Raw genomic sequence first — 144,179 nt, forward strand, 5'->3', positions numbered from 1 at the left:
CTGCGTCGACTCGATCACATGATCCGCTCTGTGTGACGTGTCTTCCACTAACGTTAAACCAGACTTCATACGCCCCAATGGAAAGCATATGAATCGTTCCCTATCCCCTTTATAGTGCACTATATGATATTCACCATGTAGAATATAGTAAATATGTGAATAAGTGACTGATTTCAGCTTCAGTGTGTGTTTATAATGTAGGGGGCGGAGCTCCAGATTCTAGAGAGCATTTGATTGGGCAGAAAATCTAATGAGAAGCTGAAGTGCAGAGTGATGTCATCAATATCACTGATCCATAGTGGCAGAAAGTGAGACTAAATTCAGAATAAATCTTCTAAATATGATTTTTGAACAAACTAGTGTATAGACAACAGTAAGACGAACATATTCATACTAAAAGCCAAAAAACTAACTGTTATGTAGCCTATTTAGTAGAAACTGGGTTATCCTGCAGTTGTCGTCTTAGTTTAGGTGGCGATGTGCGATTATGTAAACCTCGAACATTGGCTAAGTAAAGTGCTTTTACTCTTATTTATTGCTCTCTAGCTCCAGAGAATATAATGATATCCTGATAAACACAACAATGAGGACTTCAAGTATCACATGCAAACGTTATTCATATTTCACACAATCTACAACAGCCAATACTCACGTTATTAAGAGAGCTTATATAATACAGCCTTCCGTCAGGCCCGTTTGTACAAAGATTATTAGAGCCAGATGCATTTTACAGAAATGCAAGAATAGTGTGAAGTTACTGGCTATTGCAATGCTTGTGAAACTGTAAATGAAGCCGACATCAGTACACACAGTGTTTTACACAATGTTTAATCAGTTCATTGAGAAGTTGCACAGCAAAAGTCTTAATATATCTAATTTATACTGTGTGTTAAGCTTTTATTGCTTCCATGGCATCAATAGCTGGCAGACACTGTCAGCGACTACTAATGATTTAATGCATTGCAGACACAAAGCTTGAATGATAGGTCTAGAAAAGGCATTGTTGGCCACTCAATAAGCTGAAATATGTACAGGAATCACTTTATTTCTAGCCATATACAGATGTTAAAGCTAACAAACTACAGAATAATGATAATCTAATTCATTTATCCATTATTGTATTAAAAAAAAGAGCCTCTGCGCCCTCTAGTGGTGGAGACTGCTTAACACAACCGCAAAACCTCAGCTATGATATAAATGTAGCGGTCCTTCAAACAATACAATTATTCAACATGATTTGTTAGTGAAAAACACAATGTACTGCACACTTCTATGCTCGTCTGCATTTAAACTCCTACATGCGTTTAGTAAAAGAAGAAGAATCAACAGTTTCATCCATAAAAATAAAAATAAAAGAAAAAAGAACGAAAGTACACTTGTTAATGCCTGATGATGAAGTACAAGTATTTACACTTCGACAATGAAAATATTACTAATTTACAATTTAGTGTTTGCTACATATACATAATCTCTCACACACTCAGACCGGAGTGAAATATGTACACATTCGGGTACAATTGCATCATGGATCTGTTTAAGCTATTAAAATAATTTGCGAATAATAAAAAATCTTCTATTTACAAATTCAACAAACCTTTGGCTGACCTCGGCAATCAACACATGCTAGTTTAAATAGAAGTTGTAGAATTTTTCTGGACTGCGGTCACATACTTGGTCTTTCGCTCTCATGCAAAGGAGCTTTTTATATATATATAAATAGGATATATATATATGATTTGCGTTGGTTTCGAGCGGGCTTTATTTCCCCCTGTTGACCGGCTCTCCGATCAGCTCGGGACACTTCTCCTCCCCCTTGGCGATTCGGTCGCACTTGTGAAGCAGGTCGTAGTTGATTTTGTCTGTAATGACACTGTCCTGCTTGTACTGAGGATGTTTGGCCACAAATTCCCTCATCCACTTCGCCATAGTCATCAGCTCACCTGAGAAAAACACAAGTCAAAGTGTATGAATACTTTCATTTCAGTCTGATCATTTCCACGGAGGTGAATCAATCAAAATTAACTTTAGCTGGAAAATAACATTATTCAAGAACCGCTATAAAACCAAAACAATCTCTGTTACCTTAAATTATATTAAGTTTATCTCTGTAAAGCTGCTTTGAAACAATCCATTGTTAAAGGCGCTATATAAATGAAGATGACTTGACTTAAAGGAAATATGAGCAAAATCATCCAAATAATCAATCTGAATATTCGAAGCCTCAATAGCTTCTCAATTTTAAAAAATAAGTTAAAGTACTGGCTACTATCACAACAGATCTGCAACCACTAATGACTGTTTTGTACATTATCTGTTTTATATTCCGGTTTTAAATTTTATATTATGCACATGTATGTATTGTGATGTTTTATGTGGTGTTTATGTAATGTATGTTATTTTATTTGTTTACCTGCCCAGGGACAGCAGATGTAAACTAGCTATTAGCTAATTCTGGTGCAATTACTTTTAATTGTGCATTGTCCCGGTAAAAATAAACAATAAAATGAAATGAAAATGAAATGAAAAAAAATAAAAAAATCACTAGTTTATCTGAAATGTCATTCTTAAAGTGTAACGGCTTCGTATGCAATGTCAGTAGTAGTGTTGTCAAACAAATAATGACTCCACTCTTGACTAAATAACTTTAATTGTAAAGGCCCTTTCACACCGGACGCGTAACGAAAAAGCGAATAATTCGCGTCAAAACCATTCACATCGGCCGCGACGTTCAATATTCAATATTCCAATATTACTTCAATATTCAATATTACTATAATATAATACTTCAATATTCCAAAACTTTCGCGCCGACAGCTGAGAAAACACAGACACTTCATCATCATCATCATCATCATCATCCAGCTTTTCGTTTTCTTTATAACAGGGTTCCTACAGGTTTCTTCAAGTTAAATTCAAGTCTTTTTAAGACCATTTATATTAAAAATGAATACTTATTTCACATCCCTACCAGCAAAGATAAACAAATTCCTTCAACTTGTGTTCATTTATTTTTCAAATGTGGAATGGGTAAAAGATGATAAGCCAAGCAGGTGAGAAAAATAAAAACATTTCAGTAGGCCACAAGAAAGTTTGCCGAACAATGTTAAGTTGTTTTTTAACATTAGCTAGCTACTTATTCCATGCTGGGAATATGGGGAACTGAGAGACCCCTGAACAATAAACATCGAAAATCATAATAATCGTGGTTGACAAATGAAACTTTTGAGGAAAAATACAATACGGAGAAGTTACACATACAGCAGTGTTAATCTCGACAGCAAATTCTGATTTAGTTTTAGTCTCAGTCTTTTGACTAAAAATATGACAAACTAATTTTAGTCATATTTTAGTCATCTGAATTGTTTTAGTTTTAGTCTAGTTTTAGTGGACGAAATACAATAAGATTTTAGATTTTTTTTTTTTTTTTGATTTTCTAAATCTACTGTAAACTAAATCTACAGTAGATTTAGTCGACTAAAATATAATGGGTTTAGGTAAATTGTAATGCGTTAATTTAGAATTTCTCTAAAATTTCCAAACCCATATACTCCCGGAGAAAACATATATTAACCTACAGAAATACTAAGAAATACACTGACAAACAGCACAATTTTTAAGACCCAGACATCAAAATTTAAGACTTTTTAAGGTATTATTTCCAAATTCATAAATTCAATGCTTTTAAGGCTTTAAGACCCTGCGGGAACCCTGTATAAAGACAGAAAAGAAGGTTTTGTGTGCACCCAATCTTAAAGAACAGAGAGTCTGAAGGGGAGTATGCTAATCTTGTAAAGTAGCTAAAACTTTGCCACAAAGAACCGGCCAAAGTAAGGATTACGCATTAAACATTTGAATTGTTTATTAATAAACTAGTGTTTTCTGTCAGTTTTCGGTATGAGACGCGCTCCAGTTCACGCGCCGGCGCCTCCGTGTCCTCATTATATTGTCTACTATATTTGCTTCTTATTCCTATTAATCCAGGCAATTTGTTGATGAAACATTGATTAAAATTAAGATACAATTTATACAAAACGAAATTCACTTTAAAGAAAGGCTTTCTACAAAACAAAACTTAATAAGTGGCCAAAATTATGTCTGACCCATTCCAAATGTTTTCGATATATTGGGCATCTTATGATCCTTACTCATCTCATGCGGTTCCCTTTTCATATAGATCATCAACATAGATGAAATTAAAAAAAATAGCATTATATTATTTAAACGTATATATGAAACGTATGTTTATAGGCCTATTTAAGCGTCACCCCGCTCTGCTTTATTTACGCACATGCTCTGGTGTGTGGCCTATACATGCATGCAAAAATAATATGAAACACACAACCATGAATGTTGAAAATATTCCAAAATCAATTATTTCCCTCCTAGTCAAAAATATTATAAATCATCATCACGCACTTCATCAACTCGCCGGAGACACCAACTATCCCAGCTATTTTATCCCATGCCTCGTTCTTTTGCTGGTAAGAAACACGTCATGTCATAAATGATGGGTATGCGTGCGCTGAGATGCGGAATAGCCAATATAAAAATGCTGTCATTATAAAAGCTTTCTAGTTTCAATGTGTTGCTTGTTTTTAGTTTACATTTCATGTTGTGACACTTCTCTTCTCTCGCACATAATGCTGCCACGTCAGAGCGGCCAAAGCGTCAACAAGCTTCGCCTTTGTTTCAGTGTATGTGATTGGCTGAAGCCTTTTCTGTCGCCGCAAAAGTAAAAAAAATCGACATCGAAGCATCGAAAAAAATAAAAGTGTTTTTTCCGCCGCAGCACATTCGCGTTCGGTGTGGAAGCACTCGTTACACAAACAGCTGATCAAAAAATAAAACTATCGCGCGAATTATTCGTGCGTCAAAATCGCGTCCAGTGTGAAAGGACCTTAAGTATTAATATCTATTTAACTTTTACAATGAAAACTGTCCAGTGTTATTTCACATTTGATTACTTTCATTTCTGTAGTTTAGTTTAGCCGTGTTTATTTCAGGTCACGGTTGTATTTATTTGTGCTATCGTTTACAATTTGTTTATTTGTTTTTATTTTATTTATCTGGATTTTTCTATTTACTTGTTTGTATTTACATTTTTTTGAAATGTAGTGCAATGATTTAAATAAAGCCTCCCTTGGTCTGTGTGTAAGCTTTTATAACTAAAGTGCCCAAATTATAAAACAAGTATGAGATAATATAAATATTAAATTATCAGAATGGAGGTACAGTGTTTATGGCCGTTTTCCCTGTGGTATCGAATATCGATATTTTTCAAGATATCATATTCAAGTCGGAAATTTCCGTATTGTGACAATGCTAGTCTGTAGTAAATGAACAATGTTCACTCGTTCTCTGTTCTCTGGGCCGAGAAACTCATGTTCATTCGTCAGCTAGAGTCCGCTGGATGATGCAACACTTTTGACAGCTTCACGACTTCATGAGAACGAGTTTCTTTCATTATTTCCCCCCTCGTTTGGTCTAAAACATTGTGTTCGTGATCATCCAGTTTTGAAATATTGACCAGAAACGTCTCTGGTTACTTACGTAACCTATGTTCTCTGAATAGGGAACGAGACGCTGCGGAAAGCGCAGTGGGATATCCTCTGGATGTGCCGATTGTCTGAAGCCCTATAGAATCACGCCAATCCATTGGCTGATGGCGCTCGCGCAAAGCTGGCTCCGCCCCGACGCTCTTACGTCGTAGCATGATGTACGCGCGCGCGCCATCTTCTCCTCAGATTTCTCTGCCGAAAAGAAAAACTGTCGGCAGCGCGAGGAGCTTGGCAGCGAACGCAGCGTCTCGTTCCCTATTCAGAGAACATAGGTTACGTAAGTAACCAGAGACGTTCTCTTTCATAGGTTCACTCAACGCTGCGGAAAGCGCAGTGGGAACGAAATACCAAACTCGCCAAGCTAAGCGCTGCCATAACCGGTACCAGACCAAATAAGAACAACCATGATAGGTTCAAGCAGATAGAACCTGGGAACCTGGAGTCATGTCAAGATCCAAATTATAGAACCTCACAAAGGTGTGCGGAGAGGACCAACCTGCCGCCACACAAATGTCTTCCAAGAGGGCCCCTCTAAAGAGAGCTTGAGAGGAAGCCACACTTCTGGTGGAATGCGCTCTGATGCTAAGAGGTGAAGGCAAACCACGCACCTCATAAGCCAGCGAAATAGCGTCCGTTACCCAGTGGGAAATCCTCTGCTTTGATGCTGCAAGCCCGCGGCGGCCAGCACCAAAACATACCAAGAGCTGGTTTGATTTCCTCCAACCGCTTGAGCGATCTACATACAACTTCAAAGAACGGACCGGGCAGAGCAAGTTAAGTTTCCTTTCTTCCTCAGAGGCAAAAGGAGGAGGGTGGAAAGCATTAAGGTTAACAACCTGAGAGCGGAACGCCGTAGAAAGAACCTTGGGTACATACCCCGACCTCGGCCTCAAGGTAACCCTAACCAGGCCAGGAGCGAAGTCCAAGCATGACTCACTAATAGAGAGAGCCTGCAAATCCCCTATCCGCTTCAGTGAAGATAAAGCTAACAAAAGAGCAACCTTAAGAGTCAGAATCCGCTCAGGAGCTGACTCCAAGGGCTCGAAGGGAGCCTCTGTCAAACCCTCCAGGACGACTGACAGGTCCCACGAGGGAACACTAGGGGGGCGAGCCGGTTTCAGGCGCCTAACCCCACGCATGAAGGCCGAAACTAACCTCAGTTTCCCCAAGGGAATCTCATCCGATTCTCTATGAGCAGCAATAGCTGCGACATACACTCTGAGAGTGGTAGCGGCCGCTCCGGAAGCAAACTTTTCCTGCAGGAATTCCAGCACTGAGCCTACTGGGCAGCTAACTGGGTTCCTATCATGTGCTAAGCACCACGCCTCGAACACCCTCCACTTGGAGGAATATAGCCTCCTCGTTTTTTTTTTTTTTTTTTTTCGAAGGGGCTCTAGCATTCGCAATAGTCTCCTGAACGTCGGTTGGGAGATCAAAGCTTAAAGCTAACGGCCTCTGATAGGCCAAACGTACAGCTTCCAAATGTCGGGGCGAGGATGCCATATCCTGCCCTGAAGCTGGGAAAGCAGGTCCTCCCTGACCGGTATCTCCCAGGGGGAGGATTCCAACAGAGGGATCAGCTCCGAAAACCATGGCTGGGACGGCCAGAATGGGGCTACCAGAAGGAGGCGGACTCCGCTCTCCCTCACTCTGGACAGAACCGCCTGGATCAGCTTGATGGGCGGGAAGGCATAGAGTTTCTGCATCGGCCAAGGGTGGGCGAACGCATCTATCCCCAATGGAGCTGGAGGGCTCAGAGAGAACCAAAGCGGGCATTGGGACGACTCCTGAGATGCAAAGAGGTCCACTTCCGCTTTTCCGAACACCTCCCAGATCAGGGCCACCGACTGGCGGTTCAACATCCATTCCCCAGACCTGAGCTTCTGCCTCGACAGAAAATCTGCTGCGAGGTTCAGAATCCCTGGGACATGAACTGCTCTCAGAGAGAGGAACTTGTCCTGGGACCACAGGAGAAGGTGACGCGCATGCCTGTCTAGGGTACGCGATCGTGAACCCCCCTGTCTGTTTACATGGGACACTACTGCCATATTGTCCGTTCTGACAATGACATGGTGTCCTTCGAGGAAAGGGAGAAAGTGGCAAAGAGCCAGGAAGACAGCCCTCAGCTCCAAGCTGTTTATGTGCCACGAGAGGGTCTCGCCAGTCCAAACCCCACACGCTGGCCTGCCCTCGAAAACCGCTCCCCAGCCGGTCAGAGAGGCATCCGTCGTAACCATCTGGCGACGGAATACCGCACCCATACCGACTCCTTTCTGAAGGAAGAGGGGGTCCCGCCAGATTGACAGGGCGCGAAAGCAACTGCGCGACACCTTCAATAGGCGAAAGGCTGGCCCCGTGGGCCGAGCCCCTGAGAGCTTCATCCACCACAGAAAAGGTCTCATGTGGAGCAGCCCCAGAGGTAGCACAGGGGAGGCCGCGGCCATAAGGCCCAGAAGTCTGCGGCAGGTGCTCACGGAAACATGCTGGCCTAGTGCGAAACGGGACAGACATGTCACCAGACTGGAAATCCGTGCAGGAGCCAAACGGGCCTGCATAAGAACGGAGTCCATGCATACCCCCAAGAAAACCGTGTTCTGAGCTGGAGTAAGAACGCTCTTCTCCGTATTCAGCCTCAAACCGAGAGACTGAATATGACGGAGGACAATGTCCCTGTGGTGAGTCACCAACTCTCTGGAGTGGGCTAAAAGGAGCCAATCGTCCAGGTAGTTGAGTATATGGATGCCCTGGAGCCGCAGCGGGGCCAGAGCAGCATCCATACACTTTGTGAACGTCCTTGGCGCTAGAGCGAGGCCAAAGGGGAGGACCCTGTACTGGTACGCTTTCCCTCCAAAGGCGAACCTGAGGAACTTCCTGTGTCGCCGTACGACCTGGATGTGGAAATAAGCATCCTTGAGGTCTACCGTCACGAACCAGTCCCCCCGCCGGATATGAGATATGATGGCCTTCAGCGTCAACATTTTGAATTTTCCTTTGTAAAGAGAGAAATTCAACCGGCGAAGATCTAGTATCGGCCGCAGGCCGCCCCCCTTCTTCGGGACCAGGAAGTAACGGCTGTAGAAGCCCTGTTCGACTTCCCCCGAAGGAATCTCTTCTATCGCCCCCTTCAGCAGAAGGGATGAAATCTCCTGCTGTAGTACAGAAGCCTGAGCGGCGCTGTCGACTACAGTAGGAAAGACCCCGTTGAAGCAGGGGGGGTTGCGACAAAACTGAAGCGTGTAGCCGAGCCGAACTGTGCGAAGGATCCAAGGCGATACCCCTGGTAAACGCTCCCATTCTTGAACGAAATGTGATAGAGGCAGAGGAGTGTTGCAGTGCAAGGGACATACCTGAGGTAGGGTGTCGCGCTGGTTTCCATGGGGAGGCGCGGTTGACCGTGGAGGAGAGCGCTTGGCGTCCTGACACGTATTGGGGGGTACCACCACCTGGATAGAAGTAACTGGGTCCGCCTGCTCCAGAGGAAAAAGAACTGTGCCTCTGAGGAAGCGATTGGCGGGTGTAACGTGCACCGGGAGCGAGGGGAGAAAGCAAGATGCGTCTCCTTCCTCCTGCGCCGGACTGGGTGAAGAGAGTGAAACAGGACCTGCACTTCGAAACACGCTGGGTGGCGAAGGTGACAGGGTTGGATGAGGAGAGCCGGCTGGAGGAGGGCAGAAACGCTTGCGCGGTCTGTCCCAACCTCGTAGATCTGATGAGGCTCTCCTCTTCCTGCCCTGCGGGTCAGGAACGGCTCGAGGAGGCTGGAGCGGCCGATTTGTTGGACCGCTTCAGCTGAAGGCGCTTGTGAGGGCGCTGGCGAGGAAATGGACGACCTCGGGCTCCCCAGACAGTAGTTGGTGGGTGGCGAGCCGGGTCACTCCTGCTAGTAGGGAACTCAGCCCTATGAGCAGAGCGTTCTCGGGTTTGAGAAGGGGGAGGGTTGGAGTCACTGGGCCCTCTGACCCTCCTGGGCATAAACTGCCTGAACGCGGCCGACTGAGACTTAGCGGCGCGGAACTTGTCAACCACCGTGTTGACCGCCTCCCCGAAAAGACCTGAGTGGGAGATAGGGGCATCCAGGAGGAAACTCTTATCCTTGTCTCGGATCTCCGTGAGATTCAACCAGAGGTGGCGCTCTGCAGCAACCGAGCCCGCCATAGAGCGACCTACAGCCCGAGCAGTGTGCTTGGTGGCTCTTAGGGCCAGATCTGTGGCTTTGCGAAGCTCTTTGACAGCTTCGGGCGTCAGTCCCTCTCCTTCATCCATGTCCTTCAAGACGTCCGCTTGGTAGGCTTGAAGGATGGCCATGGTATGCAGGGCCATGCCTGCCTGACCAGCCGCCATGTAAGACTTCCCAATAAGGGAGGAAGTAGTCCTACAAGCCTTGGAAGGAAGAAGGGGACGCGCCTTCCAAGACGGTGCAGACGACGGGGCGAGGTGGTTAGCCAGCGTGTCCTCGACCGCTGGAATAGCGGAATAACCCTGCTCCACAAAACCAACAAGGTTGGTGAAGTCAGCGGCTGCCGCATTAGTTAGGCGTGCGGAGAATGGCTGCTTCCAGGATCTGGAGATCTCGTGATGCAGATCGCTGAAAAAGGGCAGCTTTCTTCGTTCTGGCCTAGAATTAGGGCCACGTAGGAACCTCTCGTCGAGTTTGGACGATTGAGACTCGCGGGGCTCATCAGGCCAGTCAATAGAGAGCTTCTCTGTAGCGCGCGACAGCACCTCAATAAGCTCAGTGTAGGCCGGAGTAGGCCGCGCGTCCTGGCCGCTAGGCGGGATAACGTCATCAGCCAGAGCAGGCCCGAAATCCTCGGAGTCGGAGGCTGCAGTGTAAATAACGTCATCCAGACCGAAAGAAACCGATTCGCGGGCTCCCGGGCTGGGACATAAATAATCATGCGCGAATTCAACCGCGCCGCGTGCGTGCTCGGGAGAGGGAGGGAGAGAAAGGGCGAGGCCCGTCTGCTCATACTCAATATCCTCGAGCTCAACATCCGAACCCCAGGCCGCGGATCCACGAGAGGCCTCAGCAGTCTCGGGAGCGCGACGGGGGGAAACGAATGTCTCCTTCTCAAAAACCGCGAGTCTAGAGCGGAGGGTTTTGAGAAGGAGATTGTCACAAAATTTACATTTCGACAATCCTAATACAGCCTCACGCGCATGCGAAAAACCCATACATTTAACACACTTACTGTGAGGGTCGTCGTTCGAGATGAAACGAACGCATGGCGGAGAGCAGCGTCGATAATCCATGACACTTCACTGTAAGGAGAACAGAGTTCCACTTATACCAGTCGCTGAAGTGTCGAGACGAAAGCTGAAGTTGAATTGAAGAATTCGGGCTCAGAAAAACCGCACGAAGGGCGAGATGTGACCGCTTCGTGAAGGCAGAGAAATCTGAGGAGAAGATGGCGCGCGCGCGTACATCATGCTACGACGTAAGAGCGTCGGGGCGGAGCCAGCTTTGCGCGAGCGCCATCAGCCAATGGATTGGCGTGATTCTATAGGGCTTCAGACAATCGGCACATCCAGAGGATATCCCACTGCGCTTTCCGCAGCGTTGAGTGAACCTATGAAAGAGAACAGGTTTTCCCCCAGATTGTCCATGGCGTAGTTCTTTCTGTATTTATGATTATTACCAACCGTTAGTGATCCGCTAAACATTTACAGGTGAGACTCGACAAATCAGAATATTGTACAAAAGTTAATTTCAGTAATTAAAAGGTGAAACTAATATATTATATAGACTCATTACATGCAAAGTGAGATATTTCAAGCCTTTATTTGTTATAATTGTGATGATTATGGCTTACAGCTTATGAAAATCCCAAATTCAAAATTAGAATATTGTGAAAAGGTTTTCATAAGCTGTAAACCATAATCATCACAATTATAACAAATAAAGGCTTGAAATATCTCACTTTGCATGTAATGAGTCTATATAATATATTAGTTTCACCTTTTAAGTTGAATTACTGAAATAAATGAACTTTTGGACGATATTCTGATTTGTCGAGTTTCACCTGCACTCTTTGAATTCTTTCTTTCAAATGACTATAGTGACTAAAAACGACTAAAAGTTTGCTAAGAGTATTTCCTACTAAAGCAAGGCGATATTTGACGGTTTTGATTTGAAAAAGGGAAGACAACAGCCTTTTCCCAAAGTTTTCCGCTTTTCTACTCGTTTTATTGAAAGCCCATTTTGCCAGCAGTTCAGTCGCCCTTTAAAAGTTATAAACTACACATGATTGCACAGAAAAAACTAAAACAGTGATTGACAGGGTTCCTACAGGTTTCTTCAAGTTAAATTCAAGTCTTTTTAAGACCATTTATATAAAAAATTAATACCTATTTCACGTCCCTACCAGCATAGAAAAACAAAAAAGTAGCTAGCTACTTATTCCATGCTGGGAATATGGGGAACTGAGAGACCCCTGAACAATAGACATCGAAAATCATAATAATCGTGGTTGACAAATGAAACTTTTGAGGAAAAATACAATACGGAGGTTACATACAGCAGTGTTAATCTCAACAGCAAATTTTGATTTAGTCTCAGTCTTTTGACTAAAATGCCATTTAGTTTTAGTCATATTTTAGTCATCTGAATTGTTTTAGTTTTAGTCTAGTTTTAGTCGACTAAATCTACAGTAGATTTAGTCGACTAAAATATAATGGGTTTAGGTAAATGCGTTAATTTAGAATTTCTCTAAAATCTCCAAACCCATTTACTCCCGGAGAAAACATCTATTAACCTATTAATATGAATGATTTTTTAGTCTGAACATGCAATACAGATACAGATTTAACTACTGTGACTTAAAAAATATCTTAAAATTAAATAAAACCACTTTTCCTAAAGTAGAACAGTCTTCTTTTCAATGAATGATATATGCATTCTTTAGAACTACTTGCATACATCATTATTTATTCTTTCAAGTATGAATTAAATATAATTAATCCTTATTAAAGCTATTAACAAACAGTGAATGCTTTTCTCTTGTTGCTTGATCAATATTAAGACTCAGACCGCATTTGGTTTATTACCCACTGTCACTTTAAGACATCGGATCATTTCCAATGACATGCGGATCCAGTTGCACTGATGCACATCCGACACACTCACAACTGTTTAAGACATAACCGACATAGTTTACATGAATACTCTCCAAAACGGACATTTCGACATAATGTTGTGTGTATCTGTCCACTCAGACACGAAAGAGAGCTCAATTCAGTCCTCGCGCGCTGTCTAGGCGTCTATGTGCACGGTTGCACGCTTTGGGTCGGGTGTGTGTGCACAGAAAACTCTTTTTTGCATCGACACTCTTATTCAAATCTATATGTCTGCTCTACTCATTCTCCCACGTTTACATTTTTAACGTTTTATGAGACCGCGGGGTAGATCAGCACGTTACAGTACAAATGTGTGCATCTAGCACACACGCAGGACATCAGTTCTGACTGGATCGCTTCCCAGATCAACACTATCTAACATTTTCATCTAGTTTTTATTCGTTGACGAAAATGTCAATAGACTTTCGTCATAGTTTGCCATTCAAAACTAGGTTTTATTTAGTTATCGTCTCGTTTTCGTCTGTGAAAAAATGTCGTTGAAGAAACATTTTCAACGAAATTAACACTGACATACAGCACAATTTTTAAGACCCAGACATCAAAATTCAAGACTTTTTAAAGTCTTTTTAAGGTATTATTTCCAAATGAATAAATTCAATGCTTTTAAGGCTTTTTAAGACCCCGCGGGAACCCTGGATTGAAAAAGAAGAAAAAATAAATAAATCAGCATAAGTTAAAAAAAATCTAAATGGATGGCACACACAACTGACACTATCTATAACACAAACCTGTAATGCTTGCAGAAAGCAGTGTGAAATACTGTAATTAACTCGGAGATGTGCATACCAGAGGCGCGCTTCTTAATGAGTTTCAGATAGTTGAGGATTGTGCATCGCGTGTCGACGTCCACCTCCATGTTCTCCAGGTAGCTGTTCAACATCGGGATCAGCCCGTGAAACACCCCTTCCTGAACACACACACACACACACACACTCACTCAGTGGAGGAACGGCGTATCGCTGACGCACGTAAAGACGGGTGAAGAGCAGAGAAACACACACCTTCCCGTTGATGATGGTGTCGATGCTCATGAGTGTGAACTCCTCCCCGTCACTCGCTTCGCTCTCCACCCCGTTCTGAGCCGCGGACGGCGGGTCCAACACCGGGTTACAGCCTGACAAGTATAATCATCATGCAAGAAATATGAGTAACACTAAATTAGGGGTCTTTAACTCAGACCTGCAAACTCACAGGAGGGGAACAAGGTTATGATTGAGGCGAGTTGAACCCTTGTGTTATGTTGCGGGTCAATTTGACCCGTTTCGATTTTCTAGTTGTTGGAAATATTGGTTAACCTTTGTTTTTTTTCTTGATATTTTGTGACTTTTTCTCATTTATCATGATGAACATGCATGCAAAGTTTCAACATGCTGATGTGTTTTGACATAAACAAACAAAATTACTGTTACGTTCGTGATGTTCGTGGGTCAATTTGACCCTCATAGACAGCCATTCAAAAGCAACTGTACAGACACAAAATAAAAACATTTATTTTCTGTATGTCAGGGCACTTCAACTCCAGTTCTAACGTGCAAGTGCATCTAAAAGTGCTCTAACCCTAACCAAACACACTTGAAAAAGCTAAAATCACAGTGTTTAGAATTATTTGCAAATTACAGATGAAAATCTTTGTCAGACACAGATAGTAAAATAAGCTCTCAGTTCAATATTCAAGATATCTAAAATACCTAGCTTTTAACCAAAACTTTTATGTAGGATTTTCAAAGGCAGCTTCACAGAGCCAATAAATAAATAAAAAACATTTATTTGATGTATGATTTTGTTATGTTTGGTTTCTCACTTCCCAGTGAGTGAATAATGAAACTAGGAAAATAGGTCTTAGGAAACTAGGGAAAGTTAACTTAGGAAAATGAAAAATTCTCATTATACAGCTAAATTTTATTGTTCAGTTACGATGTTCAAAGCATAAAAAGTAAAAAAAAAAAAAAAAAATGTATATGCAAAAAAAGTCAGTATACTGTTTATTTTCCAATTTTGTCATAAATTGGTTTAAAAAATGGTTTAAAAAACTTTTTTATAAATCATATTTTCAGATATAATGTTTTTGTAATGTTTGACAAATGTTGATATTAAAAGTTTACAGTTTGTATCTAAATTAGGGCTGTCAAACGATTAATCACGATTAATCGCATCCAAAATAAAAGTTTGCGTTTACATAATATATGTGTGTGTACTGTGTATAATTATTTTGTATATAAATGCACACACGTATATATTTAAGAAAAATATGTTATTTATATATAAAATGTTTATATTTATATAAAATATATATTATATATAGGCTACATTCAGTCTATATACAGTATATACATGCAAATATTTCTTAAATACACATGCATGTGTGGGTATTTATGTATTAAAAATAATTATACACAGTACACACACATATATTATGTAAACACAAACTTTTATTTTGGATGCGATTAATCGCGATTAATCGTTTGACAGCCCTAATCTAAATCTTTGTTGTTTTTCATAGTGTGATTTTTGAGGAATTGTATTGAATCCAATTAGGGTCAATTTGACCCGCTCCATAAGGGGAGTACACAGAATTCGAACAGTCCACAAGGGTTAAGACTAGTTTATTCACTATATGTGACCCTGGACCACAAAACCAATCACATGGGTCAAATTTTTGACATTGAGATTTATACATCATATGAAAGCTGAATAAGCTTTCCATTGATGTGTGGTTTGTTAGGATAGGACAATATTTGGCTGAGATACAAATCTGAGGATGCAAAAATATCGAAACATTGAGAAGATCGCCTTTAAAGTTGTGCATTTATGTTGGAGATTGTGCGGCATTCACTCACAGAAATAATTCTACTATATATTTACGGTAGAAAATTTACAAAATATCTTCATGGAACATGATTTTTACTTAATATCCTAATGATTTTTGGCATAAAAGAAAAATCGATAATTTTGACCCATATGTATTGTTGGCTATTGCCACAGATACACCCGTGCGACTCGTGACTGGGTTTTGTGATCCAGGGTCACATGTAGACATCTTCATGTCATTATTAGGTGCTTTGACCCCTTAGCTGTCACCCCCCTTTTTGAGAATGGGGGTTAAAATGCACTATTCAAACTTAAATGGTTGTAATTCAAGAATGCTTTGGAATATATACCCAAGTTTGGTCTTGTTTTAAAGAAAACACTCAGCAGATCATTGCTGAAGTGAGAACACTTCAAAAAATAAAAGTATGAAAAAGTTATAGAAGTTTAAATTTACAGTAAATCAAATATACTGTACTATATATTTTTTATTTTATATAATATATATTTTACAAAATATTTTTTACTCTAAAATTACTATAAAACCAAAGCCATAAATCTAACCAAGTTATGTTCCAAATTTGAAGTTGATATCACAAAAATTGAAGTTCCCATGAGATTTTGTTTAGGTGTAGTGCCAAAAATAGCCACCGGGTGCCATTGAATTTAGTTGTATACATTCTGCCTTAACAAATTAATAAATTTCTGTCCAAATATCAATTCTGTCACAAAATGTGGAACCTTGAGACTAAGACCTTTCTGACAATATGTGTTTTGTCAAGATTAGAAAAGGTTTTGATCATAAATTATGAAATATAAATGATGGCCAAAAGGGGAGGAGCCTGATAAAATAATTTAGAGTACCGTTTTTATGGTAACGCAACGTTCAATTATAAAACGGTTTTCACAGGATGAATTCTGAGTTTATAAGCTTTCAAATGATACCTAATTTATGATAACTACTAAAATATGTGATATAATAAAAGGCGATAAAAAAGATATTATATTTTTAGAGGATTATATATTATAATTATATTATAATATAATTTTTTATTGAAAAATACTAGATTATATGTTTTATTATGAACTTTTAGCATAAAAACAGAAGTTTCAATGATTAAAAGTGGGTGCATCGGCTTTTTATGATGCAGATTTTTTGAGGTGCACTCTTGTCATAAATTCATCAATTACTCTTCCTACATAATTTGTAACACAAAACAGGGGTATAATATCTATTTAGAAGTCTTAGACCTTTCCAACGATATATAATTTATCATAATTAGATTACTTCAGTATATTTCTATTAAATCCTAAAGTTAGGCGTCCCACAGTTAAGGGAATTGTGTATATGTGACATCATTGTGTGCTTATGTAAACGAACCGGTTCATTGAAGCAAACTGCCCGAAAGAACCAGTTCACAGAAAATAATCGGACTTCCCATCACTAATGAACACCCAGCAGTGCACTGAAGCTGGAGGCATTTTACATTCGCTTTCACAAATCCAGTGATATGAAATGTAATTTCCCAAAAACAAAACTTTAAATGGCAAAAAAGTTCATGTCAAGTCCTGGTCAACAGTGTGATTATAGACGTCATTACAGAAATGAATTACATGCAGTTATTGTTAAATACATGTTTTTATATTGTACTTGTATGTACACAAGTACACTGTAGCAAACAATTCATTTAAATGTGTTCATAGTAGTTAAAGACAATTAATATACAGTAAATGTGTCACAGCTTAACACTGATATAAATGATGATGACCTCCGTTTAACTGTCAACTAACCTTTAAAGACGTCCTTCCGAAAGTAAAACATCCCTTCTTGCACGGCATTTCGCTTCTGAGCAACTTTCATATTTTCATCGACCTAAACCAAAAGAGTTGCAAAAAAATTACAAAAATACAAACGTCTTGCTTGCACATTTCTACTCTTCGTCTTGCTTTTAAAGATATGCACAGTATTTCTGCCAATTAAAATCATCCCTAGAATCACACTTTTTCTGCTTAAAATGCTAAATGTGTAAAAAACAAAACACACACACACACGCACGCACGCGCACACACACACACATGCACGCACGCACACGCACGCACGCACACACACGCACGCACACACACGCACGCACGCGCACACACACACACACGCGCACGCACACACGAACACACGCACGCACACACACACACGCACACATGCACACACATGCACACACATGCACACACACGCACGCGCACACGCACACGCACACACACGCACACACACATGCATGCGCGCACACACGCGCACACGCACGCACGCACGCACGCACGCGCACACACACACACACACATGCACGCACGCACACACACACGCACGCACGTGCACACACACACACGCGCACGCACACACGAACACACACACGCACACATGCACACACACGCACACATGCACACACATGCACACACATGCACACACACATGCATGCGCGCACACACACGCACGCGCACACACGCACACGCACACACACGCACACACACATGCATGCGCGCACACACGCGCACACGCACGCACACACACGCACGCATGCGCACACACACACCTTTGATAATGGAATGAGGAAATCCAGCTTATAGGACAAGATCACACGGGTGAGAAGAACGATAAATACGACATAAGCTGAGTTCTCAAAATCTGTGAGTTGGACCTGTAAATAAAGAAAAAAAGAAAAGAAAAAAGTGTTACATATGATAATATGCATTTCATGTTTATGCAAAACAAACCCAAAAAATGTGCATACAATAGGGTGAACGTCACAATATCGGTCAAGATCATGTCAAATTATTGGATGGATGGACGTTGTGCTATTCATAAACTTCAATATTTCATTCAAAATAATGCAATCAGTGTTTTGGCACAGCTGGCCGAGTGGCGATATGCATTGCATAATCGGGTTTAAATATTGGTGTGTTAAATTAGCCTTCGACGAACACGCTGGGATTGTTTTCCTCATAACAGCGGAAAGAACTTAAAATACTCTGTCGTTTTTTGTCGTACATATTAGAGTAAGACATCATTAGAAACTGTAAAGGGTATCATTTTATTTTTATACTCTCATTATAACAACAAAACGTGATGCTTTTGTAAAATAAAGAAAAAACAAGCACATACAATTAGGATACGCTTTATGCCGTCGCCGAAACTTTCTGTATACATCATGTGACATGCCTCATTCACGATAATAATTATATCTATAGAAAGCTTGAAATGTGAAATTTAAATAACCAATTCACATCGAAATGAATTATGTAATCCAATACAAGAGGTACAGAGGTATCTGCTCAAACACAGATGTTTATAATGTGTATGAGCAATTTTTTTTTTTGCAATGTAAAAAATCCAATGGCACACTATATAAAAATATAACAAAATTGCACAAACATGCATTGCTTCAAATGGCATATAAATCTAGATATTCGGCTGTATTAAAAGTAGTACTCACATTTAATGTGAAACTCGAGCTATAGTCAGGTAGGAACACGATAAGTATGATGTTGTTGGTAATGATAACACAATACATTTATTTGTAGCATTTATTTTTAATTATTTTTTGGAATTTGATCATTTTCCACGGCACACCTGACAACCTAATCCCACAATAGTGGCTGGGAAACACTGCATTACAGAGAAATCTTGCTCTACTTGATGAACTCAAAAGTAAAGGTGGATTAAAATAGTCCATGTTCAGATATTGCTTCACTAATAGTTATTCAATAAATGTCACATTAACAGGTGCAAGAAACACCCAGTGGGTCGGGATTTATTTTCATGAATAATAAAAAAACATTTCAACAACATCCCCCTCTCTGCTTTCCACACATACACACACACACACACACACACACACACACACACACACACACACACACACACACACACACACACACACACACACACACACACACACACACACACACACACACACACACACACACACACACACACACACACACACACACACACACACACACACACACACACACACACACACGTCTAAGCTCTGCTAATCATACAGTCAGTCGAGTCGCGTCGGCTTGCATTGTTTGGCACACACACACACACACACGTTTAATACCTCCATGGGGCGAAACTCGACTCTCCACCCGATGTCGGAGTTTGGGGGGGGGGGCTTGAACCTCATTGTCTGCCAGTTGGTTGACTGAAGATTCTGGAACATGCAAAATAACCCGTGGCTCATTCTCACGCGCTATATGAACAAATCGTTCCAACTATGTGGCAAACACTGGTCTAATATTAACATTTCTTGTTTGTTAATGTTGATCAATTTGCTAGAACAGTAAAAATCAGATGTTAATTTTAAAGGAGGAGTTCACTTCAGAGTTATAATGTCCTGATGATTTACTCTCCCCCACGTCATCCAAGATATTCATGTCTTTCTTTCTTCAGTCGAAAAGAAATTAAGGTTTTTGAGGAAAACATTCCAGGTACTTCCTCCTACGTCCCGCTTGACCTTTCAACCTGATTACGTAATGTGTGACGCATCACAGCTCGAGCAAGACCAGCATTAGTGGTTAAAAGTATATAAATGTGTATTTTGTTATAAATGTCCGCTGGTTTGTCTAGATAAGACTCTTATTCCTCGGCTGGATCGTGTCGAGACTTTGAAGCTGCACTGAAACTCACATCTGGACCTTCGACCCGTTGGACCCCATTGAAGACACTATATGGAGAAATCCTGGAATGTTTTCCTCAAATTTATTTTCGCCTGAAGAAAGACTGAACATCTTGGATGACGTGGGGGAGATTAAATCATCAGGAAATTATAATTCTGAAGTGAACCACTCCTTTAAATACCTCGAAGTGGTCCGATTCGTTCTCGTCGTCCAGGTGAATCTTCTCCTGGAAGAGCGACAGCGGGTCTCGGATGAAGAGGTGTGCGATGTGCTGGGCCAGCAGTTTGTCAATGCCTGCAACAGTGCAAAACACAGCGGCTTGAAAACACCGAACAGAGCTGACGAGAGCACAGTGGTTCCACTCCATCGAGTGCCGTGAACCCAACACATCAGGGGCTTCCGCTGCGGGGAGTTATGGGTACGAGCCTCCAGGGTGTTTCCCCGAGAACTAATGGATCCCTTAGGAACGTTTTCCTGGTTGCGTTCGCGCCGCGAGGAGTAACTCTGAAGTGACGTGAGACTCGCTTGACTTTTATTGTGACGGGCTGAGAACGACAGAGCTCACATTCTCCATGTTCATTAGTTCACGATCTGTGTAATACGTTATTAGATAGAACTGTTATACATAAAGTAGACCGTAATGAACAGTTATTAGCGTATGGCGTGTGTTGATGTCCAGTGATGCTGAGCAGAAACACATAATCATGTTTAGCTTGTTCTCCTCAAAGTTGCGTTAAGTTTACTCCTCAGTGTAAAGGTTTAGAGCTTCATCTATCACTGTTTTACATGTTCGTAGAGTTCGTTTCTGGAGTAAATACCTTGATACCCGAATATAAGACGAGGTTTTTGTCCTAAAAATAGGCTTAAAGTCCCACTCCGATCATATTTTTGAGCTATTTTTAAACATTCCCAGTGGTCTTTAAATTATGATTATGCCATTTTTAGCCAAAATCACAAAAGCTGTGCCGTTTTCTGGGACTTCGCTTCAGCAGAGCGGCAGTAGCTCATTAGCAATTCGCCTCTGCGTTGTGGGCGGAGCCGTTGACATGGAGACGCCCCTCCCCCTCCCCGTTGCTGAGAGCTCTGTCTCTCCCGCTAGCTTACATCCCCAACCTGTCATTACCGGTGCAACAAAAATGGAGAACAATATTGGAGCTATCCAGCCGTACAGTTTTGAGCCAGATGCCAGCTCGGACGAGGAACAAGAGGACGTACATAGATCTAGTCGTCGTCTACAAGTGGATGTATCAGAATGGTATTGTTTTTGTAATCTCTTGAATTGACTATTTCAGGCCAATAACTCCTAAAAACATGTTAGTAAATAAATATGTTTGTGGACATGCTCCAAACATTTAGTCAGATTAACCTTTTTGAAGTTGATGGTGTCTTGATGGAAGGCACTGCATCCGGCTTCAAAAACAATTTATTGACGAAGCCCATTTTCTTCTCCTGCCAGTTGGTGAAACAGTCTTCTGTAAAGTGCTGAACGCAAACCGATGTGTGGTTTTTATCATTGCCGTGACCAAGGAACGTAAACCATCTATCTCTCACAGCAACATGTTTTGGTAAAGCATGAAAGCTAATACCACTATCTCTCCTCTTAGCATTGCAACCCGCTACCGCACATAGGTGTTGATCCGCCATCGTCTTCTCTACTCCGCAGAACCTGAGCGGGCGTGGCGGAGGGGAGTATGAGCTTGTGGCCCCGCCCAGTAGAGTTACTACGTCACAACTCCAGTCTATTTCAAACGGCATTTTAGCGTCTGCTACTGATTCACAGCCATTTGAATGTAGAAATACTCAGAAATACAACTTTGAGCTTATTTTTCTAAAGATATGTCCTCTAACATAAGAAAAATGCCACAAGAACATGTTAACACCTAGAAAAACATTATTTTCATCGGAGTGGGTCTTTAAAAATGGGGGGTTGTCTTATATTCAGGGTCATCTTGTATTCGAGTGGAGGAATCAATTGATAGCCTTTTTCTCCCGCGCTTGGAAAAAACGAGCGCGTCGCTTCCATGAGCGCGCATACCGCGCGCCTACATTTTGAAATAACGAACTTGAGCGCGCAAAAGACGCGATATGTGAACAGGGGGGGCGGGTCTCTGCTCGCTTGTCTCCGTCCGCTCTGGCATCCTCTGTGAACGGCGCTTTTTCTTGCTTTTTTTCCACAAAAATCGATTTTTCCACAAAAATAAGTCTGTAAAATGGGGGGGTCGTCTTATATTCAGGGTCGTCTTATATTCGGGTATATAGACTATAATCTGTGTTTACACAGCCTTTGTAAAAATGGCAGGTGCTTGTGTTTCGCGCATAGACAGTAAAAGAAATGGACACAGCGACCCCATAGATTTCAACAGTGAAGTCGATTAGAAGCATCTCTCCCTGATGGCTGAGCGACTGCGCAGACTCACACTGAGCTGGACGACGGAGATGTGACGTGAGCCTGTCTGACAGCTGTACGTCTTCTAGTAGCGGTGCCAAGAGGAATCTGAATCATCCCTTCTGAATCTCACAGAGCCGGAGAGAGTGAGTATGAGCTGTCCATGAGCAGCGGGAGCAACTTCATGACTCTCTATGGGCTTCTCCCTTGACTTTATGCCTCCACGTCCCCCGATTGCCTCATAGACAGTAAAAGATTGTCCGCGAGCTTCTCCTCCTGTCTATACGGTATTTTCTCTAGTGTGCGACAGAGAGGCGCGTGTTATGTCGCAATCGTTAGCCTATTTTTACAAAAACGGCTTCTACGGGGCCATAACATAAGATACAAGGTAATGGAGCCTTTTATACATTGTCGTGTTTCTTTAGAAATAAATAAATGGACAAATGGAGTCTTTAAACGCCTCAGATGTAAAGTTATTCGCTGGCAAAGTGACGCCAAAATGAATGGGAGTCAATGGAGTGCTAACAGCAGGTGAAGTTCTGCTACAATGGCGGCTCCCGCGAGGCTTAAGTGTCGGATTACCCCCTTGGTTTCGGGAGCGTTCGGCCAATCAGCGAACACTAAAGTCACTGTAGATCCTATAGTGCTGGTTACTTTAGACCGACTCTGAAGTATATGAGCTCGTTTATTTCCCCCATAAGGAGTTCCTACAACTAAAATCGTTCCTAGTTCCTGCAGTGCGAACGCGGCAATAACCGGGAACGTCCACTCAATAGTTCTAGGAACTATGAAAAGGTTCCTCCGGTGCGAAAGCCCCTATTATAATCAAAGATGCCGTCTACATTTGCTTTCGTCAACAGGACTAAGAAGTGAGGAAGGTCTTCTCACTGAGGTCGATGTAGACGGGTGTCAGTGTGTGGTTAAAAAAAAAAGAAAAAAAAAAAGACGTTTTTATAGCAGAACGTACATAAGACCGGGAACGATCGTCAGTGTGTGTGTTTACCTGCATCGAGGAGCTGTTTGTTGATCTCCTCATCGATGGTCAGCTCAATGTCATTGTATTTCTCGCCGCAGCAGGAGAGGTAGCTGTCAATCGAATCATACCTCGATTTATTGATCTTGAATTTGTTGTTTTTCAGCGGCTGCAAAGAAACAGATAGAGAATTAACTTTAAAGAGGCCATATGTTCACGTCACATTTATGTGCGCTTAAGTTCGTCCTTCTAAATGTGGATGTGCGACAAGCGCACACATGATAGAAAAAATCCCAACTTTTCAGACTAGAACCAACCAATCAGCTTCAGCCTTTCCGTAACACTGAAAGCTCAGTCAAGATGGAGGAACGACATTTTTAGACGCAACGTTAACGGCCCCAAACAAAGTCTTGATGTTGTTTTCTGGCTCTACTTGAACAGGTTTTCCTGCTTGAATGTTGATTATTTCCCCATATTCTCCATTGCTGCAGCTTCTCTCTTCCCAGTCTGTGTTCCAGTCCAAACCAGTTCCCTCGCTAACTTCCCTCCGTCTCGTTCACTCGGATGTGCGTCATTGCTTATGTTGCACGAGTGCCCACTACTGCCGGAGCCTGAATTTTGATGATTATGGATTACAGCTTATGAAAACCTTTTCACAATATTCTAAATTTGAATTTGGGGTTTTCATAAGCTGTAAGCCATAATCATCACAATTATAACAAATAAAGGCTTGTAATATCTCACTTTGCATGTAATGAGTCTATATAATATATTAGTCTCACCTTTTAAGCTGGGGATGAATTTAAATATTTTTGCTTATGGATATAAAATGTTGCCAACAGTATAAATAAATTAACTATGTATTCAAGACCTTTGTTAACATTGTTTTCCTAATATACAATAATATCCTTTAAAGTAAAATAGTATTTAATTTTTACTAAATTAAAGATAAATTCTGCCAATTCCTTCCAGAAATTCAAAAAACAAATGAGTCAACACTTCTTTCCCACTTTTACAAAAGGAACATAAATCGTCAATATCAGAGTATCTTGCAATTAATGATTTAACAGGATAAATCGTATGCAAATTTTTTTTAAATGTATTTCTTTGGTTTTATTATTAATGCAATATTTAAATGGGATTAACCAAGCAGTCTTCCAATTAATATTATCAATAGAGTTTCAAAAAAATTTTTATTTTATTTTGTATTTGAAATATTGTACAAATATATTTATTATTGCATTTTTTAGCAATCAATTTAATGCCATTTAAAATTAATTTTGGATTTATCATTAATGTGGAGTTAAATTGAATATGACTTTTGATAAGATGAATCAGAGTAGGGGAAATAGCTTTAATGACAGAATTAAATTCTTAAAAATGCACAGGAAAACTATGGGTTCGCATAAATTGTTCGTATGTTAAAATATTTCCATAATTATCAAACATATTCATAAGATGATTAATATCCCTGTAAAACCAATTCCTTAAAAATAAGGATTTATTGGTCGCGTTGTAACCAACAGTTTAATAACACTTTGATCTTTTTTAATCTAGAGAAGTTTAAACTTTGACATCCATGCTCTTGTTTTCCTCATAGTAATGACAGTGACGCAAATTGTAGCAAACCGGAAATTCTCGTGCGCACGCATTACAATTTCCGGTTTGCTATGATTTAGCGTGAAACAATTGTATTTTTTCAACAACAACAAAAAAAAAAAATCACAATATTTTGAATTAGGGATGGACCGATACCACTTTTTGCAGAACGAGATACCGATACTGTAACCGATCCCTGAATTTTCACTGCATTTGTAATTTTTAAATGTATTAGTAATAATCATATTAGTTGGCTTAATTTGTTCATCAAATATATATTTCTTTCAATTATTTGCATGCTTAAATAAGCCTGCTAAAATGCATTGTATGAGCTTTTGTTACTGTACATTCTACTGCTCTATCATATTTTATATTTCATTGAATAGCACAGCTTATATTTAGACTAGAGCAGCTCCAGAAATGTCAGTGCTGAGAATTGGGTCAGTGGTACAAATGTTTAGACACCAGTGAAATATAAATTATTGAATCAAATTTTGATACAATAAAAACTGCCAGCCTAATTAATGTGAATTTAAAACATTATTAAAAGCTAAGCAGTCAGCAACAAAATAAGAACGAATAACCAACTTACAAATAAATACAACAGAACAAAGAGAGGCTACAAATTACTGTATAAATTAAATATAGATGGATCTTTTGAAAGTTGAAAAGGGTAGACTATTTAGTCAAGAGCAGTGAGTAATTTGTCCATTCATTGTTTGATTAACATTAAAACAGCAGTGGGTTTATTGAAGTGCTGCCCCTTTAAGACCGAACGCACGGACCCCATGGCTACGTTCACTTGATATACCTGACTTTGTTTACTAGGATACTCGCAAATATGGGCATTTTTACATCATTTTGTGTGAATTCCTCCACACAAGCACAAGACGTGAAAGACAATTCAATTCAGGATCCGCGCGCTGACACGCTGGTTTCCGGGGCGCGCGCTTTGGATGTTCATGAAACTTATTGACTGCAAACGTCCAGTAATAATGTAGGGAATCACTCGTTATACATAAATCAGGTAACAGGTCATGTTTTACTTTACTTGATTTAGTTGTCATCCAAATAACACGTGCTGAGTGAACAATTTAGCAATCAAGAGCATTCAACAGAACTGCGCTGTCTCTCGTCAGTTAACGTTAATAATAAGCTAGTACATGCTTGTTTTATTTTATTTGCCATTGACATCCGACTAAACTACAAACCTTCCACTGTTGTCTGTTTAAAGAGATGTGCTCGACCAGCTCGCGTGTCTGTGCGCTCAATCCACTGCGCGCGCGGTTTTCTCTGATGATCAGCTCGCGCACCACAGCTATGCGTTACTATACACACGCTGCCTGGTAGGCCTATCGGTAATTGGTATCGGAGCATTTTTACGAACTACATGAGCTCGGTATAATTGGAGTCATTTCTAATGTAAAACACAAACGTTTTTACCAACTATAAGTTGGTAAAATAATCATTAATCTTCATAACTTTGTTGTATAAGTGTCTATACACTCTTTTAATCGACGATTGCTCATGTGAGCAATAATATTCTAACGTTAACGTTATATTTAAGAATTTTAAATATTTAAATTTTTTAAATCCCTTAAAAAAGTACAAATATTTGCAAATTGTAACTCATTATTTTATAAGACCATAAGAATGTTTTTTTTTTTGTCATTTTCTGGTGGGTGAACATGTTTTAAGAGCCGTTTTCTACGGAGGTATTCTCCCCTCTTCCTTTTGTCCTGCCGGAAAACCTTCCCCCCGCAATTTTCTGAACAGTCATTGGTGTACGTTAGAAACTCACGTTGATTTCTTTGAAACGACTGGCTCTGGAAACATAGGATTGGTCGGAATCGAAAGAGGAGGAGGCAAAGATGACACGGATATATATATATGCCGTGACCTGAAAGTTTTTATTTATAGAATTTGCGAGAAAAGGTCAAGTGTCCGGAATACCGTGATGTCCGGAATACAGTGAGTCTACGTTACATATGAAGTAGACTCGCTCCAGGTCTGTTTACTTCCTGTCTCTATGAAGCCCCTCCTTCTGAAAGCACACTGTGCTCTGATTGGTCGGCTGGAGCAGTGTGTTGTGATTGGTCGAGCGCTTCGAGTGTGTTTGGGAAATGTCCCGCCCCTTCCCATAACCGCCAGTTTAACACACTACTGACTAACTCAACCAGGCCCCGCCCCTTTATTCTGCGTATGAATTATTATAATGAGGAATATTGTGACGTGTTCGTTCCCGGGAGAAACTCAAGACTACAATGGAGGCGTTTCAGGAGTTCAGAAACACTGACGCTGATATAGAGAAGAACTGGAGCTTTATCAGAGAGATGAACATGGGGAAAGCACAATAGGTCCTCTTTATCGTCTGTGGTTTAAAAAAGAAAAACCCAGAGTGATTTGAAACTAAGAAAAATGCTTCGCCTGGCTGATATATTTGTCTATTTTGAGATATTGGCCTTGGCTGATAACACTCGTCTACAATTTAAGTCGTCGTCTGCTTCAGAGATAAACCACACTGTTTATTATGTATTTTGATGTGAAGAACATTTCCAGACACAATTAATTGTCTACTGTAAGATATTTCAGGATATTTACATTTCACGTCTATGTATATTGTGTTGACGGTACTTGTCACTTGTATTAGCTCGTTAAAATCAGCTAAAGGGTATAAATATATATATATATATATATATATAAATCTAATTTATTATGAAATAAACAGCAAAAAACCATTATGTATATAGTTTAGTCCTCCTCAGTGTCTTGTCTAGTCTCTTGTATTCATTACAAGAGAGCATCTCTTGTCTGCAAGCATTGATGTACTTGATTGTTATGATTGCATCATCCATGATTATTAGGAATAACATGATGCAATATCATATATGACACAATACCAGCTTCAGATTGCATTATTCATTGTTTGGCCTAAAAAGCAAGTACTGTCCAAACTAGGGCTGGACCCAAATATTCGAATATTCGTTCGGTGGGTTGGTATTCGATTTGAAAATGTGACATTCAAATATTCAGGGTTTTTTGGGGGGGGTTTTTGCACACCTGGCAACCACCTCGAAACGGTTCTCATTTGCGCTTGAATATGTTTTACACTATAAAATCTGGTGAAATATAATACTTAACATATAACTTCGTTATAGCTACTTAATAAATATATTTGCTTCTTCTTGGACTACTAAAAGTGTTCCTGCAACGGGTGTATTCTCTGGCTAGAGCAGAACAGTGGAGTGTGTGTGGGCAGAAGTGCCTGAGCTTGTGTTTTGGGTTAAGCTGCGTTGCTTTGACATTGTGGAAAATAGAATAATAGAAACAAAATGTATTATCCTTTTTACCCGTTATTATCAATCTAAATTAATCTACTGCGAAATATTAATAGAAATTTGTGATGTTGTTATTGAAATTGTTATTGCTACCGTGTTCTTTATTTAGGCTCTTAGCCTCTTTATTTAAATTTCGTTTTTCTATATTTAAATTTCGTTTTTATTTATTTAAATTTCGTTTTTATTTATTTAAATTTCGTTTTTATTTATTTAAATTTCGTTTTTATTTATTTAAATCTACCCGACTTTGTGAGTGAAAATATTATAAGACTATACCTTATTAAAAATATTGCTTAAGTTAAAAGACATGTGTGTGTTTTATATGCGTGTCCATTCTCGGAGCATATAAGCCCTGCTCGCGTGAGGCGCGCCGCTTCTTTATTTAAATCTACCCTACTTTGTCAGTAATTTGTTAGTGATAACCAATATTTTAATAAGTCTTCTAATATTTTTCTCACTAACAAATTACTGACAAAGTAGGGTAGATTTAAATAAAGAAGCGGCACGCCTCACGCGAGCAGGGCTTATATGCTCCGAGAACGGACACTGCACTAGTGATATAAAACACACACAGGTCTGTTAACTTAACCAATATTTTAATAAGTCTTCTAATATTTTTAAGTTAACAGACCTGTGTGTTTTATATCACTAGTGCGTGCAGTGTCCGTTCTCGGAGCATATAAGCCCTGCACGCGTGAGGCGCGCCGCTTCTTTATTTAAATCTACCCTACGTGGTCAGTAATTTGTTAGTGAGAAAAATATTACACTACCTTATTACAAATATTGCTTAAGTTAACAGACCTGTGTGTGTTTTATATCACTAGTGTCCGTTCTCGGAGCATATAAGCTCTGCTTCCTGCTTGCACTGTTCTGTAGTTTATTAAAAGTTTATTAATTCTGAACGTGTCGCGTCTCGCCTGTCAATATCTATATTGCACCAAATACGACACTGCACTCCTTGTGAAGTCGTTTGGATGAACGGTTCTCGAAATAATCAAAATGCAAATGGACAGACAGATATATAGAGATTCCGAAGCTTCGAATATTCGATGTTCATTACTACTGAAGCTCAAAAAATGGTATTCGGACCAGCCCTAGTCCAAACCCAGACAGAGTTATTCACAGATGCCATATCTTTATTACTCACTTATCCTCCGCTATTCTCAAGTCAACGGTCAGTTAGTAAAGTTTGACTACATTTATTTCAGAAGCAGTTTGCCTGTAGACCAGTTGATATCAGAAGCCGTCAGATCTTCCGACAGCCTTGTTAATTATTACACATGCAGCTTTTATTGTCATTTGACATTAACATTTGTACTTAAAGTTCTCACTTTGTAAATTCTGAAAAGGCACAATTTGGATGAGATTAGCTTCTTTTTAAATGATTAACGGAGTCCTTTCATGTATGATTCACACAGGTCTGGGATCTCGCTAATTATTACTGAAGTGCGGTGGTCTATTGTTTGGAGGAGGGCGTTACAGATCATCATGTAGTCTGTAATTATAAAATTATAGAATTTAGTGAAGGAATTAAGCCCAAAAAAACTTGAAGGGATAGTTCGCCCAAAAATTTAAATTACCCCATGATTTACTCGCCCTCGAGCCATCCTAGGTGTTTATGGACTTCAAAGCAGAAACAGGCATTAACTGCCATTATAAAGCTTGGAAGAGCCAGGACATTTTGTAATATAACTCCGACTGTATTCGTCTGAAAGAAGAAAGTCATATACACCTAGGATGGCTCGAGGGCGAGTAAATCATGGGCTAATTTTCATTTTTGGGTGAACTATCCCTTTAAAAACAGTAGGTTATTCGCTCCATAGTGCAAGAAACCCAGAAAAGGCCAATTTGAAAAGGAAACTATTCCTTTATGAATTTGGCCAGAAGTCTTGAGCATTAGTTGTGTTTGTGTGAGGTGTGTGGTGTCCTCACCTCCAGGCCTCTCTCCTCTCGGGTCCGGTCGTCCACAGACGCAGAGATCACACCCCAGCGGCAGTCGATGTCTGAAACCAGTCCGCGATAGAGCGGAGAGGCGGCACTGAGAGCCATCTGCACAAACACACATCAATACTGAACACTGGGCCTTTCTGGAAACATTAACAACACAGACTCTTAAAAGGTTGTAAAACTGCTAAGCACATAAGACTGTGAAAGTGATGACGGTGGGTTATACATTACTTCATGTTTAATGGGAAAGAGGGTCAATTTTCAACTAGGGTCAAAGTTAGAAGATCCTTTTTTAAAACTACAATTAAATTCTATTCAATTCAATACAATTTGGATGTTATTTTTTAACAGTATAAACAGGAATTTGAATACAGTGGTGAATCATATTTTTTTTCTGTGATGCAAAGTTGTACTTTCTCTGCTGTCCCACTTTATATTACATGTCTTCAACTACTATGTACTAATATAAATAAATTATAGATAAAAAATATAGATAACATTATCAACGCACGCACCCCATCCCAGATACGTCATCTTACATTGCATAAAGTTTAGTTTATGATCATGATGCAGTGATGAATTCTATTAGAAGTGGTTGAAATGCACAGAAATTCATGATTATCAGAGCAAAAAACTGCCCATGGGTTTTGTCTTATATTTATATGAAATGATATAGTTTAGCCATATCACACAGCAAGAACAGTTTATTTCTGAATATCAACACGATTGCAAATGTGATATTAATTTATACAACAATACAATAAACAAGAATTTAATATTGTTACTTTTTAGACAATATTGTCAGTTTTTGACAGATTTTGGCCAATAAAATAGTTCAAAACAAAGCCACAGCAGAACTGTTGCGTGTCTCAGAGCAACACACAGCGGTTTTACCGAATCGAGAAACTCATAAAGACGGTCACTTGCTTCGTTCCTGAACGAATCAACCGTTTGAATGAGTCGGGTGAATGAATGATTCAGTGACTCACTCATAAAGACACTGAACGAATCAACCGTTTGAATGAGTCGGGTGAATGAATGATTCAGTGACTCACTCATAAAGACACTGAACGAATCAACCGTTTGAATGAGTCGGGTGAATGAATGATTCAGTGACTCACTCATAAAGACACTGAACGAATCAACCGTTTGAATGAGTCGGGTGAATGAATGATTCAGTGACTCACTCATAAAGACACTGAACGAATCAACCGTTTGAATGAGTCGGGTGAATGAATGATTCAGTGACTCACTCATTAAGACACTGAACGAATCAACCGTTTGAATGAGTCGGGTGAATGAATTTCTTAGCCAAAATTTATGTGCGATTAATTATATAAAAAAATTAATCACTTGGCAGCCCTAATTTAAATTAATCACTTGATACAATGCACTTATTATGTACTTACATGTTTTTACACTGTACTTATATTAAAAAAAAAAAAACCTGAATGTAATTACAGCTATAATTAATTTCTGTAATTTCATCTATAGTTGACCCCGGCTTAACCCATCCATACCAGCAAACGTGCGCAAGTACCTAACTTCTTTTAATGCAAGTACATAGTAGTTAAAGACACCTAATATAAAGTGTGACCATCTCTGCTAACTGCCTTGTATGCGTGTATATGGGTAACACTTTATTTTACAGTGTCCTTGTTGCATTTGTTACATGTACTTACCGTAGTAATAACAGTAAATTATGCATAATTACATGCAACTAACCCTCAACCAAACCCTATAGTAAGTACATGTAGTTGCTTAATATCACTCAGTACTTAAATATATAATTACACTGTAACTTGGTTTCTAATTGCGGCTCTTGTTGCGCTTTATCTCCTCAGCCATTTTCATCGTTGCCTTTGGCCCTCTGTTGGAATATAACATGGACGGCATGCTCTGTCCTGAGACTTCGCATCTTGCATTCTCTTACCACTATTGGACAGAAAACGGCCAGCTGGTCATAAAGGTAGCGCGCCTCCCTGATGCTGCAAGCCTGGAAGGTCACCTGTAACATCGAGCCCATGTCAGTCACATGACCCGGATATTCCCAGAGCGAGTGGATGAGAGTGAGCGTGAGCTGACCTGCAGGCAGCAGTTGCCCATGCCGAAGCCCATGGCGTCCATGTAGATGTGATCGGGCAGGGCTGCCCGCGCCGCCTCTCCGTCGTCCTCCGGGAACGCCTCCGCAAACGGACATGCCGTGTTCTTATCCTTAAAAACTGAGGAGGACACGCAAGTCAAAAGAGGAGCCATTCAAAATGCGACAAACCATTAGGGCTGGGTAGTGACACAAATTTCACAATTCGATTCGGATTCGATTCGATATTGATGATTTTGTATATCAGGAACAATACATGGCAAATTTTCTCAAGGAAAACAAATCTCTTCACTAATGCTGTAAACCCAAAATCCTGCTTTGGAATTAGGGATGCCTCGATACCACAATTTTGGCTTCGGTACGATACCAGAACCTAATACCTCGGTATCGATACTAAATCGATACCACAGGATAAAAAATAAAAAAACGGCCTCAAAATTTAAGTGACACTTAAAAAACACTGCTTGAAACTCTCCACTACCAAATGTGCAAAGAAAAGGTATCAAAATGTAAAAAATAATAATATTAATAAAAATAATTCAGTCAGGGACTCAGGGAACATACAGTAGGTTAAATTTTGAAGAAAAAAAACCCCCTTAAAATTATACATTTAAAATAGGTTAATATCTATAATAATAGATTAACATATAATAATAATAATAGAATAATGAAATGACATTGTAAACCATTAGCTGTCATGCATCAACAGAGAATTATCAACATTCATTGCATTTATTCATCTTGGTTTGGTTACTGTTTGGGTTCATATTAATGCATTCCATAAAGTAATGTTAACATGCTAAACATGTATTAGTATATTTAATTTTCGCCAGTGCGGCACTAATATGCCATTCATTTTACTATCACTAATACTAAAATTAATATTATTCAAATTTGTATTCTTTATTCATTCAAATCCAATTAATATATGTTTGTTTGAAAGTGCAAAAATGATGAGACCTAAACTTAATTGGTTCTAGCGTGTCATGCAAGCAGATTTGAGCTTTCGTGTTTACCGTATCATATAATTGATAAGCTCTTATGTATGTGCGCTGTTCAATGTTCAATAAAAGTCTAAATTAATCAGTTGAATGATGGACTAACCTGTCGATCTCTGAACTCTTTGAACAAGTCAAGATGAGCAACTGACAAGTGCTTCGGCAGATTCGATGTGTTGCCTCCCCGTTTGCAGAGTGGTGAATTGAGATCTGTTTCTTTACTTTTCTCATTACTTTTGTTGGCAAAGTAATGCCTTATTTCACTAATACATTACTGTTCTCTCTATTTATTAATTTCGGGCGTGTAGAAATTCGAATGAGCTTCGTTTGATCCATCGTGTTCCTCTGTTGTCACCGTTTGCCGGTTTCGCGTGACCCGCGTCAGTTTAGGTAGCGCACTGCCGCCTAGCGGTGAACTTCGAAACAGCAGCGCATCAAATACCGAATTGAACAAAATTATGATATTGTACAGTTTGAAATATAATATATACCGGTATTTTTGCAGTACCGGTATACCGCGCATCCCTATTTGGAATCAATACGATTTTGCAAGACGTCCCTTATGCTCACCAAAGCTGCATTTATTTGATAGAAATACAGTAAGAAACAGTATTATTGTGAAATATTAGTATACTATTTTCAATGTTATATATATATTAGGTGTGTAACGATACACGTATTCGTATTGAACCGTTCGGTACGAGGCTTTCGGTGCACATTTTTAAACCGAACCATTGGTTGGACCATTTTTCCTGCCGACCAAAATTTCGTTATTTCAAATGTAGGCGCGTCACGCGTGGCAAGCGCGCTCATGATGTAAGAGATGCTTGCGTGACCACAACATTGCTATTGTGTTTGACGGACCGTTTATCAGTTTGGACCAATGCAGCGCGAGCCGATCTTCATCATCAGCACTGGAACTAACTACACAGCCAAATCCAGTCAAGAAAGCATTTGAGTTCGCCACTGAAGTAATAACATCGCTGCGAGATCTAGAGAGAAACATTCACATTTCTCCGTTATTAACGGATCAAACAGCGCTGACGTGGAAACCAGGAAGAAACATTGTGCCATGAATGAACTATCCAGTGTCCACAGATCAGCAACATTCACCATGGGTTTACTGTAGTAACACTACTAACTGTAACCATGGGAGTTTGGCAGGAATAGTCGCTATAATGCTTTCAAGTAACATTACCTCGTTTTATTTTGACATTATGAATACAAATGCTGACCTCAAATGTTAATCTGAACTAAAATAAACCTTTGTTTATAACTACTACAATATTACATTTCATTTTGTCCAAGGAGCTGTTTTGTTTTATAAGCTCCTAAGAAAAGTCAAGTATAGCTCCATCATTGCTCAAAGTAAAAAATATCATACTTTATGATGTTAGTTTTAATAAAAAAAGAATTAAAAAAAATTAAATCAAGGAAATTTTTCTGGCATTTCTTTCTTTTTGCTGTATCGAAAACGTACCGAACCGTGACTTTTGTGAACCGCTACACCTCTAATTTATATATATATTAGGGCTGTCAGTTAAACGCATTATTAATGGCGTTAACCCAAACCCATTTTAACGGCGTTAGTTTTTTTATCACGCGATTAACGGTCTTTTTGGCCTAGCAAACTTTGTAGTTTTTTCACATGCTTTTGCAACAGGACGCGGCGCTGCGCTGTGAAACCCATTCATTTCAATGGCTTGCGCCGCGCGAGGACGTTTTGTTGCTTCGTCGACCAGAGCGCGAGACGCCGAAATGGACGCCAATAAGATTCTGAATGGAAAGTTTACTTTTAAAAAGTTGCCAAATGGTTCCATTGACGAGACCAAAGTGATCTGTGTGTTTTGTCGTTGTGAACTGAGCTATCATCATCGCAGCACGTCCAGTCTGAAATACCACTTGATGATGGCCAAGCACACACACACACACACACACGCACACACACACACACACAGCTGATGCGAATTCTCCGCCCCCTCGTCAATATCAGGACCTCGTCAGTATTTCTTTCACTCTTTTATTGATGGACAGTGTTACATTGAGTGAGAGATTATTTGCTCCAAGTGAGAATGTTAGTGTGAAATTGAACACAGTATATGCCAATGTTGTTTTCAATAAAAAACATTTGCACAAAGCAAGCCGATCCACTTTTCCATGTTGATAAGAGCATTAAAATGAGAAAAAAAAGAATGGGACAAAAAGAAATCAAGAGACATTTAGAATAGATAAAAATGTGCGATTAATTGCGATTGAATATTTTAATCGTTTGACAGCACTAATATATATATATATATATATATATAAATATATAAAAAAATAAGTAATTTATTCCTGTGATCATCATTACTCCAGTCTTCAGTTTCACATGATCCTTCAAAAATCACTTAAATATGATTTGATGCTCAAAAAACATTTATGATTATTGTCAATGTTGAAAACTTTTTATTTTATTATTTAATTAAATTCTAATCCCCCCCCCCCCCCCCCCCCCCATCCATCCCATTTTGGACGTGTAATTGAAAGCTATACATTTTAAACATTTATTAGGCTTCAAAAAATCTAACTTTAAATTTAAGTGAACTTGAAACAATCCCCACATGACCCTTCCTGACTAACACATACAGAACAATATACAGTCTCAGTACAGCATAAGCAGATCAAATGAAACCAGACATATAGCGTTTATTTTATTTCCAGAGCAAGATTGACTTACAGAAACAACTCTTAATTTCTATAATTTCCAAAAAAACTAATCAAAAGACTTACTCGGTACGTTAATCGCCACCTTCTCGCCCCTGCGGTGGCGTATGTTTCTGGTCAGCGTGCTGAAACACACAGTGGTGCATTAGTCAAAGCGTCCGTACCTCATTCAGCTGCATACAGTATTTAGGAACATTACACAGTCACACAGTGCAGGACGACTTACGTGCTCAGAGTTAGTGGCGGGTCGAAATCTGCAACTTACTGTAACCTTTTTTATTTCGAGCAATATAGTGACATATAACAAAGGCAATAAGAAGCATTTGATTTTTAACAACATAAATCAATCAATTGCTCGAAACGGAGTGGGAAGAAGTCGGACTTATTTAGACCCACCCGGTCTATTACAGTTAAAGGAAAAACAAAAGAAGCTGCTTCCTTAATTGTTGACATCATCATAACTCTCAATTACAATTTTATTTATACACATAAAAAATAAATTAAAACACAGCATATCTTAAATACACACCATATATTGTAGCAATTATAGTAATACCAACAATGGTAATCTGAATACCTGCACAGCCTATGAACACACAACCTCATCCTTTCCTCAGGTCATTCTGACCCGAAATTAAAAAAGATAAAATAATCATTTTTAAATTGAGTGTTCATCGGAGGGGTCCAAGACTGTCACACTTGAACCACGAATACTTAAAAAAAAAAAAGAAGTAATGGTTTCGAGGAGTTTTGTGGTTGAAATTTAAAAAGTAACAAATCCTTTTCTCTCGCGGGTCAATTTACCCCCTTAGGAATGCTTCAATACACAGAAAACCCTAAAAATGCTCCAAATTCTGAATTAAACCGCTAAAACGTGATGAAAATATTATTTTATAATGTCTTTAGGACCCAGCGGAACAGCTCATCTGCTCCATATAGAGCTATAAGGCCATCTAGAGTCATGAAGTATCATCTTATATTATTATTTTTCCACAAGAGGGCAAAGACACTCAATGTCAGATATTCTGAGCTGAATTAAAAGTTATTTTGAATATAAGTTGAAAGAAAGTGAGGAATGTGCTTGAATTACTATTAATTTATTATTTATTGATCAAATCTAGTAATTTAAAGGTAAATATTTTTTTTTTTATAATAATCAAAATTAAAAAATAATCAAAATGAAATAAAATATTTAAAAAATTAAGTAGGCTATAATATTAGGGCTTCCGGTCATTTTGCCCCACGAGGGAAAGAAGCGTTCCACAGTGCGAGGGAAGGATGAGGGTGAACACGAGCAAACACCAGGGGCCGGTGTCACAAAGACAGACTTTGACTACGGCTTAGATATAGTAGATAGTCAGACTTCAGATAGACGTCTAAATCAGACCGTTGCACTAAGCACTGAAGACTGACTATCTTAAGGAGGACTGCACTGCAATGCATTCTGGGTAAAATAAGACACTTTTCAAAACAAAAACAATGGCGGATGGAGTGAGCGCATTCAGCCGCTCAGTGCAGTTTACCCCAGAGGGAGATATGTGTGTGTGTTGGAGGAGTGTAACAGTCACAAGGACATTTAACTTGGGAGATTTAGCGGAGAATGTAGTAACAAGAAGAAATGTTTAATTTGGACAAAGATTGCTACGACAGTAGGGGTGTAACGATACACAAACCTGACGGTTCGGTTCGTCCAACGGTTTTGAGGTCTCGGTTCGGTTCATTTCGGTGGGGTGGGGGGGTTTAGAAAGCTAAAATTGCTTTTATTTTTTATTAAACAGTGCTTTAATGAACAAATTGTGTCCTTGTCTTTAAATTAATTCAATTACAAGTAAACGTTTCTCAAGGATAACAAAATTATCTGCTAATGCTGTAAACTACAGCCCTTACTTGCACATTACTATAACATTAAAGCTTAACAACAGAGCCTAGACTTTTAACCTAAATGATATAATAATAATCAACACTCAAATAACAAATTGTATGAAAACATGTAAACTGCACATAAGGCAATTTTTGCATTAACATGTTTTTACTCTAATTTGTTATTGTTATATAATAATTTACACAGTTGCTGTTATTTTCATGACAACTATTTTAAACATACATTAAATAATCACGATTTCATAAACAGGTTAAGTAAAATATAATATATAGGCTAATATATAGCATTTATTTAGTGAAAGAGTTAGCAAACCAGCAAGCTGTGGACACTGAATGACTTGCCGGAGGTAAATATAAAGCTATGTGAAAAACTAAGCGTTTTATTGACGTATTTCCGCTGTTGAAACACTGATTGAGTGTTTACACGAGTTATGATGCCTTTCAGTAAGTATTAGGGATGGGACGATTACCGGTTTCACGATAAACCACGCTAAAATGTACTGACGGTTAGTATTATCGTTTAAAATTTAATTATCATTAAAACCGTGTTTGATTATCGCGATTTTAATAACTCACTGTAAATCCTGTCAAGCCAGCAACAGTCTGATGCAGGCGCAGCGCGCAATGTTTTTTTTTTTTTATTCGAGAAGGAATGGCGGAAGGCAGTGAGATTTTTCGTGTTCGGGAGATTTTCCAGCCTTTTAAGAGGACGACATCTGAGGTGTGGTCATATTTTGGCTTTTACAAAAGTCCTGAGGGAAACTTGATCGAGGATGGTCACCCTGTCTGCCGAACAAAAAGTCGCAGCAATAGAAACACTTCAAATCTGCCGAGTCGTCTTGTGTGAACATCACCCAGTGTTGTATAGCGAACGCAAGGCAAGTTAACTTTGACCTCAATACCAAAACTACGTCTGGGAAATAATTGGGCACAAAATGTTGTTTTGAGTTGTTGAAATATTTTATCTCACTTGAAATAGACGTGAAGCTTCCGCGAAGAAAAGTTCGCAGCAAGTGGCTTTGAGCCAAAGACGAACGAACAACTTCAAGCAAGACTATTATTAAGAGTGACATTTTAAGGGATAGTAATGTATAGATTCATTGTACCCCCCCCCCCCCCCCCCCCCCCCCCCCCCCACCCACCCCACCCCACACCCCACCCCACCCCCACACCCCACACATAATTATGGGGACATATTGAATTGAGATGAATGTGTTAAATCTTAACGTTACCTATTTATAAATCCATTTTGTACAGCGTACAAAACAATCGTCCAGACAATATGATCACAACAATATTATCAAACTCTCTAAACAATAAATCAACTCTGATTTCATTTTTAATACAATCAAAAACGGGAGACGCAAGACGGCAAGTTGTATTTTTGAAACAAGAGCGCGCGTCCGTTGTGATACATGAATGTGCGCGCTGTGTAATAATGCGTTGCTATTGACGACGGTCATTATAAAGAAGGAAATGGCACAGACTAAAATCTTGCTTAAAAATCTGCATAGAGCTGCTAATTTATTTGTTGTTTGTTGATTTTCAAATATAAAACTTGTTGAAATGTTTTAAGTGTGAGCATCAGTTCTTTTTGAACACTTTCATCTCATTTTAACAAAACCGTGATAATATTGATAATCACGATAATTTTGGACACTATAATCGTGATGTGAAATTTTCATACCGTCCCATCCCTAGTAAGTATACTGTATCTTTCAACATACCTTCGGGTGTCCATTCATGTTTATTCTGTAACTGAGGAAGAGATGATCCGCATGCACACAGTGATATCTGTCACGCCACATCTAAGAGCGCCAAAACGCCATTTATTGTTTGCATTTCGTGATCAAATAGACATAATTTGAAAGATTACACCTTGCTTATTATCACAAGTAACAAAACACTGAGCTTATTGCGATTATATGTGGTTAATGGTGGTTAGGCAACAGCCCTGTATTTGTTGTGTACACATAACACATGAGGTGAATGAGCCGGGGCTGGGCAGGGGGCGGGGCTTGTTCGGTTCGCCATGAGAGTATCGCGATACGTATCCTGGGTGGTGTATCGCGGTTTTTCACCCCTATACGACAGTTAACAGCGTTAATCCGACCGTTGAGCGGAGCGTTACAGACGTACAGAAAAGATACAAAAACTTGGTACAAGTAGGTTACTGCGGTCACTAAAAACGCTTTCCCTTCTCATAGCTCTCTCCATAACGTCATCAGCAAACCACAAATTATGAGCCATTTTCCCTTTTCTTTCAGCTGTTTGTAGTGTAACTGATTGTTACTGCTGGGGCCGGTTTCAAAGAGCTGTTTTAGACCGGTCTATCCACCTTATTCCTGCGCCCCATGACGCTTTGCGCGAATTATGGGTGTAACTTCCATTAAGCTGTAAACAATCAGTGAAAGGCTCGCTCTATGAACGCAATACGTTAAAAAAGTGGCACAATGAGATGACATTAATCGACTCCCCCTTCAACCATCGAACATTAAAGGTCCAATATGTAATAATTTTGTAATAAAATATCCAAAAATCACTTGCACAGTGTGATATATTTCCTGCAGTTGTGTACTTACAATATCCCAAAAGTCTCCAAAGATTTTTTATTTCAGAGAAATTCCAATTTTAAATAAGTGGCCGTCCCGGCCAACAAATGTCGCCTGTCAATGACGCAATATCCGCCTTAACCTCGGTTTCCGCTCGCACTGCCATGGCCATGACGTAACCATGGCGACAGACGTGGACAACTGGTAGTGCGTAACGTTTAGCGGCACGCAGTTCTTGTTTCGTTCAAACAGACCATGGCAAGCAGACTCCGGGACAAACAAGGAGAACTAAAATGAGGATCAATATCAGCGTGGCGTTTTTGAGATGCCTAGAGCTCCACGTCCGCGACTAACTTGGACTCGACAGAGCTTCACGAGTCACGACTTGACAGCTTTATTAGACAGGTGAGCAAATGTACTACATACAACAAATCAATGTTATAACGTTAGCTCAACATGATGAAATGTTAGAATATGGTCAGTATGTTATTCTAATGTTGATCTAGCTTACCTTGCTAGTTTCGTATAGCAAACGAACTAACACGTAGAATAACGTTATAACTTTCAACACACATTTAAATGCAGTTTAGTGTGATAGTGTTACATTAGACCAAGTGAAGCAGCGCTGCATTACCTCACAAGTTTAATTCGTCTAATAAACTGACCTGTGTGTGTAATCCAGCTCTAAATGTCCTTATTCCTTTCTATTCGCGGGACTCGCGTGTAAGTCCCGCGGATAGTATCACTTACAGTGTTATGAAGCAGGTCGCGATTGCTAAAGAGACGATATCTGTCTCTTTCGCAATCGCGACCTGCTTCATAACACTGTAATGTTAAAAAACATGAAGGTTTGCACTCATCCATAAACATTATTATATCCATCAGCTTGACAGCAAGTCCCATCATTCAGCTGTTCACTGCGTCATACACATACGCCTTTGTTATTGTTGGAAACTGTGCCCTCTTGTGGCGAAAAAACTTACATATTGTATCTTTAAAATGAAATTTAAAAGTTTAAAAGAATCAACAAGGACGGGTACTTTCAACAGACCAAAAATAGCCCCAAACGCGCGAGTCTTTGGTTAAATATCACTGTAGTAGGCAAATATACCTATTGTATAACAAGCCTTAATCAAAAATGTTCATTAACTTCAGCATTACGTGACACTATATCAAAGTGATTTCCGTCATTTTTGACAGATTATAAATTGCATTTACCTGTGAAAACAAACCTGGAAAGAAACGTGAGGATTTGAGGAGAATAACGAGAGATTCTTCGTGCATTCCAGTGAATTATTATCGTAAATTAAATTCGGGAGAACAGACCACAGATGTGCCGTATATGTTGTACTTTTTCATACTTTTACAGCGGATTGCAAAGGAAAAAATAAAAATCATCATGAGGAAAAGAAAGCAGCGACTGAAAAGAGCTCTTGCCGTAGATATTCTTGTTATAACATGTCACATGTCACGTTATTCTCATGATGTCTGAAAATAAATCATGAAGGAAAATTGACAGCTCATCCAGTCAAACTGGCGGATCCGCTTTATTTGTAGGGCAACCTTATGATTTGAAATGATTCGTTTCAGCCTTTTTGAATGGAAGTTCCCCAAACTGGAAGTGCCGCCCATAATTCAAAACGCAGTAAGGTTGTCAGGAATAAGGTGGATAGTGTTAGACAAGTCTAAAATGTGCTCATAGACTAGTCTAATGCTAGATTGATACTGTGAAGCAGCTTTGATACAATCTGTTTTGTGAAAAGCGCTATATCAATATATTTGACTTGACTTAATGCAAGTTAGACTGTTTCACTAAAATAAAGACTGACTTAATTTAGACCAAAAAAATTAGACCCCTTTCCCTCAGGCTAACTCAGGTCTAAGACTCTGTTACCGTGGCAACCAGCAGCAACAATCAGTTACACTACAAACAGCCGAAAGAAATTAAACATTTCTTCTTGTTACTACATTCTCCGCTAAATCTCCCAAGTTAAATGTCCTTGTGACTGTTACACTCCTCCAACACACACACATATCTCCCTCTGGAGTAAACTGCACTGAGCGGCTGAATGCGCTCACTCCATCCGCCATGTTTTTTGTTTTGAAAAGTGTCTTATTTTACCCAGAATGCATTGCAGTGCAGTCCTCCTTAAGATAGTCAGAGTCTTAAGTGCTTTGTGCAACGGTCTGATTTAGATGTCTATCTGGAGTCTGACTATCTACTATATCTAAGCCGTAGTCAAAGTCTGTCTTTGTTGCTGCTGGTTGCCACGGTAACAGAGTCTGAGACCTGAGTTAGCCTGAGGGAAAGGTGTCTAATTTTTTTGGTCTAAATTAAGTCAGTCTTTATTTTAACTTGCATTAGACTAGTCTATGAGCACATTTTAGACTTGTCTAACACTATAGACCGGTGTAAAACAGCTCTGTGAAAGCGGCCCCTGGGCGTTCAGAGAGATCAGATGAACAGCACTGCTAAGGCTCTCGGCTGCTGGTATGTGGAGGATCATTGTCTGTTGAGCCGGGTTCCCATAATCCCCCTGAAATGCCCCGGAGCGCAAACAGCTTCACATTGTTCTGCATCAGATGACACTTCAAACACGTAAACTCACACCGTCTCTTTCGGACATGAACCCGACAGCTGTTAGTGCCGGCCTGGGTCACATGACCTCGCACACTGGCTGCGTTCACATGGACATTTGACATTTATTCCACTATCGGAATTAAAAAAGTACCACGTCATTAGAAGTGAATCGCCCAGATCAGATTACAATTGTGTTCAGATTGGAAGGGGTGGTTTATCTCTTTTGTAATCCGATCGAGAGAACATGTAAACACTCGATCGGACGGGAAACCGAAGCTGAAAGGACTGCGCGTGTGCGATGATGACGTAGAAATAGCGCAAGTAAAACAAAGAAAAGGAGGATGGTTTGTATGCAACAACTAGGGCGGTCACTTGACGTTCGAAAATCAAGCGCGCCGTTGTGTGTTGGGTAGTGACGTGTGTGTTCAAGTAAGCCAGAAATGAGCAGATTCTGCAATACACTATTTAATATATCATGAGGATCACGAGTTGCGTATTTGCGCTAAATCCGCGCAGATTTGTCTCACACGAACTTCCCCAGCGAAGACAGTGAGTAAACACAGAGACACGCCAGACTGGCTCGTGATTTGACAGACATTTTACGCTCGTCCTAATGCCTGTTAGGTGTCCGTGGATTTGCCTGTATTTGATGTTGAAAATGGAAACGTCTTTAGATGGAAAATCGATTCAATGAACACTTGTGACTCAAAAATTCACAAAAGTGAGAGCCCTAGAAACAACAGCGGGGAACTAAAGATTAAACTAAAGATCAGCGCATGTCTAAAGATTAAATCCGATCAGAAGCTCATCAACCCGATCACATGTTTAGCGTTCATGTAAACACTACGTTCAGATTCTTAAGTCGGAATGAATTCATTCAGATTGAAGCAGAAAGTGTCCATGTAAACGCAGCTAATGTCTCATCTCAACACGCTAGCCGTTAGCCGCTAGCGGCCTGGGTCACGTAATCGCTCACCTGAATCTCGGGTGTGTGTTGATGGCCTCGTCGGGGAAGAAAAGCGATTTCGACACTCCTTTTTCCACAGGTGTAGGTGTGTGTTCTGGCAGTGTGAAGCCTGGGCAGCCTAACCTACAAAACACACACACACATATATACCCAACACATGTGCATTGTACATGGCAACTCCACTTGTTAAAGGGGTGGTTGATTATGATTTCACTTTTCTAACTGTAGTTAGTGTGTAATGTTGCTGTTTGAGCATAAACAACATCTGCAGAGTTACGACCCTCAAAGTTCAGAGTAAAGGGAGATATTTCCTTTTACATAAATCACTTTTTAAGGACTACAACAAACGGCTGGAACTACACGAGCTTCCTCCCGGGTTAGTGACATCACTAACCCTAAAATTTACATAAACCCCGCCCCCTGAACACGATTTATAGATTATCAAGACAAAATATGCTAATCAATGAGTAGAAGATAGTTAACTCCACATCAGATAAATAAATTCATCAACTAACCATTCAGAAATGTCCTGTTGCTTCTACATGTTGTCACTCTTAGTCTCTCCATCATTGTCTGACTCCAGTTTAAACATGAAAGGCTAAAAGTTTTAAAATGTTCAGTGTGTGTGTAAATGCAAATGAGCTGCTGCTCCCTGCACAGGGGGCGGAGCTTCAAGAACTTGTGTGTGTGTGTGTGTGTGTGTTAGCAGCTCCGATTACCTCACACACACACACAAGTTCTTGAAGCTCCGCCCCCTTTCCAGGGAGCAGCAGCTCATTTGCATTTAAAGGGACAGACACAAAAATGGTGCGTTTTGCTCACCCTCAAAAAGGGACAATTTTAACATGCGATATAAAAATATCTGTGTGGTATTTTGAGCTAAAACTTCACACACACACACACACACACACACTCTGGGGACATCAGAGACTTATTTTACATCTTGTGAAAAGGGCATTATAGCACCCCTTTAAGCAACACCAAGTAACTTTTCCTCTGCGCTCGCCCTACAGGTTGGAAGTGTAATTGTCCATTACCGCTGTCGTAAATAATTTAGCCTAGCGCATCCTACTGTCGTACACACGCTCGCTGTTTATCCAGCGCCGGCTTTGGAATGAACGATGTCCACAGACAAGGTAAAGTATGTTGCATGATTTCATGAAAGTATGATGTATTGCGACATCAGAAACGAAGAAAAACTAAATAATGACTATTGTAACGCTTGCCGTAAAGCAAGTCAAATTTGTAGTTTTCTTATGTCTCATTAGAACTACAGAAACGCGACCCGATCTGGCAATCTTACATAGCGTGGTTATAGCAGATATAGGGCTGCATAGCGTGGTTATAGCAGATATAGGGCTGCATAGCGTGGTTATAGCAGATATAGGGCTGCATAGCGTGGTTATAGCAGATATAGGGCTGCATGGCGTGGTTATAGCAGATATAGGGCTGCATGGCGTGGTTATAGCAGATATAGGGCTGCATAGCGTGGTTATAGCAGATATAGGGCTGCATAGCGTGGTTATAGCAGATATAGGGCTGCATAGCGTGGTTATAGCAGATATAGGGCTGCATGGCGTGGTTATAGCAGATATAGGGCTGCATAGCGTGGTTATAGCAGATATAGGGCTGCATAGCAGATATAGGGCTGCATGGCGTGGTTATAGCAGATATAGGGCTGCATAGCGTGGTTATAGCAGATATAGGGCTGCATAGCGTGGTTATAGCAGATATACGGCTGCATAGCGTGGTTATAGCAGATATACGGCTGCATAGCGTGGTTATAGCAGATATACGGCTGCATAGCAGATATAGGGCTGCATAGTGTGGTTATAGCAGATATAGGGCTGCATAGTGTGGTTATAGCAGATATTAGGGCTGCATAGCAGATATAGGGCTGCATAGTGTGGTTATAGCAGATATAGGGCTGCATAGTGTGGTTATAGCAGATATAGGGCTGCATAGCGTGGTTATAGCAGATATAGGGCTGCATAGCGTGGTTATAGCAGATATAGGGCTGCATAGCGTGGTTATAGCAGATATACGGCTGCATAGCAGATATAGGGCTGCATAGTGTGGTTATAGCAGATATAGGGCTGCATAGTGTGGTTATAGCAGATATTAGGGCTGCATAGCAGATATAGGGCTGCATAGTGTGGTTATAGCAGATATACGGCTGCATAGCGTGGTTATAGCAGATATAGGGCTGCATAGCGTGGTTATAGCAGATATAGGGCTGCATAGCGTGGTTATAGCAGATATACGGCTGCATAGCGTGGTTATAGCAGATATACGGCTGCATAGCGTGGTTATAGCAGATATAGGGCTGCATAGCGTGGTTATAGCAGATATAGGGCTGCATAGCGTGGTTATAGCAGATATAGGGCTGCATAGCGTGGTTATAGCAGATATACGGCTGCATAGCGTGGTTATAGCAGATATACGGCTGCATAGCGTGGTTATAGCAGATATACGGCTGCATAGCAGATATAGGGCTGCATAGTGTGGTTATAGCAGATATAGGGCTGCATAGTGTGGTTATAGCAGATATTAGGGCTGCATAGCAGATATAGGGCTGCATAGTGTGGTTATAGCAGATATAGGGCTGCATAGTGTGGTTATAGCAGATATAGGGCTGCATAGCGTGGTTATAGCAGATATAGGGCTGCATAGTTTGGTTATAGCAGATATTAGGGCTGCATAGTGTGGTTATAGCAGATATAGGGCTGCATAGTGTGGTTATAGCAGATATAGGGCTGCATAGTGTGGTTATAGCAGATATAGGGCTGCATAGTGTGGTTATAGCAGATATAGGGCCACAAAGCGGAGGCAGAAGTGCCTTTCACCCTGTTACGACTTGATGAACCACTGAAACGATTTTGGTAACATTATTTTAAGGTAAAAAATCTTACTTAGTGTTGCTTTAAAAGCATGGAAAGGCAAATATAAGCCTGCATCTTTTATCAGGGTTAATAAAGCCTGTGGGGTCAAAGGGCGGATGTTATCCACACAGATGAGGCACACCCAACTCATTCAAACTGAGTTTAGCTCGAAAGCAAATGTTTCATCATTTCTATTCTTCTGTCGCAAGAGCCATTAACACACTGCCGTTCAAAAGTTTGGGATCGGTACGATTTATAATCTCTTTAAAATAACTCTTCTGCTCACCAAGGCTGCATTTATTTCATTCCAAACAAACAAACAAAAAACAGTAATATTGTGAAATATTATTATGATTTAAAAGAACTTTTCTATGTGAATATATATAGTAAAGTGTAATTTATTCCTGTGATTAAAGCGGATTAAGCATCATTACTGGGTCATTCATTTTTCTGTCCCTAGTCTTTAAAGAAATATTACACTTAAAAACACTTTAGGGTTACAATTTCTTTACATTTTAAAATAAAACAATATGTTATTTGAACAATTACAACTTCTTGAGCCATCAATGTGGCAATAGTTGATCTTTAATTAATTATATAGTATTCTAAGCACCACAGATGCTTTATTTTTATGTCAATAACAGGGTTTTCCACCATTTAAAATACAATAATGTATACATAACTATCAAATATATTATGTAAAGTATTATAAAATGTATAAAGAGAGTAGTGGACCCCTGGAGTTGTGTCACTGGTGTTACCGTTAAAGAAAAATATCAGTTATCAGACATTTTCTCATTTATATCATGATTTCATATGAAGCTTTTACTTGAACTCACTGGTATGACCTACTTTATTGTTAGGGAACTGTAAAAATGTAGAATATAAATGGATTAAACTGCTTAAGTTAGTTAGTATACCATGATTAACAACATGTGGTTTGATACCTTGCAGCAGCCATTTTGTACAATACATTTTTCATTAAAATGGTCACTTGTCTTACTGTCGCCTTTCTTATTGGTAACACCAGTAACACCAGTAACACCAGTAACACCAGTAACACCAGTAACACCAGTAACACCAGTAACTCCCATTTATACGTAAACTTTATTCAAAGCTATTCGTTTAGGTTGTATGCCAAATGTAACAATTTACTCTCATCTACTTAATTAAAGTTGAAGAATAATGATCTTTGGTCTTATCTATGTTATTTTTTATTAATTGTGTCACTGGTGTTACTGTCTTTTTTTTTGTCACATTAAATAAAATTACATAATAAACATTTTACATCCATTGAATTCTGCTACACTCAATTTAAGATTTAAAGGATTGCATCGTTACTTGATTTTAACTGGTTTTGAAATATTTTCATCCTTAGCAAATACACAAAGTAACATCATTCAAGCACACTTTTAAAAAACCTGATTAAAATAAATAAAACAATCTCCTTATTTTTTGCATACTTGCATTATTATTATTTTATGCTGAAAAGAAAATATTTTTTAATAATATTTAATAAAAACCTTTAATATTGCCAAAGTAGTAAGGTAACACCAGTGACAAAAAAAGGTACATGCACACAAAAAATATAAAAAATAATTAAGCTGTAATTTATGTGTATTAATAAAGTCAAAGGGTTATCTAATAATGTGATCTAAGTTTAAATGTTAGAAAAATAAATAAATTCTAATATGATGATTTGCTGCTTAAAAAAACATTAATTGTTGATGAATAGTAAGTTTAAGAACAGCATTTATCTGTAATAGAAAGCTTTTGTGACATTATACACTACCGTTCAACAGTTTGGGGTCAGTGAGAATTTTTAAAAAGAAATTAATACTTTAATTCAGCAATGATGCATTAAATTGATCAAAAGTGACAGTAAAGACATTTATAATGTTACAAAAGATTCTACTTCAAATAAATGATGTTCATTAAACTTTCTATTAATCATAACAACAGTTTTCAACATTGATAATCATAAAAGTTTCTTGAGCATCAAATCTCAGCATATTAGAGTGATTTCTCTGAAGACTGGAGTAATGATGCTGCTTCGATATCACAAGAAATATATAAAAAAAAAAGATTTTAAATTGTAATAATATTTTACAAAATTACCGTTTGTTTTGCAGTTTTATCGATCCCAAACTTTTTGAAAAGCAGTGTCTACATGTATACATATATACTAGCGCTGGTCCAAAAAATGGATTTTTCGATTAATCTTTTTTTTAAATGTGGTTCAAAATTGATTTTCAAAGGGCATAAATGATTATTAATCGATCACCCAAAAGCCAGTATTAGTTTCCCTCCACTGTTCATAGGCTGCATGTTACAGCTGATGCTGGGAGATTTAAACACAAGATAACCTGATGTATTTGATCAAGGCGTGCGACTCTTCTGACTCGTTTTTAATCTTGCCTGGGGAACGTGTGTGTGTGTGTGTGTACCTGGGGAACGTGTGTGTGTGTGTGTGTGTGTGTGCCTGGGGAACGTGTGTGTGTGTGCCTGGGGAACGTGTGTGTGTGTGTGTGCCTGGGGAACGTGTGTGTGTGTGCCTGGGGAACGTGTGTGTGTGTGCCTGGGGAACGTGTGTGTGTGTGCCTGGGGAACGTGTGTGTGTGTGCCTGGGGAACGTGTGTGTGTGTGTGCCTGGGGAACGTGTGTGTGTGTGTGCCTGGGGAACGTGTGTGTGTGTGTGCCTGGGGAACGTGTGTGTGTGCCTGGGGAACGTGTGTGTGTGTGTGCCTGGGGAACGTGTGTGTGTGTGCCTGGGGAACGTGTGTGTGTGTGTGCCTGGGGAACGTGTGTGTGTGTGTGCCTGGGGAACGTGTGTGTGTGTGTGCCTGGGGAACGTGTGTGTGTGTGTGCCTGGGGAACGTGTGTGTGTGTGCCTGGGGAACGTGTGTGTGTGTGTGCCTGGGGAACGTGTGTGTGTGTGTGCCTGGGGAACGTGTGTGTGTGTGCCTGGGGAACGTGTGTGTGTGTGCCTGGGGAACGTGTGTGTGTGTGTGCCTGGGGAACGTGTGTGTGTGTGCCTGGGGAACGTGTGTATGTGTGCCTGGGGAACGTGTGTGTGTGTGCCTGGGGAACATGTGTGTGTGTGCCTGGGGAACGTGTGTGTGTGTGTGCCTGGGGAACGTGTGTGTGTGTGCCTGGGGAACATGTGTGTGTGTGCCTGGGGAACGTGTGTGTGTGTGTGCCTGGGGAACGTGTGTGTGTGTGTGCCTGGGGAACGTGTGTGTGTGTGTGCCTGGGGAACGTGTGTGTGTGTGTGCCTGGGGAACGTGTGTGTGTGTGCCTGGGGAACATGTGTGTGTGTGCCTGGGGAACGTGTGTGTGTGTGTGCCTGGGGAACGTGTGTGTGTGTGCCTGGGGAACATGTGTGTGTGTGCCTGGGGAACGTGTGTGTGTGTGTGCCTGGGGAACGTGTGTGTGTGTGCCTGGGGAACGTGTGTATGTGTGCCTGGGGAACGTGTGTGTGTGTGCCTGGGGAACGTGTGTGTGTGCCTGGGGAACGTGTGTGTGTGTGTGCCTGGGGAACGTGTGTGTGTGTGCCTGGGGAACATGTGTGTGTGTGCCTGGTAGTGTTGTCAAAAATATCGATATTTCGATAAATATCGATACTGAAATATCTGAACGGTACCAATACTAATTTCCCGAAGTATCGATACTAGCCGAGCGGTCACTTTCACTTCTCTCCAAAGGCGCGTTGACAAACACCACACGTGACGCACTCGTCTCATTCGCTCTGGTTAAATAGCAAAAGTGAAGTGAATGGAAAGATTGCGAGGGTGGCGCCCCCGCGACCGGCTTTGGTTGATTGATAAAGAACACCGCGAGCGGGCATGTCGGAGAATACGCGGACACGCGCTTCACACTGTGAGCGGGCTGCGGGCACCCAAAAGATTGTTTGACTATCAATAATCCCTCACGTCACTCATTTTTTAAAATTATTTTATAGGTGAAAACAGACTTAAGGAACAGGCTCCAGGGGTAGCATTTAGCAGCATATGCTCAGCATCAGGGGTGTGTGTTGCTTGGACAGACCTGTCCCCACTGCTAAAAACATCCTAAAAGAAACACTGTAACTCTTCACATTTGAACTTTTCTGAAACATTAACCAAGATGGCCTAGTATTGTTGTTGATATGAGTCTGTGTTGTCTAGTATTTTCACCGTTTTCTTAAAGTTAACATAATCTGACTGAGGAATCTTAGACAAGTAAATATTGTAACTGTGGTCAAATTTAAATTAACTGGTGCCTATTTAACTTTATTCAAAAATTATTATTTAATTCTGCAATTTTCCTTCATTAGCGATTATCATCAATTTGATTACACAGATATTAATTAAACTAACCAGCTAGACAATGGCATCTCTGAATTCAATAATGACATGCCTTTAACTGAAAATTGAATGTTTAATCTTATTATTATACATTACTGACACTCTATCCTCCAATTTGATACTGTTAAGTGCTTTTTTGTTCCAGTATATTTTAATCTTTGATAACAGTAGGTAATAAAAATACAACAGATCATGTAAGCTCTGGTCCAATTAAAAAATATTAACAAATAGAACTCGGGACATTTTTGTTCATGTAAAATATACCTCATTGTCATGTTCTAGACTTGTTATATTTAGCTTTAAATACCAAAAATACCCCCTTAATATTGTGGCAATTTTTTTCTCTGTGGTATCGAAAATGGTATCGAATATCGATATTTTTCAAGGTATCGTATCGAAGTTAGAAATTCTAGTATCGTGACAACACTGCCTGGGGAACGTGTGTGTGTGTGCCTGGGGAACGTGTGTGTCCCTGGGGAACGTGTGTGTGTGTGTACCTGAGAAATGTGTGTGTGCCTGAGGAACGTGTGTGTGTGCCTGAGGAACGTGTGTGTGTACCTGGGGAACGTGTGTGTGTGTGTGTGTGTGCCTGAGGAACGTGTGTGTGTGTACCTGGGGAACGTGTGTGTGTGTGCCTGGGGAACGTGTGTGTGTGTGCCTGGGGAACGTGTGTGTGTGTGCCTGGGGAACGTGTGTGTACCTGGGGAACGTGTGTGTGTGTGCCTGGGGAACGTGTGTGTACCTGAGGAACGTGTGTGTGTGCCTGAGGAACGTCTGTGTGTGCCTGGGGAACGTGTGTGTGTGTGTGTGTGTACCTGGGGAACGTGTGTGTGCCTGAGGAACGTGTGTGTGTGCCTGAGGAACGTGTGTGTGTACCTGGGGAACGTGTGTGTGTGTGTGTGTGTGTGCCTGAGGAACGTGTGTGTGTGTACCTGGGGAACGTGTGTGTGTGTGTGTGTGTGTGTGTGTGTGTGTGTGTGTGTGTGTGTGTGTACCTGGGGAACGTGTGTGTGTGTGTACCTGGGGAACGTGTGTGTGTGTGTGTGTACCTGGGGAACGTGTGTGTGTGTGCCTGGGGAACGTGTGTGTGTGTGTGTGTGTACCTGGGGAACGTGTGTGTGTACCTGGGGAACGTGTGTGTGTGTGTGTGTGTACCTGGGGAACGTGTGTGTGTACCTGGGGAACGTGTGTGTGTGTGTACCTGGGGAACGTGTGTGTGTGTGCCTGGGGAACGTGTGTGTGTGTGTGTGTGTGTGTACCTGGGGAACGTGTGTGTGTGTGTGTGTGTACCTGGGGAACGTGTGTGTGTACCTGGGGAACGTGTGTGTGTGTGTACCTGGGGAACGTGTGTGTGTGTACCTGGGGAACGTGTGTGTGTGTACCTGGGGAACGTGTGTGTGTGTACCTGGGGAACGTGTGTGTGTGTGTACCTGGGGAACGTGTGTGTGTACCTGGGGAACGTGTGTGTGTGTACCTGGGGAACGTGTGTGTGTACCTGGGGAACGTGTGTGTGTGTGTACCTGGGGAACGTGTGTGTGTGTGTGTACCTGGGGAACGTGTGTGTGTGTGTGTGTGTGTGTGTACCTGGGGAACGTGTGTGTGTGTGTGTGTGTGTGTGTGTGTGTACCTGGGGAACGTGTGTGTGTGTGTGTGTACCTGGGGAACGTGTGTGTGTGTGTGTGTACCTGGGGAACGTGTGTGTGTGTGTGTACCTGGGGAACGTGTGTGTGTGTGTACCTGGGGAACGTGTGTGTGTGTGTACCTGGGGAACGTGTGTGTGTGTGTACCTGGGGAACGTGTGTGTGTGTGTACCTGGGGAACGTGTGTGTGTGTGTGTGTGTGTGTGTGTGTGTGTACCTGGGGAACGTGTGTGTGTGTGTGTGTACCTGGGGAACGTGTGTGTGTGTGTGTGTGTGTGTGTGTACCTGGGGAACGTGTGTGTGTGTGTACCTGGGGAACGTGTGTGTGTACACCTGGGGAACGTGTGTGTGTGTGTGTACCTGGGGAACGTGTGTGTGTGTACCTGGGGAACGTGTGTGTGTGTACCTGGGGAACGTGTGTGTGTGTACCTGGGGAACGTGTGTGTGTGTGTACCTGGGGAACGTGTGTGTGTGTACCTGGGGAACGTGTGTGTGTGTGTACCTGGGGAACGTGTGTGTGTGTACCTGGGGAACGTGTGTGTGTGTACCTGGGGAACGTGTGTGTGTGTGTACCTGGGGAACGTGTGTGTGTGTGTACCTGGGGAACGTGTGTGTGTGTGTACCTGGGGAACGTGTGTGTGTGTGTACCTGGGGAACGTGTGTGTGTGTGTGTGTGTGTGTACCTGGGGAACGTGTGTGTGTGTGTGTACCTGGGGAACGTGTGTGTGTGTGTGTACCTGGGGAACGTGCGTGTGTGTGTGTACCTGGGGAACGTGCGTGTGTGTACCTGGGGAAAGTGTGTGTGTGTACCTGGGGAACGTGTGTAACGTTTGTGTACCTGGGGAACGTGTGTGTGTGTACCTGAGGAACGTGTGTGTGTGTACCTGAGGAACGTGTGTGTGTGTACCTGAGGAACGTGTGTGTGCCTGAGGAACGTGTGTGTGTGTACCTGAGGAACGTGTGTGTACCTGGGGAACGTGTGTGTACCTGGGGAACGTGTGTGTACCTGGGGAACATGTGTGTACCTGGGGAACGTGTGTGTACCTGGGGAACGTGTGTGTGTGTGTGTGTACCTGGGGAACGTGTGTTTGCCTGAGGAACGTGTGTGTGTGTGTGTGTGTGTGTGTGTGTGTGTGTGTGTGTGTCTGTGTGTGTGTACCTGAGGAACGTGTTTGTGTGTACCTGAGGAACGTGTATGTGTGTGTGTACCTGGGGAACGTGTGTGTGTGTGCCTGAGGAACGTGTATGTGTGTGTGTACCTGGGGAACGTGTGTGTGTGTGCCTGAGGAACGTGTGTGTGTGTGTGTGTGTGCCTGAGGAACGTGTGTGTGTGTGTGTGTGTGCCTGAGGAACGTGTGTGTGTGTGTGCCTGAGGAACGTGTGTGTGTGTGTGTGCCTGAGGAACGTGTGTGTGTGTGTGTGTGTGCCTGAGGAACGTGTGTGTGTGTGTGCCTGAGGAACGTGTGTGTGTGTGTGTGTGTGCCTGAGGAACGTGTGTGTGTGTGTGTGTGTGCCTGAGGAACGTGTATGTGTGTGTGCCTGAGGAACGTGTGTGTGTGTGTGTGCCTGAGGAACGTGTGTGTGTGTGTGTGTGTGCCTGAGGAACGTGTGTGTGTGTGTGTGTGTGCCTGAGGAACGTGTGTGTGTGTGTGCCTGAGGAACGTGTGTGTGTGTGTGTGCCTGAGGAACGTGTGTGTGTGTGTGTGTGTGCCTGAGGAACGTGTGTGTGTGTTTGCCTGAGGAACGTGTGTGTGTGTGTGTACCTGGGGAACGTGTGTGTACCTGGGGAACGTGTGTGTACCTGGGGAACGTGTGTTTGCCTGAGGAACGTGTGTGTGTGTGTGTGTGTACCTGGGGAACGTGTGTGTGTGTACCTGGGGAACGTGTGTTTGCCTGAGGAACGTGTGTGTGTGTGTGTGCCTGGGGAACGTGTGTTTGCCTGGGGAACGTGTGTGTACCTGGGGAACGTGTGTGTACCTGGGGAACGTGTGTTTGTGTGTGTGTGTACCTGGGGAACGTGTGTGTGTGTACCTGGGGAACGTGTGTTTGCCTGAGGAACGTGTGTGTGTGTGTGTGCGTGTGTGTGTGTGCGTGTGTGTGAGTGTACCTGGGGAACGTGTGTTTGCCTGAGGAACGTGTGTGTGTGTGTGTACCTGGGGAACGTGTGTTTGCCTGAGGAACGTGTGTGTGTGTGTGTGCGTGTGTGTGTGTGTGTGTGTGTGTGAGTGTACCTGGGGAACGTGTGTTTGCCTGAGGAACGTGTGTGTGTGTGTGTGTGTGTGTGTGTGTGTGTACCTGGGGAACGTGTGTTTGCCTGAGGAACGTGTGTGTGTGTGTGTGTGTGTGTGTGTGTGTGTGTGTGTGTGTGTGTGTGTGTGTGTGTGTGTGTGTGTGTGTGTGTGTGTGTGTGTGTGTGTGTGTGAGTGAGTGTGTGTGTGTGTGTGTGTGTGTGTGTGTGTACCTGGGGAAGGCGGTGACTGTGAGCAGAGTTTGGTTCAGCTGGAGCACAGATGACGCCTCTCTCCTCCGCTTCCCCATGTTGTCCTCGACGGTGTTGAACTCCGACATCGAGCCGCCGTACGGCTGTCCCGGCGTGCCTTCGATCATGTAACTCCCGTACTCCGGCCTCCACAGCGTCGGGTGGCTGCGCACACACACACACACACACACTTCAAGATCAATATTCTGTCTCTTTATGAAAAGGAACTTATAAATGTGAATTACTAGCAGAAGCACTTCATTTAATCCATTATGCATTGGTAGATAAATGAGCACTAGTGTATTAGTGGCCTCCATTACATTCTTGCTCTAGTAATGTAAACTAATGCACAGCACAACAGACAACGGCCAGTAATGATGATAAGAGAGTACATTACTAGACCAAGAATATGATGGATGTCACTAATACAAACTAATGCACAACACAACAGACAACGGCCAATGATGATGTAAAGAGAGAGCTGTGGCCAATACAACTACAATCAAGAGACACCTAAAATATTGAAAATCACTACAATATCTGAACAGATATCATACATTACACAATGACTAGAGTTTGGATTCTAACGTTTGGAAAAGACAAATTATAAAATTTCCACAATTATTTTTTTTGACTTTTTAATGCTTAAATTAAATTTTAGTAATCAAAAAACTAAACAATAAATGAAACTTGAAAATGAAATCTAAACAATTCATGAAACCTACACAATTTATCAACAATCTATTAATTGACACTTTTTTCTCAAATCCAATTCTCACCAAATTCTGTGTTTTCCATTTTTAATTTTATTGATTCCATTTTAATGGTTTGATTAAATTAATAATCAAAATGCATGACTAATCAACTGAATTTATAGAACTTTCACTTAATAAATTACTTCCTCAGAAATTCCGTTTTTTTTCTGGATTTATAAATTAATGCAAATTCATTACATCAAAAACGTTGGAAATCAATGGAATAAACCAAACAATTTAATAAACCTTTCAAACAAATGAAAATTTAACAATTCCTTTTATTTTTTGGCAGACAAAATGTCAAGCCAAACCAAACTTGTCTTGTGACAGGTCGCCGTGAAGACCTTTGAGTTTCTGTGTGTGTATGAGCAATCATGCAAACATATTTAAATAATCTTTTTGAGCTTTAATACTCACAGACATCAGTCCATATCAAGATTTGAATAATTATACAACCATACGTTTGATTTATGACTGGATTCCATCAGTGTTTTTCCACATCGTGGAATATATCAGTCTATGAAATTACATTTTTTTTTCTCAAATTCAGTTTTATTCTCCAGTTTAAATTTTATGGATTCCAGTTTTTTTTAAGCTTTAATACTCACAGACATCAGTCCATATCAAGATTTGAATAATTATACAACCATAAGTTTGATTTATTCATCCAGAATTTGCAGAATTCCATGACATTTTACAGTAAATTACATGTTTATGACTGGATTCCATCAGTGTTTTTCCACATCGTGGAGTATACGAGTCTACGGCTAATGCAAACGTGTTGACCGTGATCATCGATGTGAAGTGTACAGTGCTGTGACACTCTTCAGTGTGTGCAGCAGAGAGGCAGTAATGTGGAATGCCACTCTCTCATTTCCCAGTGTGTGTGTGTGTGTGTGTGTGTGTGTGTGTGCATGTGCGTGTATGTGTGTGCTGATATTCCCCTGAGCTACAGACATACAGGGTTCCCACACCTATGGTTAACTTCAAATTCAAGGAACTTTTAAGAACTTTCCAGGTCCAATATTCAAATTCAATGACTTAAAGGATTATTTCACTTTAAAAAAAAAACTTTTGCTGATGAAAACATTCCAGGATTTTTCTCCATATAATGGACTTCAATGGGGTCCAAACGGTTCAAGGTCCAGATGACAGTTTCAGTGCAGCTTTAAACGACACCAGACGATGAATAAGGGTCTTATCTAGCGAAACGATCGGTCATTTCAAAAATAAATTAAAAAGTTTAAGTTTTATAAGCACAAATGCTCACCTTGCTCTGTTCTGTGAGACCTTTTCAACGTAATTGCGTATTACGTGACGTCACGAACGCGCAACTTTTATTTTTGAAATGAGCGATTGTTTCGCTAGATAAGACCCTTATTCATCGTCTGGTATCGTTTAAAGCTGCACTGAAACTGTCATCTGGACCTTGAACCGTTTGGACCCCATTGAAGTCCATTATATGGAGAAAAATCCTGGAATGTTTTCATCAAAAACCTTCATTTCTTTTCGACTGAAGAAAGAAAGACTAGGACATCTTGGATGACATGGGGGCGAGTTAATTATCAGCAAAAGTTTTTTAAAAGTGAACTTCTCCTTTAATGTAGTTCGTGTTACCTCGTATGATACATTGTTACAGTTCACATGTATGTGTCAAACAACTATGCAAAAAAGCTCTTTTTTTTTGCATTTATTTTTGGCCATATGAATTTGCATAAAACTGAATAATATTCGGTATATCCTATATTCCAAAATTCTGTATTCCTTTATTGAAAAGAGCTTAGGCTCATGTGTCCAGCCTATTTCTGCAATGTTTCACGGTGTGTCTGTGAAGCGTAGTAGTTTTGCGCGCGCGAACATCATGAAAACGTACAACACAAAGCACCCACACAGGAAACACTTAACGTACCGCGGGAATGCGCGTAACTAACGCAAATCAAGCAAGCTAGTGCGCATAGGCCACGAAGTGTTGGCGGAATAACACATTAGCGGACCCGAGGGAATAATAATTCCAGAAAACTTCTTGCACAAATTAAATTCAAGCACTTTTCAATGTTTATTTTCAAAAGCTTTCCAGGGCCTTGAAATGTTTTTTTCAGATTCACAAACTTTCAATGATTTTAAGGACCCGTGGGAACCTGAACACAGGTCACGTTCCTCACTCCTACACAACTTATCAAACTTCAAATAATGCGTATCCTTTCCAAACTAACTTCTGATGAGCACGTAATAAAAAAAAAAAAGAAAGATTTAAGTGGCCCTATTGTTAATTTAAATGTAGTGTGTAATAGAGCTGTTTGTGAATGTAAAAGTTCTGTATAGTTTCAAAGATCAAAGTGCAGATACATGGAGGTTTTGTCTCCTAAAAGAAAGAAGTGATTCTGAACTGAAACGAGTCGTCAGTAATATCTTTGTAGGGTTGTAACTAATTTGCATAATGCCAGCCCAGGGCTCCAGACTAACTTTTCCACTGGTTGCACTGGTGCTACCAACTTTCTCAGTTGGTCGCACCAGCATATGATTTGGTCGCACCTTTTTTTCTTTTTTTTTTGCTACATGCCATGGGATTAATCAATGCATGCTGATGATTAGTGGTTTTAATGGACCAAGGCTAGCAAAGGCTTTCTGGGTTGCAGCAGAAATACCTGTAATATATTAATTATCATTGCCAAATTTCAGGATTTTCATGGATTTTGGACAGTAATTTTAATATGTAATTTTAAGCATTTTACATTTGAATTATATACAATCTATCTATTTACATTTGAATCATATTCTATCTATCTATCTGTCTATTATCATCTTTCTATCTTTTAAAAATCATTAAACATTCAAATGTATGCATTACATTTTAAAAGATTAGAGTATTATAATAAACTGATACAGATTTTTCGTTATCAAAGTTTATAGTTGTAACAAAAAGCAGAAATCTCACACTCCTTACCTTCTGCATTTTATAATAATTTCCTTTTCCTCTGTCGAGCGATCATGAGAGTAATCGCTCGACAGAGGAAAATATAACCGCTGAAAAGACGTAGGAGGAAGGGGCTCTGTGTTTCGTGAGACCATTTTTATAATTTTTAAATGCCTTAATTCGTGAATTCGTAATTGGCGCGTTTCACCATCAGTGTGCAATGCGCGTGACATCTACGTTAGTCAATAAATAAACTGCACGTGTCTTGCGAAAGAACACTGTAGCCGGAGCTACTTCTCTCCGTTAATGTCTATGGCGAGTCACGCAGGCACTGGGCTACTCTGCAGCCGAGACGACCCCGGGATAAAATAGTCCGAATATAAACACTTATTATAGGCGTACCGTAGTGATTCAGAATAAGTCAAAAACACGATTTGGAAAATGGATTCATGATGTAGCCTACTCGTTCATTTTGAACATAAGTTACGGACTGCAGCAGCTGATACAACGGCGTTCTGTTGCTCAAGCGTCCACTCGCACAAATGCGACCACATAACATTTTAACTCGCACATGCTCAAAAAATGGTCGCATATGCGACCAATTTGGTCGCAGTCTGGAACCCTGCAGCCTGTAGTGTTGATTGGCTGATCAGCGTCTCTTAGCTCCGCCCTCAATCACTGTAGTGTATCTGAGACTGGGAGAGTTGGGTTCGTGTTGTTCGTGTCGAGAAGACACTGTTTTCTGCTCACAAAGCAAATCCACTTTGATGAGATTGATACGGTGAAACCCTCGCCATCGTTACTGTTCGTATCACTGTGATCAAGAGCTGAGATTCACATATGATAATGAGCGTTTGCTTTCTGACCAATCACAGCAGAGCAGCTCTCAGAGAGGCGGGGCTTAGAGAGACTGAATCTTTATCGGAGCGTTTCAGACACTGAGAGAAAGAGCTGACGCTGCAGTGGAGATTATGAGTTAAAGGAGTAGTTCACTTTTGAAAAAACTTTTGCTGATAATTTACTCACCCCCATGTCATCCAAGATGTCCATGTCTTTCTTTCCTCAGTCGAAAAGAAATTACGGTTTTTGATGAAAACATTCCAGGATTTTTCTCCATATAATGGACTTAAATGGGAACCATACGGTCCAAGGTCCAAAATACAGTTAATAACAGTTTCAGATGCAGCTTAAAATGGCTTTAAACGACACCAGACGATGAATAAGGGTCTTATCATGCGAAACGATCGCTCATTTAAAAAATAAATAACAACGTTTAAGTTTTATAAGCTCACATGCTCGCCTTGCTCTGTTCTGTGTGACTCTCCTGTTCGAACTCGTTCATCAAAATGAACAAATCTTTCTTCGAGTCATTTGATTCATTTAACGACCGAAATGAACGAATTGACTCGGAAAAAGATTTGTTCATTTTGATGAACGAGTTCGAACAGGAGAGTCACACAGAACAGAGAAAGGCGAGCATGTGAGCTTATAAAACTTAAACGTTGTTATTTATTTTTTAAATGAGCGATCGTTTCGCATGATAAGACCCTTATTCATCGTCTGGTGTCGTTTAAAGCCATTTTAAGCTGCATCTGAAACTGTTATTAACTGTATTTTGGACCTTGGACCGTATGGTTCCCATTTAAGTCCATTATATGGAGAAAAATCCTGGAATGTTTTCATCAAAAACCTTCATTTCTTTTCGACTGAAGAAAGAAAGACATGGACATCTTGGATGACATGGGGGCGAGTAAATTATCAGCAAAAGTTTTTTTTAAAGTGAACTAATCCTTTAAATAAAGTGTTTTTGACCTTAGATGCATTTAAACCTGTTGCAGGAGACTCTGAAACAACATTAGGAACCTTTAAAATAGCACAATAGAGGCAAGTCTAATCAAAGGGAGAGGAACAGTAAACACAAAAGATACTATCGATCTTGACTTATTAAATACATGCATAAAAGAGGGATTGGCTGCAAGACTTTACAGTTAAAGTGTAAAAAAGGAGCTAATAAATCAAATAAATGAACAATGGTGACAAACCCTTTTTATCCCGGCTTTTTTAACACAGTTGCCGCTAAACCTGCTATTGTTGAAGTCATGATTGTGAGGAGCCTGTAAATCTAGGAGTATGTAAACTAAATAATAGGGATGCACGATATATCTAGCCTGGCTCCGCCCTCCTACGCACTTCCGCTCAATTTCATTTTCCTTCAGTACTACGTCTGGGATTGTGCTGTAGACTTCGGTTTCCAGAAATCAATTTTTTACCGGGCCAATCAGCGAACAGAGGGAGTGGCTGAGAACGATGACGTTGATGTCGACTCGTGCGTTATTTTGAGTTGTAGCTCAGTAATGGCAGAGGAGACAGATGCGAGTGAAGCTATTCGGTCCGTTGTGGCAACGCTGCCGAATATCAAGAAGTTAAAGCCGGAGCAAGAACAATCTTTGCTTAGTTTTGTGTTTATGGCCATCCTCCCACGGGGTTCGGGAAAAGACATATGTCACGACCAAACGTTAGCGATTGGTTATGGCAGATAGAGTGACTCTGGGCAGATCCAATAGTTTTAGACTTCAATAGAATACCCGCCTACAAGGAAGTAAACGCTTGTCAATGGAGCGGTGCCAGACTCTCTGTACAAATGAAATGTACGAGAGTCTGGTAGAACCAGGCTACGATATATCGGCATCAACCAATAATATATGATCATTTTTAATATTATCGTTATCAGCCTGATAAGAAAATTTGCCCGATATATTAAAGCCGATAAATACTGCATTATTTCCTTAATTTGAAACACTTCAGATGCGCACTGTTCAACATGATGGTTTTGAATTGCTTGAAATATGATTGGAATTAATACAAAAAGGAAAATGCAGTTCAGTGCAACGTGTGTCATATCGGCTACATAACATTATCACGAGAACATAATAGTGTGTGTTTGGGACGTGGCTTTTAATGGTGAGACTTTTGTTTTTGTAATCAGGCTCTCAGAAAATTATAAAATTTTGGATTTAGATTTATCGACCGATATATCGGTTATCGGTTTCCAAATATAAAGAATTATCGGTATCGACCAAATATTCTAAGTGGAAAACTTTAACATTGTTTTTTTTTTTGGGGGGGGGGGGGGGGGGGTCATCATCACACCAACATGTTCAGAATATTTTTGTGACACACTCAGTTACTCACTTAGGGTTGATCTTTTCCCCCTTTTCCTGAAGGATTTCCAAAACCTCCTTCCCGTTCAGAACCAGACGGGCTTTCTCATGCTTGTCATCCATTTCCACCAACATGTACTCCACCTGTGGGATGAGTTAGACCTCTTATCACACGGTTGATCGCATTACTACTGTAGCAAACATACTGACCACAAGAAAACAATAGTTCCTGCTTTGGCTGAGGTATTATTTGCCTTGCAAACCCAACCAACAATGACAAAGCACAGTGTTTTTCTTCTTATTACATTCATTATGAAAGTAAAAAAACACATTCCTAGTCGGATGCCATTCCATTCATTTTGCCTTTTAAATCCACTAACGCCGAACAAAGGGTTGTCCTAAACCAACAACATTCCAGCAGGTTTTATCGTAAATCCATTGCCGTCTTCTGGCTGGTCAAAGGTAATGAAATGAAAAGCCATTTCAATAGGAGGTTCAGAAATCGACATTATCCTGTTGATCCTACATGAACTGCGAGTTTGCACATGCAAACACGTTTAGGCGCCAAATGTTTAGTTTAGTACTCTTTAAAGAGCAGTGAACAGCCCGCTGAAAGATGAGCAACGGCACAGCCATCCAACCAAAAGAAATGGGATCTTTGCACAAAATCCATAAAATAAAAATCATTGTGTAAGAGGGCAGATCTTCACACGCCTGAGCACTTTACACATACATTACTCAATACGCCCACTCATTTCCCGAAGTTTGAATAACCACCGAAACTTTGAAATAATAGGCTAATAAAAATGGGAGAATATGATGTCAAACCCAAAAGATATTGTATTTGTGCTTCTTTAAAGTAGGCAGCCATATTTTGCCTGGATCTTCAGCACAATCTCCTAAAGTGGTTTAAAGTCCCCCTGCGGTGAAACTCCAGCGTTTAATGTTGTTTATGTGTCTATGTGGTGTTTTTAATACGCTTTAAGACACGCCATGTGTAAGTTCATAAGTCGACAGCATTGCTGAGTATTTCCTCCTTAAAACTGCAGTGAACCAAAGACAGTCTCAAAAACACGGTTTGAAATCGCTGGTGTTTCTGACGCCACAAACGACCTTGTAACCAATCAGATCAACGTGTGATCGTCAACCAGTGGATCTCTGAGTGAGTGAGTGAGTGGAGGCGGGCTCATTTGCATATTCATAGAACCACGCAGACTAAATGAGGCGAGGGTGTCGAGTTACGTTCAAGCTATTTTAAGGCTTTATAATTTTTTTAATATGTCATTTTGGTGATCAAAGATGAGCTTTAAAGGATAACATTATTGACTACAGGGAGACTTCATTTTAGGATTACTTTTAAACATCACTGAGGAGGTCAAAGGTCAGGTGGACATTTGTTGTACCGGATAGTTTGGGGTAATTACACTGTTGACCTTCCCTTACCCATCCCAGCAAACCTGTCTCTAACCTTAACCATATCCAACTCAATAACAGCGAATGTTTTGTAATACATCAACACAATAAACACATTCCTTTCCTATCAGACTTATGTCTTTGCATTGCTGTAAAATAGACATCTTATATAAAGTCTAAACTTTGCATTTATCTACAAAACCAAGTGCAAGATTGTAAGCATGAGCCTTTACAATGTTTTTTTTTTTTTAAGATCAAGTCAAGTGTGTCCAAAAAAAAGTGCATTAATAACAAACACACAGTGAGCTGAAGGTGCACCTGCTCACATCACCATTGCATCGTTTAATGCAACGCAACCACGTGTCCCCCATACATATGCAGTTATAAAATATGATTTCTGAGTATGTAAAGGAAAGCATGCCTCCTCACCTCATCTCCCCATTTCAGCACATCCTTCTGTCGCTCTTTCACCTTGTTGTAGATGTTGAGGAACTGAAGGATGCCGTGCTTTCTAACGTGGTCAGCATGTTTCTTGGTCTCTTCCCAGTTGAGCGGTGAGCCTTGAGACAGCAAGCCCATATCACAAACCTACAAACCCTGGCTTATGATTATTACGGACTTCAACTTGCAACTTCTCCTCCGCCGCGTCAGGCGTTTCGTGATAGTGACAAGCGATGATCTATAATGCGGGCGAGCGCGCGCGCTAGGCCCTTCAACGATTCGTTTTTCAGTAGGAAATGAATCGCTTTTGTTTCCAGGCGCTTTCTCGAGGGAAGGTTTCACTGTAACTCACGTTATGCGCGGATAAAGCGGCCTCGAGCTGCGAGCTGCTGATATTTGATCGGAGTGCGCGAGTTATGTCAGTCCTGTCCTCGCGCGCACACACTTTGCTTGCACTGACAACACGTGACCGTGTCGTTGCGGGCGCGTCATCATATTATGACTCAGCAATTCCTTCTTCCTCTTTGTTGTGCGCTGATGGTGACGGCGTGGTCAAGGCAACAACACGCGCATCAGTTTGAATGTGCTTTTGTAATCATGACAATGCAGAAAAATATTGTATTTTTGTGAAAATATTGTCTTTGTATTTTGATAATATTGTTTGTATTTTGGAATATGTTGGCTGTGAATGATTTGGGTTATGGTCGGAGCAACACCAAGGTCAGCAAACACAGAACGGTTTTTTTGTTGTTTTTTTATTTTTACAACCATGAACATTTGCTGCATGATTCTGAGACAAATACCATCACTTATATATGGCGTTGTGTGTGTGTGTGTGTGTGTGTGTGTGTGTGTGTGTGTGTGTGTGTTTTAAAAACCATTAATAACTTACACAAAACGTTCTTAATGTATTGTACAGAATTTTCGCTAATGGTCATTTTATTTATTTATTTATAACAATTCATTATTTACACAGAACATTCCCTAATGGTTATTTATTTATAACCGTTAATTCTTTACACAGAACATTCCCTAATGGTTATTTACTATTTATTTATTTATAATCATTCATCTTTTTACACAGAACGTTAATGGATATTTATTTATTTATTTATTTATTTTTATAATCGTTAATTCCTTACACAGGACGTTCCCAAATGGTTATTTTCTTTCTTTCTTTCTTTCTTTCTTTCTTTCTTTCTTTCTTTCTTTCTTTCTTTCTTTCTTTCTTTCTTACCATTAACTCTTTACACAAAACATTCCCTTATGGTTATTTATTTATTTTAATAACCATTAATTCTTTACACAGTGACAGAACATTCCCTAATGGTTATTTCATTTTTATAATAACAATTAATCAATAACTTACACCGAATGTTCCCTAATGTTTTTTATTCCATTATAATTATGATTATTACTATTTTATAACCACAGAATGTTTGCTAAAGGATATTTTTAGGTTTTATTTTCAGTACCATGTAGTGTAACGTCTATTAAAGGTATAGTTCACCCAGAAACCCTGTACTCGCCCTCAAGTGCTTCCAAACCGGTGTGAGTTTCTTTCCTCTGCTGAACACAAAACACAAAAGATGATATTTTGATGAATATGGGTGACCAGACACTTGATGAACCCCATGTATTTTCTTTTTCATACTATGGAAGTCAATGGGGTCCATCAACTGTTTGCTGTGTGAACCATCCCTTTAAACCATTGTAGATGCTTTTATGTGACAAATGTACACAGTTTACATTGAAGAATTCAGTAACATAAATAAGGGCAAATGGGGTCAGGCCTTTATTATTAGGTCAGGAGTCACTTCCTGCAGATTCACTTTTATCATCATTCATCATAATTATGATTTTGCATTGTCATACTCTCTGTTATCTGCCACTAGCTCCAACGCCCATCGGTGTGTTTACTAGTGAACTTGAAAGTGTAAAGTCAAAGCTTTTGTACAGGTTTACTCAGTGGATTGTGCAGCGAAGGGAACTGCAAACACAACCATGACTGTCTTTCATTGGTCAGACAAACGGGAAGGGAATCTCTCTCTCTCTCTTTCATTTTAGAAAGCTCAAAAGAACAGCATTTATCTGAAATAGAAAGCTTTTGTGACATTAAACACTACCGTTCAAAAGTTTGGGGTCAGTGAGAATTTTTATTTTATCTTTTGGGGGGGAAAAATAAAATAAATCAATACTTTTATTCATCAAGGATGAATTAAATTTATTAAAAGTTACAGTAAAGACATTTATAATGTTACAAAAGATTATATTTCAAATAAATGTTCTTTTTACTTTCTATTCATTGAAGAATCCTGGGGGGTAAAAAGTACACAACTGTTTTCAACATTGATAATAATATGTTTTTTAAGCATCAAATCATCACATTAGGGTGATTCTGAAGGATCATGTGACACTGAAGACTGAAAATACAGCTTTGATCACATGACATTTTTAAATATATTAAAATAGAAAACAGTTATTTTGAATTGTCTTAATATTTAACAATATTACGTATTTTTCTGTTTGTTTTGAAGCTGAAGAGACTTCTTTAAAAAACATTAAAAAATTAAAAAACTTTTGACTGGTAGTGTATATATATATATATAATGATTGTCCAAAATAGAAAAATGTATTTTTTCTTAAGATAGAAATAGAAAAATGCAACATTTCTTAAGAAGCTTTAATAAATATGCAGAGCTTTATTGTTTGACAACATGTATCACAGTATGTATATGCTAAATGCAATCCAATGATTTACATTAATAAGCAATATCTTTTTAAAGTAATAAATCAGTAGTGTGTTCAGTTGTCACATTTGTGTTTTTAATAAGAACATTAAAGTTCATGAACCATCCGGAAACAAAGCAGATGTTTGTGTTCGTCCTCGGACAGTTCAGGCCAAAACTTCTTCACAATTATCTATTCATTCTGCTTTCAGAAAAATGCCATCACTGTAAATCCCTCAGTGTTCTTCACATCATTCCTCACACACTTTCTGCTTTGGTGTTTTTACAGTGCAAACTGGGTTATAAACCTTTGTTATCTCCCTGCCGCCTAATGATTAATGAATAAAGACAATGTTAAGGAGTAAGTGAAATGAAAAACCTGGCTTATCCCACATTAATAAGCTCACAGTGCATCATCATTGCTTGTTAATCAAAGGAGAATGTCTAATATGCTGTAATTACCTCTTTTTAAGGTAGGCTATTAAGGCACTAATCGAATCGTAACTGGAGAACTGGCCCCCTCTTGGAAAATATGTTCCCAATGAAAATTATGACTTGATTTTACAGATATGTATTGTTTGTGTGCGTTTCCTTTTCTCCGTAAACATTATAAACAACAATTCTACCTCCAAGAAAAATCTCTCTCGCTTTCCCGGTTTCCACAACCTTTGAACCACCTTTAAATACACATCAATACTTTGTTTTTTCTTTTCAAGATGCTTATATTTTAAACATTAGTGACTTGTGAATTTGTGATTTCTATGTTTTAGGGGTGTAACGGTACATGCATTCGTCTCGGTACAGACGTCACGGTTCGGTTCAATACAGTCAGACGATGAACACAGTCAGTCACAGGCGATGCACACTCCAGTCCAGAAGGGGGCGCACGCGGTAATGCAACGCCGTTTGCTAACCGCCACAACAGGAAAAAGAGCAGAAGAAGAAGAGACGCTCTACGCACCAACCCACTGCGTCTCAATTCGCTTATTTATACTGGGCCTATGTACTCTTTGTGTGAAGAAACAGTATACTTTTGAGTGTAGCAGGAGAGCCAAGACAATCTTTGCGAGACACTATCACGTCATTAAATAGCGTCTTTAACGGTTGCTCTCTGTTGCTTAGTTACACACATCCTCCTTATATAAAATATAACACGGATAACATTAAATAAATATTTTTTATCAGTTTAAATGTTGATTATTAGTCCCTTTATCTAACCTCTCTACTTAACCGTCGGTTGCGCATGTTTTGTAGTTTTCTGAACACTTTTTATTCATGTTTGTAGTTCTGAACTGGATCCTCCTCCAAAGCGCAGTGGATTGTGGGTAATATCAGCTGCTATAGTGAGCACGGATCCACACTTCGAAAATCCACCGGGAATACTCTGGACTTCCGACACGGTAACACTTTATTTTAAGGTGCTTGTAATAAGCAGTAATTAACAGTTAATAAGACACTTATAAGACCTTATAAGATGCATATAAGCATTAACTAATGATAATAAATAAATTAAATTAAATAATACATTTCTCAAGTATCAATACATTGCACTTTTAGAACAGCCGAACAAACATAAATGGTAACACAAACTCCCAGTCACTTAAAAATTTACCTTCCCAAGAGGGAGTAGTTTCCCTGATCTCTTCAGGGCCTGGACCTTTAATTAACCCTTATATGAAGTAGTTAATGCTTATATGCATCTTATATGCATCTTATAAGGTCTTATAAGTGTCTTATTAACTGTTAATTACTGCTTATTACAAGCACCTTAAAATAAAGTGTTACCAATGCGTGTCCTGAGGATATGTCTCCTCGTGGGAATGTAAAGTAGGCTCTTTTTCTAATTCTCGCTCATCTTTCCGTGATTTCTTGAGAAAGCATAATACTGAACGTTGTGCATACGCCACTGTCCCGCAGGTTAATGAACTCTCACGTAGGCTACGCACATAACGTCAATCAAACCAATACGTTTGAAAACAGCCGTCGCATTTTAACGCGCAGCATTTGTCAATCTATCAATTAAGCCCCTTTCGAACAGAGATTCCGGGTAATACACGGATAAAGTGACCCAGGTTCGTTTGATTTTGGTTCATTCACACTGCCAGTGATTTTCCGGAATCAGAGAGTGTGTTCACACACTAGCGCATTACGTACGCTTCAGCGTCATCATTACGACACGGCATTGATTACGGCTTGTGTTCACACTAGAGGTCTTCTCGGGTCCTAAAAACTGTACCCGACCCGAATCGACCCGAATCACTACTTACCCGAACCCGACGTGCATAAATTGTATTTTTTAAAAGAAAAACCCGACCCGAGACAGACCCGATAAAATTAGACCCGAGTCCGACCCGACCTGACGCCATTTCCTATAGAACCCGACTGGACCTGAACGTAAACGGCATTTACATTGTGCACAGCCTGCAGCCCTGCGTTTCTCAAAAATGCACTTAACATAGACGCGCAAGTGTAAGCGCGCTGAAGTGCTAAAATGTCAATCACACATCACTGTAACCCATTACGTCCTATAAAATTTGGCATAATGTTATTTACCGGACCATACGATGATTAGAACCACCATTCGTTTTTTTCCCTGACATATTTCTGTTATCGACTCCATGCTTTTCTGACAGTGTCGCATATTTTTAAAATTGATTGACAGGCCTGGCTAAACGACAATTCAAATACTTGCATTTAGTCAAACATCCATCCACATGATGGCGCACTAGTTCTTCTTGGCAAAGGGAGGGGTTGGTTTATGTGGAGCGATTAACTGAGTAAATGCGGAGGCAACCGTGCTTATGCTTATAGCCCATTTGCACGTAGAAGCGCGGATTCGCTCTCTCACTTAGAAAAAGTGGGAGAACGGTGTCATAGAGTTGTTTTAAATATTGCAATTTTAAATGCCCAACATAGTTTAAAAGAATTCGGGTCTTCTCGGGTCCATTTGGAAAAGGCATATTTATTTTAAATTACCCGAGACCCGAGGCCACTAATACCGAATCCGACCCGTGTCCGAGACACTCGTCGGAGTTTTGGACCCGAACCCGCTCGGGTCTCGGGTCGGCCCTCGGGTTTTCGGATCCAAGTGGACCCGTGAAGACCTCCAGTTCACAAAGCGCGCGTTCCGGGACTGATCACGGCAATGTTACTCGGTCCACAACCCGGCATCAATCCCGGGTCGTGTTTGCATTCGCACAGAAGGCGTTCTGGCAATTTCCCGGCAATTTCCCGGGATCAACGCGCTGTGTGAAATCAACAATTAAACGTACCAAACTCATATCGAACCGCGATCTCAAAACCGAGGTACGTACCGAACCGTGACTTCTGTGTATCGTTACACCCCTGCTATGTTGTGATTTGACATTCACCATTCCCGAGATTCCTATGAACTGACAATCTTGGCATCTGTGAGAAAGGCTGACCTTTAACAAATAGTAATAAAAAAATCATACTCAATTACAACTCGCAACATTTCCCCACTGCTCTCTCTCGCAGCTTATATACTAATCGGTGCGGATGAAACAGAGCTGGCCCTCGACTCTCGTGTTTTGCGTGTGGGGATGGTGACAACGCAACATGAGATACCGACCGTAGCCTCGGGCAATTCATCATCCTCAGTCCAATCGTTAAGATTGGGGTTAAACACCTGAATGCATTTTTTATACTTCTTCTCAATCTCGTTCCATCCACCCAGGAGGTAAATCTTGCTATTCAAGGTGGCAGCACCTGCTGTGCTCACTCCCGTCAGCAAGGGGGCGACGTAGCTCCACTGGCCCGAGTGAGGGTTGTAGCACTCAACCGGTAAGACATCTACCCGTTCGCCACGCGCGCCGAGTTGGCTTCCGCCGATAACGTAAGCGCGATCTCCGACGGTCACCGAGCAATGCCATCCTCTCGGGCTGCTCAGGCTATTCTTATCCTGCCAACTATCGGTGGACGGGTCGTAAGAACACACGGCGCGAGAGTAGGCGTTGTTAATGTAACCGCCGCTAACCAAGATCTTGCCGTCGATAACTGTGCTGCCATGGCAACATCTAGGGACTTCCATTGAAGCTTTCATTTGCCATTGGTTCGATGAGGGAACGTAGCACTCGACGGACGCCTGACAGCCCTCAGAATTGCGTCCCCCTACAGCGAACAGGAGGCCGTTGAAGGTGTTGAGGCTGAAATGAGTGCGCTTCTGAATCATGTTAGCCAGGTGGATCCACGTGTTGAATCGGGGGTCATATCTGAGGAGAGAAATACTCGTAAGTGATGCATGGACATGAGATAAAGCCATGGACAATTCTTATTTTTATGGACTATTGCAGTGTTTGTTACAAAGGATTTATCTGTGCACATCATTCTTTTTTTATTTATGTTCCCTCTATGTTGAATCTTCGATCAAAATAACTTCCCCTCTATCTTGCAGCGATATCGGTCCTGTCCCAAATGGCACATCTTCATGTGCACATGGGGTCTTGTGAAAATGACAAAATGACAAATGAGACACCCTACGGTCTGGTGGACTTAATGGACACGCTATTGTAAGTCCACAAGACCAAAGGACAGTGATCTCAAACTCAATGGCCACAGCTCTGCACAGTTTAGCTCCAACTCACACCTGGTTGGACGTTTCTAGTAATCCTGAAGACCTTGATAAGCTGGTTCAGGTGTGTTTGATTAGGGTTGGAGCAAAACTGTGCAGAGCTGTGGCCCTTTCAGGAATTGAATTTGAGACCATTGCCCTACGGGTGTCTCATTTGTCATTTCAGGTTTCAGAAGGGTGCTCACGAGCGCCCCCTTCGCGGTCGATATTCGCCCTCGATGCGCACTTTTGAAGACTTCTTCCTGACAGTCAAAGCGGAGTTACGTCATGAAAGTGCGGACTCGTAGGAAGACTGCGAGTGCTTAGGGTGCAATTTGGGACAGGACCAAAGTGGCATTATGTCACAAAAGTGTGGACTCGGAGGAAGATCGCAAGAGCGGTTCCATTTGGGACAGGGCCTTACAGTCTTGTGGACTTACAATGCCCTCTGCATGAGCGTTTCCGTTAAGTCCATGAGACTGTAGGGTGTCCCATTAGTCATTTTAGGTTTCAGAAGGGTGCTCGCAGAAGACTTCTACCCATCAGCCCCTTTCCCAAATGGCACACTTCACGTGCACTTGCGGTCTTGTGGACTTACAATAGCTGCCGCATGCTCGTGTACGTTAAGGCCACAAGACCGTCTCATTTGTCATTTCAGGTTTCAGAAGGGTGCCTGCGAGCGCCCCCTTTGCGGTCGATGCGCACTTTTGAAGACTTCTTCCAGACAGCCAAAGTGGCATTACGTCACGAAAGTGCGGACTCGTAGGAAGATCGCAAGAGCTTAGGGTGCAATTTGGGACGTCTCGTGGACTTCACGATCACACTCACGCGGCAGGAATTGTAAGACCGTAGGGGGTCTCACTTGTCATTTTAGGTTTCAGAAGGGTGCTCGTGAGCGCCCTCGATGTGCACTTTCTGAAGACTTCTTCCCGGCTGTCAAAGCGGCGTTATATCGCGAAGTGTTAAGTGTGGACTCGTAGGAAGAGCAAACCACAACCATTCAATCGTGTTTAGCGAGCAAACCACAACCATTCAATCAAGACCCGCTTTACATTTGTTCTTGTTCGAGAAGACGTTTCACTCAGATATACGTCACAATAGGGAAGAAAAGACGAGCGCAACTTCCGTTTCATGCTGACTTTAAGCTCTAAAGCGTTATATCGCGAAGTGTTAAGTGTGGACTCGTAGGAAGAGCAAACCACAACCATTCAATCGTGTTTAGCGAGCAAACCACAACCATTCAATCAAGACCCGCTTTACATTTGTTCTTGTTCGAGAAGACGTTTCACTCAGATATACGTCACAATAGGGAAGAAAAGACGAGCGCAACTTCCGTTTCATGCTGACTTTAAGCTCTAGAAATGTATTTAGCTCTAGAAGTGTAACAAGTTTTTTAAATAAACTTTCCCAGAGATTAAGTTCAGAGTGCGGACATCGATACTTTTTTGTCATGCATCTCAGCTCAATTATATTTTGTATCAGTTGACAATAAAGCCTTTGTAATAAAATTAGGGCTGTGCGATCAATTGATTTGGATGAATGTCGATTATGAAATCGCAAAGGCTGCGATTATTTTATAATGCGCAGCTTGTCAGTGACGGACGGCTCAGTGATCCATAGAAAACGCGGCTCACTTCTTACACAGAATAAGGCAGTCGTGTGCTTATTAGTCATGTTTAATCAATCAAAGCGTTTCAATCTTCTGTTTATTGAGATACAGAAAGTGTGATGCCCACAGGGATTTCCTGGAGTGATGTGTGTTATCGAACTTCAGCGGCGGGGCATATTTGGCGTGTGTGTGTGACACGCCCTCTGGTGTTCAGAGGGATATGTGGTGTGTGACGCCCCCTGGTGTTCAGAGGGATATGTGGTGTTTGTGTGTGAGACGCCCTGTGGTGTTCAGAGGGATATGTGGTGTGTGACGCCCCCTGGTGTTCAGAGGGATATGTGGTGTGTGACGCCCCCTGGTGTTCAGAGGGATATGTGGTGTGTATGTGTGTGTGACGCCCCCTGGTGTTCAAAGGGATATGTGGTGTTTGTGTGTGAGACGCCCTGTGGTGTTCAGAGGTATATGTGGTGTGTGTGTGTGTGTGACGCCCTCTGGTGTTCAGAGGGATATGTGGTGTGTGTGTGTGTGTGACGCCCCCTGGTGTTCAAAGGGATATGTGGTGTTTGTGTGTGAGACGCCCTGTGGTGTTCAGAGGGATATGTGGTGTGTATGTGTGTGTGACGCCCCCTGGTGTTCAAAGGGATATGTGGTGTGTGTGTGTGAGACGCCCTCTGGTGTTCAGAGGGATATGTGGTGTGTGACGCCCCCTGGTGTTCAGAGGGATATGTGGTGTGTATGTGTGTGTGACGCCCCCTGGTGTTCAAAGGGATATGTGGTGTTTGTGTGTGAGATGCCCTGTGGTGTTTAGAGGGATATGTGGTGTGTATGTGTGTGTGACGCCCCCTGGTGTTCAGAGGGATATGTGGTGTGTATGTGTGTGTGACGCCCCCTGGTGTTCAAAGGGATATGTGGTGTGTGTGTGTGAGACGCCCTCTGGTGTTCAGAGGGATATGTGGTGTGTGTGTGTGTGTGTGTGTGTGTGTGTGTGTGTGTGTGTGTGTGTGTGTGTGTGTGTGTGTGTGTGTGTGAGAGACTCTGGTGTTCAGAGGGATATGTGGTGTGTGTGTGTGTGTGTGTGAGAGAGACTCTGGTGTTCAGACGGAGCAGCATTTACTACCGATCAGCCGCTGCACTGACAAACTGCGCATTAAATAATGACAGCCTTATTATTTCCACCAAATCGCGTGCGGTTTCATTTCGAGTAATCGTGCAGCCCTACTAAAAATGATGTAAAATCGTACCTGCTGAAATTGCTGACGGCATGTTTTGCTTGGTTCCTTGCATCGTTCTGGTCTTCTCCACCGGCCACGTAAAGGAACCCATCCAAAACAGCCACGCACTGATTGAAGCTCTTCGCGGGCATCTCCGTGAGCTTGTTCCAGACATTGTCTTCATCTCTGTAGAGAATGTCCTTGCTGAGGGATTTCTCGGTAAGCGCAGGCCGTCCACCCACCGTGAGCAGAACTCGTAGGCCTCCGCGGACCTTGGTTCTTCGGGATTGCAAGATGTTCTGCTGGAATGGCAGCAGGTGGTAATTCATGGCATCCACCAAAAGACGGTGGCACTCAGAATCTTGCATCATCCTGGGAACGTTTTGTACGTGACTGACAAGGTCCTGAGGTAAGATCGTTCCAAAGCGAATGTTGGACAGGAGATCGGGAGAGTACTTCAGCCTCTTCTCATCGAAGTCCAGCCACTTGATCGCGATCTGGAAAGCCGTGAGCTCAGAAGGCAATTGAAGGGAGTCGTCCGTGAGAAATTCGCTGATTTGCTCGTAGGTGAGTTTTAGGAACTGTTCCATTTCGGAGAACTCAATAAAGTTCTCCCGCATGAACTTCTGAGCCGCTTCTTTCGTCTCTTTCAGATTGTAAGTATCGGCGATGTTCACAACATACATGCAGTTTTCCACGCTAGTCTCCCGCATTAAGAAATCGCTGCACATCTTCACCAAAGTATGGATTTGCAACAGCAAGGCTGCTGAGATGGTGCTACCAATTGTGTAGAGCGACAAGGTGAGTTTTCCAGAATAGGCATATGTGATGACTGTAGCCAGACCAACCGGGGACAATTCACTGAGCTCGATCTTCTTGAGGGATGGATCCTTCCTGAGCATTGCTTGGATGTACTCGCTGCAAGAAGCCATCACAACCTTGTGAACTTCAAAAGACTTGGACTTGGTTGCGACAGTCAGATCGCAGAGAAAGCTGTCTTGCCTCATGTGGCCAAGACCCTCCAAGAGATTTGGTGCATAGACGGGGTCGGTGACCTCCGTTGAGATACAACTAAAGCCATTTCCACATTCCAGGAGAGTGTTGAGCCCATTGATTTTGTTGGTGGGACTGTCCTCTACCATAATTGTCATTTCATTGATATCAGCTTTGTTCTTCTTAGCGGTCTTGTTCTTTTTGGGTGCCATGACTGTAGTGATGGGTCACAGCCAAGACCTAATTTTGACAAAAGGAGAGCACATTTTTACCATTTATATAAAGTAGTTCTCCTATAAAAAAGGATTTTAACCAATACCCAAGACCAAACGTAATAGCTCAAGAATCGATTTTTGAAAAAGCCTTAATCACTGACCATATAAACATAGTAGGTTAGGATGTGTCCACCTAAATGTGCATAGTGGTTGCAGACTGGGCCCAAATTTAGGGGCTGTTTACACGACGCCATTTTCAACCAAAAAACGTAAAACTTTTTATGCGTTTTGGCCGTTCGTGTACACGACAAAGGCGTTTTGGGCGCCTGAAAATGCAAACTTTTGAAAATGGGTTTTAAAGTGCAAGTTTTTGAAAACGGTCTCCATGTTAACAACAAAAACTTGAATCTCTGAAGACGATGACGTCATGCACATGCGTATCACGTGTTCAGTCTACACAGGGTTTCATCGCCATCTCCTGGCCTGGCAGCAGAATACAGCGCTTTTAGTCGTTTTCGTGGATCCGTGTGAACGGGGATCGTTTTGACGAAGGTGTCGCCTGTGCGCAGAAAACGCAAAGGAAAAACTTCTCCGTTTTAAGCGTATCGTTGTCGTGTAAACGTACCCTTAATTTGGATCAGAATGATTTATAGATTTGGAAATCCCAAGGTTTGCTATCCAGGATCAGGTAACCAATCTTACTTTTGTGCTGTTTTTTTAAAGCAACATTGGATTGGATCACCCTGATCCAAATACACACTTTTTCAGATTCCCAGTGCTCCATTTCACACATTTCACATTTCACAATGTAGGCTACCAGCAATGTAAAGAACAACAGCTAGAGTAGTCCACGTAGGGTCACTTTAAGGGCTTTATTTGAAGAGAAAGAAAACCACATGAACAAACAAACATCCCCTTCTATTTTTTATTCCCTTTAAACAATCAGACCCTATACGGACGCACTAAAGGGACATTGTGATGGAAAAAAATATAAGATGGGAGAAAAATTATATATTCCACAGCTTTTGAGCTTCAGAGAAACTTTGCGTTCACTGCAAATGCAAAGTTGTGGGGGAGCGCAACACATTTGCGAGAGAATGCAAAAGCATTAGAATTAATTTTTAAGCCCATTTTACAATTTATCAATAAAAAAATAACTTCTCAACATTCTCATACTGAACCAGTCGGACACTTTTCTCATGTTGGATAGTTCACCCAAAAATGAAACTAAGCAAGTTGATGGTCCCCATAGACTTCCATAGTATTTTTTCTTTTTTTCTTATTATGGAAGTCAATGGGGTCCAATACATCTTTGGTTGCACATATTCTTTAAAATATTTATTAAAATTTATGTTCACCATTAGAAAGAAATTCATACAGGTGTGGAAAACCATAAGGGTGAGTAAATAATGTCAGCATTTTATTTTTTGGATGAACTATCCCTTTTACAATTAGAGTCACTCTAGCAAGAAGCGAAAAAACAAACAAACAGAAAAGTAGGTAAACCAAAAGTCATCTAAGAAGTGTAAAGCTTTAGCCTAATGAACTCTTAAGAGTTGTTATCGCAGCATATCACCTCGGCATTGCTCTCTTTGCATCTGTCACAAGTTATCACAACTATGGCCAAGAATAGAAAGACTGTGTATCATTGCTGTTCCTTTAATAGACTCGAAGTCACTGGAACCCATCTGTCCTTTCAGCACCAACACTTTTTTCTTTTATTTTTTATCTGTGTACAAGTTAAATAATTTATACTAGTAGGATCTATAAGTGCTGTCTTTGTAGGCTAGGCTATGTTCGCACACACATGCATATATATATATGTGTGTGTGTTACTTTAATTACTTTAAATAACCTAGAACACTCTGATCTGACACCCATAACGCAACTCACAGGAACCATCAACTCAAGAACCCCACAAAGCCAAGCTTGTGAAGAAGATGCTCTTTGTTGAAACCATGTTGCTGCAAAGATCCACCGAAAACGTTTAGTATAAAGACAATAATGAACTTACCGATGTCGAGATGAAGTAGGTGCAGGAGAAGGACAGACTTGCACCCCTAAGTTGGTGTGCAGGAGAGAGAGAGAAAGATAGAGAGAGGTGTCCCGTCAGAGGAATACACAGTAACTCCTCCTCTATATTGATCGTAAATGTGCTCCGTTATTTCAGCAACAGGACAGGTCAGAATTACACAAACATAAAGGCGTGAAGAGCGTTTGGTGGACTCGGGTTCTGTCAGGCAGGTTATACTACAAGAAGGATAAACATTAAAACACACCAAAAAAGAAAAAGCAAGACGTGTGTATTTGTGGATGAACGGAACAGAACAGGCGCCTCCAGAAGCGTTCTCTACCTTTTCTGCAGAAGGTTAATTTACTTTTTAACTTGACACACCAAACTAATATGAACACACCAAAACATTAAAAAAAAAACACACATACTATATTTCAGTATTGAATAGTAGCTACTTATTTGGTTCCCGCAAAAAATAACCAAATTGGAACTTTAGGGTGACGTTCTATGGAACGTTCTAACGTATAGCCTACACTAACAGCTGCATAAAGTAACAGTAAAAGATCAACTATAAAATACTCATAATGTTTGAATTTCTTTGTGTTATAGCCTATGAACTGAAGCATCATTAAATCGTTTAAAAACAAATTCACATGCAAACGTTTAGTAGCTAATAGCCGACGTTTAAAAATCAATGTTTTTATTAATGGAAGTACCCATTAATAAATTAACCTAGTGCAGTTTTGTATAATGTTACTACCTTTATAGCCTAGGCTACCTAAACGTTTTTTTTTATTTTATTTTTACTTCTTTATTCATGCAAGCTACTTCATCCAAATTGTTTCCTGGAAATTATGATCTGAAACCCAACTAATTGCCAATATTAGCCTATGGGTGTTTCGAAGGGTCAGATGACGAGTCTAACCGCGTGACGCGACGCGTCGGACGCATGTGCACAAATGACACCACAAACAATTAAATGCAAATGTTTTAGTTTTTTCAGTGCACTGCAAATTTGATCAAAGGTGTAAATAATCGCTTCCATTCAGTGACTAGTGTTTAAAAGTGTGATTGATGGTGTTTGTGGAGTGTATAGGATCTTAGCGCTTTATTTATCCGAAAGCTCGTGTACGGATTATAGAATCTATAGAATAGGCTTTTTCCAACAAGGTGAAACCCTACATCCACTCTCATATCGTCTCCGCCCATATAAAGGTGACGAGAGAATTATGGCGAGACTTTAATAAGTGCATGAAGTGCGCATGCGTGTGAGGAGGATCTGACATGGCCGAAGCTGATGTGAAAAAGGTTTTGCAATTAAAGCATCAGCTGAAAGAATCCTGTGAAGGACACACGGTAGGATCCTGTCTGTCGTCAACACACACAGTTTGAATCGCTTTGCTCAATGCAAACAGGCTGAAAGATAAAGCCTCCGGGGCAAGTTGTCACTCAGGCTTGATCTCAGGAACTGTAGGCCTGCGTTTAAGCAAATCACCTCATTAACGAACACCTTAATGAAGACTGAACTAATATATCAGTATAACGTTAGGGGTTTGATAGCTGGTGACGACTGGGACGCATTTAAACAAGTCTACTATATAATGAAGGTTAATTTTTTAACTGCTCAGGAGTGTTTTTCATATGTGAGGTTTGGGCGATTTAGTCACGTGTCTCATGTTACCTTTTCCATGTTTGCTTTTTTTGTTTAAAATTTCACCGTAAACCAAATACATAACCTATAATATCAGTAATGCAAGTATGACAACTAGCCCAGTTGAGCATAAAGCTTGATTAATTATTGAAAACATTGTTTTAAGTGCCTTTGCAGTGTCTGCTTTAAGAAAGCAAAGAACCCAGATGCAACAATAATCATTTTTTTAGTCAACTTTTTATAGTCTTTGTGATCCTTTTTGCTGTTTTTAAGGCTGTAGTCAACATTTAAAGTGGATCAAAACCTTTCATCAAAGCTATACATGAATTTTGAACAATACCTGGACAACTTTGATGAACTATTTCGATCCACTTCAAATGTTGACTACTGTATTTGCACAGAAATGGAGTGAAATAAACAGTAAAGGTGACCTGTGAATGGAAGAAAGGGGGATGACAGCAGCTGCTGAGAGAGGGAGGTGTGTGTGTGTGTGTGTGTGTGTGTGTGTGAGGGTGTTTCTAATAATAATCCTGCAGTTGTCTCTCATGGTCACTGTCTGTCAGTTTGGCCAATGTGCGGCTGCTTATTCTGTTTAAACAACTTGCCATGCAACATTTTGGTGACTTTTATAGTGCATCATTAAAGTACTTGTTTAATATGTAAAACGAGACTAGTTTTTGTTTAATGTGATTGCACAGTTCATCGAGCCTTCAGTTGCACATGCGCATGTTTCACAGCCATGATGTGAATATTGTGTGTGTGTTATAGCTGTTATTGCATGGCCCATTTATAGTGCCTTGGCTGAGGTTTCTCCATACATAGCTTTGCCTGACCAGAAAGCACTCGCTCAGCACATTCAGGTTATCAGACGGCCATGTGGAAATGGGTGGGACTTCTTTTACCATGTTTAGACTGTCTAATTTCTGTTTGATTGATACAGTAACATCATTTATGACCTCTTCAGAGTCACATGATCCTTCAGAAATCATGTTTATGTATGTATGCTACCTTTTAAAAGTTGTACATCAGTAAGATTTTTTTTATATATATATTTGAAAAAAGTCTTTTCTGCTCACCATGGCTGTATCTATTTGATCAAAAATACAATAAAAACCGTAATATTGTGATATTACTACTTAAAGTAACTGTTTTCTATGTGAATAATAGTAAAGTGTAATTTATTCCTGTGATCAAAGCTAAATTGCCAGCATCATTACTCCAGTCTTCAGTGTCACATGATCCTTCAGAAATCACTCTTAAATTGATGACTTAATGATCAAGAAACATTTTTTTTTTTTTTTTTTTTGATGAATAAAATGTTGAAAAGAACTGCATTTTTTTTTGTTGTAAATTGAAAGCTTCTGTAACGTTATACACTAATTGGGGGTCAATAAGATTTGTTTATTTGAAAGAAATTAATACTTTTATTGAGCAATGATGCATTAAAGTGACAGTAAAGACATTTATAATTTTCCAAAAGATTGTATTTCAGATAAATGCTGTTGATGATAATGATAAATGTTTCTTAAGCATCTGATCATCATATTAGAGTGATTTCTGAAGGATCATGGGACACTGAAGACCGTAGTAATGGATAAAGGAGTAATGATGCTGACAATTCAGCTTTGATCACAGGAATAAATTACACTTTACTATATATTCACATAGAAAACAATTATTTTAAACTGTTATAATATTTCACAGTTTTAATTGTATTTTTTGATCAAGTAAATGCAGCTTTGGTGCGCAGAAAAGACTTCTTTCAAAAACCTTTTAAAAAATCAGTCCGATCTCAAACATTTAAACACTAGTGTACATAAACATTGACAAACAGGTTATCATATTCACAGCATGGAGTATACCATAATGTATGAAACGCCATTTAATTTACATGTCTTTAACTTTAATTTTACGGACCAAGGTGGAGGAACACTTAATTTCCCAGAATGCTCTGATTTACTTGGTTTACAAAAATGGAGCCAAACAACATAGATAGTTTTGCAAGCTGGTAATCCTAACCAGAACTACCAAGAAGTTTCGTTCTGGCCAATTCTGTTGAAACAACTGCTACCACACCAACATTAAATTGATTGAATCAGTTCTTCTCCTCCATTATCTGAAGTCTAATTCACCAGCTTGTTGGAATTGAAATTCCAGCTCATGAATTGAAAAATAGGCAAAGTTTTGCCCAAAATCAGCTAATTCTTTGTCTTGCTTTGTTTAATTGACCTATTTCTATCATTTCAGCTGCTGAAAATCTTGAAGAAACTTGAAGCATTGGACATTACTCTTGAAATCCTCTCTGTAAGTGGTTAATGTATTTTTATTATTAAATATCTTTTTTTTTTTTTTTTTAGCTGTGTCTGATCTTGTCTGCACCTTCAATTCTTATACTTCAGGAAACTGGAATTGGAAAAGTCGTCAACTCCTTCCGGAAGCACGATGATGCGGGAAAGCTGGCGAAAGTATTGGTGAATCGCTGGAAAACGCTTGTTCCAAAAGACTCTTTAAGGTCTTAAAAATCTGTAATCGACCCCTTTTTTATTTAAGTGACTTTTTCCCGTTAGCATGTTGCACTCTTAGTCTTTTCTCTTGTTTTGGTTTTGTATTGCAGTTCGAGAGGAAAGCCTGATGAAAGCCAAAATGAGCCGTTCGGTGGAGAAGTTCAGGAAAACAGCCGTCTTTCAGAGAGCACCAACTCTAGAAAAAGACCAAAGATGGAGAATTCCAGTGCAGAGAAGAAAATATCACATAATGTTGACAAAAAAGACAATATTAAGCCCAGTAAATCCAAACTCTACGTGAATGGTGAAAAGAAGGATGAGATCCGCCAAGATTCGAGTGTGAATCAGGACTCGGGCCACGGCAAGGAGAAGACAAAGAAGCTTTCTGGCATAGCAAAGAAACAGCAGGACACAAAACTGGAAAAACCTTTGAAAGCATTTCAAACGCAGAGAGAGAAGAGTGGAGAGCACAAGAAGGAGAAGCGCGAGAAGGCCAAAGACAGATCCGCCTCGAGGGAGGGCGAGAAACCCACGGGCGAAGGCCTTGAGACGCCCTCCATGTCGTTCGAAGCGTACCTGAGCTACGACCTGCAGACCAGCAAACGCAGGAGAGCCTTCAGCGCCGCCAAGAGCCCGAGGAAGAGACTCAAGCCTACACACACCGAGAGACTCAAGCCTGCACACTCAGAGAGACTCAAGCCTACACACACCGAGAGACTCAAGCCTGCACACTCAGACCAGTCCCGTGCGTCTCTGAAGGCCAGCACGACTGCGGGGGAACAGCCAATCAAAGCGGTACGACAAACAAAACTGGCCTTTTGTTTTGTTCTTTAAAAGTATAGTTCTCCCAAACACTTTACTTCAAGTCATATATATATATATATATATATATATATATATATATATATATATATATATATATATATATATATATATATATATATATATATATATATATATATATATATATATATATATACAGTAGTCAACATTTGAAGTGGATCAAAAAAGTTCATCAAAGTTGTCCTAACACGAAACGCGCAATGTTTAAAATTCACGTATAACTTTGATGAAAGGTTTTGATCCACTTCAAATGTTGACTACTGTATATATATATATGAATGTCGTGCAAATGTTCAGTAAATCAACTTAAAAGGTGAAACTAATATATTATATAGACTCATTACATGCAAAGTGAGATATTTCAAGCCTTTATTTGTTATAGTAGTAGTAGTTGGCCTCCTTCGGTCGTTTGTCGACCATGGGTATTGCGCCCTAAGAGTTCGTAGTGTTGCGACTAAAATCGCATCGTCGGTGGCTGGTGAGTCCAATGCGGGAGTGACAGTCTCTGCTGGGTGGATGTCCTCGTGCGCGTGTCTTCCGACTAGTTCTCCTCTCCTCTGCTAGCTTCAAGATCTTCTCACCTGTATTTAGCTGTTTCTTGAGCATACAGCGCCAGCTGCTGCGGTTAGCTGCAATGTCCTCCCAGATATCTGTATTGATGTCCAGGGCTTTCATGTCTCGCAGACATCTTTGCATCTCAACTGGGGGCGACCTTTGGGTCTTTTGCTGTATGCGAGTTCACCATAGAGGATGTCCTTAGGGATCCGCCCTCCTTCCATACGGCGCATGTGGCCAAGCCAGCGCAGGCTGCGTTGTCTGAGCAGCGTGTACATGGTGGGGAGGCCGGCACGGGCAAGCACCTGGGTGTTGGGCACTTTTTGTCGTTCCAGCTGATACCAAGGATGCGGCGAAGAGATCGCATGTGGTAGCTGTTCAGCTTTTGCTCTTGCTTGGCATATGTTGTCCAGGATTCACTCCCGTACAGGAGGGTGCTGACTATGCAGGCTTTGTACACTGCCATCTTGGTTTGGGTGGTCAGCTTGGGGTTTTCCCAGACGCGAGTGGTCAGTCGTTCTAGAGTTGTTGTAGCATTGCCGATGCGTTTGTTGATTTCGGCATCTAAGGACAAGTTGTCGCTGATGGTGGAACCCAGGTAGGTGGACCACTTCAAGTTCGTAATTGTCGATGGTAATGATAGGTGGTGTGTCCACATCTTGGCCCAGCACGTTCGTCGTCTTCAGGTTGATGGATAAACCGAATTCTTTACAGGCCCTGGAGAATCTGTCCATCAGACACTGTAGATCTTGTTCAGTGTGAGAGCTGACTGCTGCGTCATCGGCAAAGAGCATGTCTCTAATGATGATCTCACGCACCTTGGTTTTTGCTCTTGAGTCTTGCGATGTTGTAGAGTCTGCCGTCTGATCTTGTGTGCATGTACACCCCTTCAGTTGAATTAACAAAAGCATGTTTAAGGAGAAGGGAGAAGAGGATTTCGAAGAGGGTTGGGGCAAGGACTTTTGATGTCAAATGGTTCAGACATGCTGCCGTCGTACTGGATGGTTGCCTTCATACCGTCGTGAAAAGATCTGATCATGCTATGAAGCTTCGGGGGGCATCCAATCTTCAGGAGGATGTTGAAGAGCCCATCCCGGCTAGACGTCAAGGGGCTTCTGCTGTTCCCTACACTTCTCCTGTAGTTGGCGAAGGGAGAAGATCATGTCCGCTGTAGAACGATCTGCTCGAAAGTCACATTGCGACTCGGGGTAGACGCATTCTGCCAGCTGTTGAAGTCGCACTTACAGCACTCTAGCATACAGTTTGCCTACAATGCACAAGAGGGAGATGCCTCTGTAGTTGCAGTCACTCCTAGCGCCTTTTGTTTTTGTAAAGGGTGACGATTTTGGTGTCTCATGTCTTGTGGAACACCACCTTCACTCCAACACTGACAAAGGATGTTAAATAGAGGCTGCAAAAGGGTGGTCTTTCAGTGCCTGATCAGGTCTGGGGGGATGCCATCATTCCCAGGGGCTTTGCCGCAGACTAAGCTGTTGATGGCCTTGCTGAGTTCTGCCAGTGTTGGTTCAGCATCTAACTCCTCCATGGTGGGCAGAGGATTGATGGCGTCTAGTGCTGAGGTGACAACAATGTTCTCTCTGGAGTAGAGCTCTGAATGGTATTCCACCCATCTCTCCATCTGCTTGGTTTTGTCGGTGATCACCTTTCCGCAGCTGGTTTTCAGGGATACAGTTTTGCTCTGAGTTGGTCCGAGAGCTTTCTTGATGCCCTCGTACATGCCCCTGATGTTACCTGTTGCTGCTGCCTTCTGAATGACGTGACTGAGCTCCTGCCAGTACTCGTTGGCGCATCTTCTTGCTGTCTGCTGTACTTTGCTCCTGGCTGATCTAAGTGCTTGAAGGTTTTTCCCACCTGGTGAGCGCTTATATTCAGCAAGGGCAGCACGCTTTGCTTCAATAACAGGGGTCAACTCCGCAGACTTGGCATCAAACCAGTCGCAGTTCTTGAAGGTCTTTCTCCCATAGGTAGCAAGAGCTGATTTCTGAATTGCCTCACACAGGAGGTTCCATGATGCGGATGCGGTGTTGCATGGGTAGCCTGCAGACAAGAGGACCATGATAAGAGCAAAGCTCCAACAGGCGCTGCCCGTTCTCGTTAATCTTGCCAGTCTCCAAAGGAACCCAAGCAGGAAGGCCAAGAATTATGGTCTGCACCTACTCTGGCGTTGAAGTCGCCAGGGAGGACGAGGTGTTCGCTGCTGTAGGTATTCTTGATGGCGTCATTTAGGTTGGTGTAGAACTCGTCTTTTGACTCGGGTGTGGAAGTCCAGGTTGGGGCATAGGCGCTAATGAGTGTAACTGGTCCCTCAGATGTATGGAGGCGAAGAGTCAGCATGCGTTCTGACACCTTGTCAGTTGGTTCAACCATCTCCAGCAAGTGGTTCCTCACTGCAAACCCTACTCCGTGCTCTCTGCGTTCCTCGGCGCTCTTTCCTTGCCATAAGAAGGTGCAATCCTTTTCCTTCAAAGATCCTGATTCAGCCAGACGTGTTTCTTGCAGAGCGGCTATATCTACCTTCAGTCTCAGTAGCTCGTTGTTAATGATCGCTGTCTTTCTTACGTCACTGATGTTCAAGAGGTCATCAAGTCCAGTTGTCATGGTGCAAACATTCCAACATCCCAGATTAAGGACTGGTCTCTATTTTTTTCTTTTGTAATTGCTTGGTGCAGAAATTTCGGTCTGCTTGTCGGATTTCCTTATTCCCATGCACCCAATGAGGAAGGCAGACCGTGGCGGGACAGCACCTTACTGGCTGGGGACTGCCCAGCTTGAGGCGGGCGGTAGCTGTCCAATGAGATACAAAGATCTCTCCCACCGTCGGAAGCAACCCCTGGCGCCACACTCTACGCCAAACGAGCACTGTAGCTTATAACCGGTAGACTGCTGCTTCCCGTGTTTCGACGCTGTGATTGAAGCTGGAGTGTCTTCTCCAGGGCGCAAGCCAGGGCAAGGTAATATGGAAGACCAGCTGTTGCCCAAGTAGCGGGTCCCCCCTTCTCCACGGCAATGATTGATCCAACGGAGCGGCAGTACCGCTACAGTTTGGGACCAGCGCCGTCGCAGAAGTTGCCAGAGTGAGATTGCGTTCAACCACACGCTGCCTATGGGACTCCAGCTCCAGATTTTTCCTCAAGGTTTACTCCTGAAGCCTTTCTTAGGAAGAGATATAGCCGCAAGGCAGCGGAGGTTTTTGACAGAGTTTTCCTTCTCTGCATGAGGCAGGTGGCACCGGGTTACATGGTTACCATTGGCAGGTATAACCTGACCTGACCTTATAAGCCTCTATCAGAATTTGTTATAATTGTGATGATTATAGCTTACAGCTTATGAAAACCCCAAATTCAAAATTAGAATATTGTGAAAAGGTTTTCATAAGCTGTAAGCCATAATCATCAAAATTATAACAAATAAAGGCTTGAAAATCTCACTTTGCATATGAGTCTATATAATATATTAGTTTCACCTTTTAAGTTGAATTACTGAAATGAACTTTTGCACTATATTCTAATTTTTCGAGTTTCACCTGTGTGTGTGTGTGTGTAATATACATATATATATATATATATATATATTAGGGCTGTCAAATGATTAATCGTGATTAATCACATCCAAAATAAAAGTTTTTTTTACATGATATATGTGGGTGCACTGTGTATAATTATTTTGTATATATATATATATAAATACACACACATGCATGTATATTTAAGAAAAAAATATTTATATATAAAATATTTATTTATAATATAAATTATATATAAATCTATATACAGTATATACATGAAAATATTTCTTAAATATATACAAACATGTGTGTGTATTTATATATATATATATATATATATATATATATATATATATATATATATATATATATATATATATATATATATATATATATATATATATATATAAAATAATTATACACAGTGCACCCACATATATCATGTAAAAAAAACTTTTATTTTGGATGTGATTAATCACGATTAATCATTTGACAGCCCTAATATATATATATATATATGCATTTAAGTATTTTTAATGCAATAATTATGCCTTGAAATGCACCTTATAATGCATACATGATCTCATGACTCGCTGCCCGGCCATCCAAAGTTTGGATTTCGATAGTAAAATGCTGAAGAGTCAATTATTGGATCATTATTGCAGTGAATATTATGTTTCTATCATGTTATATGTTTGGCAACAGTTATTCTAACCCTCATTAATGGAGTGTGTAGCTTTTCATTTCTTAAACAAGCATGTAGGAAGACACATCACATCACCTGTAATGTGTTTTTCTAAGGCACGTTTATAAAAGCTACTTAAATGTCCTAATTGAGCTAACCCTGGCTTAATCTAAACCCTGTCTGTGGAACAGGGCCTATATTTGAGATCAACAGCTTTGTCATATTAGAGCTTTATATCCCACATACAGGTTTAAATGAGTTATTTGCGTGAACTCTCCCTTTGACTCCAGGCTCCTGAGCGGTCAGTGATGGACTTGTTAAACGTTCCTTTGCCGGCGAGTTTTCCCGAGTGTGAGGATGTTTCTCAGTATCAGTACTTCAGTGAAAAGAAAGGTGGGTCAAAGCTTTGCATCTACACTGCGGTTTCGCTCTATACCTGGTAGGGGTGTAACGGTACACGTATTCGTATTGAACCGTTCGGTACGAGGCTTTCGGTTCGGTACGCATTTCAAACCGAACGATTCGTTGGACCATTTTTCCTGCCGACCAATATTTTGTTAGCATTGGCGCTGGCGTTGCCCAACATCAAATGGCAAACGTGATGAAAGCGGAACGAAACTGCGCAACTCATTTGTGCATAAAGGAACACTCCACCGTTCTTTCATATTAAACTGTTATTCCCTTAACTGAGACGAGTTGATGCATACCTCTCTCGTCTCAGTGCGTGCGGCGACACTTTGATAGCACTTAGCTTAGCCCAGTTCATTCATTAGGATCCAACCAGAGAAGCGACCAAACACCTCCACGTTTTCCCTTGTATAACTTGACCAAGAATGGTGACACAAAATAAAACGGTGGAGTATCCCTTTAAAGGAACACTCCACTGTTATTTCATATTAAACTATGTTATTCCCTTAACTAAGACAAGTTGATGCATACCTCTCTCGTCATACCTCATACCTCGATCGCTCTGGCGCACGGAGAAACTTTGATACTTAGCTTAGCCCAGTTCATTCATTAGGATCCAAACAGAGATGAAGTTAGAAGCGACCAAACACCTCCACGTTTACATAATTACACGAGTAGTTACACGACCGAGTATGGTGACACAAAATAAAACGTGGCGCTTTTCTAAGCGGTTAAAATGTATAACTATATGGCGGAATAGAAAAATCCTCTCATCATCAGGAGTGATGATATTACTGCGCAGAGTCGAAGTGCTCCATACTTGTTCGTGTAACTACTAGTTAAAGGAGTGGTTGATTATGATTTAACTTTTCTAACTGTAGTTAGTGTGTAATGTTGCTGTTTGAGCGTAAACAACATCTGCAAAGTTACGACTCTCAAAGTTCAGAGCAAAGGGAGATATTTGCTTTTAAAAAAATCGTTTAAAGACCCACTCCGATGAAAATAATGTTTTTCTAGGTGTTAACATGTTCTTGTGGCATTTTTCTGATGTTAGAGGACATATCTTGAGAAAAATCAGCTCAAAGTTGTATTTCTGAGTATTTCTACATTCAAATGGCTGTGAATCAGTAGCAGACGCTAAAATGCCGGCTAAAATAGACTGGAGTTGTGACGTAGTAACTCCACTGGGCGTCTCCACACGCGACGTCTTGGAGTGAAATAATGATCGGTGATCGGTGATAACTTTGATTAACTTCGGATAATAATAATTAACGTGTATATAATACTGTTGCCCCACCGGTATTGGGGGTGTAAGCTAGCGGGAGAGACAGAGCTCTCAGCAACGGGCAGGGGGAGGGGCGTCTCCGTGCCAACGGCTCCGCCCACAACGCAGAGGCGAATTGCTAATGAGCTACTGCCGCTCTGCTGAAGCGAAGTCCCAGAAAACGGCACAGGTTTTGTCATTTTGGCAAAAAATGCCATAATCATAATTTAAAGACCACTGGGAATGTTTAAAAATAGCTCAAAATATGATCGGAGTGGGACTTTAAGGACTACAACAAACGGCTGGTAGGAACTACACGAGCTTCCTCCTGGGTTAGTGACATCACTAACCCTAAAATTTACATAAACCCCGCCCCCTGAACACGCAGTCCATGTTGAGAAGAGGAAGAGCTGTTGTAGAAGAGCACATTTATGAGTTCAAGCTCAAACTGTAGCATCCGTCTTTTCACATGCAATAGAAAGTCACTCTGTGTGCATCTCACAACAGTTCCTATACAAGTGATTTATAGATTATCCTGACAGAATATGCTAATTGAGGATAGCTAACTCCACATCAGCAACATAAATTCATCAACTAACCATTCAGAGATGTCCTGTTGCTCTACATGTTGTCACATCTCTTAGTCTATCTTTGTCTGACTCCGGTTTAAACATAAAAGGCAGAACAGTTTTAGCGTGTGTCTGCGTGAGGTAATCGGAGCTGCTAACACACACTCTTGAAGCTCCGCCCACTGTGCCGGGAGCAGCAGCTCATTTGCATTTAAAGGGCCAGACACAAAACGGTGCGTTTTTGCTCACCCTCAAAAAGTGACAATTTTAACATGCGATATAAAAATATCTGTGGGGTATTTTTAGCTAAAACTTCACATACACACTCTGGGGACATCAGAGACTTATTTTACATCTTGTGAAAAGGGCATTATAGCACCCCTTTAAGGGAATAACATAGTTTAATATGAAAAACCGGTGGAGTGTTCCTTTTAACGGACCGTTAAGAGTTTGGACCGATGTCAGTGCAGCGCGAGCCGATCTTGATCAAGCGACACTGTCACTACACAGCGCTGAGAGATCCAGTGAAGAAAGCATTCGTGCTCGCCACAGAAGTAATAACATCGCTGCGAGATCTAGTGAGAAGCATTCACATTTCTCTGTTATTATTTCGACATTATGAATAAAATTGCTGCCCTCAAATGTTAATCTGGAGCCTTGCAAACTTAAAATAAACCTGAAATAAAATAACCTTTGTTTAGCCTATAACTACTACAATATTACATTTCATTTTTTTTTATAAGGAGCTGTTTTTGTTTTATATGCTGCTAAGAAGTCAGGGAAATTGTTCAAATATAAAAAAGATTCTTTATGATGTTAGTTATTAAAGGAGTCATAATGTGCAATTTTCACTTTTCCATGAGAATCAATGTATGTTATGATTGACTAACGATTATACATTGGCCGGGATGCCGATATTCAAAAGTGAAGCGTTTGTTTACCCCAGGGTTCTTAAACTAGCCAACGTGCACGCGCACTCAAATACGAGATTTCAATTTCTCCCCCGACTTGACGTCAAGACGGGGCCGGATATACCATATATGGACACCGCAGGGGAGGCCCGCCCTGCCCCTCTCCCCATCATATTATTCAGTCAAGAAAGATGCAAGAACGTAGTGCACACGTGAGTTGCTCTGTGGTTGACTGTCATAATCCACATTCTAATGTTTTTTCTTTACCCAAAACTGACCAAACTACAAGGGACAAGTGGATGAAATGTATTTTTAATGACGCTGTTCCAACAACCATCTCAACTTGCTCAACGTTAGGTGTCTGCGCTAAACATTTCACAAAAGAATCTTTTACAAATTTAGGGCAATATCAGGCGAAGTTGGCAATTATGAAGTTTTCCCTCAGTGATAAACAGACTAGAAAATGATACAGCTATTATTTAATATAATCGTATATAATATAACAATGACAACATATCATTGTATTGATTTTTTTTATATAATAGATAAGGATAGATACATTTAAAAAACAGTCAAGAGTTAATAAACATAAAGAAAAACATAACGTTACATGTCTGCAGATGAAATTTATGAAATATCTTAAAAACCACAACGTCAAAAAAGGCAAAAACAACACATTATAGCAAACGTTAATCTCTATAACCACTGTAAGCTGAAAATAAAGTAGACTACATCTCCGTTAATGTAATCTACATTAAATTAAAGCTAAACTTATGTGGGAGAAAATAGCAAAAAAACGTTTTAGCTCGTTACTGATGTTAATGTATGTCTCAGTCAAAAAAATTGTCTTTACCATTCAGAGACATGTTGATGTAGACGTCCTTCAATTGACTGTTGTTCCTCTTCCGTTTCCAGCTCTGGTTCAGAGTCTGGCTCAAACATATACGGTTGAATCCCGTAGGTCGCGGCCGGGTCGGGTTCATTAACAACTTGCGCCATGATCTCTTTTTGGAATGATATGCTGAAGTTACCTGCGGTGTCAAGCCCCCTCCTTCCTGCCACCAATCAACGCGCCCCTCATTTGCATTATTAAAATGACCGTCCACGACAGCCAAAACCTCGCATCAGATCTCGCGAGACAATAATGCATTCAGAAATAAGGGTCAAACGAGCTCTGTGTTTATTTTTTTCCAATTTTTCTTTTTTAGAAGGGCATGAAATGACTATAATAGAGCGTGGGTATCAAAGTTAATACTACATTATGACTCCTTTAATAAAATAAAAAATCACTTTTTGATATTAGTTTTAATAAATAAATACATTTTAAAATCAAGGAAATTTCTCTGGCATTTCTTTGTTTTTGCTGTATCGAACACATACCGAACCGTGACACCACTGTATCGAACCGAACCGTGAATTTTGTGAACCGTTACACCCGCCAAACCGCCAAATGCGTGTGTATTTCAGCGTTGGCGTGTAACGCAGTCACTGCTGTCTAGCCACTTTGGTGGGTTGAATTTTATATAATATACATCTTTCAATTCAATTGTAGTCTTTTAAAAAGGCATCTAAAATAATAAACCAAGTGCAATCTAGTGTTGGCAGTAATATTGATTTTTCGATACATATTGAGACTGTATCTATTCTGCGGAAGAGTTTCAGATATTTCAAAGACACCAGCTGTGTGTTCTCGCTTTCTAATCTCTCCGACAGCGAGTCGACACACCAACCCTTTACTCACTCGTTTCATTTGCTCCGGATGAATATTGTTGGTGGTTCAGGGCTTGATTCTGGCGAGGGATTGCGCGTATTGAGCACAATTTTACTCATTCCCGCAGAGTTTATGCTCACACCCAAAGTGCATGCACATAAAGTATATTGGCTATATAAAACAGTATTGGCTGTGCGTCAGGTCTTAAAGTGACAGTAGCCTAATATATTAAAATTATATTGCCAAATTATGAGATGCTATTGGCTGCTATATAAAATGCCGATTGGCTGGAAACCCACTAGCCACAGTGGCTGGTGAGCAAACACGTTAATGTCAAGCCCTGGTTACACCCCTAATACCTGGATGTCCCCACATTGTGTGTGTGTGTGTGTGTGTGTGTTTGTCCCTTATACACTGCATCCAGCTGACAGAAAGCCGAGTGAAGTGTGTGAAGAGGCTCCGCTCTTCATCGGCCAGCGGCTGAAGAATAAGATGCAAGTGTATTCCGGCAGCAAGATGATGTTTCTGCCGTCGATGATGACGCTGTACCAGCAGTGTATCCGAGCGCTGCAGAACAACATCGACGGTACGGTACCATCCTGACGTTACTCCTGCACGGGGAGGCGAGCTTGCTTGTAAAGCCGGTGTGTGTTTCGCAGCGCTCTATGAAATCGGAGGAGTGCCGTTTGAGATCCTGGAGCCGGTGCTGGAGCGGTGCAAGCCGGAGCAACTTCTGCGCATCGAGGAGTTCAATCCAGTAAGAAGTCTTTCATAGTGAGGAGGATGCTGGGAAAACTGTGTGTGTGCGCCAACGCTTTTATTTCATTTTTATTCATTAGAATTTTAATGGTAGGCAAGTCTACGGAAGCGTATTGCATTCACTTGAGGAAAAAAAATCTACTGTTTTTCTGAATTAACGAGTTAATTATCTCAAAATTATGAGTAACTCATTAATTCATAAAAACAGAGTGAAAAAAATATTTTTCAAGAAAAATGTCTCTCATAATTCTGAGATAATTAACTCGTTAATTCAGAAAAACAGAGTAGATTTTTGTGAATGCAGAAGTGAATGCAATACGCTTCTGTACAAGACCCCACAGACTCCAGATGTGTTTAAACAAAACCTAAAAACATATCTTTTTAAAAAAGCTTTCCACTGAAAAAAGTTTAAAATATAAACTTAACTATTAAACTAAAAAATACTTTATTTATTAATTTTGTTTAAATGGTTTTATTTGGTATTTCAGCAGAAGATCATTTGTAACTACCTTTTTTATTTTTTTATACAAACAAAATAACACAAAACAATACAAAATAAAATCCAACCCCACCCAAACTCAAGTGCTATCCAGTGGTAAAAGCAGGCGATGAAGGCATAGTAAACATTAATCACTAGCTTGCAGAAAAGAAATAAAAGGTGACCAAATTTTTTTCAAATAACAAAATCTTGTTTTTTAGAGCACACCTAATTCTTTCTAAATGTAGTGTACTAGTCAACTCTGTCAGCCATAGTTTAAGCGTTGGAACTTCCTTTTTATTCCAAATCAAAAGAATACGTTTTTTTAGCAAAAATGAAACCATATGAAACAAAATGTTGTTGTACCAGTGTAAGTCTCAAACTCTTCAGAAACTCCAAATACAATTAATATAGGATCTGGTTATTATGTATTAGGCCATGAGACGGCACCCCAAATTTAGGCTACCGGTACCATTTTGAGGGATTAAATTTCTTTTTGATTTTCATGAAGGTACACATCTCTAGTGTTGGAAAATGTGTGATAGCATCCGATCCATGGTAGCTTTCATTAGAAATCAACACTTATATCATCCTACCTCAAGGTAGGGTGTTCAGTGACTACAAGAGAGAAAAATGTATCCTTTTATAATTTAAAAAAATGTATTAAATTTTTTTTAAATTTTTTTTATTATAAAATTTTAAATTTATTTAAAGATAAATTAATTTATCCTTTTTCTTGACATATGTTTGAAAATCGTCCTCCGTAACCAAAAACTACCTTGAATCTAATGCTATCACACATTTTTCAAATACAGAGTCATATACCTACACAAAAATCACCATGCGGTTTAATCCCTCAAAATGGTACCAATCAACCCTCTGTCTCACGACCTATGTCTGAAAAAGTCTTATTCCAGAAACTTTGTGATTTTGGACAAATTACATAGCAATGAGACAGGCTGGCATCTGAAATTTAACATTTGTCACATAATGGAGACACTTCTGGAAATATTCTGTTCAGTTTACACTTGGAATATTGAAGCCTATGAAGCACTTTTAACTGAATAAGACAATGTCTTGCGTTTCCACATTTCTATAGGAATTTCTACTGCAAGTTCCTCTTCCCAGGCAGATTTAATTTTCTCCATCGAAGGACTTATTAATTTTGAATTATATTACTATATGCTCTGTAGCACTTTGAGATTGCTGTAATGTCATCAAATCTATGAAATAACAGCAATGAAAGTGTTTGAATCATATAATTACCAAGAAATTTAAAGGGTCTAATATTTTAATTTTGTAATGTAAAATGTGTGTAAGCACAGTTCATTTGTCTACAAAACAAAGTGCTAGCACAAGTGTAAGCCTTTAATTCGGAAAGATCATGAGAAATAAATGTACACTGAGCTTTTGGGTGCAACTTTTTTTTGTAACTTTAGTTTTATTTATATACAGTAGTCAACATTTGAAGTGGATCAAAAAAGTTATATCTCACTCACTCACTCACTCACTCACTCACTCACTCACTCACTCACTCACTCACTCACTCACTCACTCACTCACTCACTCACACATATACTCTCACTCACTCACACACACATATACTCTCACTCACTCACACACACATATACTCTCACTCACTCACACACACACACATACTCTCACTCACTCTCACACACACACATACTCTCACTCACTCTCACACACACACACACACACACACATACTCTCACTCACTCTCACTCTCACACACACACACACACACATACTCTCACTCACTCACTCACACACACACACACACAATTATCAAGTTAATCAAAGTTGTCCTGAGACGAGAACGGGTGTTCAAAATTCATGTATAGTTCAATTTTTTATTTGTGTGTCATGCCAAACATTTGGCCCATCCCACATGGGATTACAAGACACCACAAACTTAATTTACAAACATCTTCCGGTCACATATACAAATCATTCGTAGAAATACATGAGTACAAATAAATACGTACACACACACACAGCATATACAAACAAATCCTCATCTACAAATCATCTCGATAAAGAGCTTTTTTCCTCTTCTCCCAGGCTTTAGGCTTAGGCTTCTCCCAGATAGTTGGATAATTTATGTTTCATATGTGAACAGCCATCTTAATCTTTGAGCATCATCCATATTTACCAAATCAATCTCTGGTTTTATCTTACAAAACAAAAAATCACGCTGTTCACAATAAAATGGATATATAATGGATGTAAAACTTTGATGAAAGGTTTTGATCTGCTTCAGATGTTGACTACTGTATATTTTGTGTTCAGACTGCCAGTCCAAATCCACTTTTTGTGCATATACAGTATCTGATAGGAATCCAATCATATTTAGCAGGTGTGAACAGCAAAATTACAAATCGAGTTACATTCATATGTGGTTTAAAATCCTATTCAAAGCGCATTTCTGGAAATCGGTTTCATGGATTTCAATCTGGATTTTGCATGGTTTATGAGCCTGTTTACACCTGGTCTCTTCATGTGTTTTATCTGATCGTGAAAGACCAATGTTAATGCGCTCTGAAACTCTTACAAACCCTTATCGCTCAAACACTTCAGGAGGAGGTCCGAGACGCATTCATGATTAAACTGGACAAGTGTAAACACATATGGTTGTAAACCCACGGATGTACATTTTACTCCTAAAATGTTCAAAAATAAACGTGAGCGTGTCAAGTACGGCTGCACGATAGCGCTTTAGCATCGATACTGTGATGTGCAGCTGAGCGATGTCACACACACACACAGACCGACTCACACACATTTTCATGTCAACAATCGTGTCAAACAATGCAAACAATTGAGAAAGAAATTAGATGTGTATCATTATATTGGATCTGTGCATTCAGTCTTAAAGTGACAGCAGCCTAATATTCCTGTCATCAGTGTTACTCCAACAACCAAAGTCACTTCTGTGGCTGTAACATAGATTACCGGTATATTAAACTCATACAGTGAAGTCTATGCCGTGTTATTGTACATTTGATTACTCCATTTCTGAAATACATAAACCACTGTTTATTTAATTTGTTTTATTGTATTATCTATGCTTGTTAATTTATTATTTTCTATGCAGATTTACTCAAATCTGTTCTAGAATGATTATTTCCAAATAGAGCTATTTATCTAGTGAACACCAAATTAAAGTTTTCAAATACTTTACCTTTTTTTTTTTTTTTTTTTTTTTATTCATCCCCCATTTTTCATTTTGGTAAGAAAAATGTGTAGGCACAATTATTTGCCTATAAAACAAATTATAAGCATAAGTGTAAGCCTTTAGTTCAAAAAGATCATGAGAAATATACAGATAATTAAGTGTCGTTATGGGGTTTCCAAAGGTTTAATTTAGTTTAAACCCAATTTTATTTTAATCCTACCATGCTAATAAACCAGCTAACTCATAAACTCAACACTTTAGCTAACATTCTGGTTAGGCTCTTTCAAAGTTATGAACAAATGTGATTCCAGCAACATACATAATTTATCTGGTGTTTAATACTGTTCTCAAAACACGAGCACAAAAACATTGATACATGGTTTGTGGAAGCTTTTTCTCAAACATTTAATTTGGACGTTCATCTAACATTTATTTAAATGTTACTACTTTTTTTAGAATGTACAGGTGAAACTCAAAAAATTAGAACATCGTGCAAAAGTTCATTTATTTCAGTAATTCAACTTAAAAAGTGAAACTAATATATTATATAGACTCATTACATGCAAAGTGAGATATTTCAAGCCTTTATTTGTTATGATGATTATTATGGAAGCTTGTTTCCACCACAGAATGAAAAATAAAAAAGGTAATTGCGACTTTTTATCTCACAATTGCGAGATATAAAGTCAGAATTACGAGATATAAAGTCAGAATTGTGTGATATAAAGTCAGAATTGCGTGATATAAAGTCGCAATTGCGTGATATAAAGTCGCAATTGTGTGATGTAAAGTCACAATTGCGAGATATAAAGTCACAATTGCGAGATGTAAAGTCACAATTGCGAGATATAAAGTCACAATTGCGAGATGTAAAGTCAGAATTGCGAGATGTAAAGTCAGAATTGCGAGATATAAAGTCAGAATTGCGTGATATAAAGTCAGAATTGCGAGATATAAAGTCAGAAATGCGTGATATAGTCGCAATTGTGTGATATAAAGTCAGAATTGCGTTATATAAAGTCGCAATTGTGTGATATAAAGTCAGAATTGCGTGATATAAAGTCGCAATTGTGTGATATAAAGTCGCAATTGCGTGATATAAAGTCAGAATTGCGAGATATAAAGTCGCAATTGCGTGATATAAAGTCAGAATTGCGTTATATAAAGTCGCAATTGTGTGAAATAAAGTCGCAATTGCGTGATATAAAGTCAGAATTGCGTTATATAAAGTCGCAATTGTGTGATATAAAGTCGCAATTGTGTGATATAAAGTCGCAATTGTGTGATATAAAGTCGCAATTGTGTGATATAAAGTCGCAATTGTGTGATATAAAGTCGCAATTGTGTGATATAAAGTCAGAATTGTGTGATATAAAGTCAGAATTGCGTTATATAAAGTCGCAATTGCGAGATGTAAAGTCAGAATTGTGTGATAGTCAGAATTGTGATATAAAGTCACAATTGCAAAATGTAAAGTCAGAATTGTGTGATAGTCAGAATTGCGAGATATAAAGTCAGAATTGCGTTATATAAAGTCGCAATTGTGTGATATAAAGTCGCAATTGCGTGATATAAAGTCAGAATTGCGTTATATAAAGTCGCAATTGTGTGATATAAAGTCGCAATTGTGTGATATAAAGTCAGAATTGCGTTATATAAAGTCGCAATTGCGAGATGTAAAGTCAGAATTGCGAGATATAAAGTCAGAATTGTGTGATAGTCAGAATTGTGATATAAAGTCACAATTGCAAAATGTAAAGTCAGAATTGTGTGATATAAAGTCAGAATTGTGTGATAGTCAGAATTGCGAGATATAAAGTCAGAATTGTGTGATATAAAGTCAGAATTGTGTGATAGTCAGAATTGCGAGATATAAAGTCAGAATTGTGTGATATAAAGTCAGAATTGTGTGATATAAAGTCGCAATTGTGTGATATAAAGTCAGAATTGCGTTATATAAAGTCGCAATTGCGTGATATAAAGTCAGAATTGCGTTATATAAAGTCGCAATTGTGTGATAAAAAGTCACTATTATTTTATTTTTATTCAGTGGCGGAAACAAGCTTCCATAGATTATGGCTTACAGCTTATGAAAACCTTTTTACAATATTCTAATTTTGAATTTTGGGCTTTCATAAGCTGTAAGCCATAATCATCACAAACATAACAAATAAATGCTTGAAATATCTCACTTTGCATGTAATGAGTCTATATAATATATTAGTTTCACCTTTTAAGTTGAATTACTGAAATAAATGAACTTTTGCACGATGTTCTAATTTGTCGAGTTTCACCTGTGTGTGTGTGTGTGCCCAGACTTGTGAGTGGTGTATCCTGAAATGAGATGTTCTCCCGCAGGTGTATGTTGGGGAGACGGACCACCTGTGGGAGAGGCACTGTGTGAAGGACTTCCGAAACGCGCGGCTGGAGGAGTACGAGTCCTGGAGAGAGATGTACCTGCGCATGTCCGAGGAGCGGGAGAGGAAGCTGCAGCTGCTCACCAAGAGCATCGTCTCCGCTCACTCCGGCAAGCCCAAAGGTAGTGGCGTCCGCATTAGGGCTGTCACTTTACTGAAAAAATCCTGTTCGATTTTCGAGACACAAGTGTTCATTGAATCGATTTTCCATCTAAAGATGTTTCCATTTTCAACAGCAAATACAGGCAAATCCACGGACACCTAACAGGCATTAGGACGAGCGTAAAGAGGCTTGAGACGCACAAGTCAGCAATATTCCTGATGATTTACTAGCGTGAAGTTTCAGCACAATGACAAACAGGAGCGCAACATTCAGGGATTGAGATTAACTCCCTCGACTCGCCAAACGCGCGTACAAATGAACTTTGGCGGGAAACGCTGTCAAATCACGAGCCGATCTGGCGTGTCTCTGTGTTTACTCACTGTCTTCGCTGGGGAAGTTCGTGTGAGACAAATCTGCGCGGATTTAGCGCAAATACGCAACTCATGATCCTCATGATATATTAAATACAGTGTATTGCAGAATCTGCTCATTTCTGGCTTACTTGAACACACACGTCACTGAGCAACAGATATCGGCGCGCTCGTTCACTTGCATTGAAGCAATAGTGAATATTATAAAGTATTTGGTGAACAGAAAAGACATTGTTATTTCCCAGCATCCTACATGTTCTGTGTGCTGTGTTGATCTGTCCTCCTAACACACATTTTTGGTAAAAAAAAAAAGAGGCCATATATATATATATATATATATATATATATCACACACACACACACACACACACACACACACACACACACACACACACACACACACACACAGAGTGTATGTTCAGATTTTTTAAAACATAAGCTGATTTGATATATATGGAGTGTGGATATATACACACACACACACACATAGGCTATATGATTTCACCAAATCAGCTTATGTTTTTAAATATCTGAACATACACTCTTAATATGTCAATCAAACATTATATTATGATAATCAAGCACTATTTAATGATAGAACTTTAGTAATTAGAAGTAAAACTTGGTAAACATGTATGAATGCATATTTGTCATTTTAACTCAACTAAGGACTGGTGATGCTTAAGATATTGTTGGTCATGTAGTTACTGTAAAAAAAAAAAGATGTTAGTAATAGATAATATAAATTATTATTAAAAGATAATAGTAGGCTACTACTACGAATTCTACTACTAATAACAATACACACCGCGCACTAAGGATTGATGAGCTGCTGGGTTTATGAATATTAATCACATTGTCAGCGTTGGCTCAAACTGATTTGCTGAAATCAAAACTGGGATGAGCCCCAGCCAATGAGATCGCCGTGTGCGCATTAGTCCCGCCCACTCCCGGACAAACCGGCATATCTTCCGCCTGGTCTTAAAAGCTGAATAATTCAAAATGAACTGTTATTTTGACACACAGGAGAATACAACAAAGAAAATCGTTTACATGTAGCGCGTCGATTCTGGGTGGTGTGTAAGGCTCTCGCTCTTTCTCTTTGCGTGTGTGTGAGAAACCCAATCGACCGTGAGTCGTGCGCCTTCACACTAGAGTACGGTGCGTCAAACACAGACGCTGCACACGTCCATTGAGTGAATAGAAATAGACCAGATCACCTGACAGAGTGCGAAACTCTCAAGCGCTCAGTCAGGTTCAGCGAGTCAAAATATAAACCTCTAACAAACACACTGGCGAGTAAAATCTAAGAATTTATTAGCCAATAGCTAATGATAGACATTAGTCGCCAGGATTGAAGATTTGGTCGCATATGCGAGTGATTTACTGGCATTGTAGAGTTGCTATGCCTGAGTTAAAACACGCCCCCCTCATTAGCATACAGAGGAACAAATGTAGACATAAATAAATGTGGAATAAATGTGAAAATAAATAAAAGTGGAAATAAATAAATGGGAAAAAAAGTGGGAAAAAATACAATTAAGGCCCTTGAACACTGAGTCCGAAATTTTCGAATGTGTTTTTTCGTATTTGTGATTCGGTGTCTCTGAATTATCCAAACACCTCTCGAACGGCTTGCTACGGATGCGAAAAACGCAGAAAATCGAACCCGATCCGATTTTTTTTTATGACGGACGAGAGTTTCGGAGGCAGTGTGCACGCGTGATCGACATAACGTGAACTCGTATTTATCGTAAAATTTCAGTCACGAATTTCGTAGTCAGTTTGCAAGGGCCTTTATACATATGTAAAAAATAAAAGTATTTATACTTATTTTTCTCCGTATATTTATTTGTATTTATTTATTATTATGTCAGGTTTGGCTTTCCATAACTCTCAGCTGCGCGTGCTCATAGTGCTGGCAGGAAAATAGCGGTAACTAGTGGAGGAAAATGGGCAAAATCCACAGAATAAGAGGAAAATGTCGGAATTGCTGTGCAAAAAATACAGTCTTCATTTAATTCCGTCGTTGAAGACACACACCAGGCACGTTTCCATTACAGATTTGCGCAAAACTTTATGGATTTTTTTTTTTTTTTTTTTTTTTTTATCGATAAAAAACTATTGCGAAATGACGGCGTTTCCATTAACCGATGTTATGCGATTAAAACGTCATTTTTTTCCTCTCGCGATAAGTCATTCCAACAATCATGGCGACGGACGTTGGTAGGTTTATAGCCTATATCACAGCCACTGCACTAGACATTATCATCATTATTATTATTAATGGAAGGAGACGTGTGTGTGTTATCCAAGCATTAATGGCAGGGAAAGACCCTTATACTGTGAGCGGCACATATGAGGAGTTTCGCTGTGTTTCTCCTCATTTCTGCTTCCAGCTCGTGATTGTGGCGTTTCTTTGAGGTTTAGAATCCAGTTTTCCTGTAATTCTTTTTTCTTTTATGCGTTTAATAAAGAACTGCATCTCGTCTTCTGTCCAAACACACCGCGCCGTCTACGTCAGGTGCCTGTAAATGCGCAAAAACTGTTTCCATTGCAGTTTTGCGAAATATTCCTTTTTCGAATCGCCTGAAAAACCCCCTCATGCGAGCGTAAACTTTTGCGATAAACGGGAGTTTTTGCGAAATTGACGTGTTTCCATCGTGCGTATTTTCAATTCGCAATTTCAAATTGCGCAATTTGAACGTTAATGTAAACTAGCTACTGTGAAGCCAAACACTGGCGTTTGTGTTGCGACTCAGACAGGACTGATGAAACTTAGTCTGCTAATAAAGCATGAATTTGATGTAAACCGTAAGTCTAGGTAATTTTCACATGTGCAGTTCATGCATAGCAGTTACAGCATGAAATTATATTTAAACTTATAACATTTAAACATGGCCGATAATTTATCTTATTTTTATATTTTATTTTTACATTTTTATCTCACAATTCTTGACTTTTTCTTGCATTTGCGTGTTTATATTTCCCAGTTCGGGCTTTATAACTCGCAATTGTGAGTTTATATCACAATTCTGAAGGGAAAAAAGTCAGAATTGCGGGATAAAAACGTACAATTCTGAGGAAAAAAGTCAGAGTAACGAGTATAATTCTAGTTCTCAAATTTGTCAATGAGATATAAACTTTTCTTTGTTCTTTTCTTTCCGTGGCTTCCACAGATTTCTACTTAAAATCGCCCACAAAAGGCGTCATCGCTGTTTGCAAACACTGAATGGGTCTATAAATGAGGCTCGATTGCTCTACAAAGCCGTCATGCTAGCTGGTTTGTAGACTGTCCGCTGAGATCTAATGCTACGATCTAATTCAGCGCTAACAGGCCGACGTTCACTAACTGTTGGGGATAATGTGTAAGTGTAATGTGTAAGCCTTCTCTTGGAGTGTGTGTGATGGCTCATAAATGCGGGTTGACCATCTGTCGGCTCAGACTATAGATAGACTTAGAGAGCAACTGTGAGTTTGGGGTTAATGGCGAAACCCAGAGTGATAGATACTGGAGCCGCTCGATTAATCGTTAACCGATCGTGATCTCGGTTCAAACACACACACACACACACACACGATCTTATTTCCTAAACTACTCTCTATTTAACCTTTGATAAGTCTGATCACAGTGAATCCAGAGAGCGCTGTCATGAATGGATATGAAACCGCTTCTTAAACGCACACAATCATTATTTCTAGTATGACAGAAGTACTGGGATACAATTTTAAAGTTCTGATTTAATCAAAATAGAGCAAATCACCTTTTGAAAGTAACTTGCCGCTTCAGTAAAGATTGTCAATAACATCGTTGGAGATGAGTGACTGTTAAACAAGTATTTCTCATTGAATCATTTATTCAAGAGGTTAGAGAAACATTTATTCAAGAAACAAGAACTCTGCGTCTCCGTGTCCATGCTATCCTCCTCAACAGTGTGTGAGGTTAGAATAAGTGTGTCCCAAAGCACAGTGTGCTGAAGAGTGTGTGTCAGAAGTCCCCGGATGATCTTGAGCTAACGTTATATAACATTGATTTGCTCACCTGTCTAATAAAGCTGTCAAGTCGTGACTCGTGAAGCTCTGCCGAGTCAAGTTAGCCGCGGACGCTAGCTCTCGGCATCTCGAAAACGCCACGCTGATGTTGATCCTCATTTTAGTTCTCCTTGTTTGTCCCGGAGTCTGCTTGCCATGGTCTGTTTGAAAAGAAACAAGAACCGCGTGCCGCTAAACGTTACGCACTACGCAGTTGTCCACGTCTGTCGCCATGGTTACGCCATGGCTACGGCAGTACGAGCGGAAACCAAGGATAACGCGGATATTGCGTCATTTGACTGGCGACTTTTTTTCCGGGACGGCCACTTATTTAAAATTGGAATTTCTCTGAAAATAAAAAATCTTTGGAGACTTTTGGGATATCGTAAGTACACAACTGCAGGAAATATATCACACTGTGCAAGTGATTTTTGGATATTTTATTACAAAATTCTTACATTTAATAATGAATAATGCCTTCAATCTTTCTTTAGGATCTACGTTAACTAAAAAGGGCTGTTTTGGCACATTGATGCTTTGCTCAATGATTCTGCATATGTGGGGTCACGGCAGCCATCTTGGGTCATGGCCACATCTCACTTTTCCTCAGAATTGTGAACTCGCAATTGCGAGTAGAGCATAAAGTCTGTATTTTCAAGATCAAAAAGTCCCAGTTATCCTTTTTATTTTGTATTCCATGTTGGAAACAAGCTTCCTTAGCTTTGCATCCAGTTCAAATTTAGGACACATTTTGTGACGGCCATTATAATGGCTTTAACGCTGCGGTCACATGTTTGAATCAACTCATATCTCTCTCTCTCTCTCTCTCTCTCTCTCTCTACTCTCTCTCTCTCTCTCTCTCTCTCTCTCTCTCTCTCTCTCTCTCTCTCTCTCTCTCTCTCTCGTCTCCTCTCTCTCTCTCTCTCTCTCTCTCTCTCTCTCTCTCTCTCTCTCTCTCTCTCTCTCTCTCTCTCTCTCTCTCTCTCTCTCTCTCTCTCTCTCTCTCTCTCTCTCTCTCTCTCCTCTCTCTCTCTCTCTTCTCTCTCTCTCTCTCTCTCCTCTCTCTCTCTCTCTCTCTCTCTCTCTCTCTCTCTCTCTCTCTCTCTCTCTCTCTCTCTCTCTCTCTCTCTCAGGAAGGCAGGTGAAGATGGCGTTTATTCACTCGGCTGCTAAGCCTCCTCGAAACGTGCGTATCCAGCAGGAGATTCACGGCACGGCCGGCACCGTGACACAAGCTCACCCGACAGACAGATCCAGGTCCGTTCAGAGAATCACTCGCAAGAACACTACAAACTGAAGCGTAAAAAGTTACTCTTAAAGGGATACTCCACTTTTTTGGAAATAGGCTCATTTACAACTCCCCAGAGTTAAACTGTTGAGTTTTACCGTTTTTGAATCCATTCAGCCGATCTCCAGTTCTGGCTGGTACCACTTTTAGCATAGCTTAGCATACATCATTGAAGTGGACAAGACCATTAGCATTTCTAAAAAAAAAAATGACCAAAGAGTTTCGATATTTTTCCTATTTAAAACTTAAAAAACGTAATAATCAAGAAACTTCACTGGCGTACCATGAGTGCAGCAGGCGTAATGATATGACGCAGCGCCTGAAAATAGGCCACCTTCCGTCAACACAACGGAACTATTTTCAGGCGCTGCGTCATATCATTACGCCTGCTGCACTCATGGTACGGCAGTAAAGTTTCTTGATTATTACGCAGGAATGAGAGTATAGTTCCTAGCCATATCAGCCTAGAAAATCGCAACCTTACATTTTCCGTCGGTCTTAGTGCACGATGTAACTACAGAAGAGTCAAGTATTAAATAGGAAAAATATCGAAACTCTTTGGTCATTTTTTTTTAGAAATGCTAATGGTCTTGTACACTTCAATGATGCATGCTAAGCTATGCTAAAAGTGGTACCGCCAGAACCGGAGATCGGCTGAATGGATTCAAAAACGGTAAAACTCAACAGTTTAACTCTGGGGGAGTTGTAAAATGAGCCTATTTCCAAAAAAAGTGGAGTATCCCTTTAAAACTCTTAAAAGTTAGTTGCCAAGCATCTCAGTCGTCATTTAAAGGTGACATATTACGCCCCTTTTCACAAGATGTAATATACATCTATGGCGTCCCCAGAATGTGTCTGTGAAATTTCAGCTCAAAATTCCCTCCAGATCATTTATTACAGCTTGTCATATTTGCCCCTTTTTGGGTGTGAGGAAAAAAATGCAAGTGTATGTCCCTTTAAATGCAAATGAGCTGCAGCTCCGCCCCCTTTCTGAAGAGGGCGGGGTCTTTACACGAGCTGCAGAGACTCCGGCAATAACAACACAGGCCATTCTCACTGATCCAGAATCAGGAGTAACCAGCAGCGAGTGCAGCCTTACGGAGAGACTCAGCTTCACTTTTACACGTTTCTGAATGTTAGCGGGGACATTTCTGTAGTTGTTGTGGAGTTACACTGATCATCTCCTCATCGTGTTGAACTCTTCCACAAGTGTCCACAGTTCCTGAGGTGTTTATAAGACAGCGCTGACATGTTCTGGTCAATAGTGTTCAGTGTCGTCTGTGCTCGACCACAGAACAGTTTCAGGCTTTGCTGGATCTTCTCCAGTGCGTTAGAACTGGTCTCTGTCGGCGCTCGCCGAACCCAATGTCGCTGGTGTGTGTAAACGTGCAGATTAAGGGCCGGGAATATTATAATAAGATCCTCTTCATACGCCAGAAGGAGAGCGAAATCTGATCAGCTTATTTTCTGACATGCTTGCAGAGAAAGCCTCACTAAAACTAAGTTACTGGGTTTCACTCCTCACGTTTTCTGTATTGGTAGAAGCACCCGAGTATAGCACTTACACACGGGAAAAGTCCGATTTTCATATGTCCCGTTTAAGTGAAGTGTAGGACTAAATCTTAAGTGTCATTCTTAGAGATGATTCACTGTGCTGTGCCACAAACGGGACATATAGGCATGGACCAATCCCTGAATAGATTTCCTTATCTAAGAATATTCTTTCCACCATTACACATTTTAGACCGGTGTGCACTCATACAGCCTAGAGCAGGGGTCGGCAACCCAAAATGTTGAAAGAGCCATATTGGACCAAAAAAAATAAAATTTCTGTCTGGAGCCGCAAAAAATTAAAAGCTTTATATAAGCCTTATAATGAAGGCAACACATGCTGTAAGTGTTATATTAGCTTTATTAGCCCCCTAGTATCAAAATGATAAGTAGGCTACAAATTAGAGCTTAGATTGGGCCCAAAAAATCAAGCCCGGCCCGACACAGTAGGACAAGAGCCACACTAGTTGTAAGCTTTGTAGAATAAAACTAACGACGGAAACACGACAAATATGAGAAGCCATTTGACACGTTTCCAGTCAGAGGAAAGAATTTACTACAAGTATGCTCCTAGTTGAGGCACACATTTATTTTCCTGTTGGTTCTTTGCAATGTTAATAAAATATATATTGTACGTTAAATCTTTATGGGTCATTTACTTTTAAAGCAACGTATTTATTATAGTCACACACACACACAAAAGATTCAGATAATCGATTTGAATGAATAAAAGTAATGATTTCTTTTTTCTTTCGCCCAAAAAATTAAATAAAAATTCTTACCGACTCCAAACTTTTGAACGGTATTGTTTAATATTACAAAAGCTTTCTATTTCAGATAAATGCTGTTCTTTTGAATTTCTGGGTGATTCTCTGAATTGGGTGCCCTAGAGTCCCCCAAACTTGCTTCAAAGATTTTCAATTGAAGGAAATCACAGAATGCCTTTTAATGCTGTCAATTAATAGAACCAGGTGCCTTTGCATTATAATGCAACACAATTGCTTTAAAAAATGTATTTATTTATAATGGGTTGCCTAAGAAGTAGACAACAAGCATGTTTGCATGTCCTCACTAACCATCAATACATTTTCATTGAATATCAAACAAATAAAAAGTGCAATTAATACCAAAATGTTGCTGCTAATATAATCATATGTTGGTCTAGTGTATTTTAGTTTACTGTTGTGAAATGGAAAATCAATAATCGCTAATCGGGAATCGTTAATAATCGAAAATCGACTGTAATGGAATCGGGACTTCAATAATCGTAATCGAATCGAATCGGGAAATCAGACAGATTAACCACCCCTAATAGTGAGCCTGCGTGTGACGTACAACACAGAAGCGCTGCGCTGTTACACTACGTGAACTCACTCGAGGCCCACAGAGAAGGAAATGAATAGTGGAACAAAGTCGTTATTTTTGTTTTTTGTTTAGACATTTGCAGATTGATGTCCCTGAAAGTGTAACGCTGTGGCGCTATCAAAACTAGTGTTGTCAAAAGTACTGACTTCGGTACCAAGTTGGCACTGAAATTTAACAAATGTGACTCTGAGCGCTGTTGAGCAGAAGCATAAACACCTCTGATTGGCCATTGTGTTCACACGCTCATCAAATAGGTCTGTGATTGGCTACAATGATCAGCGCTTTAAAAACATGTTGTAAATATACATCAATGACACACTTCACTGAGCGCTTACACAGACACACACGGGAGTGTTTGAAAGCAGGACCGGTCCGCTGATAGACGCCGGCTTGTGCTTCCAAACACTCTCAAACACTTCTGTGCGCTGATCATTGTAGCCAATCACAGACATATCCGATGAGCTTGTGAACACAATGGCCAATCAGAGGTGTTTATGATTCTGCTCAACAGCGCTCAGATCACAGTTTTTAAATTTCAGTACGACTTGGTACCGAAGTCAGAGCTTTTGACAACACTACTCAAAACATTACTCTTTTTGTTGGAGCGGCCCGACACCGTTTTTCCAACTATTGGGGGAAATCCTCAGGAAGCATGAAGTGAACTTTTGCCCATTGTTGACAGTTTTAATCCCACCTTGAATGTAATTCCTGTTATTATGAATATTACTAGGGTTGTCCACGACCAAAGATATTTCTAGTCAAGTCAAGTCATCTTCATTTATATAGCGCTTTTAACAATGGATTGTTTCAAAGCAGCTTTACAGAGATAAACATATAATTTAAGGTAACAGATTGTTTTGGCGTTATAGCGGTTCTTGAATAATGTTACTTCCAGCTAAAGTTAACTTTGATTGATTCACCTCCGTCGAAATGATCAGACTTTAAACGCGAACCTGTGATTAACGCTGACGGCGTTCACATGCTCATTCAGAATTCTATAGTTATGTGCTTTTTAAAATATGTGCGCAGGTTTGTAATTCATACAACCCAGCCTAAACAAACTACTTTTCTTGCCTATAAATTTTGATACAGAATTTTGTTTTATTTTATCACTTCGGGGTACGCGAGCCGGAATTCACAACGCTTTATCTGTAGAGTGGGAAAGGGATCCTCCATAGGGAGAGGATTTCTAGTCGATGGGTAGTCATTCTTTAAACCATTAGTTGACTAGTTGCACATTTATGATATTATTTGAAGTCCCCCTGTGGTGAACATCCAGCTTTTAATGAGTTTATATGTCTTTGTAATTTTTCTAATATGCTTTTGCACAAAAAGTATTCTCGTCGCTTGATAAACTTAAGATTGAGCCACTGTAGTCACTCGGACTATTTCAACGATGTCTTTAATAACTTTTGGGCCGGCAAGTTTCGATCCCTTAAGGCCTGTTCACACCGGGATGAATTTCGCGCGCGATATTCGCCGACGTTTAACGCCTCGTGACTAAACAAAGGCCGCCAATGTGAGTGTGCACACCGACGCGGAAAACGCCACGCGTAAAAGCGTCATTTTTTTAAAAACGCCTCGGGTTCGTTTTTTTGGTTTGACGCGCCGCGTCAAAATCCGACCAATGAGATTGGCGCTTTTGCTCACGTGTCTGGAGCTTCTGAAGTTACAGTAAAACACACCTTGGGGGCGCTCAAACACAAAACGGTCTTGCCGAGCACACACACGTAACGGCGAAGAAGATATACGCCAAGTAGCGTCAACACTGCCGAGGAGAAATAAGACGAGGAAGACGCGAGGCCAGATGAATGTAGAGCTGCTGGTCTCAGTGTCGGAACATGAAGAACTATATGACAAACGCGACAGCGACTACAACAATCTTGATAAAAGAGAACTGTTATGGAGTGGTATTGCAGAGCAAATGGGCGGCATCTAATGTCAGGGAATGAATTTGCATGTTCACTCGGCTCATCGTCAGCGAAAATCGCTTGAGTGTGAACACAAAAAACGTGTCGAAAAACGGGCGCCGATATTCGTCCCGGTGTGTACGAGCCTTTAGAAGCCTATGGAGGAGTGAGACAGCTCTCAGATTTAATCAAAAATATCTTAATTTGTGTTCTGAAGATGAACGAAAGTCTTACGGTGAACAACATGAGGGAGAGTAATTACTGACAGAGTTTACATTTTGGGGTGAACTATCCCTTTAAGACATTTGATAACTTGCTTTTATACTTAAGTTTGAAAGTAGGAGTAAGTCTCCTGAGTTCTCAGCACTTACGACTGAATGGCAGTTCGAGAAGCTTGATGAACACGGGAAGGAGATTTCAGTCATGTGTGAGCGGAGGGTTTTCCCCAGTGTGTGTGATGCTCGTCACCGACAGATTCATGTCACCCAGTGTCTCTTCGTCCCTCAGCAGTGTGAAGCCCGTTGAGATCCGGGGCAGATCCGGCTTCAGTGAGGCTGTGAAACCCTCGGCTAACTCCAGCTCCGGCTCCGGTCCGGCCCAAGACCCGCGCAAGATCAAGCGTGAGTTTCACACGCAGCTCACGCCTCACACACTGCAGAACAGCGCTGTGTGTGTGTGTGTGTGTGTGTGTGTGTGTGTGTGTGTGTGTGTGTCCCGTTTCCAGGCCAAACATCTCGAGATGCATTTACTACAGGTGAAACTAATATATTATATAGACTCATTACATGCAAAGTGAGATATTTCAAGCCTTTATTTGTTATAATTTTGATGATTATGGCTTACAGCTTATGAAAACCTTTTCACAATATTCTAATTTTGAATTTGGGGTTTTCATAAGCTGTAAGCCATAATCGTCACAATTATAACAAATAAAGGCTTGAAATATCTCACTTTGCATGTAATGAGTCTATATAATATATTAGTTTCACCTTTTTAAGTTGAATTACTGAAATAAATGAACTTTTGCACGATATTCTAGTTTTTCGAGTTTCACCTGTAGATGAGTAAAATAGTATTAGATATTGTTTTGTTTTCTGGGGGAAAAAAGGGGTTTTAAATGAAAATAATCTTAATTCAAACAGAAACCAGATTATTTTTCTTACACAATTTGTAGATCATTTTGCTTGTTTGTTTATTCAGAAAACAAGACATAATATCTTACTATTTTACTCATCTAGTAAAGGCATCTTGATTTAATATTTAGATATTTGGACTGGAAACAATATAAAAAAACACTAAGAATTATTAATTTTTTTTTATTGCAGTAATTTGTGCATTATTGGTAAAGTGTGGAATAATTTATTTCTTTAAATGTTTTTGAAAAGTCTTCTGCTCATCAAGGCTTCATTTATTTCATACAAAATATAGTAAAAACATCAATATTGTGAAATGTTACTATTTAATGTAACTGATTTTATTTCTGTGTGAATATTTAGTAAAATATGATTTATTCCTGTGATCAAAGCTGAATATTCAGTGTCACATGATCCTTCAGAAATATTCTAATATGATGGTTTGAAGCTCAATTATTATTGGTTCTCAATTATTTATAATGGCTCTTATTTATTATCAGTCTTGAAAACCATTTTTGCTACTAAATATTTTTGTTGAAATTATTTTTTCTTCTCAGGATTATTTGATGAATAGAAAGATTTAAAATAGAATCTTTTGTAACATTATAAATGCATCTTGATTTTTTTTTTTTTTTTTTTTTTTTTTTTTTACCTACTTCAGCATTGATAATAATCATAAATGTTTCTTGAGCATCATATTATAATGATTTATGAAGGATCATGTGACACTGAAGACTGGAGTAATGATGCTGACAGGAATAAATGACATTTGACTAGATATTCACATAGAAAACAGCTGATTTACATTCTAATAATATTTCACAATACTGTTTTTATTTTTGTTATTGTATTTTTAATCAAATAAATGCAGCATTGGTGAGCAGAAGAGACTTATTTTTAAAACATAAAAAATCTTACTGATCTCAACTTTGACTGGTAGTGTGTTTATTGAACACATCCTGCATGAATAAGGCCCATGTGGAAGGAAGAGCTTTCCTGGAGCAGTGTGTGTGTTTCTCAGTGTCGTGACTAGTGTGTGTGTTGACAGGAGTGGCGCCCATGATGGCCAAATCCCTGAAGGCCTTCAGAAAGCAGATCAGCCGCAGATGAACCGACATTATTCTGGATATTACTGAGATATGCATTCCCTGTTACACACTTATCGGCCAAATAGTTTGGAAATATTTTTTTTTTCAATATTATTTGTAATTTCACAGGAACATTAGTACTTATTTGTACAAACAATAATTGCACTTTGAAATCAATCGATGTCTTTGTATTGATTTTTTTTCTATCATGACAGACACAATTTAAATTCTGAAATTAAAAGTATAATAACCAGACAGTCTGTGTTGTCTCCGTGCGGTTGAAGTGTGTTTGTCTCCATCTAGTGGATGTGGCCCGTGTTTACTTTAGTTCTGATCCGCTTCTCCTCAGGGAAATATGCCAATTGCAAATAATAAAAGGGCCAAACTAAGCATATAATCACGCATGCAGTAGTTAGGATAGGAAATAAATAAATTACCATATCAGATTGTTCAATTGTTGTTATTGAAGTCAAAGTGTTTTCTTTGTTTTTTGGTGCAAATTAATGTTGGTAATCTGATTAACACTAATGCAATATTTCTAAACTGTTAGAATGGTTACAGTTTTTCTACATGCACAGATTTTGTGGAAACCAGTTGAGGTTCGGTTTGGTTTAGAACATCCTAAGGCAAAACGATCTGCCGTAAAATGAACTAAATTAGATAACAATGTTGGCTAAAATGTCAAAGAAACGATTAAGATGATTCACTTTTACTCTTAAAAATAAAGGTTTTCACAGTAATGCCATTGAAACCTTTCAGTAAACTGCTTTAGAGAACCACTCAGTTGTGAATAACTATAATCTAAAGAACTTTTTTTTAGATCACCTGTAGCTCCGCCCCTCTTCAGCTCGCTGTGTTCTAGATCACCTGTAGCTCCGCCCTCTTCAGCTCGCTGTGTTCTAGATCACCTGTAGCTCCGCCCCTCTTCAGCTCGCTGTGTTCTAGATCTCCTGTAGCTCCGCCCCTCTTCAGCTCGTTGTGTTCTAGATCACCTGTAGCTCCCCTCTTCAGCTCGCTGTGTTCTAGATCTCCTGTAGCTCCGCCCCTCTTCAGCTCGTTGTGTTCTAGATCTCCTGTAGCTCCGCCCCTCTTCAGCTCGCTGTGTTCTAGATCACCTGTAGCTCTGCCCTCTTTAGCTCGCTGTGTTCTAGATCACCTGTAGCTCCGCCCTCTTCAGCTCGCTGTGTTCTAGATCACCTGTAGCTCCGCCCCTCTTCAGCTCGCTGTGTTCTAGATCTCCTGTAGCTCCGCCCCTCTTCAGCTCGCTGTGTTCTAGATCACCTGTAGCTCCGCCCTCTTTAGCTCGCTGTGTTCTAGATCACCTGTAGCTCCGCCCCTCTTCAGCTCGCTGTGTTCTAGATCTCCTGTAGCTCCGCCCCTCAGCTCGCTGTGTTCTAGATCACCTGTAGCTCCGCCCCTCTTCAGCTCGCTGTGTTCTAGATCACCTGTAGCTCCGCCCCTCTTCAGCTCGCTGTGTTCTAGATCTCCTGTAGCTCCGCCCTCTTCAGCTCGCTGTGTTCTAGATCACCTGTAGCTCCGCCCCTCTTCAGCTCGCTGTGTTCTAGATCTCCTGTAGCTCCGCCCCTCTTCAGCTCGCTGTGTTCTAGATCACCTGTAGCTCTGCCCTCTTTAGCTCGCTGTGTTCTAGATCACCTGTAGCTCCGCCCCTCTTCAGCTCGCTGTGTTCTAGATCACCTGTAGCTCTGCCCTCTTTAGCTCGCTGTGTTCTAGATCACCTGTAGCTCCGCCCCTCTTCAGCTCGCTGTGTTCTAGATCACCTGTAGCTCTGCCCTCTTTAGCTCGCTGTGTTCTAGATCACCTGTAGCTCCGCCCCTCTTCAGCTCGCTGTGTTCTAGATCACCTGTAGCTCCGCCCTCTTTAGCTCGCTGTGTTCTAATGTGTTCTAATGTTCTAGATCACCTGTAGCTCCGCCCCTCTTCCGCTCGCTGTGTTCTAGATCTCCTGTAGCTCCGCCCCTCTTCAGCTCGCTGTGTTCTAGATCTCCTGTAGCTCCGCCCCTCTTCAGCTCGCTGTGTTCTAGATCACCTGTAGCTCTGCCCTCTTTAGCTCGCTGTGTTCTAGATCACCTGTAGCTCCGCCCCTCTTCAGCTCGCTGTGTTCTAGATCTCCTGTAGCTCCGCCCCTCTTCAGCTCGCTGTGTTCTAGATCTCCTGTAGCTCCGCCCTCTTCAGCTCGCTGTGTTCTAGATCACCTGTAGCTCCGCCCCTCTTCAGCTCGCTGTGTTCTAGATCTCCTGTAGCTCCGCCCCTCTTCAGCTCGCTGTGTTCTAGATCACCTGTAGCTCTGCCCTCTTTAGCTCGCTGTGTTCTAGATCACCTGTAGCTCCGCCCCTCTTCAGCTCGCTGTGTTCTAGATCACCTGTAGCTCTGCCCTCTTTAGCTCGCTGTGTTCTAGATCACCTGTAGCTCCGCCCCTCTTCAGCTCGCTGTGTTCTAGATCACCTGTAGCTCCGCCCTCTTCAGCTCGCTGTGTTCTAGATCACCTGTAGCTCCGCCCCTCTTCAGCTCGCTGTGTTCTAGATCTCCTGTAGCTCCGCCCCTCTTCAGCTCGCTGTGTTCTAGATCACCTGTAGCTCCGCCCTCTTTAGCTCGCTGTGTTCTAGATCACCTGTAGCTCCGCCCCTCTTCAGCTCGCTGTGTTCTAGATCTCCTGTAGCTCCGCCCCTCAGCTCGCTGTGTTCTAGATCACCTGTAGCTCCGCCCCTCTTCAGCTCGCTGTGTTCTAGATCACCTGTAGCTCCGCCCCTCTTCAGCTCGCTGTGTTCTAGATCTCCTGTAGCTCCGCCCTCTTCAGCTCGCTGTGTTCTAGATCACCTGTAGCTCCGCCCCTCTTCAGCTCGCTGTGTTCTAGATCACCTGTAGCTCCGCCCCTCTTCAGCTCGCTGTGTTCTAGATCACCTGTAGCTCTGCCCTCTTTAGCTCGCTGTGTTCTAGATCACCTGTAGCTCCGCCCCTCTTCAGCTCGCTGTGTTCTAGATCACCTGTAGCTCTGCCCTCTTTAGCTCGCTGTGTTCTAGATCACCTGTAGCTCCGCCCCTCTTCAGCTCGCTGTGTTCTAGATCACCTGTAGCTCTGCCCTCTTTAGCTCGCTGTGTTCTAGATCACCTGTAGCTCCGCCCCTCTTCAGCTCGCTGTGTTCTAGATCACCTGTAGCTCCGCCCTCTTTAGCTCGCTGTGTTCTAATGTGTTCTAATGTTCTAGATCACCTGTAGCTCCGCCCCTCTTCCGCTCGCTGTGTTCTAGATCTCCTGTAGCTCCGCCCCTCTTCAGCTCGCTGTGTTCTAGATCACCTGTAGCTCCACCCTCTTCAGCTCGCTGTGTTCTAGATCACCTGTAGCTCCGCCCTCTTTAGCTCGCTGTGTTCTAGATCAGCTGTAGCTCTGCCCTCTTCAGCTCGCTATGTTCTAGATCACCTGTAGCTCCGCCCCCTTCAGTCTGCTGTGTTCTAGATCACCTGTAGCTCCGCCCTCTTTAGCTCGCTGTGTTCTAGATCACCTGTAGCTCCGCCCCTCTTCAGCTCGCTGTGTTCTAGATCTCCTGTAGCTCCGCCCTCTTCAGCTCGCTGTGTTCTAGATCTCCTGTAGCTCCCCTCTTCAGCTCGCTGTGTTCTAGATCACCTGTAGCTCCGCCCCTCTTCAGCTCGCTGTGTTCTAGATCACCTGTAGCTCCGCCCCTCTTCAGCTCGCTGTGTTCTAGATCACCTGTAGCTCCGCCCCTCTTCAGCTCGCTGTGTTCTAGATCTCCTGTAGCTCCGCCCCTCTTCAGCTCGCTGTGTTCTAGATCACCTGTAGCTCCGCCCCTCTTCAGCTCGCTGTGTTCTAGATCTCCTGTAGCTCCGCCCCTCTTCAGCTCGCTGTGTTCTAGATCACATGTAGCTCCGCCCCTCTTCAGCTCGCTGTGTTCTAGATCACCTGTTGCTCCGCCCCTCTTCAGCTCGCTGTGTTCTAGATCACCTGTAGCTCCGCCCTCTTTAGCTCGCTGTGTTCTAGATCACCTGTAGCTCCGCCCCTCTTCAGCTCGCTGTGTTCTAGATCTCCTGTAGCTCCGCCCCTCTTCAGCTCGCTGTGTTCTAGATCACCTGTAGCTCTGCCCTCTTTAGCTCGCTGTGTTCTAGATCACCTGTAGCTCCGCCCCTCTTCAGCTCGCTGTGTTCTAGATCACCTGTAGCTCTGCCCTCTTTAGCTCGCTGTGTTCTAGATCACCTGTAGCTCCGCCCCTCTTCAGCTCGCTGTGTTCTAGATCACCTGTAGCTCTGCCCTCTTTAGCTCGCTGTGTTCTAGATCACCTGTAGCTCCGCCCCTCTTCAGCTCGCTGTGTTCTAGATCTCCTGTAGCTCCGCCCCTCTTCAGCTCGTTGTGTTCTAGATCACCTGTAGCTCCCCTCTTCAGCTCGCTGTGTTCTAGATCTCCTGTAGCTCCCCTCTTCAGCTCGCTGTGTTCTAGATCTCCTGTAGCTCCGCCCCTCTTCAGCTCGCTGTGTTCTAGATCACCTGTAGCTCTGCCCTCTTTAGCTCGCTGTGTTCTAGATCACCTGTAGCTCCGCCCCTCTTCAGCTCGCTGTGTTCTAGATCTCCTGTAGCTCCGTCCCTCTTCAGCTCGCTGTGTTCTAGATCACCTGTAGCTCCCCTCTTCAGCTCGCTGTGTTCTAGATCACCTGTAGCTCCGCCCCTCTTCAGCTCGCTGTGTTCTAGATCTCCTGTAGCTCCGCCCCTCTTCAGCTCGCTGTGTTCTAGATCACCTGTAGCTCCCCTCTTCAGCTCGCTGTGTTCTAGATCTCCTGTAGCTCCGCCCCTCTTCAGCTCGCTGTGTTCTAGATCTCCTGTAGCTCCGCCCCTCTTCAGCTCGCTGTGTTTTAGATCACCTGTAGCTCCGCCCCTCTTCAGCTCGCTGTGTTCTAGATCACCTGTAGCTCCGCCCTCTTTAGCTCGCTGTGTTCTAGATCACCTGTAGCTCCGCCCCTCTTCAGCTCGCTGTGTTCTAGATCACCTGTAGCTCCGCCCCTCTTCAGCTCGCTGTGTTCTAGATCACCTGTAGCTCCGCCCCTCTTCAGCTCGCTGTGTTCTAGATCACCTGTAGCTCCGCCCCTCTTCAGCTCGCTGTGTTCTAGATCACCTGTAGCTCCGCCCCTCTTCAGCTCGCTGTGTTTTAGATCACCTGTAGCTCCGCCCCTCTTCAGCTCGCTGTGTTTTAGATCACCTGTTGCTCCGCCCCTCTTCAGCTCGCTGTGTTCTAGATCACCTGTAGCTCCGCCCTCTTTAGCTCGCTGTGTTCTAGATCACCTGTAGCTCCGCCCCTCTTCAGCTCGCTGTGTTCTAGATCACCTGTAGCTCCGCCCTCTTTAGCTCGCTGTGTTCTAGATCACCTGTAGCTCTGCCCCTCTTCAGCTCGCTGTGTTCGGTCTTCCGGTTTGTATTTCCACAGCATGAAGGGATCTTATGGATTTATTAATTAATTAATTATTGACATTAGTTATGATTTCTGCTTTAAACCTTACAGTGCTCATGATATCTCAACAATCAGTAAATCCCAGTACTCACTCTTTGACAGCGATGCCAAATACAATTTCAGAGCTACTGCAAAAACTGTAAGAGGTTGTAAATGGACATATATATGATAGATTTTATGCAAGCAATCAAATACAGATTGATCAAAGGACCCCAATGAAGCGGTGGCAGGAGTGGGAATACTCCACATGGATATACCAACCATTTCCACAGCATATATTGATAATTCAGATGTTAATCTGAATATTCACTATCATATTGGGACTTGTATAGAGAAAGGAAGACGAGATATGAAGTTGCTAATTGGCAATTAATATGGATATGAATTGGCTAAAAATGCTTTGAAAAAAGGAAATACATATGTACCTTTAAGTTAAAACCATTATTAAGAGGAATATTAAAAGAATGGCAAGGAATTTAAAATATAGATAAAAAACAGATACTAAAATAAGAGGACTGAACTGAACGCATCATTGTGCTTTTATGAGAATGATTTATGTGATACTGTGATGAGAAAGAAACGATAAAACCGGTAATATATTACTGTAAAAGTTACAGTGAGGATAGAAAGGAATTAATAGCATATCTGAATAAAAAGGGTAAGAATAAGGATGTGGGATATGTATTGGGTTATGAATTTGGTTGAGATAGAATAGGATATATGACATTCACATGACGATATAGTTAAAATGTAATAGTTTTTCCTCATTCGCTTTAGCTCAATTCTCAAATGAGACTTTTTTTTCTCTGAACAATTAGTTTCTTGTTCACATCAGGTTTGAATTTCTTATGTTTTAAGTGAATTGCGTGTGTTTTGGCACAAGTGTGTTTTAGTACAATTTTAGTATAATTGTCTAAAATGTTTAGCCTGGTTAAAACCAGAGCGTTCTCAGTTGTAACTGAGTTATGGTCTGGCAAAGCGTCATAGACAAATCATTTCCAGAGGGGCGTCACCAACGGCCGTCGCGGATAGACCTAAACCCAATCAGAGCGATGAAGGAGATGACGTATGCAGAGCGGCGGAGACACATCTCCGAGTGTTGTTCTTTACTCGGTTTTTAACTAAAAGGAAACGTTCAAATGCCTTAAAACAGACGCGATAGCTGATTGGAACGAGTGATGTTCGACGGCGGCATCCATCTCTGTAATGTAGGCTACAAAATCTGCTTCAAAATCCCAGCGCTGTCGTCATCGTGTAAAGCCCGCCCCAACGTTTCTGATTGGTGCCTCGATTTCGGCGGATTGGAAATGGGCTTGAATGAGCTCTTTGCCAGACTAACTTTCAGAGCATGTTATAGCCTATTACACAGGGGCGGAGCTAGACTCTCAGTACAGTGGGGGCGGAGCTTCATCATGGGGCCCTCTGCTACCAAGTCATTTTAAAATTAAAACCTTAAAAAAAAAGTAAAATATCTGATGAATGCATATGTAATAATGTGTCACTTGTTGAGCCAAGTAAGCTTATATGTTAAATAAAACACAAAGGCTATCTCGTTCTTTTCAGAGAACAGTCTGTTTTCTTTTGTTTTGAATTGTTCTGTAAAAGTACACATTTCGAGCTTTCTATAGATATATTTCTCAGGTGTGTGAGGCAAGTAGGCTACCTTATACGCTGAGTTTCGGTTCATTAATGAGACGAACTCCAGTTCACGCGCCGGCGCCTCCGTGTCGTGATTATCTATTGTCTGCTATATTTACTTCTTTTTGATTAAATCCAGGCAATTGGTTGATGAATTAAAATTAAGATACAATTAATACAAAACGAAATTCGCCTTAATGAATGGCTTTGTACTTTATGTTTGATGTCTCTGGGAAAGTTTTAAAGCAGTCTTTCAGTGCCGCTTTCAGAGCACTCACGTCCGTAACGGGGAACTGTCTCGTAACATTGTTTTTCCCTCATAAATGCGAACACGAAAAATAAGACAAAATGAGTATTTTGTTCTGTGGAGAGCCAACCCTTCTTCATCCGGTGGGTATTACTTTTTGTACTTTTGCCACCTAAAAGTTAAAGTTTTTTTGTGTCACGTCCGTGTATTTCCCTCATATTAAACATAAAACGCATGTGTAGACTGATATTTTTCTAATGTCTGGAGTCTGGACTCCTTTATTAAGGAGAATGGATAAACAGACGTTTCAATATATTGGTATTAAATGCATTTTCTGAGAATTTACATTTCAAGTTTTTTACCTCACATGTCACGTCCATAACGCTGGAATTGCCCAATTTTAAAGAAATTATCCTCAACTAGTTTTGTAATGTAGGTCTACGTATTTTATAATGTTAACTTCAAACAATTGCCTACTAATAGTAATTTAAAGATGTGGTAGCATTGGATCTGGACGGGAAGGATAACGCTGGGAGTTGGAGTGTGTCGCGATTCTGCCTTCTCACACACATTTCGGTTTCATATCGCATATCAGCCATCATTTCTAAAGAAAATGACAAAAATAGTAACGCGCAGTAATTTGGATCAGTAATTTTAATCTGATTACTGGTTTGGAAATAGTAACGCGTTATTATAAGTTACCGGCATCACTGCTGGCGAGGGCCCCGTTCCTGTCCAGTTACGCAAGATCGGCGGCGTTTGAGGGGCCCCTAATTGGCGCGGGGTCCTGGGGCGACCGCACCCAAGCACCCACGCTATCTCCGCTACTGCTGTTACATAAATATTTATGACATGGAATGTGTGTAATGTTTGCTAAATTGGCAAATGACCTGCAGTTCTAATGAATAGAAATCACAATCTTACCAATCGGAAACTATATATATTTATATATATACAATATATAAGGAGTTTGCTGACAGGACAATCATCTGAACAGCAGCAACTACATCAGTACTGGAGAAATACATTTGTATTTTTAAAGTACATTTTGTTCTTGAAATGTTACATGTAATCTAAACATTCTCAATAATAGGAAGATATGTAATAAGAAGATATTTCGTGCTGTATGTGTTAGAGAAAGATATAATAGAGAATGAACAAGCAATTGAGAATTTTCCGTTCACATGTGACACATTGCTGCAAAAATAAATGTACTGTATTTAAAAAATACAAATGTTTATATTCTTTTTGTGTACTACAGTATTGACTTTTCTCAGTCAATTTTTACATACTCTCTGAACCTGTGTTTACATTCTTGACATTCTTGTACAGTATAGAAAGCAGTTAGTCAACAAAAAAGAAAAAAAAACATTAAATTTGTTATAACTAATATTTCCATGGTGAAAAACCATTAAGTATTTTGAACATGGCTCTCATGATGATAAACACTTGTTATATTGCTGCATTGGCCAGTGTACTGACACTATAGTTAGAAGGTGAACGTGATTTCACCAAGTACCACATGTTGCTGGATCAACTTTCCAATCAACCAATCAGATTTGAGGGACAAGTTTACAGTTTATGTCAAGTTTAGGCTTAGAACCAGAGTGAAGTACTTAAACATCAGTGTTACTCACCGATCATTACCCTCTGATTTTAGGGAAAAGTTATGGGTAGGGTTAGGTTTAGGGATTAGGGATTGGGTAAGGACTACATTTTGGGACAGGAATGTTGATCCAGGATCAGGTCTTACTCGGCATGAGTTACTCTGTTGCAGACGTGATGTAGAGTTATGATGCTCCAGCAAACAGTTGTGACAATTCAGTTCACAATTTAGAGAATGTTAAGACTGTGAAAATGTGCCAAAGGCGTTTGAGAAAAACTGTAAAATATATATATTTTAAAATCTCGTTTTTATAAGAAAACAGAAAAATCTAAATATGAAGGAATAACCGTAGCACAATCTGTTGCACTAAAGACTTAAGAGTTTGATCTTTCTCATTTAAACCTGGAAATAAGGAGAGATTTAGCATTTTGAAAAATGTAAGAAAAAAGAAAAGCTATGTATTTTATATTTATATTTATTAGACAGGGACAGTGCACACATTAACTGACATTACTGTAAATGCACCAGAATTAGCCAAAAGGCTATTTTTCATCTGTAGTCCCTGGACAGATCTTAAAATTGTCTACCTAAAAAGAAAAACAATAAAACAACAATTAAAGATTACAATGAACAATACAAATATAAAAAGCAGTAAAACAGATATAATTCTTCAATCTTGATAAACACAGTGTACACGTTTGCTATAATAGACATTGTTAAAATTGATACTAATTTATAAAAATTAAACTACACATTGACACATAGACACGAGTGGCAGCACAGTTGGGTTGAGGGAAGATATTAATGCTGACATGTCTGATGTGTTATGAACCAGTTTTTTAGATGTTTTTTGAACAGAGTGTAAACAGTGTATGGTGTAAATGCATTAGAAATATTAAAAAATAAAATCAAATAAGCTGAAATGTGACAGTGACCACATTACACACTGACATTCTTAGGATTTCTACATTTACTGACGCAAACACAGTGATTATTCTCAAATCATAACATGGATAGATAGATAGATAGACATACATATACAGATAGATATACAGATAGATAGATAGATAGATAGATAGATAGATAGATAGATAGATAGATAGATAGATAGATAGATAGATAGATATACAGATAGATAGATAGATAGATAGATAGATAGATAGATAAAAAGATAGACAACCAGACAGATAGATAGATAGATAGATAGATAGATAGATAGATAGATAGATAGATAAAAAGATAGATAGATAAAAAGATAGATAGATAAAAAGATAGATAGATAGATAGATATACATACAGATAGATAAATAGATAGACAACCAGACAGAAATACAGATAGATAGATAGATAGATAGATAGATAGATAGATAGATAGATAGATAGATAGATAGATAGATAGATAGATAGATAGATAGATAGATAGATAAAAAGATAGATAGATAAATAAAAAGACAGATAGATAAATAAAAAGATAGATAGATAGATGGATAAAAAGATAGATAGATAGATAGATAGATAGATAGATAGATAAAAAGATAGATAGATAGATAGATAGACATACACACAGATAGATAGATAGATAGATAGATAGATAGATAGATAGATAGATAGACAACCAGACAGACATACAGATAGATAGATAGATAGATAGATAGATAGATAGATAGATAGATAGATAAAAAGATAGATAGATAGATAGATAGATAGATAGATAGATAGATAGATAGATAGATAGATAGATAAAAAGATAGATAGACAGACAGACAGATAGATAGACAGATATACAGATAGATAGATAGACAGACAGATAGATAGATAGATAGATAGATAGATAGATAGATAGATAGATAGATAGATAGATAGATAGATAGATAAAAAGATAGATAGATAGATAGATAGATAGATAGATAGATAGATAGATAGATAGATAAAAAGATAGATAGATAGATAGATAGATAGATAGATAGATATATAGATAGATAGATAGATAGATAGATAGATAGATAGATAGATAGATAGACAGACAGACAGACAGACAGACAGACAGACAGACAGACAGACAGATAGATAGATATTTTTTTGGAATAATGATATAACTTGTTGAATGTCACATCACACTTCAGGGACAGCAGGTGTGTTATGGGAAGTGTAGTTCATGTAGTTCAGCTGACGGTGGTGTGTGTGTGTGTGTGTGTGTGTGTGTGTGTGCAGGGAGGGAGGGATTGAGCGACAGAAAGAAAGAAGGGAGGAGCCGATGGGATTCGTGACGTCGACCTGGAATGAGGGAGTGAATGTTCCGGGTCAGAAACTGGACTAAGAGGAAATAAACTCCGGGATAAGAAAAAATACGGAATAAACGCAGCTAAACAGACATGTAACCGCTTACAAAGAAACATACGGGACTCTCCTCAGCCTTCCTGTTAAAGATGTGGCGAGAAAGGTGAAAAAAGCGGAAAGAAAACTGCAGAAGTGGAGCGCGACGTGTTTATTATTGCATGTTTGTGCGCGTGAGATCGATAGATTGTGATCGACACTAGTTGCTCCGGCGCGCTCTCGCCGTTCCCGGTTTTTTTATTATATATTTTTTAACTTTTCCAGCATTCGGGGTTCATTTCTCCAGGGTTTTGCTCGTGATGTTTCACTGTATCCCCCTGTGGCGGTGTAACCGTCACATCGAGTCGATCGATAAGCGCCACTGCTCGCTCCTCTTCGTCCCGGATGAGATCTATCGATACCGAGCGAGTTTGGAGGAGCTCCTGCTGGACGCGAACCAGCTCCGGGATCTTCCCAAGGTAAGAGATCTGTCCTGGCTGACACTCTTCTTAAATGAATGAGAAGCATTTGTGGGCCGTGTCTCAAAACACTACAAGCTGTGTGTTTACACAGCAAAGGTGCGCTCGGAGTCGGCAGGTGTGTGTGTGTGTGTGTGAGAGGCATCAGCAGTTTATGAGTTATGGGCGAGTTATGTTCCGAGTCACAATGCAGTTTTGGGCATCAAAAGTGGCGCTTCAGTTTCATAGTCGAGTTATAGTCAGTAGCTGCAGGTTTCTTGGCAACAACATACATAATCATCACATTAGAATAATTTCTGAAGGATCATGTGACACTGAAGACTGGAGTAATGATGCTGAAAAAAATTCAGCTTTGATCACCAAATTGCATTTCAAAATTTAGCCAACTAGAATAAAAAAAACGTATGAATTGTTATAGGCAACAATATTAGTGTTTTCAAAAACTTTAATTTTAAAGTCCCCCTGTAGTCAATAATGGTATCACTTAAAACTCAACCATGAATATGCAAATGAGCCCCGCCACTCACTCGCTCAGCTCAGACGATCACGCGTTGATCTGATTGGTTACAAGGTTGTTTGTGACGTCAGAAACACCAGCGATTTCTAACTGTCTTTGTTTTTTTAAGGAGAAAATACTCAGCAATGCTGTCGACTTATGAATTTACACATTGTTTGTCTTAAAGTGTATTAAAAACACCACATAGACACATAAACAACATTAAAAGCTGGATTTTCGCCACAGGGGGACTTTAAACATTGTAAACCTTTGACTGGTAGTGTGTGGGCTGTACTTTTGGGCATCAGGTGTGTACAAATCAGCAGCAGGTTTGACTATCACACACATTGAGAGTCAGTCAGCATTGTTGGAATCATAGACATAATTTGAGTCAGCAGCATTTTTGGGCATCAGATACATGTTTCAAATGATGTACGAGTAACACCTCTTTGATGCCCAAAATGCTATATTTTATGAACGCACCTATGACTCTCTAAAGTGCTGTCTAGTTAGGTAGATCACGAGGCTTTGAAACTCGACCACTGTCATTGTGCAGACGGCAGAGAACACTACAACTCAGCAAAATGTGGTTGAGAAAAACATTGTGGGGCCTGAAATATCAGTGTGTGTTCCCAGTGAACTCTCCCTGCTCTGCACAGTGATGGCGTGGGGAAATATCCTGGCAGAAAACTCAAAGGCTTTAAGCTCAGACCCCACAAGGAACTAGTAGGGCTATCGTTTGAATTTCGATTCTGCTTATTGATCCCAAATTTCGATTCTAATAAGGTTAAAAAAAACAACAACGTAGATATCATTCAAATATAGTCTTATTGGAAAACATTTAATTGCAGCTAGCCTAACTAATATACATTTCAAGCATTATTAAAGACAAGTAAACACTCGGTAATTAAAAAAGAACAAATAAAAAATAGCAATCGCAATAAATTGATACAACTGAACAAAGAAACGATTGAAATAAACAGTGTTTGAAGATTTTCAGGTTTTCAGGTACAGAAACTGTAATCAAATGTAAAATAACACTGCAGTTTATAAATAAAATATACATTACTAAAGTTATTCAGTGAAGAACGAGTGAATTTTCTCTCCGTCTTGTGTTGTGTGATTAGTGTTATTATAGAGACGGCAGGAATATTAGTGCTGTCCCTTTAAGATCCGATACACTGATACACACGTGAACAGAAAACAGAGTCTAACGCTTGTTTAAAGAGGAATGAGAGGAATCGAAATTTAAATTTTATAACAAGTATCCGATTCCTGACCTCAAGTAATTTTCGATTCCCAACCTTACGTACAAGTTATGCAATTTAAAGAGCAAAAAGGAAGGCAACTTGCAATACTACATATAATCAAGGCTGAGAAATGAACCCAACGTGACGGGTAACTGCCGTTAACATTAGCCTTTGTCGTTGATGTTCGTGGAGTACCGAGTGCCGGTGTTTCGTTTGGCATGCGTTCGGCCAATCAGCGTACACTTACATCACTGGTAGTTCCTAGAGCGACGAGAATACCTTTTGTGCGCAAAAAACAAACAAAAATAACGACTTACTTTATTTAACTATTGATTTCCTTCTCTGTGGGCCTCGAGTGAGTTCACGTAGTGTAACAGCGCAGCGCTTCTGTGTTGTACGTCACACACAGGCTCACTATTGGCCGACGCTGGTCATGTGTGTGATGCGTGTGACGTACAACCATAGACTGTAAAAAAAGATGGACGACGCCCCTTCGCTCTCTTCCATTGGTCAGAACTGAAGCCGCCAGTGTCCTGATATGGCGCTGACATCTTGTACTTGAGTCTGCGCAGAAGCGATCTCGGGACCAGACCTGCGCAGTCGTGAGCCGGAAGTAAAGCCCTGAAATCAAGGCCCCGCCCTCAATCTCGCAGAATCAATCGCGAGCACACGCTCCGGCACTTTTTAAAAATTAATTGTAGTTTAGATATTAAAGTCCCTGTAAAGTCAAAATTAAGTATGTGTTTTGAGTTTGTCACACCACAGAAAAATTTGTTATTAGTCACCCAGCCAAATTTGAATGATAAAAAAAGTCAGCAAGTACATAAAATAAGCTATCAAAATCTTGAAAAAATGAGCTGCTCTCAAACGCTGGGGGCGTGTCCACTGGCTGCGCTGAAACCACGCCCACTCGCAGGAAAGCTGCCGTCGACTCGCCACACTCAACTACAGCCGGAATGGATGCTCGCACGGTGGGCACGCACTGCCGATGATGGCACCAGTTGTCGGCGTGACGGGAGGATGAAGGCTGAGGCGGGAGTCGGTTCGGCCCCATTCACCAGTAACAGCGGATTATCAGTGAATCCCAGACAGTTATCTCCGACGAAAATTTATAAAACTATCCCGTGTAAAATGATCACTTACAGAGGCGGGTTTTGGCAGTGATCCTCAGCTCTCCATCAAGGTTGACTCTTCACAAAATTAATCCACTTCTTCTTGATGTAATCGTTTTTCGGAAATTTAAACAAGGACACCGATCTGTTTTGTACTGATCCGGTGATCGCATCCAGGTAGCACGCATTTCCGTGATGAAGGCATAGCTAGCTAGCAATCTGTAGGCTGTGTTACTAATAATAGTACTGACAGTAACTCGCGATTGAGCGGCAAACTGATGTGAATGTGCTCTATAATATTGTTAGGAGCGGCCAGCCTCAGGGGCTCCAGTGCGTCATCAAGTAGGGGCGTGTCCAGGAGCTCAAGGGCTCCAGTGCGTCATCGAGCCCCGTTTTAGCCCCGCCCAGAAAATCCGGAAAATAGCAATGGTGAAAAACTGTTTAACGGTCTAACTCCACAATTCAGTACTTCACAGTTCACAGTCTTTGTAATATGTTTTAGCAATACATTTCTAACATTTATAAAGTGTTTAGAATTTTTTTTTGAAATTGCCTTTACAGGGACTTTAAATTTAAAGCTCCAATCTCCTCAGTCCTCCGAAGATCCTGAAAAAAAGTCTGTTGGTGCTTCAGTGACAGAGAACCTGTCAATCACAGCTGTCAATCATGATGTCACCACCACCGCATCAAATAACTAACTAAAAACAAACTTATTTAAAAACAAACACTTGAAATTACATCAGCGTGATAAAAACTACAGTAAATGACAGAAGCCATATTTGGAAAAAACTATATTTGAAGTGTAATTTAATTGTTTAGTTGGTCTCACGTGCCGTTGAATAACACGGGGAGGCGGGGCTTATGAGCTATACTAGGACCGGCCACCGGGGGGCGATCGAGGCGCTTTGGCTTCACCTTTCAGGGCTTGTGCGGCACGCTTGCGTACAACCCAGAAGCGCTGCGCTGTTACACTACGAGAACTCACTCGAGGCCCACAGAGAAGGAAATGAATAGTGGAATAAAGTCGTTATTTTTGTTTGTTTTTTTGCGCACAAAAAGTATTCTCGTCGCTTGATAAACTTAAGGTTGAGCCGCTGTAGTCACTCAGACTATTTTAACGATGTCTTTAATAACTTTTCTGGGCCGGCCAGTTTCGATCCCTTAGAAGCCTATGGAGGAGTGAGACAGCTCTCAGATTTAATCACAAATATCTTCATTTGTGTCCCGAAGATGAACGAAAGTCTTACGGGGTTGAACAACATGAGGGAGAGTCATTACTGACAGAGTTTACATGTTTGGGTGAACTAACCCTTTAAAGGCTCCTAACCATGATGAACTCCCTTCACGTCTCATTGGTACATCAACTCAAAAAGCTTTTCCCCTCTCGTTTACTTGAATCTCACTTCTAGGATGCGGTAAGCGAGGTTGTAAAAGCACACGTTTGCTTTGCTCTAAAGCGGTACTGATAGCATCGCTCGCTGTGATTCTTTACCATGTAATGAATTAAATCTCCCAGATCAATGAAATGCTTTGCGCTTCTTCTTCAAAGGCAATAAAACATTGAAGACTATCGTGTCAGTCTGTCTTGAGCTTATCTGTGTGGGCTCTCTTGAAGGGATAATCTTGTTTTAGGGAATTCCAGGGTATTTCCCTCGCAAGTGTGTTTGATAGTCTTTGAGCCGGTTTCATGCAGGATAAAGTCTCTTTCACGCTAAAGCCAGCATGAGAAAAGAGAACCACTTCTGCGGCTCACAGATATGGGGTTTTGTCTAATTAGCTGTGATTTTTGTCTAATTAATAGCTGTTATTGGTCTCCACCGTATCATTGCTGGGATAAAAACATTGAAGCTGTGTTTTATTAGAGACATGTGGAAACATGAAACGCCAGTAAATTGGCTGCGTGTCAGACTTTCCCTTTAAGGACCGAGTGTTTGAACTGAATGCATTCCGGCTTTTAACCATTTATTGTTGAAGCTGCTTGAACCATTGAATTCAGATATCACTTATTCATGTCTGAACATGTTTACCTTGATTTCCAGTGGCTCTGAAGTATACTGTCCAATTAATACTTTTAAGGGAACTGCTGTTACACTCTTAAAAATAAAGGTTATTTTTTGGCATTGATGTTTCCATGAAGAACCTTTAACATCTATGGAAATGGTTCTTTTAAAAGTCCCCCTGTGGTGAAAATTAAGTTTTTAATGTTGTTTATGTGTCTGTGTGGTGTTTTTAATACGCTTTAAGACATAAGTATAAATTATAAATAAAGTATAAATTCATAAGTCGACAGCATTGCTGAGTATTTCCTCCTTAAAACTGCAGTGAACCAAAGACAGTCTCAAAAACACGGTTTGAAATCGCTGGTGTTTCTGACGTCACAAACGACCTTGTAACCAATCAGATCAACGTGTGATCGTCAACCAGTGGATCTCTGAGCTGAGTGAGTGAGTGGAGGCGGGGCACATTTGCATATTCATAGAACCGCGTATACTAAATGAGGCGAGGGTGTCGAGTTACATTCAAGATATTTTAAGGCATGAAGACTTTTTTTTTCAAGGAAAAAACTTTAAATATGTCATTTTGGTGATCAAAGATGAGTTTTAAGGGATACAATTATTGACTACAGGGGGACTTTAACATCTATTGAACCTTTCCATTCCTCGAAAGGTTTATAGCGGAGAAAGATTCTTTAGATTATTAAAATAGTTCTTTTAGGAACTTACTGAGAGGCATTGCTGTGAAAAACCCTTTTGGAAACTTTTAGTGAGAGTGAAGTGTAACTTTTATTGTGCACAGATCATGTCATTTCTGTCTACATTTACTTGCCGTTGTGTTGTTCCCACAAGGAAGAACTTTGAATAATGTTCTGGATGCTTTTTTGCATGCGTATATATAATAAATGAAGCTTTTACTGAAGCACCATGAAAGTATCATGAAAAGTATCTGAAAGTATACAATAGTTTTGTGTGAGAAATTGTTCACTTATTATTTTGACATGTTCATCCAGTTCCTGAGGAAATTAGCAAAATCCTATTGGTTAATGATTTATTCTGTTTAGAGTTGTATCTTTTATGAAATGAATTGATCTACTTCACTAAAGTTCAGTGGTTTGTGAAGATTGAATTTGTCAGTGAATTAACGACAAAATGTCAATAATATATTGGAATAATGTCTTTTTTGAAGCTTAGCCATTTTTCTTCTTAAAATACTCTATCTGAGGGTGTAAGTGTATGTTTTAACCAGAACACAACCTCTGAATACTCTGAATGATTGCCATTCCTGTAAAATGTGCTCTCAACCTGTTTGACATCTCCGTTTGTTTGGCAAAGTCAATAAAGTAGGACTTTTGTTGTGAGAGCAAGCAATAGTTTTCTCTCCGGAGACACATAAACATCTCAGTAGTGGATACTGAGAGAGAATTGAGTTAATGGTTGGACATTTCACTCTCCTTTGCACCATGTGGGCCCAAAGCGACCGTAGTGCGTTTAGTCAAGAGTCCAAAACAAACCCGAAAGCGTAGAGTTTAGTCTTTCTCTTTCTGAGGTTAAAGATGGGCTTGGGAAGAGCTGGAAAACCATGTCTTAAAGCCTGTTTGTTGTCGGTTTATATGCGAATGCTCTTATCGTGCAGATTTCCTGGAATCCGAGACTTGTTGTTTGGCCTGAAATGTGAGGAATGCTGTGAGGAGAGTTAATCGTGACGAAAGATGTGTGTGTGGAGGAAACCAGTGCCTGTTGCCCAGTCAGATACAGACTGGGTCTGGTGCTAGTCGGCATCACTGCGCTCTCAGAAAGCTCTGCTAATCCTTTGTTATGTTGAATACGGGGTTAGAGTAGGGCTGAGTATGTGAGATATATCATCTGTGATAATGTTGTAATGGTTTCCAGTGTGTGAGCTGACATTATGCCACTCACTTTGTAAAAACAAACACATAAAGCCTATTAGAATGGAGCTAGAATGCCCTGAAAATTCAAAACATGCGGGCAAAAATAATTTTATATCATTGATGATGAAGCAATATCACACGTGCAAGAAGGCCGCTTTTCCGGAAAATCAGCATGATTGCGAATGTGATATCTAATATTGCTTTTATACAGCAGTTAAACAAACAAGAAATTAATATTTTTTAGACACAATATTGTCCATTTGTCAAACAAAACCACAGCAGACTTGTAATGCGTAGAGAAATGTCCATCAGATTCGCATTTTTCAGAATCTGGGTGGAAGTAGTTGGTCATCGGGGACTTTTCACATACTTTCTTTGTGCATTTTTGTACTTAGATATGTGAGAGTTAGACACAGGGAGTCACTAGCATTGTTCCCGTATGAATCAGCCGTTCGAACGAATTGGTTGCATGAATGACTCGTTTTAAAGCATCATTTATTTCAATATTAACATTATTCTCACAGCATTATTTATGCAATTGGAGTGTAAATGATGCCACCTCTGAGCTGCATTAAACAGTGTGTGTTAGTATTCCTAAGGCCCTGTTTACACCTGGTAATAAGATGCGTTTTGGTCGATCGGATCACAAGTGGACGACGCAAAATACAGGTGTAAACAGGGTCTAAAACGTGTTGAGCTGCTCCACTTTCCACCACTTCCAGAGGTAGTCAAACACACTCGACTGGATTGCTTCATAGCGTAGACGGCGCTCGTGACCGTCTACTGACCTGATGCGTGGCATTATGGGAAGAGCGGTAGCCAGACGGGGTTTAAACTTTGTCGGCTGAAGACCCAACTTTGGTTTGAAGAGGAAAAATGTACAAAGCACAATGTTCTCTCACCATTCCCGATTTCAAACACACACTCGAAGCATTCGCTGCAGTTTGCTTGCAAGTCCGGAAATAGAGGTCAGCCAATATAAAACTAAAAACTAAGGGTGTAACGATAGCCTCATGTCACGATTCGATACATATCACGATACTGAACTCACGTCGCGATACGATATTATTGCGACACTTTGATAAAAGGTTACAAAAAAAGTACTGCTATTGTAGTGCTAAATTTGATATTACAGTGTAAATGAATAGACTTGGACTTGGTGCTGGAAACCCAAAGCACAGGACAATAGAGACACCAGAATAACAATATTCATGATTCTGAAGATGAAAATACAGAATTATTTTAGACGAATATGCTTTCTCTGTCATTGACTAGATATATTTATAATAATGTCGGCCACTTTTACTGGTAACATCAGACATCTGGCGTTATCAGGACACAGAAATATCCCCCCATTGCATTATTATACATAATATTCAACATCATATATAGTAGTTTAATGTAGGACTGACACTAAAACTCTGAAAACTTGAATTTTTACACACACAGTAATTTTTATTTTGGGTGAACTAGACACAATACATATTGTCACTGTCCACGATACATGTTGTTGAATTTTTGTATTATATTGTGTCACGATATATATTGTTACACCCCGACTAAAACCAATCGTGTGCTTAAATAGGCAGATTCGGATAGATGGCCAGTCGACCGCTGCATTGTTTTATTGTGGTAAATGGGTCAAAATGATATGAGAAATTCTTCAGAATGATAAGAGATAAAAAAACGTAGTAGAATTTGGCACTCACATAGCAAATACATTTTTTTTTCTTCATTTGTATTAAACATATGTTGCCTGATGTGTATCTTCTTGGGTTCGGAAGGTTATCATTGTTAGCTTTGTGTCTAACTGTGTTTGATTCCAATCAGGCTTCAAATATTGACAGAGGGGTTTAAAAAGGGTAATGTAAACGTGTATTAGCAGGCTGAAGGCTGGAGGAGGGGCGAAGGCTTCATGAACTGGAAGAACGGGTTCAGTTTTACGCTTCAGCGGCCGGTTTGTCAATGTATCCGCCCAATAACACGCCAACACCACTTGATGCTTTTGTCCTCTCTCATGGATTGCTGGTTTCATTCCTTACCTTTTATAAACAATAGCAGCCATCGTTACGGAAGTGTTGCGGTGTGAACTTCCGAGTCTAAGAGCTCTATTGTGTGCCGTACCTGTGTCAGTCTGGGAGGGTTCTCTGTGTGTCTATTGTGTAGACGATGTTTTCTTCCTGCGCAACCCTGATGTGTTTATTACAGAGAGAGAAGAGGGACCAGAAAACAAGAAGAGTAGCATTTCTGTTCTTCTCTTTTTGATAATGGCCTGTTTGTGGTTCTGGTTGTTTCATTTCATTGGTCGCTGGGTTAGTCAGCTTTCTGAAGGTGAGATTAGGAGGTCAAGTGCAGTTGAATGAATCATTTTGTCTTTTCGAGGATGTCTGTGTCTGTGCACACATGCGTCTCACATTGATTTCTTGCTGTTTCTCCAGTTTTTATGTTGGAATATTATCATACAAAAATACAAAACTGGTTTGAAAATATTGATTTCTCGATTGATGTTGATTCGATTGATTCAGAATTAAAATTTTCTGATTATTTACTCACCCCCACGTCATCCAAGATGTTCATGTCTTTCTTTCTTTCTTCAGTCGAAAAGAAATTAAGGTGTTTGAGGAAAACATTCCAGGATTGTTCTCCATATAGTGACTTCAATGGGGTCCAACGGGTCGAAGGTCCAGATGTGAGTTTCAGTGCAGCTTCAAAGTCTCGACACGATCCAGCCGAGGAATAAGAGTCTGATCTAGACAAACCATCGGCCAATTTATAACAAAAATAAAAATGTATATACTTTTTAACCACTTAATGCTTGTCTTGGACTAGCTGTGATGCGTAATCACGATGAAAGGTCAAGCGTGACGTAGGCGGAAGTGTTTACAAAGCGAACCTGCAAAGTCTAAGCCAAACGCCATTTACAAAAAAAATTAAAATAAGTAAAAGGTAAAACAACGATGTCGGACGATTTTGAAGTTGGAGGAGAAAATGAGAGGGAGTTTTTCGCCCTACTCTACATTTCTGAACCGGAACACGCGTGACCTTTCAACGTGATTACGTAATGTGTGTCGCATCACAGCTAGTGCAAGACAAGCATTAGTGGTTAAAAAGTATATAAATGTTTATTTTTGTTAAAAATGTCCGCTGGTTTGTCTAGATCAGACTCTTATTCCTCGGCTGGATCGTGTCGAGACTTTGAAGCTGCACTGAAACTCACATCTGGACCTTCGACCCGTTGGACCCCATTGAAGTCACTATATGGAGAAACATCCTGGAATGTTTTCCTCAAAATCTTTCTATCTGTCTGTGCTGTTTTCAGATGATACATGAACAAAATCTCACCAAACATTATATGTTACGCCTCTCCCATTCAATAAATCACAAAAATGACATCTAAAGGAATGTTGAAAGATACAGTACAACTTGCTGAAATGAATCGTCTCATGTAATCGCTCAATCTGTGTTTTAATCGCGGAAAGACGTCAGTAAAGTATCTTGTAAACAATATGTCCCTCGAGCAGCTGAATTTCTGACTAGCTGTAGCTTGTTTATTGAGGATGCTGGACAATCAGCTAGTAATGCATTACAGTAATCTAGTCTAGAGGTCATGAATACATGTACTATCTTTTGTGCATCAGAAATAGATAACATGTTCTCTAGCTTAGCGATGTTTCTGAGGTGGAAAGCTGTTTTTTGTAACATATGAAAGATGAGTTGCTGTGTAATATAACATCCAGGTCTTTAACTGTAGAGGATGAAGTAACAGTAAATCCTTCTATGCAAATTGTATTCTACAGGTTTTTGGTCCAATAAATAATATAAGTCTTATCTGCATTTATAGAAGAAAATGACTGGTCATTCAATTTTTTTAAATTTATATATCTTTAACACACTCTGTCAACTTATTATATGGAGGGCGGCAGTGGCTCAGTGGTTCATGTGGGTTGTCTACAAACCGGAAGGTTGGTGGTTCAATCCTCGGTTCCACCTGACCAAGTGTCGAGGTGTCCATGAGCAAGACACCTAACCCCAGCTGCTCCCGACGAGCTGGATGGCGCCTTGCATGGCTGCCGTCGCCCGTCGGTGTATGAATGAGTGTGTGAATGGGTGAATGTGAGGCAAATGTAAAGCGCTTTGGTGGCCATTGGGTCTGTGAAAGCGCTATATAAATGCAGTCCATTTACCATTTTTGCAGTCCATTTATTATATTTCATCATTACCAGATGAAATCTCTAAATTATCTGAGTATTTTCAGGATAACAGTGGCAACTAAAAGTGAAAACTAGCTAACATGTTTTCTAATAATATTATCAAGGGACAGCATGTATATTGAAAATAGAAGAGGGCCTAAAACCGAGCCTTGTGGCACTCCGTAATTTACCGACGTAAACTTGGATAATTCCCTGAGTAAATAAATAAAATGGTAACTATTAGATAGGTATTATATAAACCACCTTAATGCCTGTACCTGAATACCAGTGTAATTTAGATGTCAGTAAATGATCTGATCTGTAGCAGAGATGATGATTATCGGCACAAAACTTACATTTTGTGCTGTTCCTCACACAAAGCAATTGTATAACTTCAAAGTGCTTGGCAGTGTAAATCACCATCCAGTTTTGTTTTATTGAAATGAGAAGCTTTGATATTCTTCTTTGTGTTTCATGGAAGAAAAATAAATAGTACAGGTCAGAGTTGGAACGGCATAAGTGGAATAAAAAAGACTTAATTTTTTTTATTTTTAAGAGATCCATTTCTATAAATCTCAAAACTGTCCATGCAAGTTGAGGCATATGAAATTATTTGCATTATTATTATTTTTTTTGACACCATGATGTCCAAAATTGCTCCCCTTTGTTGTGGCTTCCTGTAAATCCCCATGAAGGTCTTCAGATGCTTTGCCAGACTGTGTTTGAAATGCTCTGTGAAACGCAATGCATTTTTCATTTATTGCATGGAACTCAAAGAGCAGTCAGTTTTTGAAGTCAATTTCACACCGTTCTCTGCTGGTTGTCCAACGGAGTTGTAAAGCTTACCTGAATAATAAAAAATAAAAAATAAATTCTCTTCAATCCAAGTTTATTTGGTGGTTTTTGCCATCAGCCCACATTTTTTTTTAACTTATTTAAAAAAATAATCACATTCATTTGTGGTGAAAAACTACATTACCCATGATGCTATACAGAAAATGTCCCCAATCATAATCAAACCTTTTGTATATATACGTGCATATTTTGCAATAAACTTAAAATATATCGTTTCAATAGATATGCTCAACAACTTTAAAAGAATAGTTTTAAATCTCTCCATTGTTTTCAACAATGTTTGATTCGCAATGCTTCATGGGATTGTAGTTCTTTCCCTCATTAAAGCAGTTTAAGTGCATAGTCTTGTACCTTTTTTTTTGCTGTGGTTCACCTCTAAGCTGTTTGTTTTGGTTTATGCTTCTACCACTTTAGTGAAGACCTTTTTTAAAAAAAAATCCCTATGGGAAAAAAAAAAAACACTTCCGGATCCAACGCTGCAAAAGTGGATGGGTATTGGGCACTAATGCACTCTATATGGACTGTGCAAAAGCAGGTCCTTTTATTGTGAAGCAGAATGGACTCAAACAAGAAGAGGTTATGCAAAACATGAAACTTTACAACAGGACAAAACAATACAATACAAAGTCAGCTTGTTGCTCCATCAACAACAAAGTGATTGGGCTCAGCAGAACATTACAGTGTGATGTTTCAAGCAGCTCTTCATCAGACAATAAGACATACATATTGGAGCAATCCACCTTTAATCTAAAGGTATTTTAATTAAGGTACTCATTACTAAAACATAATGTTTTGATATACTATGTTACATTTATAAATGATATTTAAATGTTACATTTACTAATATAGTTATTAGCAGTGTTAGGCTAACACATTACAAGTAATGTGAACACTAATCAGATTACTTTTTTCAAGTAACTAATGTAACACATTACTTATAAATTTACAACATTATATCTAAGAGGCTCTTTCGTTATTGTTTTTTTTTAACATTACTATCCATATAAAGTAATTGATTTATCAATGAGTTACTTTTTTTAGGGAGTAACGCATTACTTTTAAAAGTTACTTTCCCCAACACTGGTTAATAATATAACAGTTATACTAATATATACTATAATTGGTCATCCTCTTATCTACCTTGCGCGAGCGCGACAGCCGAAGACAGCGTGCAAATAATAAAAATGAATTCTCTTTCACGTCCCCCTGCGCCTAAATGGACAAATTCACACACATTTATCCCAAAATGCCCTTTACGAGTATCCAAGTAAACATAGTCGGCTATGGCTTAAGTGAACAGTGGAGAAATATGTGTATCAGTATATTGGATCTGTGCATTAGTCTTAAAGTGACAGTAGCCTAATATTCCTGATGCTGTCTGTATTTGAATGTTAATCAAACAACAAAAGACAAAGAAATCCCTCTCTGCTCTTCACTGAACAACTTTTTTCTAAGTTTAATAAGGATTAACCTTCATTAAATTTGTACAGTCAAGATTATATGCAGTGTTATTTTACATTTGATCACTGTATTCAGTTTCTGTCCCGGAAAACTACTGTTAGACCTACCTGAAAAACCTTAAAAGCACTGATTATTTCAGTTGTATCTTTGTTCTTTTGTATTTATTTGATTTATTTGTGCTATTGCTTGTACAGTAGTCAACATTTGAAGTGGATCAAAACCTGTCATCAAAGTTATACATGAACTTTGAACATCACCCGTTCTTGTCTTAGGACAACTTTGACGAACTTTTTTGATCTACTTTAAACGGTGACTACTGTAGTTTAATTATTTGTTCTTTTTCTATTAATGACTGTTTACTTGTCTTTAATAATCCTTGAAATGTATATTAGTTAGTAGTTTTAGCTGTGGTATCAAAACTGGATTCGAGAATTGTTAAATTTCGCTGGTATCTAAAATTGAGTGTCTTAACTTTATTTATTACAATGCAAGGATACATGGGTCACCAAAAACTATAACTATTTTATTAATTTATTTTAAAAAAATTGTGGTGGGGCCAGTGAAAATTCATGAAATTGAATCGAATCAGGACTTCTGAATCAAATCCCAGCCCTAGAAAAGAACAAGAAAAAGCGACAGGTAAATGCCGTTAACATAAGCTTTCTGTATGTTAGTTCGTGGAGTAAGTATATACACTGTGTTTACTCAGCATTTTAAATATTGCAGGTGCTGGTGTTTTGAATGGCACATGTTCGACCAATCATTGTACACCTACTTCACTGGTACTATTGGGCTGGGTTGGACCTTACTCTGGAAGCAAAAGTAGGAGCTCATTTAGTTCCCCCAAAAAGCGTTACTTTAACTAAAAATCTGTCCAAGCTCATACAGTGCAAATACACCAAAAAGTGGGAACTTAGTTCTAGAAACTATAAAAAAAGCCGTTTCTCCAGTGTGAAAGCTCCTCTACCGGGGAATTACCACAGGAACCAAACATTCGGCGAGTGTGTTTGTCTGAGGAACCGGCTGAAGGGTCAGATGCAGTTATTGGCTCAAAATGTCCAAATATCAACTGAATAATCAACCCAAAATATCAGTCTATCATGTGACACGTTTCCATTACAGATTTGCGCAAAACTTTTGCAATATTTTCTAAATGTTGTTAAAAACCTATTGCGAAGTGACGGCGTTTCCAGTAACTGTTATGCGACTGAAACGTAATTGTTTCCTCTCGCGATCAGTCATTCCAATAATTATGGCAACCGATGTTGGGATGAGTTTACATATATCACAGCCATCGCACTAGCCATATTTTTAACTGAAGGAGACGTGTGTGTGTGTGTGTGTGTTATCCAAGCATTAATGGCAGGGAAAGACCCTTATACTGTGAGCGGCACATATGAGGAGTTTCGCTGTGTTTCTCCTCATTTCTGCTTCCAGCTCGTGATTGTGGCGTTTCTTTGAGGTTTAGAATCCAGTTTTCCTGTAATTCTTTTAGTCTTTTATGCGTTTAATAAAGAACTGCGTCTCGTCTTCTGTCCAAACACACCGCGCCGTCTACGTCAGGTGACTGTAAATGCGCAAAAACTGTTTCCATGGCAGTTTTGCGGAATATTCCTTTTTCGAATCGCCTGAAAAACCCCCTCATGCGAGCGTAAACTTTTTTGCGATTATATGGTAATTTTTGCGAAATTTATGTGTTTCCATTGGGTGTATATTTTTAATTCGCAATTTCAATTTGCGCAATTTGAAGGGGAATGGAAACACGGCTACTACTAATTACAGAGGTTAAAAAGTACAAGATTCATTAAAGGGCACATGAAACACACAGTTTCTGCCAGTCTCATGTTAATGCTGAGTACCTATAGAGTAGACAAAGACAGATATGCTGTACTGATTCTTCCCGACAACAGCAGAGCTCCTGGAGGCGGGTCGTGGGCGGAGCTAACGAGTCACACGATACATCATCACATTATCCCTGGATAGCCTTTGATTCTCTGTACGTTTGTGTTGTTGACATTATATGCATTTACACGCCGATTGCCAACATAACACAGACATTTGATGTTACGGTAACACTTTACTTGAAGGGGTGTGCATAAGACTGACATGACACCTTCATAATCATGACATGACACATGAGTATGAAGGAGGTTTTATGCATGTTTATGACAACTGTCATTAAGTGTCATTCGCTCAATTATGACATTTTGAATGCAAATATGACATTGTTTTAGATGTCTTTGTTATGACACCTTGACATAAACCAATACATCATAACCTGTCAGTGTCTTGGTCATGACAATTTGACATTAACAAGACAACATAAATTGTCATAAATATGTCATAAACATGACATAGCAGATTAATTATCAAACTTAAGAAAGCACTGAGCTTTATGGGTTAACATTACATTAAACTGTCATGTGGCTGGTTTTGACATTGGCTGTCATGAGGCCATTATAACTGTGTCATGAATATTTTTCTTGACCTCAACTACAGTGGTACACATTGAATTTGTCATTAAAATGTTAAAAAGGCCTAATGATAAAGCGCCATTATATACTCTAACTAATTAGCAATTAGCATGAGGAAAACCAATCAGGAACTCCCACGACCTGCATCAGCAGACTCAGGGTCGTCACAATAGCATTAGAAATCCAATGTTTTCTAATAATATTATCAAGGGACAGCATGTATATTAAAAATAGAAGAGGGCCTAAAACAGAGCCTTGTGGCACTCCGTAATTTACCGACGTTAACTTGGATAATTCCCAGAGTAAATAAATTAAATGGTAACTGTCAGATAGGTAGGCCTACTATATAAACCACCTTAATGCCTGAATCTAAATCTAAATCCAATGATTCCCATTAAGGATTCAAAAGTTTGTCTGTAAGCTTTGAATGCGAGCGTATCCACTGAAGCCGTAACCAGACCCACTGCACACCCGGATCTGCTCTACACTTCTGCATTGTGTCGTGTAGTTGAACACATGCAGAGGAACTGTTAGTGTGTGAAGGCCTCCATCTGATTGTGCTGTTTTATGGGGTGCTTATATGCAGTTTTCCCAGCATGCTCCATGGTGCCAGCGAGAGGTGGGAGGAACTCAACAAGTAGGTCAGAGCGACATGAATAGCAGATTACATCAGAGCCACACACTGAGCTGCTCTTGCCAGGCCACTGGACATTTGCTAACCTTTTTAACTAGTTTTGTGTCTTTGTGTGCATTGATTGTGGGACACTCGGTTGGGTTTTACCCCTCATGCATGGGGAGTTTCTGGCATTTCTAGACCGGCACATCAATAATACTCAAATATGAGTCAGTAGAGCATCAGAATGACCCATAATCCTCTCTAAACTTTGCATAGGGAATGTTTAGAATATCATACTCACTATTTCTGCGTAGAAATGTGAACGTAGAAAACCCACTACATGTGCAGCGAACTGCGCGAACCCCACAATGCATTGCACTCGACTTGACCTACAATGTTTTTTTCACAATATTGAATAGGGAATGTAAAGTCATTATTTATGCGAGATGATAAATGAGCGGCACATTTGCATGCTAAGTGTTATGGTTATGAGTCAACAATGACAACTTATTCCCTTTATTATTAATATTATTTAAAAAAGTCTGTATTAAACAGTGTGTTCTGCCTAATATTCATTATGTAATAATCTAGTATTATTCCATGTTTCCATCCAAAGTTGTCAATTAAACTTGCGTGGAAAATTGTAATATTAAATAAATCCATCCCATGTTTCCACCATTTCCATCCCATGTTTTCATCTTTTATGTGGATTTTATGCGCATCTTGGCATTTCCATCATCTTTTTTAATTTCAATAAGCTGGGGATAGTTCAGCCAAAATATTTAAATTATGGCATAATTTATTCACCCTCGTTATTCCAGACCTGAATGCATTTCTTCTGCCGAACACAAAACATATTTTGAAGAATGTGGGGACACGTGTGTTTTAGTTATGTGTTTTATTTAACTACTATCTACTAACAGTTTAATGAATAATTTGATACAACGCAATTATTGTGTATGTTTTCACAATGTACTTAAATGTGAAAAAAAACCTTTTTGTACTGTAAGTGTACATATTGACTATAATTACACTGTTGTAACCCATTAACCCACACTTAAACCTATCCATACCAGCAGTCCTAACCGTACCCGTATTCACATCAAAACTGTTTTGCAATATGTATTTCAAATGTAAGCATTGTACCAAATAAGACTTTTTTTTATACATAAGTGCATAGTAGGGCTGTGCGATATTGAAGAAAAATGTGATATGCGATAACTCATTAAATAATGCGATATTTGATATGCCATAATGCTTAAAGTGTGTGAAATAAACGTAATTATCTTTAAAATATATTTAAAATGATATAACCTAGGCTAAATACGTGTTTTACTGCGTAAGAAGTGTTATTAACATCAGTGTAAAGCACGGGGTTCAGGGCTTCAGCTTATCCTACATTAGGGTTATTTAACAACAGAAACTGAATAATCAAATGTAAAAATAAAACAATGCTTAGTTTTCACTGTAAGAAGTAAATATATACTGCTTCTTATTAAAGCGAGAAAAGTTATTCAGCCGAGAGCAGCGAGTGATTTTCTCTTTGTCTTTTGTTCATGATCAGTTATTGCAAGCCGTTGCGATATGCATATCGCGATTTATACATTTGCGATATTTCGATAATTTTGATATATTGTGCAGCCCTAATGCATAGTAGTTAAAGAATCATAATATAAAGTAGGACCAATGTTGGTAACTAAACAATTTTGGTCACCATTGATTTCTTTGTATGGGAAAAAAAAAAGTCATACAGTTTGGAAATACATAAATGGGAGAAAATGACAGAATTTTAATTTTTGGGAGATCTAACCCTTTAAAGGTCACAGCATTACACAAACACTAGTCCTGCAATCATACAGTACTAGTGCAAAATGCCCGTGTAAAATAATTTTTTTGTGTGTGTTTTTAGCAATTGCATAGCTATTGTGCATAGAAAGCATACTGATACTGACATAATGATGCATTGGAGGATATATTTAGAGTGGATACAGATACATGCCCGTGAAAGATAGCGGTAATGTTAAGCATGACAGTATCATATTTACATGGCCGTGAAAGATAGCGAAAATGTTAAGCGCACCAGAATTAAATGATATATTAAGAAGTAAAAACAGCTATGCTGTTGACTTCTTAATATCTATTTATAGATAGATAGATCTTAAGAAGTAAACAGCGTAGGTTTAAAGAAATATATTAAACTTTTATGCAGTTAATCTGTTTTGCAGTTCCTGCCTCTGTTGTTTTCGGTTGCAAATTGCTGTTCACAGGCTTGCAGTGCTTTTGGCCGCATTTGTGCGCAAAAACCGTGCCAAAAGTATAAGCGCGGAAAAATGAAAGTTTGAAGAATACAGATCCTATTTATTTTGCGGGCGATTTACACCTTTACAAATCTTCTCTTGCACATGCAAATTTAATTTACGCTTGCAATCTTATGTACGCTTTTACAAATCTTACCCTGTGCATGCGATTCTTGATGTCATCATTTTACCTTCATAGATTTGCTGTCACACGATCGGTAAGAGGATTACTATACTCGTTAAGCTCGTTAAAGCCTGCTATATACTGTTGAATAGGCAGGGCAATACCATATATACCAGGGAAATACCATAGCATATTAAACATCACATAGTTAACATATACATGCTAACTTCAGCGCGCATGACACATAACGTTAATAGCATTTACTACAAATGATGGCCGTGAAAGAGACTGCGAACGCATTAAATATAATATTAAGAAGTAAACAGCGTAGCTGACTTGCAGATTCAGTTAACAAATGAATAAGCGCAACGATTCAGGGAGCAAATCTGCTTTCTTCGTCCCTCTGTCTCTGGTCCTGCGCTGTGCTCACTCAGTGTGCGGTGTGAGAGGGGGAGTGGCCAGCGGCTAGAGCGGCAAAAACCAATGTGTGCTTCTTTTAGCGATATCTTTTGCATTTCTAATCCAAACAACGTCAAACTCGGCACTGCACTTACTCGTGCCCGTAGCAAGACACCTGTCAAGTTTGAGATCCATCGGACTAACGGTTCGAGAGATATGCGATTAACAGACAGACAGACGTTCCTGTAATTTATAGATAGATATAACACAACTTGTTAGTTTTGGTTCATTGCCACTGTCACCTTTGTCGCTTTTGTTTTTTTTGACCAAAATTGTTTAGTTACCAACATTGGTCCTACTTTATATTATGATTCTTTAACTACTATGCATTAGGGCTGCACAATATATAGAAATATCGCAAATGTATAAATCGCGATATGCATATCGCAACGGCTTGCAATAACTGATCATGAACAAAAGACAAAGAGAAAATCACTCGCTGCTCTCGGCTGAATAACTTTTCTCGCTTTAATAAGAATCTGTATATATTTAATTCATACAGTAAAAAACTAAGTGTGTTATTTTTATGTTTGATTATTCAGTTTCTGTTGTTAAATAACCCTAATGTAGGATAACCTGAACCCTGTGCTTTACACTGATGTTAATAACACTTCTTACGCGACAGTAAAACACTGATGTTCACTTCCAGAAGTTGTAGGGATGTTTTCTTGCTGGCTTAGTTGGGGACATTTAATATTCAGCAATATTATTGATCTCCTGCACTGACACCATTATATGAGAACTGAACTGAGCTGGACAATGACATCACTGTTTGAGAGCGGCTAGATATATAAATGAACTAAATTAATAACTTTTTTACAACAGAAATGAACCATCACTGATTGAACTTACACTATTTTCTTCTAGAAACAAACTTTGTTTAATTATTTTCCTGTTATCTCTGTAAAGCTGCTTTGAAACACTCAGTACTGTAAAAAGCGCTGTATAAATGAAGCTGACTTGACTTGACGACTATATTGCACCGTGTATTGATGATTGTGCGTCGCTAATCCAAACTGCAATAGCAATTAACTTGTTTCTTGCTCTGTTTCAGCCATTCTTCAACCTGACGAAGCTGAGAAAGCTCGGCCTGAGTGACAATGAGATCCAGCGGCTGCCGGGGGACATAGCGAACCTCAACCTGCTCGTGGAGCTCGACATCTCCCGCAACGGTAAACGCTCTCTGCCTTATCAGCCCACTGTTTAATTACTGTCCGTGTCTGAGAGACTTTGGCCTCGTGTGTGTCTTGCCCTTCCCACACGCTTCCAGCATACGCCCAACATATTTCAGCTGCTGGTTTTCTGTGCTCAGCAATTACACA

General features: G+C 40.2%; 4 protein-coding genes across 6 annotated transcripts in view; 2 read left to right on the top strand and 2 right to left on the bottom strand.

The window, feature by feature from the left end:
- Positions 1–1,722: 1,722 nt before the first annotated feature.
- On the bottom strand, positions 1,723–64,613 carry gclc (glutamate-cysteine ligase, catalytic subunit). Its single transcript, XM_056260151.1, has 16 exons — positions 64,220–64,613; positions 62,409–62,521; positions 55,530–55,712; positions 44,210–44,323; positions 36,286–36,344; positions 32,503–32,639; positions 32,351–32,425; positions 30,403–30,519; positions 23,564–23,702; positions 20,356–20,468; positions 19,616–19,708; positions 18,083–18,187; positions 17,292–17,373; positions 13,697–13,809; positions 13,482–13,602; positions 1,723–1,940 (listed from the first exon to the last, which is right to left on the bottom strand). The coding sequence occupies exons 1-16, from the start codon at positions 64,367–64,369 to the stop codon at positions 1,759–1,761; spliced, it is 1,896 nt and encodes a 631-aa protein (XP_056116126.1). The 5' UTR covers positions 64,370–64,613; the 3' UTR covers positions 1,723–1,758.
- Positions 64,614–70,224: 5,611 nt separating this feature from the next.
- Positions 70,225–77,681, bottom strand: klhl31 (kelch-like family member 31). The gene is made up of 3 exons (XM_056260152.1): positions 77,573–77,681; positions 74,381–75,583; positions 70,225–71,192 (listed from the first exon to the last, which is right to left on the bottom strand). The coding sequence occupies exons 2-3, from the start codon at positions 75,553–75,555 to the stop codon at positions 70,460–70,462; spliced, it is 1,908 nt and encodes a 635-aa protein (XP_056116127.1). The 5' UTR covers positions 75,556–75,583; positions 77,573–77,681; the 3' UTR covers positions 70,225–70,459.
- A 1,145-nt stretch (positions 77,682–78,826) lies between these two features.
- On the top strand, positions 78,827–112,137 carry eloal (elongin A, like). Of its 2 annotated transcripts, none has more exons than XM_056260153.1 (11): positions 78,827–78,928; positions 81,471–81,527; positions 81,623–81,735; positions 81,838–82,522; positions 87,627–87,729; positions 92,624–92,785; positions 92,859–92,956; positions 98,991–99,171; positions 104,689–104,812; positions 110,177–110,289; positions 111,851–112,137. In XM_056260153.1, the coding sequence occupies exons 1-11, from the start codon at positions 78,857–78,859 to the stop codon at positions 111,910–111,912; spliced, it is 1,770 nt and encodes a 589-aa protein (XP_056116128.1). In that variant the 5' UTR covers positions 78,827–78,856; the 3' UTR covers positions 111,913–112,137. The 2 variants fall into 2 exon arrangements, with proteins under 2 accessions (XP_056116128.1, XP_056116129.1); XM_056260154.1 differs by having other exon boundaries at positions 110,180–110,289.
- A 10,978-nt stretch (positions 112,138–123,115) lies between these two features.
- lrrc1 (leucine rich repeat containing 1) overlaps positions 123,116–144,179 on the top strand; it is a 64,012-nt gene continuing 42,948 nt past the window's right edge. Inside the window, exons 1-2 of one of the 2 annotated variants that reach the window (XM_056260155.1) lie at positions 123,116–123,637; positions 143,912–144,029. In XM_056260155.1, the coding sequence (XP_056116130.1) occupies positions 123,479–123,637; positions 143,912–144,029 (277 nt within the window). In that variant the 5' untranslated portion in view covers positions 123,116–123,478. The remainder of the gene's footprint in view (positions 123,638–143,911; positions 144,030–144,179) is intronic. The other variant, XM_056260156.1, reaches the window with a different exon arrangement.

This window comes from Rhinichthys klamathensis, unplaced genomic scaffold, assembly GCF_029890125.1.
Source record: "Rhinichthys klamathensis goyatoka isolate OS25496 unplaced genomic scaffold, OSU_Roscu_1.1 h1tg000174l_1, whole genome shotgun sequence".
NCBI lineage: Eukaryota > Metazoa > Chordata > Actinopteri > Cypriniformes > Leuciscidae > Rhinichthys > Rhinichthys klamathensis.

Excerpts from the sequence above, each read along its gene's own strand:
- gclc (XM_056260151.1), bottom strand. The coding sequence starts at position 64,369 with ATGGGCTTGCTGTCTCAAGGCTCACCGCTCAACTGGGAAGAGACCAAG. Across the intron at positions 32,426-32,502 it reads TGGGCAACTGCTGCCTGCAG|GTGACCTTCCAGGCTTGCAG; the intron begins GTCAGCTCACGC and ends TCGATGTTACAG. Across the intron at positions 30,520-32,350 it reads CCGTTTTCTGTCCAATAGTG|ATGGCTCTCAGTGCCGCCTC; the intron begins GTAAGAGAATGC and ends GTGTTTGTGCAG.
- klhl31 (XM_056260152.1), bottom strand. The coding sequence starts at position 75,555 with ATGGCACCCAAAAAGAACAAGACCGCTAAGAAGAACAAAGCTGATATC. Across the intron at positions 71,193-74,380 it reads GCCGTCAGCAATTTCAGCAG|ATATGACCCCCGATTCAACA; the intron begins GTACGATTTTAC and ends TTCTCTCCTCAG.
- eloal (XM_056260153.1), top strand. The coding sequence starts at position 78,857 with ATGGCCGAAGCTGATGTGAAAAAGGTTTTGCAATTAAAGCATCAGCTG. Across the intron at positions 78,929-81,470 it reads AATCCTGTGAAGGACACACG|CTGCTGAAAATCTTGAAGAA; the intron begins GTAGGATCCTGT and ends CTATCATTTCAG. Across the intron at positions 81,736-81,837 it reads GTTCCAAAAGACTCTTTAAG|TTCGAGAGGAAAGCCTGATG; the intron begins GTCTTAAAAATC and ends TTTGTATTGCAG.